Source organism: Tinamus guttatus, unplaced genomic scaffold, assembly GCF_059628265.1.
Source record: "Tinamus guttatus ecotype Peru unplaced genomic scaffold, ASM5962826v1 Tinamus_guttatus_pri_ptg000711l, whole genome shotgun sequence".
NCBI lineage: Eukaryota > Metazoa > Chordata > Aves > Tinamiformes > Tinamidae > Tinamus > Tinamus guttatus.
Window position 1 is genome coordinate 163214 of NW_028289245.1, and position 144179 is coordinate 307392.

The 144179-nt window shown below is 43.6% G+C and overlaps 1 protein-coding gene across 1 annotated transcript; it reads right to left on the bottom strand.

Moving 5' to 3' along the window:
• Positions 1-5049: 5049 nt before the first annotated feature.
• On the bottom strand, positions 5050-66821 carry LOC104573429 (microtubule-associated protein 1B). Its single transcript, XM_088536974.1, has 7 exons — positions 66631-66821; positions 62006-62107; positions 23603-23685; positions 19733-19873; positions 9772-16570; positions 7384-7622; positions 5050-6280 (listed from the first exon to the last, which is right to left on the bottom strand). Exons 1-7 carry the CDS (start codon positions 66806-66808, stop codon positions 6125-6127), a joined length of 7698 nt encoding a protein of 2565 aa, XP_088393100.1. The 5' UTR covers positions 66809-66821; the 3' UTR covers positions 5050-6124.
• Positions 66822-144179: the final 77358 nt, after the last annotated feature.

Sequence of the window (144179 nt, forward strand, 5' to 3'; positions counted from 1 at the left end):
TACTGAGGGCAGTGCTCTTCCACTGCTTAAGAGTAACTAACTCCTGCTGATGTAAGGGGCAAACAACCTGAGCCTGGGGCAGCGACTCCTTGAAGTGAGACCCATGCAGAATTAAGGCAAGAATTAGCCATTGGTCAATAATTCAAGAGCCATTTAAGATAACAAACAAATTCAACCAAACTGCAGTCTGCGTAAGTCTCCTCACACAGAAATGTGTGTCCCACTCAGCAACTACAACATGGGGACCCAGGTCCGCTAACAGTTCTTACAGCACTAACTGTGTTGCTGCTCTTAAACTACAGTCCACCTAGCATGCTCTCAACTGCAGGTGCCTCGGGCACAAGAATCATATTAGAGCCTCATTGACATGCACATTAGATTATCAAAACAAAATTCAGCTTTCCATATATCTTGTTTATTGCCTTTCCTGACAATTCTTTCCTTAAATGAATTTGGAAAGAAACTTTCAAGCCTATTCTGCTCTAATACACGTGATAACGACTGCTATAATTACATCTTTGGAAATTGTAAACTCTTGGTGGAAATACTGACTTGCAGTCTAGGGGGTTCATATTAAGTATTTAAGTGACTTTGTGGCTTAGTTTACCTTCATCTGTTTAAGCTAAGAAAGTAATACAGCTGGGTTGGGAAAACATTACGTTTCTTGAAGCTCAGTTAAAATGAGTTTCTGATCTCTAAAGGGAATACAGGATATAACATCAATGTACACGACATATAGGTTTATTTGTTTTAGGAGATACCAGTTAGGAGGTTTCACTTCTCTGCATCATTCACAGCAGAAATGACGACTGGGCTGCTGCATGATGTGTAGATTGTGGCAGATGGAGTCATTTTGCCAGGGAAGTTGCCAGCAGTGGCTCTCTGTGGCCATCTTGCCACCTTCTCACGGCAGGGCTGGCAGCTCTGCAGAGAAGTAGCCCAGAAGGCACAAGGGTCCCTGGAAGGCAGCAGTGAGCACAGCTATAGCAGCTTGCAGTATTAACTGATTTTGTTCTTTAGTTGTCTTTGATATTAATGGGAAAAAAATCATTTATGGTGGAAAGATACTGAGCAGGTTCATTTCCTACTGCAGTCAAAAGGCTCCAGCAAGTCCTCCCATAACCTGAGGGCATTCAGGTTTTCCCTAGAGACATTCAGCTTCCGCGGGTGCTGAAGCTGAGGAAAGCAGACACTGAAAGGGAGGAGATTTCCTGGGCCACGCCAGCCTGCCCTCACGTGCAAGGGGAAGGCGAGCAGCCAAGCAGCACTAACAACAGGGTTGTCTGTCGTGATGGATGTGATGGATGCAGGTGGGCGCTGAGCAACCTGCCCGAAGTAGGCCTTGCTGCAACGACAGGGTGCTGCCACCCACGTGACTTGAGGGACCCCACTCTCTCCTAATCCCATCCTAGGAACCATGAAAAAATACCATTTCCTCCCAGCCCTAAAAATAGTAAAGATCAGTATTAAACAACCCCCGGGTCTTGGAGGGGAGCTTACTGAAAATGTGTTTTTTTTTTTTTTTTTCCTAATGCCGCAGAGGAAAACAGAAATGAGAACAAAAAATAAAAGCCATGTCATGGCACGTCATGATAATGTTTTACACCACAAGATAAAAGTCACTTTCTCCATTTATTGCCCGATAACTAAACAAAGATTGGTTCTTACCTAGCATTTAAGCAGAGTCACTGATCTTTTATGGAAAACCCCATATATTAGATAATCATGACTGAAGGAAAGAGGAAACTTACAAATACATGCATACATGAAGACAAGAAACATGTCAACACCACTTTACCACTTTTGTATTTTATTGTGGAACTGAGTTTGATTCCTTTACATCAAATATCCTCAATGGAAGAGGGGATATTGCACACAAATATCATAAAAGCACTACATATTACTTTCACTGGAAACTAATTTTCTACATTAGATATGACTGGATAGAATAGAAGTGATGCAGGATTATAAGACATAATACCATACACAGCTGCAGACTGACACAAACACCATTCAGAACAAGAGAGAGGAGGTGTGTGAGGTGCTTCTCAGCCAGCAACAAGACTGTTTCTTTCCACAGTTTGGAAGATAATGGCTGCATGCAAATGTGTGAAAGCAGACTTCAGATTTGCTCTTTTACAGTTGTGATTACAGCCCAGTCTTGAAGAAGTAGCTCCTGCCACCCGGAGCTCCTAGCTATCTAGTGCAGAGAAGCTTTTTCTTTTTTCTTCTTCTTTTTTTTTTTCTTTCAATATTTTATGCTATTGTTTTATTTTGTTATTTAATTTTATAGATTTTTTGTAAAGCCACAACAAACAGACTTTTTTTTTCTTTTTTTTTATTTTAAATAGCAAACATTTTTAAACCAGTTGAATAATATAATTGCATTCTAAGAAATGCTTACCCCTAGTTGCTTTTAGTGTTTTGTTCAATTATTAAGTGAAAAGATGAAAGCTTACAGTTTCTTTCAAGTGTAAACATTTTACTTTTTCCTTTTCTAATAAATCCAGACCAACAAAATTACTATTTCTCTCAAAACATCATCACTGAGCAAGAACCTCTGGCGACAGATGAACGAAGAGAAGCAAATGACAGAAATGTCCCAAATGCACAGTAAGCGCTCATCAGAGCTGACTTGCTTGTGGTGGGAGGGATTGAAAATTCAATTAAAAAATTGATTAAATCTTAGTAAGTCTGAGTACCGGGACTCTCCTAAAATGCATAAGCTATCATAGACAATTAAAAAAAACATTCATATACAGTTAGCTCCATTCACCACAGTTTGCCAGGTAATCAAAAAAAAACCAAGGGTAATTTCTGTGAATGATGGAGTAAAGAGTAGAGGTCAATGAAACCAGGCCCACCACAAGACTTTGAGAAGGCCTGTACGGGAGGCCCTGTTCAAGTTCAGGAGTGGGATGTGGTCTCTTAAGTTAATTCTTCATTGAGTTTTATTAAGCAATATAGTAATAGCACAAAGATCATGACTGGGGGTGCTGTTATGGATAATACCATCATTTCAGTGGAGTGTCCTTTACACTCAAATATTGAATCTTTATAATTAGAGTAATCAATATCAAACCATGCTCCTAGAAATCTATGCTGATCAACAGCACTCATCGTTAATGTACATGGTACATTTTGATGACTGTTACTAATCTAATTGTGCAGCGTTTTGTCTAGCACAGTTAGACTAGTTCCACAGGCAGGAAAGACATTAAGGGCAAGAGGAGCTAATGGAGGAGTTCCTGTTTGTATTACACCCAGGTGTGGTTGTCATTTGAAAGGGAATGGATGGAACAGGCATTACAATACCTCAGAACAGCCAGACTGGGTTTTTAATAACCTTGTAGCAGCAAAAATCAATGGACATCTTAAGATGGGTTGTAACTGCCTATTTAAAAAAAAAAAAATTGATCCATCACAAACTTACTTGGGGAAATTTAAGGCTTGATTCAAATTTCATTTACAGTAGAACCAAATAACTGCAACTTCACTGACTGCAGTGAAGTTGTTGCTGATCTACAGCAGTATAAACGAGATTATTCTCTGGACCACTGCTATACTTAAAACAGATTTTCTGCCCAAAAAAAAGTACAAACTGTTTCAAGAGTTTGTCAGAGAACCAGAAAATCTGTTCCCACCCACTCAAAAAGTTGAAATCTTACCTATATAAGAAAGTAGACAAAGCAGAATTGTAGAAATCATACAACTATTCTGCCACATATTTTGCCTGTACCTTTGAAGACTATGTATTACAAAAGCGATTTTAAATAAATGATTATGAGCCCAGCCAGTATGCTTGTTTTCACAATACATTTCCATCTGCCTTCTGTGCCATAGTCATTCTAAGCTATCCTTAAAGACTTAAAAGGTATAGCAATAAATAAAACAGCATTGCTAAAGATACCTAAGAAAAGAAAACATTTAAAATAAATCAAAACCCCCAACAATTGACAAACAGTAATTCACAGCATTAAATGGGCTTCAGGAGCCCATATTTAAAGGGCCATAAAGCAGTATAAAAAAACCCTCATAAAAATTAGGAGTGCAAACATATACCTATTAAAAAATGCTATCAATGTAAATTTGAAATAAATTATAAGTAAAGAAAATAAAACGAGGTCATAATTCACTACTTCATGAAAGTTTATACTGGTCACAATGGTGAATCATAGAGACCAGCACATATCTCCGTTTTGGAGGTCATTACACCTTCGTCATATTCAGATTCACAAACATCCCACAATGTAACAGTATTTTAACTTGGATAAAGCTTTTGAGACTAAAAAATCCAAACTCCCCTAAATACTTAATCATAGAACTGTTGTATATGCTGTTCTTCTTCAACTGAGCTAAAGAGGGTAGAAAGGAAGAAGGAAAGAAAAGGAGAAAAAGAAAAGAGGTACAAGGAAGGGAAGAAGGAAGGAAGGAAGGAGGAAGGGAAGAAGAAAGGGAACGAAGAAGGGAAGGGGAGATGTGACTTGTTTTAGCTGATCATTGCTTATTCTAACTTCCTCCAAGATCTTTACAAGGGTTGAGAATTTAGGTTACACCCTTGTAAACACTTGGCAATCAACTTTTCAAATCCCATTTTCTGTTATCATCAAGAGGTTAATTTTATGACCAGGGTGCCCCTCCGCCTCCTCCAAGGTATTGGCAGTTATCTATTTTCAATAAACGTTACTGCAATATTCATTCTCACCAGAACCCTAAACAACATTATTCATTTATCTTATAAAACTACTAAAAAAAAATTGCCTTCGCCTGAAATTTTTTTTCTTCGCATTTTCCTGTAAATGAAAACTTCTGTTAAAAATTCATCTATTAAAAGATCACACAGCACTAAAAAAGGATCTGTACATTTGTTCCCATATTCACTCTTAAATCAAACAAAATAAGATAAGACAAAGGAAGATTGAATACTATACAGACTCGCAGATAACCTTTCTCATCATCCTGAATGTTTCACCAAGTTTTGTAACTCTGATACTGGACAACACTTCAATAATGCTTCTACAGTACAAAAGAAGCTTTCAGAAAAAGGGGTTGTCTTGCCTTGTTGAGCTGTCCAGGTGCATCAATGAAGTGATCACACAACTAACACACGTGACTCATAGCACCAAGCCGTTTGACCAGTCAGATAGGCTTCTAGTACCGCACATGCACATTCACACTTCTTTACTGGTGTAACTACGATCCTACACAGATGTTTTATAAACTTGCTGTCTCAACATTAAAAAATAAGTGCATCAAGTTTCTTTGTACATTCAAGTCACTTTCTAAGGCAAATTGTCTACTGTATGTACTCCCAACTGCTTTGGTATTTTGCTTCTGTTAATCGACTGTTGACATGGGTGTTTAAGCATGTGGACTGGTCAATTCTGAGTTCAGGAGATGGATTTTTACTGGGAGCATGCCTTAGACCAACGTGTCTGCATGTGGAAAGAAAGGTTTTCAAATTCTGAACGGGATTCAAACTACTTGCATATTTGGTCTAGGATTGTTATGGCATGTCAGTATGCAGAGTTCAAATTAAAGTGTGATAATTGCTGATGAGTGTTGAGTTGTATGTCCCTTCCTAGCCACATTCTGTTCCTTTTTATTTTCCAGCTAACTTAATTCTGTAACGTAAAGACCCCCTTTGCAATAGCTCAGATGGATATAAATTTAAAACTTTCTTTTCATGTTAGAGCATAAGCAGACTGCAGTAAGCGATACATCTATTGCCATAAGATTAATGCAGATCTAATTATTTATTACTTTCTCCTCCTACCCCTCTCTCTCTTTCTCTCTCTTTGTGTTTCTTTCGAGGGCAAATGCCTCTACCTGGCAGAAGTCAGTTGGGGTTGCTAGTGCATGGTTTCCAAGTGTTCAGCGGAGATGAAACTGGATCTGTTTTTTCGCAGTAATTCAAACCCTACTATGGGAATACTGTTGTTTCCCTTAGCAATCAGCAAAGACTGAAAAATATTAGTGATTTGCATCACCTTGACACAGTATAGCATTTGGCAGGTATATAGTTCAGCAGTTGAAATAGATGGGTTGAATTTTTAGAAAAGGTGTTTTCAAATTGAAGAATTTCTGGAAACAAAGTTTAATGTTGTGGTGCATGGTCTTGTTCTTACAGTTCAATCTTGCATGCAGGAAAAGATTCATCTTGCATAACAACAGTGCTGCTGCTTGCCAAAACCATGATGTTGAGGTCCTGCTGTTTCTCATGGGTCTCTTGGTACCATTCCCTCATCACTTCTGAGTCGTGGGTTGGGATTAAGGTCACCTACAACACAAAACAAGAGAACTCCTGGGGAATGGACACCGATAAGAAAAATATCTTTTAAGAAGTCCCAACCAGCAAGCATTTCCCTTTCGGAAAGAGTGGATCTGTATGCAACAAATGCACAAATAAGTGATGGATAAGAGAAAATAATTAATTGCATGGGTAGGATAAAATAACTGCAAAGAAGGGAAAAAAAAAAAAAAAAACTTGTTTCTGTAAGGTGCTGAAATGTAGCTTTCCAGAGAGGTCTGCAGAGTCTGCAGTCTGCACTGATATCTCTTCAGATTTTTTTTATTTGTGTGTTACATCAGCAGGGCATGTGAAGTTTCCATCTGTACGTGATAATTATATACACCACAAAACACTCATTTTTTCTCGCCTGTTTACAGACTGCAAGGTTTCTAAACTTGGATCCTGTATGCTACAGCAATAAGATCAAACAGTATTCAGATTCAATTAAGCCAAATGCTGCAGTAAACCCAACCCTTCTGGATTATGTTTCGCTCTCATTTTGTTCCTCAAATTTCTTGTTGAGGTCACAGGTGTTTAAAGGGCAGATACTACTTCTGAGATGCTCCTGGGACTGATGAGGGAAGGCTCAGAGTCGCAGCCGTTGGAATTAGTGCTATGGGTATGATAGGGCAAATCAGGAGGCTGGCAGATCAGGAGAGAGAGTGGTGGAAGGAGGTGATGTGCTGTGGATAACCGCCCCTTCCTCTCCCTCCTGATTGCTGTTTTTGCAGCACTCATGAGCTAAGAAGGGATAGGAGCACTAGTAGAGGCCTACGACAACAGGCTGAGCAGGAAGCTTCGGAGCAGTGAATGGTGCCCAGCATCAAACCATGCAAGCACTGTCACTGCTGTGAGGAGGAGGCAAATATGGGCCAGATCTGCTTTTTGTTCTCCAGAAATAGATTAGAAGAGTCAGAAATAGGGGCACTGCCAGGTAAGATCCACTCCAAATTTCACCTGTGTGTCCTCTCCCAACAAGACGGCCTATCTGCAACCCCCTGCTCTGAGCAGCCACAGTCCACTCCTGCCTTGTGTAATTGTTTCCCAGAGAAGTTTTGATTTCCGGACAGAAACATGAGAGAAGAGCATACCTGCATGTTGCTCTCCCACTGGGCCTTGCCCTCCAGCAGGGAGTCTAGAACAGCCCTGCTCGGCTCCTCAGCAGCAGCATCATTCCCGCTCACCACATAGTAGGATGACCGAACTCTCTTGAAAAACTCAACGTCGACATTCTTACTGTTGCTGTGGTTAGGGATGTACACCAGATCCAAATACACTGGAGGTCCTGGAGGCACAGCGGTTGATTTTGTCAACTTAGTATTTGGAGGTCCTTTGGAAATGAAAGAACAAAAGAATATATCACAGACTGCTGAAAAGATGCATTTATTAATTATAATTGTTACCATAATTACCATGAGGTGATATCCCTAAAGTAGCTCCTGTTGGTTAAGCATCACATATGTGCAGCTCTACTTCTGCGTCCTCTGAAACTATCATGCTGTTACCCTCCTACATCTAACGATATACTCCAGTTTAGTTGTATCTAAGCCCTGACTGTACTGGGAGGAAAAAATATCTGAATAAATATAACTAATTATATAATACAAGAAAAAATTACTACCACATATAACCAGCAATTGAGTGAGCCTTTCCAAGTAATATGCTGCTATTATTCAGTAATTGCTGTGCAAGGCTGTGATTACTGAATTACCATACAATGAATGGGAGTATTATTTTCCAGGTTAAGAAGTACAGCTCTTTGAGACTGATAGGCATGACTGGAACATCAAACAGAAAGCCATGCAGGTTTGAAGTGGACTGAATTTGGCAGGTATCAGGGCTCAACAAGGTGTAGTAGCTGTTGACATGCTGTGCTAGGACTGTCTTACAGCTACATCAGGGAGCTCCTGTGAGTGAGCAAAGAGGAAAGGAGGAACTTGGGAGGACGGTGAAGCTTCACACACCAGTTAATTCAGGGAACTAAGAACAAGCATTTACTGCCTGCTGGATCCTTGGCTGCACACACCAATTAGCCATTTATCACAAAAAAATGAGGTGAGGGAGCATGTTTTTGCTTCTGTATCTTAGTGTAATATCAGTTCTAAGAAGATCTTCAGTCAAAATTAAATTTAAATACACATGTGAAAATACTATAACAGATTCTGCTTTTGCTATAGTTTGGCCATCAGGATTTGATCAATGGTTATATTCAGATGATCACCACTATTATTTTATTAGCCTCTCCATGACGTTACAGAGGATGATGCTGGTAAACCAAATTATCTGAGCAATACAGTTTATTTTAGAGTCATGTATTGTAAGGCCAGGAATGTGCATTGCAATTGCCTGATGTGACCTGCTGTTCATTATACACCAATATGCCAAATAAGCATCATGATGTGATAGGACTTCCCAAATTAGAGATTTTTTTTAACTATTGGGTATGTTACAAAATCATCTTTATAACGAAATAAAATGTGTTATTTTTTCTGAAATGTGGATACAAACAGTAAACGTAACAATACATGTGAAATTTTAACTCGAATGTCACTATAGACAGTTTAATATAGAGCCAAAATGCTGGAGATGTATAAGGTAAAAGAAACTATAGTGCAGTTTTGAAAAGCATCTTTCAACAGAGACACAGACACTATAGTATAACAAAGGAATGATGGACAGCATAAAATGGTAAAAGTCCAGATAGCTGAATGCTGATTTGCTTCCACTGAATCCTAGACCTGCTGCTCGTAGAAAAGTTTCAGCAGAACATCGGTCCTAACAACTGCAAAAAAAGTATCCTCAAAACACTCTGTAACTAGACCTGCAGGAAACAACATATTAGCACAATGTCTCCTTGAATAATCTAATTCATATTTTATTATTACTTTAGTGTACACAACAGTCATTCAAAATGACATTAACTTCTGATATGTTTAGTCATTGCGGCTGGCATAAGACTTTAACTGGATTATGTGATGTACATGCGTTTATTATGGAAAGTGCTCTTACTACAGTTTTGACTAAAAAAATATCCAATAAAGTAATGAAAACACCCAATGTCTATAGAATTCTGCCTCTCACAATATTAAATTCCATTTGCTTTTCTTAAGAGTATTGTGTCTTGATGAGTCTTATAATGAAAATGTGGTTCATTTCACTCCACATACAGCACTACTTTCAATTATGTATTCATTGGCCTAACAATTTAAGTAACTAGTACTCAGCTTTTCATATTTGATGCACTTGCCCTAAGTCTTCACTTCTGAGCAAACTGACACAACAAGTCTCTCAAATTATAAAAGCTAATCTGGTGAATTCCAGTCATTTAAGTATGGCTGTTATGTGCTGGATTTCACTTAAAACATGGTCTTTTCGATGAGAGATGATTATGTCCTGATCTCAGCTGATATAAAGGTAACCTAACATAACCGCAACCACTAAGAAAAACTTAATACTAGGGAATTCTTATCTGTCTTTACCTGTAGTTGCAGTCTTCACTGCCTTGGACGTTGTTGAATTTGCTGCATTCTTAGTGTCCTTATCCTTCTCTTCCACTCGAGACTTTACTTCTGGATTTGAGATATTTTTGGTTGCCTTCTCAACAGACTCCTTCTTTTTTGGGGAAGCCGTTTTGGAAATTTTGTCTAAAGCTTCTTTTACAGCTGGCTTTGGGGAAGCCACTTGTTTCGATTTACCATCACTTTTTTTAGCAGGAGAGGAAGACTTGGTCTTAGTACCCTGCTTTTTTGTTTTTGAGGACTTTTCTTTGATGTCCTTCTTCAAAGGTTTGCCCAAATTCTGGTCAACAGGCAAAGCCTCTGGATCAACCATAGAGACATCAGGGTGCCTAGGGGAAGGGCTGCGATCTTGCATTGGGACAGGTGGAGGGTCAATGTGTTTGTATGTAATCGTCTTGTCTGTTGGAATGGTTTCCGACTCATCTTCAGAGTCAATGTTAGCATCTGCAGTGATGGAAGGGCATTCTTCAGTCTCAGGAGGAACATCAGAGTCAGTCTGAGATGGAGCAGACTCGCTTACCGACGTGGGAGGTGTTTCATCACACTGCCGTGCTGGCAGTTTTCCACCGGAAGGAGGCTGGGCTCCTCCAGATTGAGTTAATGGCTTTTCTTGATCTTGGGACTGTTCGTCACTTGCAAACCACTCTAGGGGATTTGGGTTGATAAATGAGGGTGAAAGTTCTGTTTTAGGGTGTTTATATTCGCAGGAGGACACAAGACATAAATCAACATCTTGACGGGCTTCTGCTAATGACTTCGTTGGAGTAAAATGTCCACTTGCTTCATAGGAATAGCTAGTAGCATCAGGTGACATGGTGGCCTTCCCTGTTGTCTCAAATGAGTAGTCTGTAGTATCAGGTGACCTAGTGGCCCTCCCGGTTGTCTCACAAGAGTAATCTGTAGCTTCAGGTGACCTGGTAGCTTTTCCAGTTGTTTCATAGGAGTAAGCCATGGCCTCAGGTGACCTAGAAGTTCTCCCTGTTGTCTCATAGCAGTAGCTAATGGTTTCTGGTGATTTAGTAGTTTTCCCTGTTGTCTCAAAAGAGTAATCCATGACATCAGGTGATCTGGTGCCTTTTCCAGTTCTCTCATAGGAATAATCTGCAACCTCAAGTGATTTAGTGGTTTTCCCAATTATCTCATAGGAATAATCTGTGGCCTCGGGTGATCCAGTGGTTTTCCCTGTTATCTCATAGGAATAATCTATGGCCCCAGAGGATCTGTTAGTTTTTCCCATGGTCTCATAAGAGTAATCTGTGGGCTCAGGTGATCCAGTGGTTTTTCCCATTGTCTCATAGGAATAATCTGTGGCCTCAGGTGATCTGGTGGACTTCCCTGTTGTCTCATAGAGATAATCTGTGGACCCAGGGGATCGAGTGGTTTTCCCTGTTGTCTCATAGGAGTAATCTGCAGCCTCAGGTGACCTGGTGGTTTTCCCTGTCATCTCATAGGAATAATCCATGGCTTCAGGTGACCTCACAGTTTTCCCAATTATTTCATAAGAATAATCTGTTGTTTCAGGTGACTTTGTAGTTTTCCCTGTTGCCTCATAGGAATATTCTGTGGCCTGAGGTGATCTAGTAGGTTTTCCAATTGCCTCATAAGAGTAGCTAATATCCTCTGGTGATCTTGTAGCTCTCTCAGTTGCCTCATAAGAGTAACTAAGTTCTTCTGGTGACCTGCTGCTTTTCTCCGAATCTTCTTTTTCTGGAGTAGCTAAAGGTTCTGGACTATGCTTTGTTAGTGGCTCTTGTAATGTGTCAGCCTGATAGCCAAATGCTTTGTCAGAGGATACTTGTAGTGACAATGATGATGCGTGACTTGCTGACATTGCTTCTGTGGCTGCAGGAGGTGAATCTGGAAAACTAGGAGAGTATAGAGGAGAAGACTCCCTTGGAGTTAATGGAGATAGGTCAGACTTTGGTGACAGCTTTTCTCCTAGGCCCTGCACCTTTTCTGAGGTAAAAGAATGTAGTGACATATCTCTGGGTGGAACAGCACCTGAAAAGGTTTCCTCTGGCAGTGGTGAAGTTACCTGGGAAGGTGTATGTGCTGATGAAGTTGAAGATGAAGCTTCAATTTGAGAAACTGAAATAATTTCAGAAATATCCTTCTCCTGAGAGTAAGTTGTTTGCTCAACAGGGGAAATCTTCCGTGCGAAAGTAGGCTCCTGTATATCTGAGGGGCTATAATCTACCTCAGTTGGTCCATTTTCAGATATATGATGAATACTAGTACCTACAGTAGGATATTCTGGGGACTGTCTACTAAAGTCCATTGCTAAAGACTGCTCAGGAGACTCTTGACCGAATTCTACTGACATAGTTGACTGCTCAGGAGACCTAAGGTCGTGCACTGGTGTTCTTGATTTTGCAGTTTTAGGTGAGAAATCTGGTGGAGAAATTGACATTGGTCTTGGGCACTCTTCCTTAGATGGAGACATTTCAGTTTCCTGAAACGTGGTTGGTGTTTGTACAACAGACACTGAAAGAGAATCATCAACTTCTGTAGAGTGAGGGGATCCAACCTCAGCATGCAAAGAAGGAGATACATCATCAGTAGTTGGTTCTGGAAATGAACTAGTAGCAACAGATGCTGTAGAGACAGAAGCAACTCCTTCTATATGGGAATAGGTATCTTCTGCTACAACCTCATCAACAGGTGTTGCAGACTTGTCAGAGACAGTGCCTTCAGAAATTGACATTTTGGTATCTTCCTTTAAGGAACCAAACTGACTGATATCTATTTGTGTAGGTGAGAGATCACCTGCTAACTTCCGCTCATCCAAGACCAGTGAAGACTGAGAGCTACTGGGCTCTGTATCTTCCATTTTCCTTTCTAGGCTGAAGCCCTCTTTAATTGCCATGAATTCCAAGCTTTTTTCATCTTGTTTTTCTTGGAAAAGACCCACAGAGCTAGCTTCAGAAGTTGGGCTAATCTGAACAGGTGATTTTTCCTTTTCAGCTTTCTCCTCAGAAGGACTTGCATAATCTCTGGCAGGAGACTTTACATCAGCACTCAAAAATGTATCAAAAGAGGTTTCCGAACCTATCAAGGGTGGACTCCGTAGAGGTGAGAGAACTTTTTCAATAGGAGATTCTGAATCCGGCACAGGCTCATCCATGGGGCTTATTCTGTGTTTTGCAGACTCATCTTTCTCTTCACTGAATTCAAAGCTAACTGGAGCTTCTCCTGACTTTTCAGTGATTTCAGAAGAAAGTTGACTGGATTTTTCATCAGTGGGAGACTGATAATAAGGTGTGTGGCCAGCACTACCAGCAGCAGACTGTGAGGGAGATGCTACTTCTAATGTTTTTTCTTCAGGACTTGCACAATGCTCTTCAGTTACTTCTTGATGTGCATCAGGCAACGTTGTGACAGGACCAGACTCAGCTGAGACCTTGATCTCATTGGGAGTGAGTGAAAAGTTCACACTCCGTTCACTTAGTGGTGTTTTGGCAACTGGTGATGGAGGGGACAGACTCTCTGCTGGACTCTTGGTTGGGCTGTGTTTTCCGCTAACCTCTTCTGGATAGGTTTCATTGATTTCCAATTTGGCAGTGCCTTGAATTTCACTTTCTTTTTGCTGGTATACTTCTTGGAAGGCAGATTTGCAGAATTTGTCTTCCTCTAATGAAGAAGGCGGTGAGATAGTAGAAGCAGAAACGTTATAGTCTTTACCTTCTGTGGCCTCTGTTTTGGATCCTTCCGATAATCCATTGAAAGCATCCGGAAGTGGAGAGAGTTTAGGTCTACTAAACTCTTGAGAGTACAGTGCTGTCTCATATTTAGTAATGTTCACATACTCCTGAGAAGGTGACTCACTTTCCTCATTGTTAGTTTCATCACTCATTACATCCCGCGGTGTAGACATTTCATCCATTGGAGTTGGTTCACTGGATATTTCAATGGTAGACTGTGTATAACCTGAAGTAGCTGTGAATTCTTCAGGTTGATCTTCTCTATTTTCTTCATCAGAAACAGTGGCTTCACTTTCTGAACCACCAGGTAATGTCTCATCATGGATAGAAGAAGCTGGCTCAACTGCTGGAGACTGAGGTTCGGAATGTTTGGTTGGTGTAATTATGAGGAGGCCATATTTATCTTCAACTTCACCAGCTTCTGCAGCTTTGTCTACCACTGCCATCACATAGTCTTCTTCAGCTTCTATCTTTTCAGTTTCCTCTTCATCTCTGACATCTTCTGCTTTGTCTTCCTCCTCTTCAGTTTCTTCAGTTTCTGCCTTTTCCACTGCTTCTTCCCTGTCTTCCTCAGCCCGCTCATCTGATGCCTCATAGTCTGCCTTTTCAATATATTTTTCATCTTTAATTCTAGCATCCGCTTCAGTCAGCATATCTTCTGAACTCTCTTCCATTTTTCTTACTTCCTCCACATACTGTTTTGTGGTGTCCAGTAGTGTCTTCTCCTCCTCATCTTCTTGCTCTTCAGCTTCTTCTGTCTCTGCCTTTTCTTCATAGTCCCCTGCTTCAGATGATTCCTCCAAGCCAGTTCCTTCATCCTCAAACTTCTCATTGTCATCAACCCTGTGCTTTTCTACAGGTTCCAGTTCTTCAGGTGTCTGTTCACATTCACCTTCAGCTTCTGTGGTAGTTATGCCTTCATCAGAGGATTCAGCAGGTCCTTCATTATCCAGTTTTTCTTTTTGGCCTGTGCCTGTGAGTTTCAATTCATCCTCTATGAGGACAGCTTTAGGTTTGGTTTCTTTTATTGTTTCTACTTCTTCAGCTTTTAATTCTTCAAAGTCCTTTGTTAAATCTTCCGGTGAAGACATTAGGGACCTCTCAGCTTCAAGTTCTTTTCCATTAGCTGCAATTTCTGCAGCTGCTACTGTTGCAAGGGTTGTGGCAGCGGCTCCAACTGCAGCAAGAGCAGCTTGTGCTCCATTGACTTTAATCTCCTTCTTCACAGTCTTAATCTTCCCCTTTTCTTTTGGCTTTCCAGCAGATACTGGTTCTTTCTTAGCAGGTTCCTCCTTCTTTTGTGGTTTAGGCTTTGCTGCTGGTTTTTTGGCTTCGGTTGAAGGAGTCTTCTTTGTTTCTTTGGGGAGCTTTTTGATGTCTTTTTTGGCTTCTTTTTCTTCCTTCTTAATTTCCTTCTTCTCTTCTTTTTTAACTTCCTTTTTAACCTCCTTTGGTGGAGCTTCTTTCTTCACTTCTTTTTTAGTTTCCTTCTTCTCTTCCTTTTTCACCTCTTTTTTAACATCTTTTTTGATCTCTTCTTTCTTGGGTTTTTCCTCTTTTTTGATGGGTGTTTTCTCCTCTTTTTTAGATACCTCTTTCTTTGGTTTTTCCTTCTCCTCCTTCTTTTCTTCAGGTTTTGCTTTGACTTCTTTTTTCACTGGCTTCTCCTTTGACACTTTTGGTTTTACATCTGTAGCTTGCTTTTCAGCAGTTTCAGATTTCACTAACTGCTCTTCTTTACTTGTTACATCTTTTTCTGCCACTACAGGTTTGGTTTCCACTTTTGCTGGTTTCTCTTTTTTAACTGGAACTTTTTCTTTGCTTTCTACTTTTGGAGGCTTTTCTGGTGCTGGAGTAGGTTTTGGTGGTTCTGGAGTTTCTTCTTTAGATTCTTTTCTGACGGATTTGCTTGGTGGTGTCTTTGCAGCAGGCTTAAGGCTCTCCTTGCTGTCTGTTCGTTGTTTCAGCTTTGCTTGTTTCACAGCTGGACTAGCGATGTTCCCAGTTAAGTCTTTCTGTGTAACCATTGGTTGTTTAAGAAAGTCTAAATGTTTGAGTTTTTCCAGGCCTTCTAGAATGTTATATTGGGTACTGTTTCCAGGAAACAAAACTCGAATAATTTTTTCTGCAGGATTAGCTGGATGCCATACAATCAGGGATGAGACAGAGGTGAAATAGGATAGTGGAATATCTACCTCTTGGCCATTTGGTAGCAGGAATTCAGCTTTATCTTTATTAGTACCACTCCACTGTTGCATAAAATATTGCATCTCTTTGCTGTTTTTGACAGGATTAAGCACATACATCTCAAGTTTGCCAACACCCATTTTCTGAAATAAAATGATGGGGTCAATGGTATTTCCTACATTTCTAAAAAGAGGCTCTGGTTTCATAGACAACTTATTTAAATATTGGAGAGTAAAGCAAGCTTCTTCTACACTCCTTTTTACTCTAAAGTTAGGATCAAGGTTCTTCAGGTTTTCAGGTACATTGAGGAATACAACTCCTAAATCGGGTGAGATCAGATTTTTCATCCAGTCACTGTTGGTCGTAGACCCTTGGGACTGTTCCTCTTCTAATTCGGCTATCTTTCTCTGGAGCATGCTATTGATTCCTGGCAGGTTATCATCCCCAATGTGAGTGAGCAGAATGGAATCGACTCTGTCCAAATGCCGGATAAGTTTCCAGAAGCAGGATTTTCTTTCAGATCCTCCATTGATGAGCATGTTGAATCCATTCACTGCAAACAATGCAGAGTCCCCTCTTCCACCCGGAAAAATGTAACAGCAGGGCTTGGAGAGTTTCAGAAAGCCTCCTGAGGTTGGAGGTTCCAAAATGTCAAAGGGTGATGGCACTTCTACTGATTCTGACAGATACTCTGTAAATTCAGAAAGTCCTTCCATTTCTGGCAATATGGAAGCTGAGTTGAGCTTAATGTTAATGAAGTCTTGAAGGTTGTGTCTGTCAAGGTTAGAATTTTTCCAGTCCCCTTCCTCAGGGCAGAAGAGAGTTAAGCTGGCTTTGTTGGCAGGGTGTGTAGTACTTAATAACTCACCGATCTAGGGATTTAAAACAAAAAGACAAAAGGATGCAAGTAAAATCTTTTTTTTTTTTTCCTGACAATGTCATAATACATAGTATCAGCTGTCCAGATAAAACTTTTTTTTCTTTCACTTTTACACTGGTGAGTACCAGTCACAGAAACTAAGAGAACCTGTTGCTATAATTAGTCCAGTACTGTAATTTTTAAATACAAATGAGCAGCTTATTTGTGCTCCCTTTCTCAATACCCAAAGCATGAAAGTACCCTCTCCCTCCTCCATCCTTTATAGTAAGCTTTTATGAGGACTATGGAGTTAACACTATCAGTAATGCCGCTGCCTTTGCCCTTGGCTCATGGGTCTCTACACTGCCCCAGAGCATTGAGAAGAACTAGTCCAACACCTAGGGGACACAGGGCACCCTCAGGCAATACCTGCAGCCCAGGGAGGCAGGTGGTCCCTGGGGCAGGTGCCTTCCTTGCCCCTCCTGGCATGGGCTCTACTCCACACCACCGCTGTTCTTTCTGTTCTTTCTGCAGCCTGGCTCCCGAAAAGCCACCAGGAAATTAGGTAAATGGATCCTACTTCTGTTTGCTTTCAATAAAGACACCACCAAGTTATGTAAACCTCTTATTTAAAAAGAGTAGTTCTGATATAAAACATCAGTACAACATATGCCTACACAGCATCTTGCAAAATACTGCAGCCTTTTTGCAGAGACTCAGTTGTCAGCTCAAACTATAAGAACAGTTTCCATAAAGATGATTTAGATTGTTACAACTGAATAATGTGAAAGTCTTGGACCACAAACCGAATCTTTGAAAGAAATGCACATACGCAAAATTAATTATATTTGATTTCACAAGATCTCTGTAGGCCTATACATTGTGTATCTAACGTATCTAGGTTTCCTTCTTTTGTGTGTTACATAATTTATTTTCAGCATTTACCAAAAATAAAACTCAATAAAGATGCAGTGGCTGTTATCCAAACAAAAGTAATCCATCCAATACCAAAATAAAGCAGAAAATAATATTTTTTTATGTTCCTTTGTCAACCTTATTTAGTTTCCAAATCATTTGACAGAAGTATAAATAAATCTCACCCAAATGTCAGACATGGCTTTGTCTGGGGGAAAAAAAAAAGGCAGAGGAAAAACGAAACAAAACAAAACAAAGTAAAAGGAGTAAATGCAGCATAGGATAAAAGGTAAGGAAAAAAGGAGAACCATTCCTATTGTTTATGACAGAATAAAGGACAGAGAGACAGTAAGGGGAGGACAGACACCTTCTATTACTGCATAGCCCAGAAAACAGCTCTGAAATGGACTTAGGGACTTCAGTGTACTCCTTATGCTGTTTCTCTGATCAGGGTTGAAAACATTAAGGAGAGACAAAAGCAGGGCCAAGATCTCTTATGTGAATGAATAAATTGAAGTCTGCTACATATGTAAGGAGATAACTTGAGTAGAGATCGTTTTTCATGTAAGGCAAATTTTCCAGCAAAATGAAAAAATATATGGTAATACATTACGATACTGAATATATTGGGCCACGGTTTGTTTATGGTTAGTTTTATTCCATTTATAAAATACTATACTTGCCTTTCTGCTTCATACACCTAGATTCTAAACTGTGTTTTCTCCTAAATGTTGGCATGCATAATACAGACTCTATTAAGGTACTAGGAGCACAGGCCATTGAAAAATTGGTGATATGGCTGGTGATAGCTGACAGCAAGTCGGCTGTACAGAGAAAAGATAAAATTATTTCATATCCTGGGGACCACAAAGGGAAGAAAGATTGGTTTTCATCTGCAAGTCTTTGCTGCAGATGAATGGGACATCCTCACTGTTTTGGCATGGGTGAAGTTGAAAATTTTTAGGCATTGCTTGCAGGGAGTTGAGGAAATTAGAGATGGAATTCTCAGTTGGACTTCATTGGAGAATCCTCCAATGAAGGGCAATACTTTCCTGAATGCATTTTCCATGACCATAGTTCAGGCTTGGTCCAGGAAAATAAAAATGGACAGGGAACAGAAATATTAGCTTTAAGCAACATTCACCAAACTCCACTGCATTCATAGGTCATCAGAGCACAGGAATTTATTCTTCTCACCACTAGTTAGAAAACCACTAACCATTTTTTTTTTCTAGCACTCATTTCTAACCTTGTTTCTTATTTGCGGTCTCCTAAAAATTCCCCACTAATGACTCTTTAAGAAATGTCTCATACACAGCCTGCAGCACAGCAAATACAGCCTTTGTGTGTGTAGTTGAAGTCTGCAGTTTTACAGAACCGTAACTCTTTGAACTGACGGTGACTTTAAGGGTCACGTCCCTTTCATAGACCAGGGATCCAGCTGTAGCACCAGACACCGAAAAAAAGGCTCTGAGACTAGGTTTAAATAGGTACAATAAGGTTACATCGGGACTCCCGCAAATTCTGCATTTTCAGCACTGAACTTTCAAATATCACTCTCCTGAAATGCTTGTAATTAAATTCGGGTACAAAAATCCAGGGATGCAGCCATACAGTTTGTTTAAATATAAACTTTACACGGCAGCCAAATTAAGTGTGACAGCTTGTTTACTATGGGTTCCTGCCCTATGGGAGCTTTCAGACACAGTACATTAAGCAAGAAAACAAAATAATAAGTCACGAAACAAACAGCATTAAATACTGGTAGAATTCATGGTTTGACACTTATATTCCTGGCCTGTGAAAATCATAAGATTTACAGAATTCATTGGTCAAATTTTAAATACTAGAGGGAAGAAGTCAAGCAGGTAGGTGGTGAAAAAACTACAGCCATTCCAACAGACAGCCTCTGTCTTATTTAATGTCACATATCACTTAGCTGCCATCAGGCAAGAACTGGTGTCAGATTCAATTTGGCTGCTTCATATGTGCACCATTGTTCAGAGGTTCCTTGATTTTCTGTTTCTTGAAGTTACAATTTAATTTCCCAAATTAAGATATTATTCTTCTGTTATGCAAATTACCTCAAAACTAAAGTAAATTAAATGAATGTTTTGAAGGGAATTTGATAGCAAAGAGTAAGGAATGCCATCATTGAGCTGTTAGTGCTAACTCCGAGTTAGTAGAGATGGCCAGTGTTAGTCCCACAGAAACTGGGTCACTACATGACAAAATATGGAAGACCCTTTTTGGTACACACCTCTTGATCTGTGAAGATCTCAATGAAGTTTTGGAAGGAGAAGGATCCTGACTGGAGAATGAGTTCTCCTGTGTTTTCAAAGCACTGTCCAGTGAGCACAAGTAGCTTGTGTCTTGCAGCATCTGTGATCATTAAACGCACCTAGAGTGAAGAGAAGCTTATCAGTAATGGGAGTTACCATGCATGGCTATATTCCTTGGAGAACATGCAGTTTACCTTGCCTAATTTAAAGCCCATTTTACACGAGAGTCTCCCGGGACTGATGATATATTATCTAGTTACAGTGCTGTTTACAAAAGACAGCAAGAAAGGAGCAAAAGGGAGAAAAGGGGAGACAAAAAGTGACTAGAGAAAAGGCTCAATGAGTAAACCAAACTAATGACATGGAAAAAAAGAGTAAAGAGCAGAAAGAATAAAATTTGAATTAAGAAAATATTAATTACAACGGACAAATGTATTTCTTGTGTACATAACTCTTAGTGGATTTAACAGCACTGTATCAGGCCAGTTGCCCTGTATAGTAATGAGGGGCAACTGTGCATATCAGCCGCAGGGGTCAGTTATTGGAAGGCTGTTTTTTTTTTCCCAGTGTGCAGCATTACTTACTATTTGGTTGCAAAAATGTCAGTGAAAACAGATACAAATCACATAGAAGAAAAGGCACATTTGGACTGTTGTTCTCTTATAACTTGAATCATTTACAGAGTTAAAAGTACAATTCATCTTCACCACAATCATTGATTAGAACTTCAAGTGCTCACACAGTTATATATACCATTTACATCTCATGATGTCACTATAGACACTTTAACTTTTCAAAATGTGACAGCACAAGATCTTTTTTCAATATATTTTAACAAATTATGTTGATGCATGATGGCTCTGACCTTCTTCTGCCTTTTGAAATAACTTCTAACTGTTTCAAAACGCATTTTATTTACTTTCCTTGAACCTCATTACGTATAATAATTCTTCCTTTTCCCCCCGGGGGAAACTTACTTGTATGCTAAATAAAATCTGCATATCTAGAAATCTACTGTTGGCCAAATTCATCCTAAATCCAAACAAAACCTTTGCAAGATTTTTTTAACATAAAATAAACCTTTAAAAAATATTTCCAAGGTCTTATTCAAACTGAAAATCACCTTTAAGTAAGGTATGAACTTCAAGTACAGTAATTCCTCCATTCAAGGAGGATTATGTAAAAGCAGAAGAGGACATTGATTCCAGAATAGGACTATCCATGTATTAAGCCAAATAAGAACAGTTCACCATATAGATGGTGAAGCCTCCAAGCTCTATCTCCATAGACACAACATAATCGCCTCAGCTCTCCTAGTAAGCCACTTTTTCAAATTTGTATATTGATTGTTAAGCAATCAATTGTTGTAAATAATTCCCTCTCATGCAAGGAAGGCTGAGCCAGGAAAGCTAGACCTAAATCCTTGCTCAACAGCTAAGACTGTTGTACAAGCAGAAAAGAGCCAATGAGGAATATGCATCTTAAAGATACTCCCAACTCACCAATTGTTCTAGATTATTAGAAATGCAGCAATATCCTTGCTGAATCAAGTCAATCTATTTATATTTCAAACAAGAACATAGATAAGTGCAGCTGGCTCTGATGTGTGTTGCTGAAATCTTGTCTGTTTTAGTTGTATTAAAACCATTAAAAAATCGGCTTCCCCTTCCTTTTTTTTTTTTTCTGGTTGCTGGCAGCAGTTCTAGGCAGTGTGCCAAGCTATGTGTAATATCACCAGCTTTTCCAAGTGCAAAATTACTTCCTGACTTGTGAATCATTGATATGTGACTATCACATAATTCCCCTTCAACTTATTTTATTAATTGATGGTGAAATAGGCTTTGCAGAGCTAGAAAACTAGGGTAGGAAAGAAAAATAAATAAATGCTTAAAGATTACAGAGCATAACATATGATATACATGAAAGAACTTCAAGAGACATATAAATTGTGCGTCTGAGCATAATGAAAGCTTCCTGGGGGACTGCCAGAATTTTGTCAGCTGATTTCAAAATGATTACATTTAAGAAGAAATGTGCTAGGTGATCGTTCTGCTCAACTTTACTCTTGGTTGAAGTCCCAAATAGTTTAAAGTAAGTGACAGCAAGATGTAGCCTCAGTCAAAACTGAGTTAAAGACAGAGTATGAACAGAGACAGGAGAGTAAGGAGATCAGAAGTTTCCAAGATTTATGGTATCTTAAAGCAATGGAGTGAAATCTTCTAAAAAAGTAAGTAACTGCGCATGAGGTTTTCAGAAACTTGCTTTCTTTGGGCAGCTGTGATCTCTCTCCCTTTGGCCTTCTCTTTTGGGAAACATTTGGTAGCTGGCTGAACAGGACAGGAGCTTTGGGTCCTTCATGCTCAGAAAACCAACAGTATGGCTATTACCAGCTGCATTAGCAATACTAGAATTTCTTTTAAGATCTTTGCCTGTGTTTTTCCTGAACCAATAGATTAAATTTCCTCTTCTGATGAAGTAATATCCATGGTATATTCCAGATGCAACCTGGAAAACTCCTGAGATGAGAAACTAAATTTTCTATTTGTCTTAGTGGGCAAAGCATGTCTCTTCCAACTCTTGATTTAATTCCTGTCTCTTTCTTATCTCTTTTTTTTTTTTGGCTTTTGTCCAATGAGAGTCTGGCTTAAGCAGCCAAAGTAAATCTCAGCTTGTAACTTCTGGCTGTGACCAGTCTGGCAGGACTAAAGCAAAGCAAAGTTTGCCTCCCAAAGACTAAAGGGAGGAAATTAACAGTAATCTACCCAAACATCTCCCACAGCCAGAGGAATAAAGTCAAGGTTCAGAAGTCATTAATTGGATTCAGACCATGTACTTCCATGTGATCATCCACCAAAGTAATGACAAGCAATGGCGACAAAAACAGCATTTCTGTACTTTTGGACATCCCTTCTGCTCTCCCCAACCCATTTGCAACTTTTTCTCTGAAAGCCACTGTGAATGTGCTATTAATGAAGAACTTCAGAGCTACTACTTACTTTGTTCCATACTAAATATCAATCCAATGCAATGTCAGAGATTTTCTAGTTCAGTGTTGCAGTGAATGAGTTGCTGCTATGCCTTGCTTAATTATCAAAGCTTTATATCTTTCATTTGTTTTAGTGAGCTTTTTTGTCCTGCTTGTGTTTAATATTACTAAAAGTTGATAAAAACTAGATTTTTAACAAAGTACTAGAAGCAGGGCCACTTCGTTTCCCAACAGAAATCTTATCCTGCTAGTGCCTTGCAACACTGGCTAGCAATGCAATTATCCCTAGTTTTTCAACCTTCCGAATCTTACTAGCTAAATTAATCTGTCTTCAGACTGAAAGCTCAGTTCTTTAAATCTCTTCTGGTTAGTTCATGAGGAGCTGCAGCCCTTCTCTGGGGCATTCCTCACAGCCCATTTACCACATCATTTTTTTTTTGAGGAAAAGATAGGTCACAGCGTTCTATGCAGAATGACCATCACATAGATGGCAATTCTTCTCAAATATCTACATTTGTGACCTGCTATCTTTGTAGGCACTTTTCCACATTTAGAATGGACATCCTGAGCTAGCAAGCAATAGAGGGGCAGAAGAAAAGCAGAAGCAATCTCACTGCGGCTGCCTCCACTCTGTTGGAAAGGTAGTCAGTGGGTTACGAGGGATGCAGGGCTGAGAACAGATGTGTTTGTTCTTCACCTTTGCTGTTCTATCACAAGGCAGGGAAACCAGAAAGAAAATCAGAGAATGAGGGTTTTCATGATGCTCCCTCCTAAAACGTTCTTCCATCCACTGCCAGGACCTGCTCTCATCTTGGTCATGTAATGGGAGTTTTTGCGACAATCCAGTTTCCAGCTGACTTACCTCAGTGCTAACGGCTTCATCTGAGGGGTTGATCAGGACTACAGTTTCTAAGACATCACTTCTGTGGTGAAGGATTTTTTGACCTGCAAGCACAGAGAAGAGAGAAGAAAACAAATTAAACAAAACCAGCAACTCAGTGTTGTTTAAACCAGTGCTTTTTTATCAGGTAAGTCTCAGCCAGGTTACGCAGAGCAATGGACACCAGCTATGGTAATTGCTACCACCAGCATTTGTCCAGCAGGGCAGAAATGCTCCTTTAGAAATCCAAGGTAATGAAACCCAGCACCGGGGCCTGCGCTGTCCTCCTGCCAGGGAGCTCCCAGTCCCTCTCTGACATGGTGTGACTGGCACCAGCTGAGGCCCTGAATGTTGAGGGACATACCTGCAGCGGGGTGGATCAGCGGCTGCAGGACTGTGTAGCATGCGCTGCTGGTTTCACACAACCATCTCCAGGAGCCGCTAGCTGAGTTTCTGCAGCAGCAGGAAAGCCAGCATGGGCAGCACACGTCCCCCATGAGAAGCACAGCAGTGCTGGGGCCTAACACTGCCCCATCTGTCACTGCTGTCAGGGGCCATCTGCAGGGCCAGAGCAGGGGACCGCAGCCATCCGGGGACCTGGCACCGCAGCGCAGTGAGTGGATCTTGGCACGAGCTCAGCCTCACCCCAGAGGAGCCTCTGGAACCAGGCAGCTCCCTCACAGCACCAACCTAACCCTCTTAACCCCCAGCAACAGGTGCCCACCCTGCCAAAACGCCTCTTCCAGCCTTGCCAGGACGCTGTGAGAAACTCCCCTGCATGACAGCAGGACGCTTGTCACATCCTTCTGCAGTGCTGCCTGATCTTTCTGCCTCTTATAAAAACTGAAGCAGGCGATGTTGTACAACAAGAGCACGCAGACACACAAAATACGGCCAGCTCCTAAATGAATAACGTCTGGGTAATTTTTGATGCAGCCTCGCAGCCCATTGGCTTTCCTACTCGGTAGTTAGTCTAGCTCTGTATTTAATAGTGATATTCATCTGACTGGGAACGGATGCCAGAAAAACACAACAGGACTCTTGACATTTTTTTTGTTATGGTAATTGGCAAGTTCTTATCAGCGGTCTCTCTCTGTGAGAACTGCAGTGAGATTAATTAGCAGCCGCATTGTCATGCAGGAACCCGCACTGGTAATTAGCCCCAAACCAGAATTGCTGTCTCTTCCAAGCAAAAGGCTTGGTGTAATATTAATTAATTAAAATAATTGATTGCACTTAAAAGGAAGTGCATGGCACATAGAACGAGTCACCTATTTGCCAACTTAGAAAAATGCCCCTGTAAAAAAATAATTAAAAACAACAGACTTAAAATAGCACCATCGATAATGGTAGTCATGAAAACAGCCCGGCATTCCTGCAAGCACAGGGGCAGGGCGGCTGCAGCTTGAGACCGCGGACACCAAGCCGTTCCCACAGCCCCAGCGCTGCCGCCGGCCCCTCTGTGGGAGACACTTTCTGCCCCAGGTGGAAGATGTGCCACATTGTTCCCTGCTCGCTCCTTCAGGCTGGTGCGTGGCGGGTTTGTCAACAGCCTCAGCAAAAGCTGTGCGTGTCTTCCATTGCTGCAGGGACGCAACATGAGAGGCCTTCAGGGGGGAGGTGGCTAACACAGAAATGAGGGTGACTAGTAAAATCAGTCTTTTGAAGTTAAAAACAGAGGGTAAAACAGCAAAGCTAAAGAGAGAAAGAAAAAAAAAAAAAAGGTGTTTTCACAGCAGCAGGAAAAAAGAATTATCCAGAAGAGATTCAGGAAGAAGTGTGAAACTCTGACTGTGAAGGTGAAGGAACAAAGAATGCTCTAATGTAAAATGTGAGATGGGCTTGTCTGCTCTGTCTTGCCCCTGACAATGTGTGGAGGCTTCTGGCTAGTAAACCATGTCACTTAGAGAAATTCAGCTTTTTTAGCATCTATTCTTCTTGGTGTTTTTTTTTCGTTTATTGAAAGAAAGAGACAGACTGCCTATTAATGACGGAGGGGGAGGGTAGGTCTCATCCTGAAACATCCAGTTCTGGTATTACCCTTGTAATTCAATTTATTTTAATAGCTCTGCTTCCTTGCCTGACTGGAATGCACATATATAGCTATATTCAATAAAACGTCCAGATGGCTCTGTTACCACAGACTCCTTCAGAAGATGCCCGATGATCTGATATTTTACTTATTTTTCAGGCTTCCCTCCAAGAAAGAGATTAGGCAGAGTTTACTGAATCTGATATTTAGTGCTAGGAGGGAAATGAAAGAAATCACCACCCTTTAGATGCCATAGAAATTTATTGTGTAAAAATTTGTGACAAGGAATAAATACTTTGTTTTAGGCCAAACAAAGCCTGCCTATACAATAGGATGTTAACATGCTAAAGAAAGGTAAGAAAGAGCAGCAGCTTTCCCCCAGCAAGATAAACAAAGATGTGTGAAACAAAATACCAACTTTGGCTTCACTGAAGCTGCTCCAAGTCCTATCTGAGTAGTGAGACCGGTGGCACGGCAGCTCCAGCTGCCCAGCACTGCCCAGGGTTGTGTATGCCCTGCACTTGCATGGGGCAACAACCAGCTCTCACACGCCATGGCTAGGCCATTTCCAGGGACTGCTCATCCACTCAGAGCTGTACTGCGTGGCACTGACTTCCTCCCTCACTGACTCCTTGGTGCGAACACGTGCTAATGCATACTGTACAGGGCAGGGACTGAGCTGTGCCAGAGTGAGCCACTATGAGCACCTCCGTCTCACGTAAACTACAGAAAAGTCTCTTTGCTGCTCTTGGTAACATGGTCCTATGAGACTGCTCAAGAAGTAAAGAATACATCCTTCATTAAAGCTGTCAACAGCATTGTAAGAGCAGCTCAGACTTACTGCTCACATCAGTGCTCCATAACACCCAGTCAGAATGGAGGAAAAGCTCCCACTCCCATTGGAACGTTTTTATGGATCAGAAACAAAGAACCCCAGTGCAGGATCAGAAAGCAGTAACAGCATTTTAAAAACTCGAAAGAAATTGCAACTTATTAAGCAACATGTTGAGCTGGAGAACCTGAATCTTGTGAGAAGATTTAGGGTTGTCTGAAACAAACTCTATTGATCATCACAGCAAATCTTCATGTATTTGCTAAAATATTTTTCTGAAGTGCCAGAGTAAAAAAGGAAGATGCTTCTAGTCTGCAAGAAAGTGACTAGATTTTGCCCTCATTTGGTTTCTGTAAGTTTTATCTAAGGAATTCAAGAAATAAAGATTAATTCTTTTTGGAAGAAATCTAAGTATCTGCTCATCCTTGATTTTATTAAATAAAGCTTCAAATTAAAAACAGATATTCATAAAGAGCCTTGGCAGCTGTTTGGTTCAGAAACGGTCCAACAGAAATGAGAAGTAAATACCCTCTGACAGTTGCTTAAAGGGTGAATCCCATGAGTATCACCCCCGTTTCTATGGTCACAGGATCACACTGCTCATCCACTCAGCCAAACATCTATGTCATTTACACTAGGATTATTGAGATGAGGATGGTGCTAGCAACACTTTCTACAGAACCAGCTGAAGCTTCCTTACTCCTACAGTTGATCTTTTCAGGCCAATCAAGCAGCACAGGCCTGATAAACACTTACAACAGCGATGGTATTGCAGTTTGATTTGTGCAAACATAAAATGTAAATGGATGGCTAGGGACTGAAAACAAGCCCTGCGACCAATCTTGCTTAGCCAAAGATCACTAGTGGCACACTCCTCATAACAGGGTACCCCATTGCAGTGCATGCCATTTGCAACAAGCTAGCCAAAAAAGGATTTCCATCAGCCCTTCCTGCAACCAATGCTGACACCAGTGCCTGCCATTCCCATAAAAATTGAATTCAGGAGAGTCCATGTGTGGAGGAAAAGGATGAATTGCTTCTCCGATGACTCTGGTAGAAAGGGACAATACCTCCTCTCTGAAGATGAAGACTGCTTTGCACCTGAGCTCACATTCAAACACAAGCCTCTGGCAATTTTAGTCATCTATTCTTTCACTGGAAAGAATCTTAAAGCTTCATTTGTCTTCCAGAGGCCGTGACTGCAGAGTAGGCTGGAGACCGGGTCGGGCGGCAGTCGCAGCAGGCTCTGCATGCCAGGCTGCCTAGCGAAACCGCCCGCTTTCCGGGAGCGAGGCCTCTGCGGCGGGAAGGCCCCGGCGGTCGGCACTCCTGGATTGCATCGATCCATGCAACCCCTGGCACGCTGGTGCCTTGCAGAAGAGTTTCTGGATTTCTAGACACACAGAGGCGAAAAACCTTTTGAAATGAACCACAAAACATGCATTTCAAGAGTTATTTCTTCTATTCCTGGATGACTTTAATAGAGAATAGAATCACAGAAGAAAAGACATTTTTCTAACTGGGCAATTGAGATGTGGTGCAGATGGAAGCACAGTGGAAAGGAAGGAGAAAGGAAGAGAGGAGGGATTTTACACTCGGCTTTCAAATATCTAAGCATTGATGATCTATGCAGGGCAAGTAGAGTACCCCTTTATTTAACTGAGTAGAAGACACTATCTGCTTTGCTAAAACAGAAGTGCTATGCGGCCTGAGGCACACAGCAATATCTTCACCCCTGAACAAGCTGTCGGGTGGAACATGGCTTGGAGTAGCTGGGACAGAATTGACTATGCTGAAAGACAGCACTGGAGCATGTCAGCCACTAGCCTGACTACATCTGTGTTAGATTGACCATATGTCATACTGAGAAGTTATTGCATCTTTTTTATATAATCTACCTAAACCATAAATCCCTTTGCAAAAGAAAATACATGTTTTTTTTAGTAAACAATAGTGTAATAACCCTTAAATTTTAAATAAGTTCAAACTTCTGGTGGTTTTAACTTCTTTTTCCAATCAGAATTTTGAATTTGGCCCTTGAAAAGACCGTGTTAACCTTGTTATCAGGTTAGGATGGTTGCTGTGTGTTATCACTAGGGTATTTAAGCCACTGGTTGACCTTCTCATAAGAGCTATATATGCTGATACAATTCTGAGCATCAGATTATCAATTTTTCTGAAGAAATATTGTACAAATGATATGCAGCACTCCAATCCTTCACCTTCTCTACTGAGCTGTACATCAGAGTACTTCAAGCTTCCTGATGACCTGAATTGTAAACTAGAGAAATAGGCAATTCTACAGTATTAGGCAGAGTAGTGGGTTTCATATCGCTACCAAATTCATATAGCTACCAAATTCATATCAAAGCAAATTATGACTTCATGACTTCTCTCTGTGTGCAAGTGAGAATAAAAAGAATTGCAGACTTCACGGAGAAATGAGTAGGTAATGTTCAGCACTGGGCTGCGAGAGCAGAACTTCAAAAAGCGCCTCCAGGCACACTCTGAGAAGCCTGCAGGACATGCCAGGGAGCTGTGGAGGCTAATCAGTCACTCTTATACCTCGCTGACACGGTGGGTCACGCATAACACAGGCTATAGAGCTCACAGCTCTATTTACATCAGAGAGGATGTATTCACTGCCTCGAGGTTTCATTTTGACTTAATCACTTCTTAAATTTACTCCTTAAATGTGAGGAAAAAATAATCATTTGTTCCATCAATAACTTTTATATATATATTTATGCACGAATATCAGAGTACTTTACTCATTTCTGCGTGAGAATAAAACCCGTACTTGCTAGGATGCTGAGTTGGCATGACAGCTGTGAACAAAAAGTCAACTCTACTAAAACATTTCTGAGCCCCCTGACAGCAACAAAGATTTGGCAGACTGAGACTGACTGTAAAGTATTACTGCTTTCCTTGCAATTACTGGAACCTTTTGCACTCTGAACACAATTGTTACTTCAGATTCAAGTCCAGCATAACATGCTTTTTATAGAGAGTGATGTGTCTCCTGTAAAATGTTAGGTTAATCCTTCTTGTTGTCTGCTGTGCTGGAGCTGCAGGCTGTGCTGTGACTCTGCAAGAAGCATAAATTGTCCTATTGTCCAAAAAGACATCTCTAAAATTACCTTCTCCTCCCTGCATAAATGCAATTTATATTCAACTTTCACACCTCTTAGCCACAGCTTGGTGATTGTTAAACATTTTTCCAACCTACATCTGTCTTGCAACAATTGTCAACTAGAAATTCTCAGAGGCAATGTCCTGCAGCATATTGTATTTTAAGATCTTTAAATGCACATTTATTTAATGAAATCAGACTGGTTGGATATGATTTTACTTTAGTTCTTCAGTAAGTCCTTATCTGTCAGATTTCATTTGGGTTTATACGTCCAGGTAAGTCACAGAGCCCTGCAAATGGAAGCCTGTACACAAGATGCTGATGAAGCCTGAGTTGCTGCTGCCAGACTGAGCCTGCGGTCCCTGTACATGTTCCCAGGCTACTCGACCTCCTTCGCAGCTCCTGAACAGCGGTGAGGGAAAGCAAGGAGACCTGCTGCTCCCGATATGCAGAGCTGCACTAGTATCTTCTGCCTCCAAACTTATTTCTGATCCTTGCAGATCTGTAAAGTGAGCTGTGCTGGGTGCTGCTGGGAGAACCATCCCTGTATCGGGCAGTTGCAGGGGATTCTGCAGCACAGGGAGTGATTCCCACTGGAATCTTTTGAAGTAAATTCAGTGCATTAAATCACATTGCTTCACACACCTCATTGATCTAACCAGACTAATTGTATCAACTTTTCACAATAAGTGTTGACTCCTTGCACCACCTGCCAATTTCATGTGATACGTTTTTTTTTTAACTAGGATTTCCTAAGTCACCTTTAACTACTTTGCACTGTTCAGTGGGCAGCAAGACAGTATTCAACACTGATATACTTCCATAAATCACTGCCTAGTTATTAAGATATCTATATAATCTAAGAAGTAATAATTTTACCAGTCCACACATTTAAACTCCAGCCACAAACAGCAAACAAAACCCAGAGCCCACTAAAGTAAGTGAGAATTTGCCTAGCAAAGGCACACCAATCTGGTACTTCAGAAACTTGACTCCGCGTGGTGGGCAAGGGTGGTCACCTCGCGCCGCGCGTCTCCTTATGAGCGCCCATGTTACAGCCTGCCTGCTCGTGGCACGTGGGTAAGGCAACGGCACACATGTCCCGGCCAGCCTTGCGCGTTTCGGATGCCACCCTCCTGTTGTCTCACACCGCTCCCTCTCCCCGACCCCTGGAAGAGGGCGGCTCCAAGGCCTTTGCTCGGAGCTGCGGTGCAGGCCTGCTCCTGGGCGCGCAAGGCCTGCTCCTGGGCGCGCAACGCCGCCCTTGGCCGCGCAGGAGCCGGCAGCTCGCAGGCAGCGCGCGCGGGCGCCGCAGTGCTGCAGAGCTGACTCATCCCTCGTGAAGGTCACCGAGCGTCCTGGGCTGGGACTGCGCTTGGGAACGCTGCTTACTGCAGAAAAGACAGAATGGCGCAATGTCAGAAACCATCCTCTCTGTCGGGGAAGCAAGGAAATTTCTGCCTTCACCACCAGAAAACATTTTGGACACAGCAACTAAAACAACCATGTGCACAGCAACCTGATTTCTGATGCACTTTATTCTGTATGTCCCAACAAAGTGATATTTTAACCCTGCTCAGTTATTCAGAAAAGGAAAATCTGATCTCTTTCACATGCCAACTTGGTCTAACTGACAAATAGGCAAACAAGGTCTTATTTGGGAAAACAACTACTTTCTCAATAACTCCAGAGGTCATCACATCACACTGCAATGCTTATTAACCAGCACCATACATTACAAGTCACAGGAATGGTTAGGAGCAGAAGTTATATTCTGTTATACTGAGTGACCAGTGTGACTATACATAACACAACACTGCAGGATAAACTATTTTAATGGGATGTATAGAGGTGCTAAGCAAATTTCTGCATCAAAGGAAAAATGCCTGGGACTTTCTTCAAAGACTACTTTATGGGGGAAAAAAATAAAAATCAGATTTATCTGAATTATTTCATACAACCAAGTATGATTGAGACCATGTGTATGTCTAACTCAAAATCAAGGGAACACCATAGGACAAGTGCCACTGAGCTCAATGGGGAATTAAAGTGATTCTTGGAGTATAAATACCTGCTCCTGCTGCTGAAAACAAGACTTAGGTAGGAAATGCCAGCTTTGTGCTTCTCTTCATTGAGACTGAAGCAAGTAGCCAAGATCCTTGCTGTACTTTCAAAAAACCTCAGTTAAAAAGTACTTCACCTGCCTTTCAATGCTCTTTTTATCAAAATCTCCCCTTCCCAGTTGTCCTTCAGTCCTGGTGGCCTTGCCCAAGCAGGGCGGACTAGCTCGTGCTGGGCAGCTGCTGGCCACAAAGGTTGGTCACCCTGCTGAAGAGCTTTTCCCCTCTCCCTGCAGCCCTCTGTGCTCAGGTTTCCTTGAACTCATTTCCCTGGACTCATTTCCTGACACCCCACAGAAACACCAAGTAAAAGTGGATAACTGCAAAGGGGTAAGCACAAAACAAATATTTCAAAAAAATTTCTCAGAAACCTGCTTCTTCTCAGACATCTCACCTGAACACATTTTCAGTCTTGCACCCCTTCTCCTCCGGGAAACATCTCCAAACTCTGATCCTTTTGAAAGGTCTCTGGGAACATTTCCCAGTTGCTGCAGCCTAGTTGCTAATGGGCCCCCACCATTGTGGCAGCTGAAGCCAAGCCCAGAGCTCCAATTAATGCCCTTTGGGGGATACTTTCCATCTTGAGGTCATTACTGCAAATGGGGCTTAGCTCTAAGTTCATCTGCCACCTCTGTGGAAAGCCAAAACAACCCCGAGGGATTTCAGACAGCGAGAATCCATTTCTTCCCTCAAGCAGGTTTTCTTTGATATGTATCCATTAAAATATTGAAGTTTCTCAGTTGAAATATAATTTCTTCCTTTCCTCCTGGTTCAATGCAAAGAAGAATTTCAGTGACATGGCAGCCCAAGAGTAGAGAGCAACAGACCTGTTGGCAGGCACTGAGAGCTGGTGCTGCGCGTCTTGCCTTCCAGACTGGCTGCTGAACTTTGCAGAATATAAAATTGTTTGTGCTTGAATCCTTCTATAATCTCACAACAATTTTCTTGGAAAAAAAATGTTTTGCAACCTACCATTTATAAAACATTATATATACCTTTAGAAAGATATATAAAACATTCACTATGTACCATAAAAATCCAAGGTCTCTTCAACTCACAACCATATTGTTTTCCAAAATACCCCCTTAAACATAATTTCCCTAATGATGCCCTTTGAAAGGACTGTGTTTTTGTAAAGCTCTTCTTTCACAAGTGCCTCCTCAGCTCTATCTCTCCTTCCTGAGCAAATCACACAATTCCAACACTTGTCCTACATGCTTGAAGTCACATTTTGAACACTTGTTTTCAGTTTTATGTGCTTTGCAGAGTTCTTACTCTGCCAACCATATATTATTGCTATCAGCTAATTTACCAGCTGTGGAATACGCTTGAGCCTTTGCAGCCACTGCAAAACCTAACAAGGCTCTCTGTAAGCCTTTAATGAGAACTGGGCTTTAGCTTTTCCCCTGGCAGCCATCCAGCTTCCCCATTCCATGGGAGAGCTTGCCCAACGTTCGCATTTTGCTTTATATATAGTCAGTGAAAAAAAAAAGAAAAAAAAAGGCAAAGATAAGCAGCATTACTAATCAATTGCTGCACTTTAATCCACTATCATCTTCTAGGAGCACAGGCTCCCTGGGTCTCAAACAGTAGAGCAACTGTTTTGCCAAAGGCAGAGATCTTGCTGTGCCAAGCCAGGGACACACTTGAAAGCCTCAGAACACCTTCATCCTCTGAAGCTTTGTGGGATGTGGGCAATTCTCCCCTATGATTGTTTTACACAAATTGCAAATATAATATGAAATAAGATGCCTCTGCCTACAATACAGGCAAATACAACTAATTAATTCCAGGTTTTGATACAGAAGAAAATGAGAAGGTGAACTTGCCAGGTGGCTGTTTCTGCAGAAAAATAGCATCATTAGTTTTCATTTCTCGAATTAAAACAAGCCATGAAGTGGTCCCTCTAGTCTTTGTCCCTAAATTTGCCTATAATGTGTTTAAGTACAAGCAATCAGGGTATATTGTAAAACTGAAGAAGACAATGTGATCCTGTAATTTGAACATCAAATAGAAGCAGGTAGTGGGAAAAAAAAGGCAAGGATCTTCAGGAAATATAAACCCATTTCCAAATACTACTTCGAAAAGTCAATCTCGTTTAACATGCAAACTCCTATATTTTCCAAACCAACTTCCCTAATCAGTGGTGGAATCTGTAATGCCACCAAGCTGTGCACAAGCAACAAAACCTACTGGCTGACAAGCACTCATACGCTACAAGGAAAAAAATACCCGTCATCAGAAATCAGAGTCTGATTTTTTTCCTGGTCTACCACAAACAGAACAAAGAGTCAGTGCAATACAACACCCTCCATCAGTGCAATACAACACCCTCACACACCACTACACACTGCCCTGTAACGCCCTATTCCTTTAACAGAACTGCTCACCAGAGCTATTTAAAATTATGTTTCTGCTGGAAGCCTGAAGTGACATAACGAGACGATCAAACTGATCTAACGTGATGTTCAGTATTTGCCAAGTTAGATGAGAATTTGTACAAGTGAACACACCACCTTCATGAGATGCCTCTTGCAAAGAAGAATTTCACAGTTATTCAGAATTTCCTTATCTATTGTCACCTGTAACCTAAAGTATCTGGTACCTGTGTGTTTTGCTAAGCTAAAACCTTTGTTTCTGCTTTGTCACAGAGGGCGCTGGCAGTGCATGGTACTCGGGCATCTCTCCTATACCCAGCTAGAGGAGTATCCTGCCCAGGCCTTACAAGGAGCTGCCACCAACAAACAGTGCTGGAGATGTGGGGATTTACCCTTCTGTGCGACGCCACTGAAGACAGCAACAGTGACAGGTTCTTCATGAAACACAAAAAGGCCACTAAAGGGCTGGGCCACCCCTGCCAACGGCCCCACATTAAGCAAAGCCGCTTGGGTCCCTCAGCGAGAGCAGCACTTTAAAGGCCGATGTGAGGAAACCCTAAATCCAGGACCCAGCAAGATCGAACACAAGAGTTGGTCATCTACATGGCAAAGGTGGGTGGACTCCAGAGGTTGGTTAAGGGCCTGAAGTAAAAAAAAAAGGTGAGGAACACACCTAGCTCTGAAAAATTGTCATCGTTAACATGGTTGAGTTATCATTTCTGGTATCTGTTCTCCCTCCCACTCTTCTTCCCCGGTGCACCTTCTGCACCCTTTCAAGCAGGGCTCCTCATCTGCCCTCCGTGGAACCAGCTTCTCCTGCGCATACAAGAACCGCCATGGAGAACTGTCTTTAACTAGATGGATGTTCAGCAAACTCAGGGGAAGTCCACTGAAATACTCACTACATATCAAAATATTTGCCTTAAAATGGAAGAAAGTGAAGTCTTGCACTGTCATTGAAAGGAAGAGCATTTCGCCAAGTATGAGTCCTCCCGCAGCTTCCATCTCTTCCAGCTGAGTCTGCTCACCTTTTCCCAAGCTCTCACTGATATTTAATAACCACCGATCATCCATTATGCCTCGAAAATACAAATCTCTGAAAATACTTAACGTCCTCAGTGGGAATACTCATACAATTTTGGCCAGGTCTTTTGTGAAATTGCTCAGAAACCTTTAGTACACCATGATTACTAAAACTTTTAGGTCTTTTCTTCCCCTTATAGACATGCTTAATTCCCATTAATGCCAACAGGAGTTATGTGCACACAACAATGAAAGATTAAACTCTTCATTGTTTAAGATGTGGTGACTGGGGCCTGTGCTGCTTTAGGAAAAACCTCCAGGATATTGCAAGTGCTGTGGGGAGTTAATCTCATTACACACTGCTAATAGCATTTGCGGCAGTGTTTGCTGCTTAAATCAACCATAGGTGACCACCTGGTGCCCTGCAACAGGAAAGCTGCTTCCACAACACACGCAGGGACCCATCTCTGCTTAGCAGATTAATCCGTAAGCTGCTGCGACTCTATTCTCCTGACACTTTCTCCCCCATTGAGAACAACATGTGTTTTTACTTTCAGTCTGAATATTTGTAATTACACGATAGAGTATTTTCAAAGAAATTTTAACTATACAGATATATCAAGCTATTTTTTCTCTATTCTTTCTTTTTTTTCTTTAAGGCATGGTTTCAAATACAGAGATGTTTATTTAGGAACAACCGTATCATGATGCTCTTCAGTGCAATCATTACACAGGCTAGTCTGCTTGAGTTACCATATGATCAGCCTCACCTAATACTTTCCAAAAGAAAAATTGATGCAAGGCTAATTTTATGTACTCTCTAAGACATAGATCCAAGAAAATAAACACATCTGTGAAACAGAAACATGATGCTGAAAACCAAATGAGATGTCTCTTTTACTGGTCATCATTATCTCATCTATAGAGGCCACCCATATTATTCTTAAATTTATATGGTAATACTTTTAACTAGGTTCACTTACTGTGTATCAGTTAAATCAGCACAATCATGCTCATTTACAGCAGCTGATGACCTGGCCCACAGACTGTGCTTCTAACACAGATTTGAACAGAAAGGCTGTTTAAGTGGCCAGTTGCAGGCAGTACTGTGTAATTGCTTAAAGCAAGTTTCATCATGCAAATTACATCATTGTGGAAAAATAAATTGCCATTTGAACTCTCGTTTCTCTATCTGAAATCATGAAAGATACAGGATTCAAGAAGACCCTTTTTAAGACACCAACACAGAGTAATTCTCTTTAAGTAAGAAACATACTCACCTACAGTAGGCTCAGGATTACAGCTAATGTTTTTGACTTGCATCCAGCTATGATGCTTTAGGGTACAAGCAGGAAGAACAGTGATCACAGATTTTTAAACAATTTTCCTTTCTATTTCTTTACTTCTGGCAATTGACACCAAGTAGCCTCCAACAAAGGACTGCCAAGGTGAGACTCCAAAGATAACTAGAGAAGAACATGCTCTTACAAATATGTCAAAACAGAAATCTAGACATACGTTAGCAGAATATTAAATTAGTTAACATGTTGCTAGGGACATAGAGAAATTAGGAGTATGGTTAGCATGTAAACATTGAAAAAATATACAATGTTTTGAATTTGTATTTTAAGTGTGCTGTATATATGTGTCTTATGGGGATTTTATAATGATTCCAAACCACAACTTCTCTGAAGTGGTAGCTCGTAAGTAATACTGGATAGATCCCAGAGCCATAAGGGCTTTGTTTAAATTAGGTGATTTTGAACAGTTGGATTTTTTAAGAGTGTCGGCCCACTTAGTCATTACACTGACAGTCCTTCCACATCTCTGGCTCCTTCCCCAGCTGACCCTGAGCCAAGCTGTTATCTCTGTGTGCTGATTGCCCCTGGAAATCTTGTTCCAGGAGTCCTCAAGTCTGCAGGCTTTTAGCTACAGCCAAAGGGTCATAGTACTGAATTTGTCTTCCTACTGAACTTCCCTTGAGAAAACAATCAGGGAATATGACAGCCAGAGAAAATAGATCCTGAGAGACTATGTTATTTAAAAGAAGGTGATACAGAGAATATACAGAAAAAAAATCTAAAGTCTCATACGGATTAGAATGAGGGTGAGTGGCAAATTCAGTAGACAGGATAAGGGCAGTTTTATTGACATAATTATAGATCATTTACCAATAGCCAATATTTTAATTTTGAACTAGGTAGGCATAAAACCTCCTGTAGAGTTCCTCTCCCTTTCCCACCGCATGCACAGAAATTCTGCAGGATCTGGAATTGCAAAAAGTAGAGCTCTAGCATTTGACCAAACTCATTGCAGAAAAAAAAAATCCTGATTCAGACACTAGGCTATAATGCTGCATGTTGTCTGTGTAGATACCTACAGAAAGCTAAATGGTGGGGGCTAAATCCCATAGGCAGTTATTCACTGTTAATAGGCCACTGCTTGGGAAAAATTGCCTTCTATTTTTAAAGAATGCTTGAGTAAAAACTGGGTATGACTGCTATTTATTTATTAGCGTTTATTCCCTTCACATAGCTAAGAAAGAAAAGGAAAACATGCATCTCTATAACAATTCCTGCTCCATGGAGTACTCAGCACTTACACTAAAGCTGCTCGCAGCTTTCCAGGCCAAGGAGAGAAGAGAAGAGCCAGGTCTGGGGGCTCAGAAATGCAGCCAGGCCAGTAGCAAGGTGAGCAGACATCACCCGGCTGCAGGGGAGCCTCGACTCTATCCGCGTCCGGTTCCCCTGTGGCGCCCACGGGGAGAACAAGTCCCCATGCTAGGATGTCCTGTGATGGTGGCGGTGAACACGAGCTGGGCCATGCTCAGCATCACAGGTCTCCTGAGGGGGGCAAATTTCCTTCCTCATCTCTTCCCCCATCTAATCTGGTGGTCAGACCCACATTTCCCACTGCTTTAAATAATCATCAATAGCATAGAAACAAATCTGATGTAGTTTTTAAAACAATACTTCTGGCCTCCTCCCTACTATCTTTTACTTCCCAAACTGATGGCCTGAGCAATTTCCCCAGATTTCTGCCATTTTTTTCCTTGCCCTGTTTTCTCAAATATTGTGGGCCAAGTCTTTCATCAGGCAGAGAAGTCTGTATCCACGCAGATCTCACAGCTGGCTTTACTTTAGAAGACTATGAAGCACGGACTAGAGGCTAATCTTGAGCATAAATATCACCCACGATGTCTATTAGACCCAAACTTTTATTACTCATACATGCAATGGTAAGTGCCCTCACAAAGACAGCTGCAATTGCAGGAAATCTCTTTTCTTTCAGATGCCGCAGAATAAACAAAGAACCCCAAGGAAATCTGCACAGTTATCTACAAATTGTCCTTGGCTTAGTTTCTACAAAATAAAAACACTCTTTGGCTCATTCCTCACAGCATACAGATTTCATCTATTTGCTATTCCTGAACATTAAATCTTGATATGCAACTGTAAAGATATCTACACTGCTCCCTCAGGTCAAAGCAAGTGGCCCTATATTTTATACATGCACCATCAAGCCATAGCATGTTTGCTGTTATTTTTACATATTTATTTGTTATCCTTTGTTACTCTCCTTTGAAAGTTATAAACTGCTTTCATGATCTGCTTAGGGATCCTGAGAATTCAGTTGTTGTAATACTTTTTTAAAAATATGCAATTCTCAGAAATACGCCAGATAGTTCATAAAAATATTAAGAGCTCATTTGTACAACCAAAGCACAGATGCTCACACAAGTTGTGTATGCAAAGCATGTCTGGGAGAAGTATATATTTAAGATTACAAAACAATTAGTAAATCCAAATTAAAGTTTTAATCACACTGATACACTTCTGTGCATTCTGTATCAGAACTCTGATCTCTCCTATCTACTAACATATCCACGAGATGGTGCTTCATGCTTGTTTCCCTGAACACAGATCTCCACACTGATCAGCCCACATTTCCCGTCTGCTCCAAGCGCTGGAGCACGGAACTTCCCCCGCTTTCAGGCTCCGAGTACAGGCTGGTCCACTGTCACCTACGCACTCACAGTCCAGATAGCTTTCTCCTTTCTGTCAGTCTAATCTCCAAGAAAAAAATACTCATTACCCCTCTTAGCATGAGATAACATGCTAAGCAATGTGTTGGTTTCAGTTATGTAACCCTACCTAACTTGGGTACAACCCTGCAGTTTTGTTTGCTGCAGCAAATCCTCGACCCTGTGAGACACTGTGAACTCCTGCTGGCTCTGTGCAATTTACTGCTCGGCTCTGTCCTCCTTGGAAACACCATCCCCAGCGTGTGACGGGGGCCAGGGAACCCGCCAGGCAGGTCTGTCCTCAGACAGTCCTCAGACAAACCCATGGCAGTGCTGCCTCTGCCCAGCTCATGGCAACCTGGGGGGAAATAGGGAAATAAGTAAGAAAATAGGTGGCTATTGGCAGGTGGGGGTCCTGACAGCACGTTGGGGCATTGCCAGCATTACCACCCCTCGCGAATTCCGTGCCCAGCTCCCAGCTGTGCACCCTCTCTTCCCTTCCAGAATAAACCAGAGAGAAAGAATTTCTCCTCCTAGGAAATGCACTTATCTGTAGGAAGGTCCCTGATAACGCTAATCTTGTTTTCCTCGGAAAACAGTATTTTTCTGATAATACTTCTTTAATGAAACCGCATTGTTACACTATGTTCATCAGTGCTTTTGGAAAGTGTGGGGGCAGCAGAAGGCAGATAAATTTTAACACAGTTTATTCTCTCCGAAAAATGCCTGTATCTAAGGAAAAATTTCTAAAGGGCATTTTAAATGAGAACACGAATGCTATTGGAAAGGGCATTTCCAAAATAAATATGCTTAGCTAAGAATTGCAACCAGCTTTAGCATTCTTCATTTTTAGTGGCAGAGGTCAAAATCCTCTGTTTTGGTTCCCTTTCAGGGCTCTCCTGGCACAGGGGGACTCCCTTGCTTTATTCTTGCCCCAGCCCCTCAGGGCTGCAGGGACAGCAGGTCACCCCGGGCGCCACATGAGCATTTGGCGCGAAAGCTGCTTGCCCAGACACAGCTGCTGACCCACCAGTTTTGCCGTTATTTGCATTTCAAACAGATTCAATGGCATCAATGGGCTACAAAACAAATCAAAGTTCCACAGATAAAACAAACGCTTCTGGGCAGTCCAGCTCAGCTGCCGAAATACTGAAACACAGGGAAGTTGGTAAGACTTGCACAGTCCCTAACTGTAAATACCTTTTCATGTAAGATCAAAAGTATGAGTGTGTCAAAAGCTGTTTTTTAAAAAGGAAACTTTTTTTTTTTACAGCCGATGACAACCTAGTTTTCAAAAGTTTTTAATCTGTTACCCATCTTAAAACACATGAAAATATTATTTGAAAACCAGTACAATAGAAAAGAACCTGAAGTTCAACAATTTTCCCTCTTTTTTTTTTTTCTTCCTCAAGTATCTTCTGCCCTACCCAGTGTGTCATGTGCTGTAAAGGTCAGCATATCCCAGCTGGAAGTTTGATCTGCAGTTCCCAGATCGCTACCAAGTAATTTCTCCCTGACACTGATTCGGAATTTGGAAACTTACTGGGGAGACCAGGGTCCCAAGGGCCTGTTTGCTCTCTGTATTTCTGTGTGTGAAAGTTGTTTAATAATCATTTTGAAACTACCTACGTTTTACATATGGTTATGCATAAGGGCTTCATCTGGTTGGGGCTATTGTGCATGACTTGTAATCAAAACTGCAAAACTACAGAATATAAGATATTGTTATTACATGCAGAGATAGTAGTTCAGCTGTGTCTGTTTTCCATGTACCATCTATCAAAAATGCTGAAAAGAGAAGAAAACAATCCCAGGCTACACAGACATAAGGGCAGATCCAACTGGTTTTCAGACAACGGAACTTTTTCCACTGACCTAAATGGGATTTGGACCTACTCATTAAAGAAACAGAGCCATTAAAAATAACAGTCTAGAAAATATGTTTTACAAGATAAAAATATAGGCTTTTCACACTGCCAAAAATATTTTAGCTTGCTAATTAGCAATACCAAATAAGCCTAGCACCAGCAGATTTTCAATGAATTAATACATTCACCATGCAACCCAATCTGAATTTTCCCAAAGCTTCAAGAATGAGTTAATTGTGGCTTAGTTCTTGGTTTGGTATTGTGAACGCAGACATACATTATTCATCCTCACTCGCATAGCTCTATATCCCATTCGCAAGTTGCATGGGAATTATCCCCTGGCTCAGAATCCATCTGATGTGAATTGGCATAGCAACAGGGAATTCAGAGTTATTCTGTTATTAGCATGCACTTAGCAATAGACCTAATAAATTCTTGTTGAGAATGTCTTTAATAACTCTGCAGTTCCTGCAGACTTTCTGCAACAAACACATGCATCAGCAGTCCCAGCATAAGCTCTCCAGTTCATCCATCAGAAGATTAATAGCTGCGGCAAGCAGTGTAAAGAAAAATCACTGTTTTGGTACAATGCTTAAAAATAACTCAGAAGCTCCTTTTTTATTGATGATATTGATCTAATTTTACTAATTCAGGTCCAGGCCCTGCAGAAATACCATGTGTGTCTTATTTTTATTATCTTGTTCAAGCTCTTCTCAAGTTCTAAAAAAATCCATATTTCAAAGTGTTATTTCTTAATCTCTGCAAAACGATTATGCTAAAATACAAGCAACACTTAAAACTTTGAAGGACAGTATCCAGACAAATCCATAAGAACACTGACTGCCACCTGAATAAGGAGGCCAGAAAGAGGCTCAGCCTTACACTATAGCTATTGTAATATCTAAATTATTCTCAAAATTTTAGAAGACTTTCTCACTTTCTTATGCATTCATCTTATGTATTAACTTTTATTGTAGCTTACTGTATTGTTTAAAGTATATATTTTAAAGAAATGCATATCAGATGCAGCTGATTGCTTTAAATCATCACCTTTTAGCTCTTTGGGGTGCTTATTTCTTGTAGATGTACAAATCTCCTCCCCTATTGCCACCCCAGTTTACGCTCTTCTTTTGCTGTTGAAGAGAAGGCCTATCATATTAGATATTTATCCAGTGACAACTTAAGGACAAGTGAAAAATAAAAAGTTGTTTCCCATCCTTCTTTTACCTTCTACTCTGTTGGATTTATTTCACGTCTGTCCTCTGCGATCTGCTCTTGTAGAGCACACAGCTTAACCACCAACACACAAGTGAATACATAAAAAATATGTACTGCTTTCAAGATGAAAAACAGCAGAGAAAGTGTTTTGCTACACAAATAAAGAGAAAAAAACACTACATTGTCAGGCTTCTGCTCTTGTCCCTAAGGACTGGTACCATTCCTACATATTCCAACTTCCCTCAGGGCTGTCTCAAGCCCTGATCTTCCACTTACTCCAGCTCTCAAGCCCCTTGAATAAGTGCATGATCCCTACAGTTACAATAGAAAAGGAGGCAAAAGCTGCAGCACAGGACTATTTTACAACTTTATTTCTGATATTTAATAAATAGATTGTGATGTTTTAACATGCTGCTGTAGTTGGGACATGCCAGAAACACAAGTGATTTTTTCAGGCACATAAGAGAACTGATGTGCAACAGTCTTCAGCAACCCAGGGCCAGTATCAGCTCATGCAGGAGACATGAGTCCCAAATCCAAAGAGTGATGAGTGGGAGGGGAGGACACACAATTCCAGTGGAAAAAAAAAATACATATGTATATATCTGCATTTTAATGGATATTGACATTTTTTCTTTCCCTAAATGCCTTATGAAAAGGTCAGTGAATACCAGCTGAATGCCACCAGTTAGAATCCCCAACCAGAAAAGGGCACCTGTCTTTGTTGTAGGTCATGGGGAAATCATTAGGAGGAAAAACCTCAAATTAAACTATTCAAGAGTTTTTGCCGTATCAAGTTATTCTGTGCTTTCCTATTTCTTGCTGTTTTTTCTCCACTTGACCTCAACAAATGCGAAGAGAAGAGACCCTCTTCTGTCTGGCTGTTACTACTAGGTAAAATCAGATTTAGAGGAAGGTGCATTCTAACATTTTTTTGCAAAAGGTTGAGATAACAAAAATATATGACAATTCCTAATGGCTTAAGCTGCCATTTCAGTTTATGTACTTACACCTTGCAATGGAGCACATACTAGGTCAGCTCTCTAGGAGAGGAAAAAGAACCTTACGGTCAGTAAGACAGGAGAGGACCTCCAAAGTGTAAGCCCTGAGCTTCTCCTCATAGATCTTCCAGATCTACATCTGGAAAGGACTGCTAAACCACAAGAGATTGACATTTTAGGAGGCCATAGAGTAAGTACTTAGAAAAGGAAAGCACTATCATCTTCCACCCAGTTTGAAGATGTATAAAAGGAAAATCTCCCAAAATCACAAAATCAGGACCAGGCAAACATTTTAGAATCAACAGGCCTGAAATATACTACACCATTGAAGTTTCCCTTTTCAGCCACAGGAAGGGGAGTTTTTAATCACCTGTTCAACTTATCACTGGTGTTCGGCTCTTGCAGACTGTTGCCTTACACTCGAGTCGCAGAACACCACACAGGCATTGATTTCTTCAGCTGAGAATATAGACTTGGCTAGTCTCTCCAGTGCTAACACGGTAGGAAATTAATAAACCAAATTACTACCAAAAACTAATCTAATCCTACTTTCATCCAGGTTTTCTGTTTTGCATCAACATTTGTGTGTGTGTAACAGCGACAGTAATATGACTATGAGCGTCAGATTGGTATTTCAGCAGACAGAGGCAACAGAAATACAACATTAACGCTTATAAACTGTGAGGATAAAAAGAAGAAATGGTTAAAATTCTTACCTTTCATGCCCAAGGGCCTGATCTAGGCAAACAAGAATTAGTTTTCTAACGTACCTTTGTTACACTGAACATTACAACTTAAGACTTAAAGCTAAGGCTTATACTTTTCAAGCCAAGGATACGCATAAGAATATATTTAAGTATTGAAGCAAGGCTTGAATTTCTGGCACTGTTATCTTATGTTCACTATATATCATATTACAGCATGAGAAAAGATGCCTTTTGGTTCTTCTATAAAATCTTGGCAACCTTTTGTAATAATACATTGAATAGATCCATTGAGGTTCGCATGAGCTGCTCTCTCTACTCTTTGCATAGAGGAGAGAATGAGCGCAGGATGTCTGGATCTTTTACTTTTTTTTTCTTTTCTGCAAAAAATACGGCCTCCATGACATCTCTCCAGGGTCCTCTGATCTGGCATAGGAAATTCACAGAACTCAATGCAACCATAATGTAATTTCCTAGCAAAAAAAAAAAAAAAAGCAGTTTCTTACATTTTCTCCTGGGACCTTGGGTGTATTTTTACTCAAAAGATATCTGATCGCTAAGTTCCTTTGTAGCGTACCAACCTAAGCTAGGTTGAAATCTCATCATAGGAATGGCCCAGTAGTATAAACACAAATAAGACCTTGTCAGCACTTTCTTTATAAGCTGCTGGCTTTGAGTGGTTTATAACTTACCTTTTGCAATTTCCTCTGCTTCAAAAAAGCAAAAAGAAAAACACCTATTGTACCATTCTTAAAAAGTAGTGAAAGCTCAGAAAAATATTGAGTTAAGTTACATCTCTTTTGTCCAAATTGTTATTGGTTTACTGCAAATAAAGAGGAAAAAAATGACCTCCTCTAGCTAGAAGTCTTCCCATGAATCTATCTGTGGCTTCTACAACACTCCGGTGGTCATTGCTTTGAGGAGCACAGTGCTGCGGACAGGACCCTCCTCCCAGAGGAAGATGGCAGCCGGGCGCTGCCAGGAGAGGATCCGAAGGGCCCGGAGGCCGCAGGCCCCGAGGTGGGCGAGTGCACGCTGCCCCAGCGCCCTCCGAGGCTCCCCAAAAGCTCTCCAAGGGAGGGAGGGCTCCTGTGGGACCCCATCTCCATCACCACACAGACACAAAGGCCGTAAGGCCAACACGATGTCAGTAGAGCTGCTCACAGATATAGAGCTGGCAGTAGCACTGCCTGGTTACCTCCAATAACACACAAACTCTTTAGAGTTCCCCTGATGCTAGCAACAATTTTGCCAGCCTCCTTTCTTTGGTAAGCCAGAATGGAGATTTGCTTAAATGAGTTGCAAAGACTTGGCTTCCCCTCGCTCATGCTCTGGCAGAGAGGTGGGGAAGGAAAAATTAAAACTCAACCCATTTGTCAAAGCATCTTGTGTCAGATTTGGCTTTTAGTTTGTTTATGCAAATTAAACACAGACCAGATGTAAACAGCTAATTATTTGAGCAGAGTAAGCATTCCTTTACAAGATTAGGAGCAGCATGTATGATCTCCCAACTGGGTACATATTCCCTAGCTCTGCATTTTATCACTTTGTTGACAAATACAGATTTCTTCATAATAAAACCAACCAATTAAGTTCTGAATTGTGTGGCCATATTATGACTAACTGCAATTTCTCCCTAATTATCAGGTTAGTACAGTAGAAGAGAGCTGTTAGTAAAGGAATAAAATAATGAAAAGCTAAAAACAAACACAATAATAGCTCTTTAAAGCAATTATCTCTACTACAGAATATTAGTGTACCAAGAACTGGTCTGAAGGTTGCCTGGTTATTGAAAAGCCACTCATCTAGTAATATTTCAAAAGGGAAATGCTTTAAAAAGAAATCTCCTTTAGTACTAACAAATCTGAAAATGATTCCTGAAGAGCAAATGCAACAATAACCATGCAGTTCCCTGATTTTTTTTTTCTTTCCTTTTTTTTTTTTTTCCATGAGAACACAGAAGTAATTTCCAGGTCTGAATTTCAGTGTAGGCTGTTAATAAGTACTGCCTTCAGGGAAAAATCTATATTACCTTAGAAATAGCAAGATTTCCCTTGGGCTGGTATAAAAGAACCAACAGGATTTTTTTTTCTTTATTTTCTTCTTTTAGAAGAACTAGCATCAAGAGAATGTTTTATAATTTTAAATAAATAAATAAGATGAAGGCAATATTAGCTATACTGCAGTTTGAGACAGACAACAAAACATTTTCATTGGTGAGGTGAGCAGGTCACAGCCTCTGCCACAGCAGGAGGAGCCTGGGGACATTCTGGTGCCAAATGGCCGAAAAGGAAGAAGAGCCTATCTCCCTTTAGGGCTTCTGCTACCAGTAGCCACAAACAAATATTTTTTTTGACAGGCTTTTTTTTTTTTTTTGGTCAAAAGGGAAAACTGGACACAAGTAAATCTAAAAAATTTGAATGTCATTCTTCCAGTCTGTGTATTAGTGGATGATGGATTGACAGTAAATCTTTGCCGTTTAATTCTTTCATAGCCAGCAGGGACACGCAGAGATTTCCCCATCCAGGCTGGCTGCTTACAGCCGGTGCTCCCCTTGATATATTTCTCAGCCTCTCTCCTCCTTCCCCCGAGAGCGTCTGTCACCAAAACATCACTTCTCCTCTGCCTCCGAGGACGGTATCTGCAGCAGGCAAGGCGCTACATTAATGCTGGTCTATTAATCATCGGGCTCTCACAGGCCGCCCCAGAAGCAGCATCCATCTCCAGAGTCTGTCTCCTGCGTGCCCCATTTCCAGCTGCATGGAGGCGAGTCTTGTGCTGGGCACAACCACAGCCACCAACAGTGGACAAGCTGTGTTTAATACTCCTTTGCTTTTAACCACCTCTATAGACAGAGATTTTGCCTAAAGAACCACCTGAACTCACGGAGACAAGTTCCTTGCTTTGGCGGAACTAGTAACAAGTATTTGGCAGTCCATATTTGAAAAAAAAAATTAAAAAAATACTCTTAAAGTATGTGCATAAAATAGCTGACTGAAATGTGAAGCTCACTATGAAAAATCTTTCCAAACCAGGCAGAAAGCATTGGGAAAGGACCCTCACAAGCTATTGTAGCTTTGTGCTTTACTCTTTATTATTATGGTTTAAATGGAAAAAGCAATAAAGTCAAAATTAAATGAGCAATTTTCATATGAATGCCTTTGGGCATTATTAAGGTTTGTGGTGCTATGTATCACGCTGGTTCATAATAAATTGATTTGAACAATGCAGTGAATACCTACTTCCTTTATAACACAGAAAATATTTTGCATTAGTTATATTATAAAGCAGGATAGCTGAACTGTTTTTTTTTTTCCACCAGAATACACAGCAACAGGTTAAATCCTCTAGCATTTTCCAGCAGCATCATCCATATTCCTGCACTTTGGCAGGAGACAAAATCACCCTGATTAATTTAATTAGTGTCTTCAGCTACTCTGTGTGCTCATTATCAGCCTCTAACATTGTAGGTTTTGAAGATATATCCTTATGTTAAGTGCAATAATTGTAGCCATTGGTTCATTAGCAAGTGTGATCAACATGGGTTATGAAAAGCATTTTTCATGCATAACAAATAGACCAAATTACTAAAACAATAAAATAACTATCTAAGATCTACAGCAGGTCAATCTACATGATGCAATATTTCATTAGCATAATTAGAAGCAGATCGATAACAACATGATTTTCCACCTTCTTTCGTCTAAAGGAGGCCAGCAATACTTTGCTGCTTCTTGCAGAAAGCTTGTGCCCTGGCTAGCAAAGTGTCAGGTGAAATTAGACTATGCAGTGCAGAAAATGTTATTTTAGATGTGAAACATCCCCTTTGGAAATCTTGCTGATTATAGATAGACTGTATAATTAGAGACACTCGTGAATTATACTTCACTAGAATGACAAAGTGTCATCGCTGGCAAGATATTCAATCCATCTTACATTAAATGAATACAACTCAAGTACACTTTTAGTATTATCATCTGTTAAATAAACATTGCGGAGAGATGTTCCAGCAACATAATAAAACACAGCTTCATTTTTTCCCCACAGAGAATAAAATAGTTTAGTATTTACTATATTTTCTCTTCTTTGGGGAAGGAAATACTCTGAGTTTTAATATTTGATCCATTTCCACTGGAAATTTCCACTAATTTGCACTGTAGGCAGAGTTTCCTTATATAAATGGACTGTTGTTCATATATATATATGTATATACATATATATATATACACATATACATATATATACACACATATATATATACATATACATATATATGAACAACATATATATATGTATGTGTGTGTGTATATATATATACATATATATATATGTTGTACATATATATGTTGTATATATAACAACATATGTATATATATATGTATATATATATATATAAGAATCTGTCAAACTTAATTTCCTAATTAAACTAAAAGGGGAACTCCTATTAGATGTTAACCAACTGACCTATACCTGGTATGATTCTAAATAGTACAAATCCAAATGAATATATTTCCTTAATTAAAAAAAAGTACTTACACATGGAGAATAGGAATGAGAAATAATGTGGAGGTTGATCCTTTTCCCATCGGAGCCAATAGCAAAATTCTTACCAATTCCCAAAGGAAGCAATTTTGATGCAAATCTTTCCTAGCTAAATAGACCTCTCAGTCTACAAATTCAGTTTATACTCAAGGACATCAGTAAAGGGAAATTTATGCTCATTTATGCTAGGCTAGAAAAATTACTCATATTTTCCAGCTTAGACAGTTTTTTTAAAAACTTACTGTTGTCCTTATTGCATTTTTTTCAGATGACTGTTATCTTACTGCAAAATTCCTAAATCAGGTTCAAAAGTGGTTTTTTAATACAGTATGAAATTATAGGTATTACATTTAGAATATTGTAATATACGAGGACTACATCAACTCACACAAGTAGCAAACTTCTGCAAACTCAGTCATGTAAATTAATCCAAACTGCTCAAAACCTTGGAGAAGAAAAATATTTGTCTGCTATACAAATCTTACAATTCCTTCTTATTAGTTGATATCTCAAGGCCTTTCATCTTGCCTTTCTTTGTCAAAAAGTTTTTGATTTATGGCTTCTGCTTCAGGTACTCTGTGAATCCTTTGCATTTTGTCCTAGCAATCTCCTCATAGGTGAACATAGCCTTTTGCATACACCACTAACATGTATTAAAAAAAACAAAAGCCAGGAAAAGCAAGGTAGACAGTGACCTGATCACACAAATCATCTTCTTACAACATTTATTGGAAGGCTGTGGTCATGCTGGCTACTCACATGAGCTGTTAGAAGATGACCTTCTTGAAGCCACAGCAGCAGTGTTTTGGTTATTCAAGTTGACTCTAACTTCAAATTTGGATAACCAAGCTGAATTTATGGGCTTAGACAACTTTAAACTCTTCCCAGAACAGTCATATATACACCCCATTTCTGTTGCACACTTCTGCTTGGTCCATTTTACATCCTACCTTCTGTTTATGCTGCCCTAAGGGATGGGAAGTAGTCTCTGAACACATCAATAGCTATTTCTAGCAAACTGAAAAAAAAAAATTAAAATACTAAGACACAGAAACATACTGGAAATGAGTGGGACTACTTGGTCTGTCACTGCTAATCCTTTTTAATATTCCATTTCACACCAGAGAGGATTTATTTGTTTCTTAGGGAGCTCTATGTCCTGTGGAGACGAGTGAGTGTCTTGGAAGAGACATTGATTTGAAAGGATCTCTGTAATAACAATTGATCTGTTGTATTCAAAGATCCTTCTGGAAAAGCAGCAACCTCTCCTTGCCTAATTAAACAGTGCTAATGTGAAAAGGGGGGGCCAAGCCGCTAAGGCACAACAGACCTGCAGAGGTGCAAAAATGCCTGCAAGTCCCACGCGGCTTGGAGGATCTGTACAGCAGCGCCGCCCGCCTGCTAACAAAGTCCACACGTTCCCAGTCCATACAGGCAGGCTTTACACTGCCTTCCCCAGCTTCAGCAGGGAAGTCTCCTAATTAACCCTCCCCAGGAGGTAAGCAGCTGCAGAGGGGACAGAAGGCAAAACCTGGACACTGCCAACGCTCTCCTCGCAGAACTCGAAGGTTGTGGCTGTGGCTAAACCAGCCTCCGAGGGATAATCAAAGTGTCATTTATTTTATCTCCCCTTGGCATTTTAACTTTTACCCTATAAGCACTTCTGGATTTAAGACCAGAGAGAAACGTTTTAGTGATAATAAAACAGGCATATTTCCAGAGGCATGTGGCAGCGCATGGAAGCGATGCACTCCTGCTTGAAGGGGGCTTTGTTAGAAGTGGCAGGCAATATTTCACCCACTTGGATTATGCTCTGCACGAGCATTCAGCTTCCTACAGGGGCTCAGGTCTAATGGGAGGCAGCTGATCTACAGCCCACGCCTGTGCTGCCCAAACTGACAGGGAAGCCGCACAGGAAAACTGTTGGGTCTTGTTTCCAAGCAAGTCACAGTAACTCTACAGCACAGCATTTCAAGTGCAGCACTGCTGAAAACTACAGACCACTCTCCAAAACTGGTCCCCTCAAAAGAGCTATGCACTCAAGCTACAAATTATAATTCTTTGCAGCACTCCAGTGTTGTCTTGATTTATAACAGGGTAAATCCAGAGGGACCCTTCTGCTGTCAGTAAAATTACTCAGAATTTACATTTGTTCAAAGGGAAGCAGAATTTGGCAAAGCAAATGCAGCAATCACAATTTAAGATAAACTGCTGGCGATGGTTTTGAGAAGTGGAAACAGACATCTGCTCCCAGTAAATGTCCAGAACCCTGCTACTTCCCTGACAATTGAGTTAAGAAGATGGATTTAAATACGCCAGTGCATTTTCCCATAGTTGCATTTATCTAAAGGTTTTGTCCTTGTAGATCTACAAGGCTGTTCACTTTCATAAAATGGTCTTCACTTTTTTTTTTTTTAAATTGAAGTTAGAAATCTGGAGGAGCTGCATGAATTGGGGAATGGCTAATCTTTTTCTGAATTCCCATCTTTTGTGTTCCTTTCAAATCAAATTGCACAATCCCCATGGTGATTACTTTCTGACATCTGGTTGGTGGCTTATCTGAAGAGTGCTGGTGGCCTCACTGTGAATCCTAATGAGGAACCTGCAGCACAAATCAATGACGGCAGATTCCCTCCTGGCACACTTGGCAGAGCAGTCCTGGGTGGGAAGCTCAAGCAAGATGGAAAGAACAAACAGGAACTTCCTCCCTGCAAGGAAATAACCCAAATCAGGGCTTTTGTGCAACATCTGAGTATTGCAGTCATCGAGAGTCTCCATGTCATTGAGGGATAAGCACAGAATTAAATTTCAGGTCTCTTGCTTTAAGATGCATAATTTGTTTTACAGTCACTTGGGAAGTCATGCATTTTTCTTTCCTCCCTAAGAAAAGGCAAAAGGTCACACTGGGATTTGATTTGCATGGATAAATATTTTTAGATAAACGGTATTGAAATGCTTTGTCAAACAACATGGCACTGTATTCCTAGCAGAGTCATATCAGACTTTTTTCCCCTGAAATAGTAGAAAAAAACAGAGATATACTGAATTTGACAAGTGAGTCATAATCTACTTGCTTAGGTCTTGGAGTTTTTATTTCAAGCTGTGCTGCAAGTTCAGCAAGGCAGACGAGGAAGTACTACCTGCCTTGGTGCAGTTATATCACAGCTTCTAAACAGGTCATTCTGACAACACACCGAATAAAAGGTTTGTAAGGCAGATTTAATACTCTTTTTTTTTCCAGATACGTTTACAGCACATGTTAATTTTCACACAAACACATCCATATCTATAGTGGTCTCATTTTTCCCCCGAGATTTTGGGGGGGGGGGGGGGGGGGCGGGGAGGGATCTGGGTCTACAGAGTTAATGCAGTGTTAAGGACTTTCATAAATGATCATTCTGTGGTCTTCAAACTGCATGAGCCATCACCTTGGATGAACTAGACTCTGCTTCTCCTACATTGACTACAAAACATCCCAGTTCTGCTGAGCTCCCTTCACAATGTGAGATTTATCCTTCACAGTCGACACAGCATTCCAAACAGTTGCACAAAATTTAAACACCAAGCAAAGTTTCAGGGTGAAATAGAAACATTTGTATCACACTGAGCACTACAACCCAAAAATCTCTGGGGAAGTATTCAGATCACTTTTATTATTTGCTCTTTTATCACACTGCAGTAAGAACAGACATTGAGAATGCCATCTTCTGGCAAAAAGGTGCATAAATGCTAGGCAGACTGTTTCCAAATAATGGTAAGGGCAAGAAACTATATGCAGTGGGCTGTTAGCTTGTAATTTTTAGTTGTGCATTTTATCTTTTTTAAAATCAAATAGTCATAAATGCATGATAAAATACTGAATGTTATGTAGAAACGTCAGCCAAAATGAGTTTTGAGCTTGAAGACAATTACAAAATAATTTTATACTAGAAAAGGGCAATGTTTGAAAGAATATTTTTTTAAAAATCTGCAAGATGGATTTCTTCTACTTTCCTCTCTTTCCTTTTAATTCACTAGATCTCAGAAATAATTCTCAAGAGTTCTCTAAATATTAGGTGAGACTATAAGCCCTTGACACCAAAATCTGTAACAGCATCATACTATCAACAGCAAATCTGTTTTTTATTATACTGCCAGCTGTAGCAACCATTGCTCTGAGCTTTATGCCGCTTCTTTAGACAGGCATTAGATTGCATTAGATAGAATCCCTGACTTTATCATAAATAACCATCCAGAGGGAGAACATATGTCCTATTATGACAAAGTGTCATAGAATCATAGAATGCTTAAGGTTGGAAGGGACCTCTAGAGGTCATCTAGAGCACCCCTCTGCACACGCAGGGTCACATAGAGCACGTGGCACAGGACTGCGTCCAAGCAGGTTTGGAAGATCTCCAGAGAAGGAGACTCCACAACCTCTCTGGGCAGCCTGTTCCAGTGCTCTGTCACCCTCACTGTTAAAACAATTTTTCCTTAAGTTCATGTGGAACTTTTGGTGCTTTAGTTTGTGGCTATTACCTCTAGTTCTGTCAGTGGCCATGAGTGAAAAGAGGCCAGCACCATCCTCCTCACTGCCTTCCTTGAGGTACTTATAGACACTGATCAGATCCCCTCTCAGCCTTCTCTTCTCCAGGCTGAACAGGCCCAGCTCCCCCAGCCTCTCCTCATAGGACAGATGTTTCAGACCCCTGATGATCCTATATGACGAAAGTGTTTTGCAAGCACAGTGGCAAAATTCACTCAAATTACACTAATTTGAGATTTCCTTTATCATTTTTTAAAATATGTTTTCCAGTGATCATTGATTGGATGCTTATTGGTCCAGTCTGCAGCACCTAGTCAATCAATAACCAAGTTACCTAGATGGTTTAATGAAATAGAGTTATTCTAGTCCTGAGCCAATGTGAGCATCCCACCTGTGGCGACAAGTATGGGATAGGACAGGGAGTAAATATTCAGTGAGATTCAGAATCTATCTGGTCTAAATCTAACCTGATCACTGCCTTAATTGTGGTATTGATCACAGACAGAAACAGCAGACAGTTTAGGATGATTAAATATATATATCTCAGAAGATGCAATTAAAAGATGTTATTTAAAAAAAAAAAAGTGTCAGAAGCAGCCTCCAATATACTTAGTGGCAGACCGGAGCCAGAAGCAGAATGAGGAAGAACCACAAAGTGTCATTTTTGAGTAGGGAAAAATCGCAACCACAGCTTTTTCAAAACTCATCTCTTAAAAGAACAGAATTTGGGGTTTTTTGGGGAAGCTGTGCTGTGGCTCCAAAAAAGGGAACAAACCTGCACATCCCTGTGCCAACAAGATGCCACACACATTTTAGCTTGAGTCACTGTGGCATATGGGAAGACTAGAGGAAGAACAGGAAAGGGAAAAGGAACAGGAATAAGTGTCATCTAGGATGAATGTAAGGTTCTCATAGTCTTCATCTACTAATAACAAAACTCAGAACTTCACTTGATTTGTATGCTATTCTCTTCCGCTTTCCTAATTTTAAAAGCAAGCTGAAGGAAGAAATGACAAAAAGAACTGAACAGGACAAGGGGAAAGTATTTTTGGATGACACCATCACAGAATAAAATCTTTGGCCTGTCTTGTCCATGCAGTTAGTATCCTTGCAGAGACACGAAAGCCATCTTTGAAACAACACAGTAGCATCTTGCCAACAGGCTGTCGCCACGCAACTACAGATATGACAAGGAGGCCTGTCCCTCCTGAAGGTCTTTTGATAGGCCCCATCATGACATGATCATTTTGCTCCCAGGGAGCAGGCTAGTGCTGTCCCGTGCCTGGCTCACATTAGGATTGTATTTGAAGAACAAGTCTACACTGTTTGAGGAAATCCACACTTTGCAGAATGCTTTGTATTGCATCACTTAATGTGCTTACTGCTACACAGCTGTGCAGGACATAGACCCGCTGGGTACAGCATAGCCCAGTAAAGGGGATTTTCCCTGTACCGAAGCAAGGAAACAGCTCCTCCTCTCTTCCTAGCCCATTAATACAGCCAGATCTTCCTGTTAAACATAAAATGAAAACATCAGCAAGGTCTCCTTCCACATGATAATCTCCTACTTGACATACAATGACATTATCCCACCAAAGCTGGAAACAAATTGTAATTCCTGTTGTAATTACAAGATTTAATAGGGACAGAGGGTTACTGGGTGCACAACTACTCTGGCAAGGGACTCTTCAGGAACACAGTCAGTGCAGCCAGACTGTTTGTACAATTGAGACAGTGCCAAGATCAAAGCAGCCCTTCCTTACTTCTGCTGAAGACTTCGCATAAGTAATACACTGTCTCTATTTCGAATTCCTTCAGTGACTTCCGTGTCTGTCTTCGCTCAGAGTGACACATCTCACCATTATAGAGAAGCTCCAAAAGACTAACCTACATAAAGCTGCAAAATACTCAAATTTCACACACAAAGAAGTTTGTTAATAGAATGTCTAGTTATTATCACATTCATTTGTAGCAGATTCCTTTTTGTCATCATTTTTTACTTAATTTTGTGTCAGCGACTAGGTTTGAAGCATAAACACTATTTACAGACAATAGAAGAGGCAGAAACCAGAAGAGACATGCCCTTGCATCTTTGGGTCTGTGACCACAGGCCACCAACATTTGGACTAAAAGAGATTGCAACCAGAGACAGGAAACCTTGCAGTCAAATGTGCCAATACTCCTGGCCTTTCTGGTGGGACCACATGGGGATGTGATGCGAAAGCATGGGGCTCTTAACAGAACTAATCAGCTGTTTGTGACTAACAGCGAATACCTTCCTTACCTATACATAGAGATGGCGACATCCAGAGATATTCCCAGCAGTGTCCAGATGGGGCCCCTGGGCTTGCAACCAGCACTTTAATGTGCTCCTGGAGCCCTTCCTGCATTTTCCCCTCCAAGATGCAGGATGGCTGAAGCTCTTCATGCTACTGTGAGGCTGATGTTGCAGTCACAGCTGTGCCTTGGGCTGCACAGGGCAGGGGGGAATACAACAAATGCTACCCTTTCTACTCAGTTAGCTGCTCCTGGGGAAGGCCAGGATAGCACTCAGCACCCAACACAAAGCTGCTCGCTGAAAATGAAGTATTTTCATTCAGCAAGAAAGACCTTAATCTTCTTTTTCTTCCTTTTAACGGCATAGCATTTGCTGTTGACAATGTACTTTTACAGTACTAGAAAATATTCCCACTAATTTTTAAGGCTTTATCCAAAGCCCAGTTTATTTATTGCATTGGCCCTTGCATCAAGTCTTTTCTCATGGTTAAGCTTAATTAAAAGCATTTAACATTTATCTCAGGTAACTGATAAACTGCACCTGAATGTAATGGACAAACATATGCAACTAAGAAGTATAAATCATAGCAAAATTTTAAAAAGCAACTGACATTTGAGAAATGTTGCCTGTGACAACCAGAAATTAGATGAAAAATTGGCAATGATGCTCTGGTTATACATTTATTATAAAACTATGAAGGAAAAGATGAGAGGTGGGTCACCCACAGATGATACCAGGCAAGGATCAAGAATAAAATTTGGTTTAAGTCCTCTGTTTTAGATATCCAAAGAAAGTGTTGGCACACAAAAACTGACAATTCTCAAGATAGATAAATTAAGAAATATAATACAGTAAGCATTTCTAAATAAAGCTTAATGAAATAACTCCTGTGAATATATCATTAGGTATGCCGAATTATCCTCCTAATTGAGAGGAATGAGGAGGACAGGGAGTTAAATTTCCTAATGGAGTTAAAATTCTATCATTACTCACTACTAATTTAATTGTACGCCTCTGCTACCCTTCTCATACAGGTCAAAAACTATTCTAATAAAATACGAGCTGTTTAACACAGGCAAACTCATTGTATGTTCTTGTGATACAAGGCATTTAAAAATAACTCCTCAATAGTTTTGCTGATTCACATCAACATCTTAGCATCACCATGTACTGGTGTTTTAGCAGTAATGTAAATTCATGTTAATTTTTTTTAGATCAATCAAAAAAGGAGTGGAAGTCAATGCCAGAATGATTGTCATGTAAGTACAATAATTTATTCACTGAAAAAGATAAAAATCACTTAGTATATCTCTGGGGTTTTGATTACTACTAAAAAAAGGAATGTTTTTGACAATTTCTGTACCTAGACATAGTGGCTGCTGTGCCATAATGCTTCCCCAAGCCCCCAGTTCCTTGCACACACCAGTGGTGAGATATGAGCAGGCTGCAGGTGTCCTCCTGCTCGTGGCAACATCTACCACCTCAACACCCGCCAGCACCCCGGGGACACTGAGCTCGGTCTGGGGCAGCTCAGCACTGTTCAGGTTCCACTCTGCCTCCATTGGCCTTCTTCCAAGATACAAATACTTTAAAAACGCAAAACAAGTCTGGTAGTCAACTAAAATTAACCTCTCCAAATATACGAGTCAAAATGACTCCACTTGGTAGCTATTCTAGTTACTACAGTCTCCAATAGAACTATATTTATAGAGTGCTCCTGACTGTGCATACCAGAGTACTGAGTTTGTAAGTTGAATTAATTTCTAAGTGCACAGGGACGATGCTCAGCCAGGAGGGGACTCACCTCTTTCCACCCCACAGGACCATACAGGACACTGGAGGCCTCACAGCAATCAGGCAGGTGAGCAGCCAGGCTGACCTGGGTTACTCGGCTGTAGGGAGGTGTGAGCAAAAGGCAGATCTGGCCTTGCTTTAATTCCTTTTTATTCGTTTCACTTTAAATTACAAATTTTGCCAAAGTACCTACGCCACCTTACTCAATTTTAATTACAGTTTTCAGTAGGACAGCACTAAATCCCATAGGATTTTATCCATTGCTTTATGAACTCACATTATAAGCCACCAGGCCTAATATTGACCGGATGCAGGGCTGCTGACAAAGACAATGAGTTGATACCATTTGGGCCAGCTAGAGTTGCAGGTATCCATGACCAGAATCCACAAATCAGAAGATATTCCACAGAATACCCATAACCCTTACCTGTAATTATTAAATTACAGTTTTAAATTACAGGTGACTGAGTGACAGTCCTCAAATTGAAAGTGTTCAAGCTTTTGGTAGTTATGGCAATTCTTTGAGAGAAGAGTCACCCTTCACAGAAAGACCATGTGCAAGGCCATCCTTACTGCTCACTCAAGTGGCTGCTGAGGGGACGCCAGAGACATCCTGCACATTGGCGAGGTGCTCCCTGGCTCTGTGCAGGCTGATGCCAATAACCTATGGGCACCGATAAGGCAGAAGTCCCCTAAGCCAACACAGACACCAGCTGCTGACTCCCAGGCAAAGCGGTGAGACACCTCCCTGGTGCTCTTCACTTCGGAAACGTGTCTCCTGCAGATGCGTTCCCTGGAGAACAGCAAAATACAAAGCGGCCACAGTGCGTGGCTTCAGTGGTGCTTCTGCTCAGAAAAGAAGGTCCAGAGGGATGACTAGTTATTGAGCAGTATTTTAGATAAAATGGTCTTTGTCAAGGCAAGGACTTGAACACACACCAGTGCAATAGTTAAGTGTTCCCAGGTGGAAGCAGGGGACAAAACAGCAGGTGTGGACACCTTGCTGAAGGACCCTTGGTGGTTCCCTCCCTCCACAAATTCATTTACTCTGCCTTTTGTGAAGGAGCATACTCAGCTTTTTGCAGCTGAAACATTTTAATTGAAAAAGGCCCCATAGGAACAGCTGCAGTTTCAACAGAGCCCTTTCCAAGACTCCCCCCTTGCTTTGCCTCATTTCCAGCTACACAGCCCCATCTCCAGCATGCGTGTTTTACAACTCCTTGTCTGATTCTCTTTTTGTCCTTGTGAAGTTGGCTTTAACATAAGATGGAAGTTATCTTCGGTCTGCGGCAGGGGAAACAAAGAGGCAAGCGCTGGAGTGCCCATTTTAAGTCGTGCTGCCTGTTGCCTTGGCAACCAGCTAATAAGCCCTGCTATTCATTTCTGCCAGCACCTGACAGCAGCATCCCTGTAAGACAGGGTCTTGCTGAGGAGTCTGCTAACTCAGCTACCTTGCAAGGTATCAGAAAAGACCTGCTAGCATTTCCCTTCAAAATTCCATTTTTCAGGCAATGAAAGTTATCTATAAATTGTCCAAAAGCTGCAAATAGGATGCAAAAATACTCCCAAGAATCCCTTGTCTTCGTAAGAGCAGAGGGGATTGGGCTTTAGGCATTCTCCAACATCAATATGCATATTGCTGTTCACTATGAATGGGAAGGATTAGACCTCAAAATCCTCAAGTGAAAAAACACAAACGAGTGCTCTGACAGGCTCATTTGCTCCCCTGCCTCGCCTGATAGACTCCAGGCATGTCATGTAGGGACTGGGTTAGCCCTGTTTTCCCAAGCTTCCTTTTAGGGGAAGAGTGGTGCCCTTTGCACTGCTGCTGTGCACATCCTGAGCAATCCCAGCAGTGCACAGACACCTACTAACCTAGCAATGGTTATGATTAAACATCACGACCAGACAGGCTTTTTCAGCAGTCAGCCCTCACTATGCAAGGCGCTGTGCAGACACCCCAACTGACTCTGCCCTTCCCCGAGAGCTAATTGTCCCAATGATTGAGTTACACAAAGGGTTCAGTCTCAAAAGATTGCAAATAAAGGCTGTTTAATCACATCCCGTCTCGCATAGCCCGAGCTACCCTACCACCTTGGAGGAATACTTCCCTCTCACAAGGAGTCACCTAGTTACCAAAATTCCACAGAATTCCAAGTGCAGAGCCATAGGAGAACCAATGTAGCCAGTTTTGCAAGTTAATCATTCACCAAAATTCAATGCTTGGGTATTAAATCAAATACTCTGAAATTTTATTAGCATATGGCTACAAAAAAAGCCTCCTTCCTATGAGACCATGGAGAAGACAAAGGAGTCTCATGCAGATCCAACATCAAAGAACTCCACAGACTAAAACATCACCCTCTAATCTCTGCAGTGAGAGTCTGATGCCAATGGGCTTCTGAGCAAATAATCCAAGAGAAGAAACTGGTGAAGAGGGCTAGCTTTATTCCAGGATGCCTTTTTTTCCTCTCTCTCTCTCTCCCTCCTTTCTCCTTCAGGTTTAAAGACTCCCTAAATGCTCTTTCAACATAGATTTTGGCAGCTTATTGTTTAAAGATTGAGCAGCGCTGAAAAACACATTCATTACTGCTTGTCATAGAGATGTTGATGAATTCCAGTCACATGCAATTAAGCTGTAATTCAACACAATGACACACTAAACAGGCAAGTCTAGACAAACAAAAAACACCTAAAAAATATAATTCCTAGCAAAAAATTCCTAGAGGATTCTATAATCCTTCTATTGAAGGAGAAAGCTACCTAAGCTCATACCATTTATTATATGAAAGCACAATTTGCTTTATTTTAATTCATGCAATGTTCTTAAGATGTAGTGCCCAAATAGGACAGCTAAAATAATGAACATTGAAATATTTTGCTAAGAAAGGACAGAACTTTCACTGAACTTTTAAGTAAAACATATGCATATTAGAAGTGAGATACACTGACCATTCATAGTCTTTAAAGACAAATTAGTCTAGTTTCACTTATCAGAATAATCCCACTGTAAAAAAGAACAGATGTCACTTAAAAGTTGAATTTGCCTTGTGATATTTAAATAAATCTGAAGGACATGTATTTTAGTTTGAGCTTACTTCCATGTAATTCAGGAACTACATACCCTGGCCCCAAATGTTCCCATTGAATATTCTTGCATTGGTTCTGCTATTTTCAAATCAAGGGAAACCACCTTCCACTAAATCTGGCAATGTTTACACCATCTCTCCATATCCAACTTATGCTCCAAGAAGAATAATTATTTATGCAGGTCATTCTGGTACATTATTCAGAACCATCAGAGCAACACCATCATGCTAGGAAGACATCAGGATCATTGTCAACAGTGTATACTCATTATCCCTAGAAACATAATGTATCATAACACTACATTTCATAATCCTTTTTGTCATACTTTAGTGACATTTCTAAAGCCAGAATTTATAATTAGGCAATACTAGGTTAGATCAGTCAATGTGCTCATACCGATAACGACTCACCACTGAATGTAATCTATACTACTTCAAGAAGGCTATATGATTTTTATCTGAAAGGCAAAAATAGTTTCACACATGCTCATTCAGTATTTGCATAATGACTTTCCAAATATTTGATTCCTTGAAACCAGAATAAAACTAAATTTTCCACTTTTTTTTTTAATTGGTACAATACTTTATATGGAGGACAGGCTTGAAAACAAAGGGAACAGAAGAGACTCATGAGCCCTGGAAATTTTTAATTTCCTCATAAAAGTCAAAGAAAGGTCTTGTGTTCATAGTAGCTCGCCCCTCAGCTGTGCATATCAAGAAAGAAAAGAGCTCAGAACCATCTGAGCTGAAACGCTGGGTTTCAGTCATTCACATAACAGCAGCAATACCAGTTCTGGCTCTACCAGTGCTGTGGAGCGGCATTCAAAGGGGAAAGGGCCCTTTCGGCAAAGGAGGAATGAGTTGTTTAGATACACCAGAAGGCCAGACAATTGTCTCCTCTTTGGGACTCTCATGGATAAGGGTGGCAAGTGGCTCCAGGCTAACCCAGAGACACAAGATTTCTACTGTGTTCCTTTATGGTACTTGCAGACCTTCCAATCCCTGTGCCTTTTGAGGGATTGAACAGTTGAGGCATCCAAAGGATATGGGATGCCATTTTGCCTGAAGCAGATACACCAAGGTAGATAACCTGCTGAAGAAAATCTGCAATGAAATGCCTGCATTGCACAGAAAAATGGTTGCTTAGGGTTCCCCACCATTACCACTTGAGAAGTGAACACAGCAGGCATTTATTAGAGAGCTAGTTATCACTTTCTTCATCACCTCCGTCCTGACCCTAGGGTCACTGCTGGATAGTTTTCAAGCAACCCTTGGACGTGAGCTGGTAAGGCTGGTCTTAAGTGACAAGTTTCCACCTCAACGACCATTGCAAGAGAGGCAGGACAAGCCCCAAATTGCCATCAGTTGGGGGCATGGAGGATAAGTCACTCCTACCTCCTCTTAAGAGGATGTCTAGTAAAATGAGAATGAAGGAACATTGTGGATGCACGTTACAGGCACATCAGGAACAGCTTTGGTCCCGGGTGCTATTCGACTGTTGTTATTCAAAGTGCTTGCTCAGAAACCAAGTTTCACTTAACCTCAGTGGAGCCCTAACGCTTACATCTGCTGCCAAAGTAATCATAGCAATATACATGAAGCTAAACTAGAAGTCTGATTATTTTCAAAAGAGTTCAAATATTTCCTTTTGTCAGAAAGTTAAAACAAATGATAATTTTAGAATAAAATATATTAATTGTGAAGAATTGTAGGAAAAAAAAAAGTGGGCCATGCCATACCTCTCCATATTTATTTATTTTACTTTTAAAAGAGAAAGAAAAGAAAAAACCTTTTACAGACTTGTAAAAAAAAGAAGAAACTCACCTCGAACTTCAGGAGAAAATCGAGCTGAATGGCGAGACACAAAAAGTTTAAGTTCTTGATCCAAGTTGCATTCAACCAAGTTTGTGTCCCATGATCGGATGCCTAAAATTCAAAATACAAAACATATCTAGCTTGATATATGAGCACTGGAAATTTTCACTGAGTACTTCTGAATTTACATTCACATTATTTACATGTTTCTAAATTTCAAAACCAGCTTCTCTTCCTTTTGAGACATGCAACTATATTTTGCTTCCAATTTTGTATTCTGGAGGAGTGCTTTGGACAGGGATCAGACAAAGGCAAGAGCAATTCAGTTTTTCCAAAAATAGAGCCTTCTTAGCCACTTTATGAGAAACTATTGATGCCCCTAAGTTGACTTTAATTGACTTTAAAGTAGCAATACACTGAGGTACTGATCAATATCTACAAAACCGGAGAAGAAAAAAGTAACTTTGATTATTTTAGCCATATTGCAAGACAATTGTATTTGTCTCCATGAGGGGAAAAAAGGCATCATCTAGCATGTTGCAAATTAATATTTAAACACAAAGTATTAAACTGCTGACTCCTTTATTCAAAAGCTTTGAAGCATCTCATATTTTAAATTAAAATTTAAGTGATCTTTTATTTATGAAGTATCAAAACCCTAGTTTTCTTTGAGATTTAAAAGTGCTATGCTTGATCCTTCTTCTTTTAAAGAAAAATAAACTTCACAATGCTACTCCTTACACCAAGAAACTTGACACACATGCTCATATGCTGTATGATCTTTAAGGCTGGAAATTTAATGGAAGAAAAAATTCACGGGGTGGGGGGGGGGATTCGTTTCCTAGCAAAACAATTTGATGACTAAATTAAAGAAAGCATAAATAAAAGTATATGATGATGCTTTGAGATTTTTCTATAATTTTCTGATTATCTTTGAAAAATGATGAGCCAGCAGCTGAAGTAAAGGTAAGTCCAGGCACTGCTGCCATTTTGAGCACCAGCTTCAGCAATGCTCTTTTTCCAGAGGGAATGCCAGCAGGTATATACAAATCAGGAGGCACATGCAGGAGGGACTGCAGGCTTCTAAGGGCCCCTTCCCCCGTGTCTGACCACATCTTTGCATGAAAGTGAGTCCAGTCATTTTTGGGTTTGGTAGGTGTGGGACCAAGGAGAAGCCTGAGGAGGAGGCATGGTCAAATCCTCTCTCCAACTCACACCAACTATTCTGCTAGTAACTGTCAGGATTTGGGGCTGCTGGCTGTTTTCATTGTTACCTCCTCGTCTTTCATGTTTTTCAGTAAAAGAGAAGTGTGAGGTTTTGTGCAGAAGCAGCTATGCTCTAGGGTTAACGGTGTGAGGGGAAGAACAGAAAGAAGAAAGACCAGATCTGTACTGCAGGTCACCCATTGTAGATGTCAGTACTATCTTCATGCAAATAAGATCCGCATTTCAAGAGCCAAAAACCTTTTCAAAGAGGATTCATCCAGTGCTTTTGCTTGACAGTGTTCCAGTCATGGTGTGAACATGCTTCTAACTGGGTTATGCTAGCAGCTAATAAGTAGTCGAAATTTTAAACTCTAAATTTGGAAATACGGTATTGTCAGTATGTTTCGTAAGCACTAAAGAGGGAAAAAACTGAACTATAATCAGCCACCTCCACTTCCTGACTTATTCATCATTGTTCAGAGGCATAAGCAGCAAGTCTCTTCTTTAAGTCTTCTTATTTTCATTTCTCAAAAAATCTCTTGGCCATATGGTGCGCTTTTGGGGCGTAGTTTTGGCAGACAAATGCAGCTCAGCAGGCTTTAATGCTTTCCAGGTGCCAGAATATTTGAGAGCAAGAAAGTAAAGATAACGTAATAGCACGCATGTAGGGCGCATATGAAAGCCAGGGCTTGTAAACTGATATTGATCATGAAGCTGAAGTACATTGAATAAATGAGTGCTGAACTTCAAGAAGCTAGAAGATAACAGTTCACTTGTCTCTGACAGCAGCCTCATGTGGGGAGACTAAAAAGCTTCCTGGCAGGCAGTTAAGCGATGTGGACTATGATTCAGCAGTGTCGCTAATGACTGGGGCTGATCCACCAACCCTAGGCTGCTTTTGTTGCAAATCAAGTTCGTGGCAAGGATAAAATTGTGGTTAAACAAAGTCAGAATGCTGACCCAGTTGATATCCAAAACACAGGACTCAAAGGAGAAGAGAAAGAGAGAGGAAAAAAAAAGACAAGAGGTAAAGGAAAAAAAAAAAAAAAAAAAAAAAAGTCTGGACATATCACACACATAGGAGTCCTAAACACTCAAGCTGGGGTTTGGAAGAAATATCCCAGATCTGTAGCTGCATGATTCAGCATTATGGATGTAGAAGTTATGCACATAATTCAGTCAGTTTGGGAGAGAATGAAGGTAAATGGGGAAGCAAAAAATCCAAGGTCAGCCCAATGATGTAGGTCTTCAGCAGCATGGAAGCAACTAGAGGAGATACGACTGAATGGGAACCATTTCCTTCTGCAGCCCTGGGAGCACAGCACTGCTAGACACAGGACTAGAGAGCAGACAGGGCACACCCAGTAGAATTTGCTAAGACAGTGGAAAGACCTTGAAGCTTTCTCTTCACTGGCCGCTGTTTTGTTTTTTATTTATTTATTTATTTTAAGGTTTTTTGGTGGATGGTAGGGTAGATGATTGCCCCATTAAGGAAATGGCTCCTCAAACAAATTTAATTATTGGAAAAAGCAGCTCGCCAAGACATTGCCTCTTCAGGATGCTTCAAGAAATGACTCTGCACTCCGCCAAGTTGCGTAGCATCACGCCACTGATGCGTTATCAGCAGATGTTGTTTGCTGTGACATGTTGGTCTGCAGTTTAGCGCATGAATCCACAGTTTTCAGTGACGATGCTTATGAGGTACACCAGAGAAGACACTGAGGCAAAGGCATCAAGAACCCTAAATCCAATTGAGACCCTGTTGAGAGTAGAGGTTGAGAAGCCAATTTTTCCAGACTACAGCATGCTTTCCCAAGAGAAAAGGATGAGTCAAGCCCATCTTTGCCTTGCACGCATACAGCTTCAGATGCCCAATGTACTCATCCAAAACAATGCACCTCTACATCTGATCAAGTTTTTTCTTCCTAGCAGGCAAAATCCCAAAGAAACCATCTGACAACAGGAGCAGCGAGGTGACTTCTAATCCAGAAGGATGAACAAACAGGCCGCAGCATCCCCTGTGAATAATACCCAGCCCAGCAAGTGGCAGTTTGCTTTGTGACAGGAGGTAGCAGCAGCAGGGCTATGCAGTGGGGACTGTACAATAGAAGCTTCAAGAAGAGTGAGGAGCGTTTCTTCAGAGGAAGGGTGGCACCAGATGTCTTGAGAGCAGAAGTTTCATCCGTTTTCTATATATTTTAACGATTTAACTAAAAGGCAGCCCAATCAATCCATTTTGACATAATCAGAAGCTAGGCAAACAAAAAAAAAGGAGAGAAAAAAAAAAAAAAGCTGGGTGCAATGCTGAAAGAGGCTCTGAATGACAAAGCATCTGCCTCAGTCCTTGTCCATGGGAGACAATGCTAGTGACAAAGACGAGCAGGTCACGATGAAGCTGCCTGGCTGCCACCAGGCTGCTGCTTCCCAGAAATATGCAGGAGAACCAAGGGAAAGGCAACCAAAGCAGGGCTGGTTGAGGAAACAACAATAGGGAACCACAGACCAAGTCCTAGCAGGAACCACACCTACACGGCAAGGCTGCCGCCAGCTCCCCCTCGCAGGGTCTTTCTCCTCTGAAACAATGGCATTTTCCCATATCTCGGTTTTTATCAGCTCAGGACAAAAATATATGTTTCAAAACCCTGTCCCCATTGAGTTCAGCAAACTACAGGGCTCAACAAGCGCTCCCTTTGTGCATCACGCCCCTGTTGCGGCGCCAGGGCTTTCCCACTTCTCCTCCCTGTATGCGCCGTGATCTTTTTTTTCTTCCCTCCCCTCTCCCATCAGGGACCGCACCAAGGACTTGGACAACCGCCGCTTCGCTTGCGACCCCTCCTCGCCTCCCAGGAAAAGAGAGGCGAGCCGCGAGCCAGGACAGGACAATAACGACCCCGGACACGCGCGCGGCAGCCTCCTGCGTCTGAGGCGCTTGCGCTTTATTTCGGTACGCGCGGGTTCACGCAAAGGCGAACGGGCAAACGCGCTGCGCCCCAGCGAGGGCCGCGCGGGGCCCTTTGTCCGCGCGGGGCGGCGCGGGGACCGCAGTGCGGAGCGCGCCACGCCCACCCGCCGCCGCCCCGGCCCCGCCGCCGCCGCCGCTCCCGCTGCGGCACCGCGCCCGCCGCAGCCCCCCGCCCCCGCGGGGCGCCCGCCGGGGCGGCGCTACCTGCGGGCGCTGCGGAGCCGCGGGCGGGGCGGCGCCGCCGCGGGGCACAAAGCGCCTCGCGGCCGCAGGGACACAAAAAAGATACCCATATATATGTATATGTGTGTGCGTGTTTGTTAAGTTAAAAAAAAATGGGAATGAATAAATAAAGACAACTACCACCGCGCCGGGCAGGGAGCGCGGCCGTGCCCCGGGGCTGCGGCGCAACCTGTGGCGGGGTCCCCGCCGGCTGCGGCTGCCCCTTCCCTCCCCACCCACGCACCTCGCTCGATGCTGCCGACGGCGCGGCGCAGGTGCTCCTCGGTGACGAGCTCGCCGAGCACCACGAGCAGGTAGAACTTGCTGTCGAGGAAGCGGTGCGAGAGGCTGGGCGCGGGGCCGGCGGGCGGGCTGGGGCTGCAGCCGCCCTCCGCCTCCACCTCCAGCACCACGGCGGCCATCCCGGCGCGGCGGGCGCGGGGCCCGCTCCGCTCCGCGGCGCTCCGGCGGCTGCGCGGCGCGGCGAGGGCGGGAAGGGCCGCGCGCGGCGGCGGCGGCGGCGGGCGGGCAGTGAGGGCGGGCGGGCCGGCACGGCCGCTTTTATACGGAGCCGGTGCGGGGCCGGGAGCGGCGGGGAGGAGGCGGGCGGGAGGCGGGGGGGAGCGGGGGGCCGGCACCTCCCCGCGCCGCCGCCGCTCCAGCATCCACGGCTGATGTCATCTGCCGCAACCCCCCCCGGCCGCCCCGGAAGCAGGAAGGGCGCCGGGAGCGGCGGCGCCCGCGGGCAGCGCGGAGCGGGACCCCCGCAGGGCCCGGCCCCGCCGCGGGGGCAGCGCGGCCGCCCCGGCCCCGCCGCGGGGCTGGCGGCTCTCACCCAAAGCAGCCGTGTTTCCCTTATTGTTATTTCCCCCCCTTTTGTTAAACCTCTCCCCAAGCGGCATTCTAAATGTTGGTGTCCCCCCGGTCTCTCTTTTAAGGCGTTTCTCCCACTAGCACGCTGCCCACGGAGGCTCCCTGCACGTATTGCAGGCCCATGACTCATCCCAGCAGACCGGTGTTTCTGAACGGGCTGCGGAAACCCATCATCTCCAGAAGCGCAGAGCGGTTCGGGTACCTAGTGCTGCACTGGAGCGACTCCAAGGACCAGCAGCATCGGAAAGCATCTACAGTTACCAAAACAAAGGCTGCCTTCCTCTTGATTGCCGCCTGAAAGTTCAGCATCTGAGGCCCACTCAGGAGATAAAGACAATCACCTCCTAAATGTGTTTTATCCTCTCCTAAAATGGGATAAAGCAGCCTGAGATAAACCAGCCTCTCGGAGACGTTCCTCTTGCTCGGCTGGCAGGAGCCAGGCGCTGGCTTACACTAAGCATCTTATTCATGTGCCTGCAGTAAAGTGGGAGAAATCTCACTGTGACCTAGGAGGGGATATAAACTTTTATAACCTGGTTTATAAGATAACCCCTGGCCCCTGACTGCGAAGATGCTTCCTTTACGGGCAGCTCCTTCCGTTAGCGACCGCGGAGGTTCCTCGCCTGATCCTCCGAAACGCTGCCTGCTGCCAGACACAGGTGCTTGCCCGGATGGACTGACACAGCAGTCCTGTTTTCTCAGGCTGTGTCCCTTGCTCCTGGGGACTCGGCCATTCTAACCAAAACACGCGTGGGATTATCTCTACTAAGTTATTTGTTTTGTAAGACAGTGCCTAGAGGCATCCACAAAGGTGGAAACACAGTTGCTGTAGGTGTTGGTTCATAACATTGTATCTGCCTATAGCACCTGCTGTTTTGAATGTAAACACAGCAGAGAGCAAGGTCTCGGCTAAGGCAGCCTGATGTGTTTGGATGCCGCGTCCAAACCAGACTGTTTTTCCGAGCTGCTCTTCCAGTGAAGGTTGCAGGCTGCAGACAAGCATTTTTACAGCCATGCCAGGTAGCTGAGATGACACCGTGATAAAGAGCAATCGTGCTCATTCATCGTGAGAGCTGACACTGCTGGTAGAGCAAGTGCAATTGCAAGTTGGCACCCAAGTTAACAGTGCATAGTCTGTGTTATAATTCCCGAAATCCTCTGGACTTGCCACGTAGTACCAACTGGAAGAATCCAAATTTCAAGGTATTCTCCCACTGCAGTACATGGCTCTGCAATAGGCATTTGTTTTGATCACCACCTGGCATCTGGTGTCTAGAGTGTGAAAGTGGCTCTCCAGGAGGATTTCCTAACGGGTTGTGAAACAGAGACATAGAACTAAAACATTTACTTGTCTCACAACCACAGTAGGGTAAACACATTACTCCAAGAAATGCATGCCAGTATACAGAATGCTTTATTTGTGCTGCTTAGCACTTCCTTATTTTAAGAAAATACAGAAGCACGTATAACTGGATTAATGCTGGTAGATTTGAAAAGGCGAAATGAACGTGCTGTGTCAAAGAAAAAAGTCCTGGAATCCAGGTAACCTAAAATACGCCTCAAGTATCTTCCTGCAGTAGTCCTCTATTTTGTACTGTGCAGCAGAAGGTGGCATTGCAGCTAGAAGAAGGTAGGGTAGAAGATGAACTGTTACCATCAAATGATGTTGTGATGAGAGGTGTTCCCCATGTTAGACCCCTAAGAGGCTGCCTTCAGAATAAAATGGCCTTGCTCTAGAGGATGCAGACCTCTGCCTTCACATATTCACAAGCACATGCTGTTCATCAGAGATGGGAGAGAGGCAAAAAAAAGGTGCTTTAACCTCATGGCTGTGTCCCTAGGAAGGCGGCAGCTTCCCAGCGCCGTGGCCAGTGCTCACACTGTGACTCTCGCTCAGTTTTGCTTATCCTCCCCTGCAGCGCCCGCTCCCACGGCGCGGGGCGAAGCGCCGGGTCGGCCAGAGCAGACGTGGGGATGCGCCGGGCAGAGCTGACTCAGGGTCATGTGATGCCCAGCGCCTCCGAGTGATATCAGCTTCCCGGCTGCAGCCCTTCTCGGCGGGGAGAAATAACCAAACACACGCAGGCTGCTGGAGCAAGCCGTGCTCCTTTACACAGACACGCACGGACGGGCATCCGCTGCGCTCCGGCTTTCTGTCTCGGTTGGGATCCCTCTCTTACTTTAATACATCTAATACCAAACTGGTATCCCACAATTGAACATTACACATGCAGCTGTATTTTGCTTGTGGAACTGGCATTTCTTAAACTAAACAGACAGTTTAAATAAAGTGCTTGCAGCCTAAAACTAGAACATCTTTTTTTGGTGGTGCATGACATTTATTATTACCCGCTGACACCCAGGGTTTGTTCAAGTCCCATGTTAAAGTTTTAAATGGGGTTTCAGTGATGCGTAAATTCTCTGCTGGTGCTTTGTCCAAGGCCAGGTGTCAGCCCTGCCATGAAAGAACAAAAATCCCCATGCACTGCTTCAGACCATTCAAGAACTTTAATGAAAGCAAAGTGGTAGCCATAGTCTGTCTTTGCAGAGGGGAACGTCAGCGTATGGACAGCAGAGTGTGCATGTAGTGGTGCTTCTGCCCTGGAAGTTTCTTGAAGCGGGTAGGTTTTGTTAAGGAAAGCTAAATAGACATAACATGTCAGAGGTGGAGCTTTGCCAGTCTCCACGGGAGGTGTGTGCAGAAGGTGCCACCAGCCCTAGGGCAAGCCTTGCATGTTTGGGACCTCACCTGATGCATTCCTGGTGTAACACACTTCCACCGCTCCCCCAGTTGGGATCCTCTATGCCTCATTTCCCAGAGCCAGCTGCTCCTCCTCCCCACGCAGTGCAGGCTTCGCCCCTCAGCACCTCCCGGGCACGATACCCCCTTCCAGGCACCTCCGCAGAGCCAAGACCCTACATGTCTCTGCAAGCACCGGGCTTAGGGAGACTACTCCTTTGGAAACAGGGAGGCATCCGAATGGAACTGGGATACAGCAGGGAGCGGCGGCTCCAGAGGCAGCGGCCTCCGGGGTACAGCAAGGGGCTCAACCTCAAGGTGTGGAGGGAAAAAGGGTTTGAAAGAGGTTTTAAGAGAGGAAACATACACCTCTTGGTTTAAGATTGGCCAGCTTTAACCATTTAGCTACATAGTAAATAAAAATTAGTTCCCTTGCATTCAATTCGAGCATTTTAAATTACAGTACTTTGATTTTATTTACTTTTTTTTTTTTTGAAAACAGCAAAAGCAAGAAATACTGTTTTTCATTTGTTTGTGGTTAAATACCTGTTTTCTGTCAGCATTTCTCTGCTTCCCATTCCTCCCATTTTCATTGTAGAAAGGGAGGAGCTTTTTTTTTTTAAGTGAAGAACGGTAACACTGTTGTTTTTAAAAACAACACTTTCTCTCACTTTGTTTTATAACACAAAGTAACATATTGCTTCAGTTTCCCTTTGGAAAAAATAATTATTTTTCTTTATCATTATTTTCCCATTTTTGTTCAGTGCAAAAAACAGAAGTTACAAGTAAAGAAAAGAAGTGGAAAAACACTTTATTTTACTAAATTTTACTTTACCACCATGTTGAATGGGAATAAAAATTTGGGGGGGGGGGGAGGGGGCGGAACTCCCTCCTGACTTAAGAAAAAAAAAAAAAGTGAATTTATTCTGAAATTTGTTATGAAAAATACATACTTTTGAAAACAAAATGACTGATTTTCTACTCCATTTTTGGAGGGGAAATAAATTTTAACAAATTAGATCCTGTTACTAATTAAGATGACACTTAAAATTCAGTGATAGATGATAACTAAGATGCTGGAAGCAGTGTGACCCACAGTATCACGAAATTTGTTGTATAGTTAAAACCTCGCCATCCATCAAGCTCGTGGCAAGAGGCTGTGAATCAGCACCGTGTTACAATAGTTCTGCACCTCGCGTGTGCGGTTTTGAGCTCTCCTGAGCGGGAAGGAGAGGAATGGCCTGTTAGTGTGGGAAACAGCTTGGATTTGAGGGAGTGGGTCAGGCAGCATCCCTGCTGTCCTGCATGTCAGTTGTTATCCCCACAGCATGTCCCGAGGACGGATACAGGTCCCGCAGTCACCCCCGGCTGCATCCCGTCTGCTCGGGGGCAAACGCACCCAGGGCACTCCGGCTTTCCTGCTAGGCTCAACATCTATAGCTGCCCTGGGGACACAACAGCAAGGAGTTATTTTACATGACTGGCATATCTGGCTTCCCATCTAGCTGCAAGACCTACCTTAGTAATAGTGCCTTACTAGTTCTGCAGGATTTCAAAACAAACAGTTTTATAAGGGTCCATTCCCACGTCCCCTTGAGCAGGCTGCAATAGAAATGCCATATTTCTACTGCATGGGCAGGATAGGAAGCACAAAATCGCTACAATCACTATTTCACAGCATATGCTGACAGGTTTGTGAGCATGGAAATGGGGTCACTGCTGGGTCCATGTGCTGCATAGATGTGCACCTTGCACTGGGAACATCCCCAAACTTCCAGGCCTCAGCAGCTCCCCATACCCTGCAGCTGCAGCCAGGGCAGTGCATTAATCTGAGCCCTTGGCCCAGGCTTTTTTAATGTATACAAGCTGCCCTCCTGCTAGGATCTTGCTATGGCCTTTCACTCCAGTCCCCTCTCAAGGACTCTTGATTTCACAGAAGTTGCAATGAAATGTGACTTCATCCTATGAGAGTGATTTGTGACTCTTCTATTGCCTGAAATACACTTCAACCTTCCTACTAACGTGCCTCATGGTCTTATTGCTACAATAATCTGGTTTAACCATTTCAACCAGAACAAAAACACATATTTCTTCCATAAAATTTGATATGCTTACAGAATAGATGAGGGGATGTTTAGCTTCATTTCAAATGTTTCTCAAAACAAAACACCAGACTTGCTCATTCGGACCACCTACGGGACTAACCATCTGCTTCCCTGCCATTTGCTTGTATATGCTCTCGTGGCTTAAGAGTGACATTATTATCAGTACAATGTTGCAGCATCATTTTGGCTCTTTTTGTTTTTTTTTTTTTTCCCCCCTTTCCCTTTGGTTTCTGTCTAGTGTTTATCAGCCCGTTCCAATAAGCTGATACAAAGTACAGATGGCTTAAGGATGCTTTTCCTCTGATCTTTCCTTTCTTTTTACTATATGTCTTTTTAAAATAACTCCTCCCCAGCCGTCAGTATTTGGCAGCGGGTTGGCAACTGCTGACTAAGGGCCACGCTGCAGAAGGGAGGCAGTGGTGCGAGCCCAGGGCAGTGCAGCAGGGCTGCGAGAGGGCAGCGAGCCCAGGGCTTTGCCCCGCGGCTGCTGTTTTGAGAGCAGCTGGGGAAGACCACGACAGCGCGTCCTCACGGGGGGTTCCCGGGCTCCCCCATCTCCGATCTCACCCATCGCAGCGTCTCCCTCTGCCCTTGCAGGGCTGTAACCGCGCTGTGGCAGCCAGGCCATCCCATTTTGTGTTCTTCTCCAGATAAGCCGCTCAGCTTCACCCAGCCCAGCCTGAAATTCCGTGGACTTTTCAGCCTCGGTTTATGCTTGTTCCTAGGACTACTTCAATGGCTGCCTAAGCAGGTGTTCTAGCTATTAAAAACAACTTTTTAATTCCAATTTTAAAATGGGTTAATCACAATTTAGTCTTGGAAGCCCAAGGCAGGCAGAATTTACATTAGCCAAATCTGAAGTATTTTATTGCAGTCACAAAATACAGGCTTCCGAGATAGCAAGAACTAGGTTTTCATTATATGACACAGTAATGCGTATTTAAATGCCCTCATATATGTAAAGCCTCTTTCTCCCCCCAGTAATCCTACAACTATAACTTTCTATGTACGCGGATAAATGTGAAATGCTGCTCTTTCTGAGGTGAAATACAACATGCTGCAGTTGTATTTACCTCTCTTGTGAAAGAACTTGAAGAAATATCTCTCTTCCATGCAACACCATGGAATGACTTTTCACAGGCAGAACATAATTCCCCTTTTGGCTCTGGATTCTAGCAAGAAGTGAGTAGAGCTGTCTTTTCCCATTTTGCTCAGAAAATTCCAGTTCCACCAAAGAGAGTATGTTGAATTCTCTAATAAGAAATTGCTTTACTAATGAATTCAGGGAACAGCACTATTTATGCAGTCATTCTTACTCCAGGTACCATGTATTTTCTCTGGAGGATTTCCCCTAGGTAAGTTCAGCCCGACAAACTTTTGTCTTCATGGAGAAATAGAGCCCAGATTATTTCTTATGACTCACAGGCCATAAAATAGTTTGTTGTTGTATTTCTACATTCACATTTTCTATTCTTAATAGTACAGAAACCATTGTAAATAAATCATACAATGAAAAGTTTGCTCATCTCCAGAAGAGTATCTGGCTGCCTTTTCAATTCCTGCATCCCAAAGCTCTAGGCTCAACTTCCAGCTTGACCACAACATTTTCTTCAGGATCAGTGTCTCAATCTCATTTGGTATTAACAAACTCAGGGGGAACAAACTCAGGGGCCACTTTTATGCAAAACTAAATTAAGATGGTAACTGAGTGTGGTAGAAAGACTAGTAAAACTATATGTAGAAGAAAACTGCTAATACCAGCTAAGGGCACAAAGCACTGAGGAGAGTCCTGAACACAGGAAGAAAAGACTGGGAGAAAAAATACAGAGGGAGTTGGAATTATAACAAAATGGAGAAAGCGCTACTAAGAATTTCTGTCTTGGCTACATTATTGGAGGTCTAGGTGTTGCATTTTATGCTCCAAGTGAATAGCAAGAGGGTCATGGCATTTGGAAAGTAACTACATGCAAAGAAGACAGACAGCTGTAGAAAGAGATTGGGACAAATGTAATAGGAGGAAAATAAACAAGCGTTAAACCTGATCCCTTCTCTTCCCACGCTCTCTCCTCAGAGGGCTGTGGGATGAGAAGTCACTGTTTGGGAAGGAGCTGACTAGCACAATGTCACTTGTGTCTCTCTGCCCTGTGAAATCCCAGGGGCTGCAGGGAGGGGATGTCAGGGCAGGCACTGTCCAGAGGAGGCATTTCCCACCCCGCAGGAAAGCAGGAGGATTCCCTACGGTAGCAGTTGTCTGCCCTTCTGCTGGAGATGACCATGAAGGCAGCTGCACGACCCACCCCACCGTGCCCCTCTGATCAGGGCCTCTGCCATCTCCTGGCTCTCCAGATGCCTACAACAGCATCCTTTCTCCTCCGGCCTCTTGTGAAAGATGACTGACCGTTCTCATTAATCAGCTCCAGGATTTAAAGACTGATTGAACAGCACTGTACAATTTCAATCTAATTTCAGCTTTTTTTTCCCCCAGTGCACAGACTGTCTGGTGGAGGTGCAGGTATTTTAAACCTGCTGCCGACAGACTACATTTCCCAGGCTACCTTCCACAGAGCCCTGAGAAGGCACCTGCAGGCGCCCGTGGGCCTGCAGACCAGACACAGCACAGTTACGGTCAGTGGGGCTGTCCGTCTGAAGCAGGAGGAGAGCATCGCCCCCTCGGACTGCCGTACAGCATGCTGCGCTCCTGCCTTTTATTTATTTATTCAGAGCAAAGCAAACATGCTCTGGCTCCAGGTCTGAGCGCTAATGGGGACTGTGCTTGTAAGTAAGCATTTTCCAGACGGAGTATCTCACTGAACACGAATCCCTTTGGGGAGCGATCCCTCCAGCTCCCTTCCAGGCCCCTGGGCTCCCCATGCGCGGCCGCACAGGCGCTCATCAGCCGCGCGCCGGCCAGCTCCATCGCGGCATCGCCCCGCGCTCTGCTTAGGGGCAACCCCTAGTTTCATTCCATGCAAATTGTTTTCCAAAACTTCCAGACAAATTGTTGTTCAAAAGCTGTTCGTAAGGTTTGGTCTTATTTATTTGTTTTTTCCTGAGCATGAGCGCTCTGAAAACACTGAAAATGCATACTGGAATCTAATAAACACTGAAAGTCAAGCTAGGCTATTTTGGGTTGATGCATCTACAGTGATATTTTGCACTGAAAATTTGATTAACAGTTCTTTTTATGATGAATAAATCATAATACAATGCAGCTCATCTTCCAAGAGCTGAGCTTGCTCTGAGCTGCTAATGGCAATAGACATTAATAAAATCCTATTTTAGTGAGTAAAGTAAGTTGAGGTAATTGGGAAAGTATGACAGCAGCCTATCTGCTGAGGGAAACAATGTCTTTTACCTTACTCACAAACAAATGTATACAGAATCACATATTTGATCTTTGCTATTTTCCTATTTTCCTATTTATAAACCACAGGCAGTAACATGTGCTTAGTTTTAGAAAGTTCTTTGAAATCTGTGGGGTAAGAAAGGTAGATGCACCAAGGATTAGATGTTTTCAATTTTGCAGGCTGCATTTGGCCAGAAGATAGTTTTTTCTTACAGAAGAAAAAAATCAGAGGCAAAATCACCCTCTCTGGATTTACATCTGCGTTTTTTTTTTCCCCCCCTCCTCTCAGCTTCCTGCATGCATATCTTACTCTTAAGAAATTTTCTCCTAATGTTACTATTTACTGTTTTCTTTACCTTAGCACTTATCCTCCTAATACCAGTGACTTAAAAAACAGCAGGTGAGATTTCACAGCCCGGGAAAACAACTGTTCCCCTTTAGCTCTCCTTGCTGCTGCCTCCCAGCAGGATCTGCTCATCTATTCTCTGGATACCATCCAGGCATCTAGTGCTAATATTAACAGAAGTGGCTTACATTTCAGAGAATTTAAACTCCAAACAGGCTGAAAGAAATCCACAGTAAACATATTCCCTTTTTTTCTCCTAGGCACGACGTAGGAGACGGGAGAAGTTGGCGGTGTTTGGGTAGCCAAGGCATTGCAGGGGTACAGCTCTGTGCTCGCGATACGCGTGCCTGCGGCTCAGTATAACCTCATTATGCAGTATGTAGAGTTTACTGAGATGCTGAAAGGCGATCACAGTAATTAAGCAATAAGGCATGACAAGTAGTATTTTATTATGCAGTCCCAGAATGCCTAGGTGAGTTGTTAGGCACGCGGCCAATTGCTTTGAACCACCTGGAAGAATTATTTTTATACAGAGCAAGGATAGCGGATGGGAAGGATCTGCTCTGCTTGCAGCTATGCAGTTATCATGTTCTAGCCACCTTGGTAAAAGCTCATCTGCTTAATAATGAGACCAGTATTGCCTTTAGTAATAATGATCAGGAGTGAACACTGCTGTGGTTTAATGACTGACAGGTAGAAACACATGGCCCGAGGCATAGCAATAGGCTCTTACGCCCAAAGTAGAGCTCTAACATGCAGCTGGGAGTGTTATTATAAGCCGAAACTCACTCCAAGCACTTCAGGTTTGGGTGACGGGCCAGAATAAGGCAGCACCCATGGGCAAGTATATAGTATATCTAGGGAACCAGGTGTCCACAAGTCACATATTGTTTAAATGAATGTTTAACATTCAGGTTGGGTTGTAATAATATATAGACTGCCTTGAACATCCTCTAGATGTCTTTAAAATACTGGGTATATTTGAATTCAATTGACCTACACTGTCTTACAAGGCTACATTTCCAGAAAACAAGATAGCATTAGTATGCACACTGTGTCCCTTTATATCCTCTGTGGTCACTTATTCCCTTCATTTTCAAATTTGTGGGCTCTTCAAGCCTTAGCTCAGACCTGATGACTAATGCAGTCACTGCAAAAGTCTCACTTGTTCCAACGGGAGGAGAATTGAAGCCTGGTGGTTTGACAGCTTCAGGACACAAGCAGGTTAAGAGCTGAGGCATTGCTCTAGTTCATACCACATTAGCTGCATATCTTGTCTTCACTTCAGACTTAATGACATAAAGATCTGTCCCTGCTTGGTTTTTGCTTACATTGCCTTCATGTGCACTGGCTAGCCATAGTTTAGGATTTCTCAATAATAACAACCTCAAGTTTGAAGACTACTCTATGCATACTTGGAAAAGTCATACTATCCCAGTACTGGACTATCTTATACTATACTATCAAGCAAGATATCAAACCTGGATTTCCAGGTTTGGAAGCAGATCTCTGTCTGTTCCCTGCTGAGCCAGGAGAAGAGGACATGGTAGTTTGGAGCATGGGCTCCAAAGGTGGTGTGCAGGATCTCCCCTTTCCCTCCACTCTCTAAAGGTGGTTGCCTTGTAAAGGTGGAGGATGAAGCCCTGCTGCACTAAACAGACACTTCAGCTAGTTCAGTGGAACCATTGCTGAGTTTCATCCAAACTTATATGTCCAAATAAAGTGGTAGCTAATAAACTGACTGCAGATCAACCTCTTGATTTTGCTTCTTCACAAGTCCATTGATCTCCAGGGTGTCAGAGGGAAGAAAAAAAATCAATTTATAAGTTACTTTGAAAGAAAGCTCATTTATTTTGCCTTTCTCCTTTGCCTCCATGTCATATTGGTAGATGGGACCCCATGATCTCATCCTATAATATTGATGTTTGTTCTCACCGGATAATCACCTGCCTCTCCAGCAGCACACAGCCATTCTGTAATTCCAGTCACTCTGCAGAAGGTCAGATAAGCTTCACTGGTAGCAGAACCAAAATTTCACTTAATAATGGAAGGGACTGCAAACGTGCAAACAATAATACACCAGTGCAGAAACATCACTTAGAACATCCCATGCTCTCAGCTTGAACATGCTGAATTTCTAAAATCCCAGTCTTGGAGCATGGAAGGAAACGTTAGCCCAGGCCCAGAAGAGGAGGAGACACTGCCATGCATTTTTACTTTCTCAATGAAAAAAAGCTTGATGGGACTTTGAAAACTTTCAGAATTCCCCAGACCAGTGAGCCACAGTCAAAATCACTAACACAGGACATTAGGATGCTCACAAGGATTCTCAAACAGTGTATTCTGAGGGAAAATTGATTTTCTTTTCCTAAGCAAGTCAAGGCCCTTCAAGAAGTTTCACTCTGAGCACTGACACTGGAATATATGATTTGTATTATCTTCTACAATTCAGAATTCAAAATCATTAAATATATTAAGACAAAACACAGGGAGCAGTCATGAACAATCAATTAAAAATGAAGCTTATTTTCTTAATAATATCTCTAAAATGGAAGAGATCTTATATAGAATTCAGGGTCAGGCCAACAGCTGCATCTCAGATCCTTCTCCTGTCTATGATGTTATCAGAAAACTCATCCCACTGTTTTCTCCTTTTTATGCTAAGTGTGAACTACAGCACTGAGCATCCTTACCTGGGAGGCCTGACCTTGCTTAGTGCTGACACGATTGCCTTTGCGAGTCTGCAGCTGGTGGTGAATGAGGCAGATTCTTTGAAACAATTTATTGATCAGCCCAACAGTAGGAACATAGCAGCATGTAAGACAACAGAAAAACCACTAGACCAGAGGTTTAATTCCCAAATCAGCCTCTAAACAATGACTAGTCTCAGCAAACTAGTCACTTTTTACACAGCCAGGCTCTGTCTTGACAGTTCCTGGGTTCCTTACCCCTCACCAGCAGTTTGCTGAGCTCCACAGGAGGCCAAGCCAGACCCCCAGGGGCAGCTGTTTGACAAGTCATCTTCAAATAAACTCCCAAGAGTTTGTGGGAAGGTGTTTTATCCCCACGGCATTATTTTGCTTTATTATTTTGCTTCTGAGAGTTCTGCTGATTTGCACTTATACAGGTACATATTCCAAGGTCACAGCACAACATGAACACATTTCAAGGCTCCACGTGACAAGGTCAACCCAGACCCACTCCCAGGCTGAGCGCGTTACATTCAGGCACCACCATCAGTGCCACAGTGGCTGCACCCGTGTTTCCTGCGCATACCTTAGTTTGCTCTTCAGCAGATTATGCAGTGCCAGCATGGCCACACATATGCAAACATATATTTCTGTTCAGCGACAGGGAAAGCAGAATCCACATATCCAATATATCCTTCTACCAGCACAGTTGTCTCCTGCATTGCATTCCCTAATCTTTCTTTTTTGTCCTTGGAGTCTTGTAAATCTGTTATAACAGCACTATAAACACAGTGTTAAGTTATCATTAACAGATGTGCTGAATAGATCCACAGTGGACAAATAAAATGTAGAGAAATTTAAATCACTACTAATTACACAATGCAAGGTAACTGAAATGCACAACAACTGAAATGTCCCTCACCTCCCCGATATCTATCCCACACTTCCCACACAGCAAGTACTTGATGGCTGACTTCTTTGGCCCTGGTTGTTTAAGGTTTCCTCTCGGTGTTTAGCCGTCTCTGTGGTCAGAGAGGCCTGGGAGCTGAAGGGAAAACCCCGTGTGCAGCACGGACAGTCTCAGACAAAACCTCTGCAGGACCACGGCTGTGAAGGAGATACCAGAGACCGAGGAGGGAACAGCTTTGCATCTATGGGGTTTGGGCACCTGCAGGGTTTTGGGATCTGGCTCAGCTGTCACCAAGATATTGCTAAGAACTTCACACTTAAACTCTACTGTCAGCAGAGATAATAAATACTCTACGTGGTTCCTGCTGTCAGCAATGCTTTCCCTAGAATTTTACTGCTCATTTTGATGGGGTTTCTAAATCTGAATTGCACGACAAAATTTTTTCTTCTAGTAAAATTATTTTAAGTAGCAAAATCCAGAGGGAATATTGCTGAAAGAAAAGAATATGAATGTTAAATGGAAACTCTTTCATTTCTTTTCATTGCTGCTATACTTGCATGCTCTTTGCTTCTATCAGCAATGGCTTCCTATTTCTAAACTTTTTTTTTCCTAATTTGTCTTTTGAAACCTCAGAGGTCTTCCAAGCTTTTGTCAAAATCATGCATGCTAGAAACTGTTTTAAATGAAAGCAGAGATGCCCATATCACAAATATGAGAGTTCATGGGGTTCCAGGAGCAGACACTTCTGTTTAAAAGTTGTTCAATATTCTAAGCAGCAGGACTTTGGTGCTTGGCAGTGGCCTTCAGCTCCCTCTTCCTCCCAGTTCTGCTACGTGAGCCCAGCTTTCCCCACCACGTCTTCTGCAGCAGCACTTGCTGGGACTAACGCAGCGCTCCGCACGCAGCTGGGCAGGCTACGGCCGCTGATGAGCTGAGTGGGCTGCAGGAGCCACATTTTACTGCCTTCCTCCTAACAGACGTGCCAGCTAGGCGCTCTCGCCCTGCCACCAGCATTCGGAATATATTCAGGAGCTTAATGATATCTGCCACAGCTTCCATCCTGCCAAGCTTGATCGAGCTTTGTCAATGACCTGCTGAGGCCCAGCTAGGAGCGTAACTACCTACAGATCTACACCTAGCTGTGAGCCAGAAGGCAGCTCGTAACGTGCTAAGGAGCCTTTGGTTCCCCATCAGGGTGATGGCCCCATCCAGCAGCCAGGTGCTTGCTCAGCCCTGGTAAATGTTGGGTTTTGCACAGGCCTTGGGAGGTGGAATCCACCAAGGGGCCAGCTGAGCGCAGAAAGTGCTGTCTGACCTCTCACCTCAGCCCTGCTAGTTTGCTTGTATTATACTTGATTTAATGTCTAGTAAAATTATTATATGACAGAAAAAAAAGCCCATCAGTATAATTGTGACCAATAACTGGGCTGTAGTAAAAATAGATAAGTACTGCAGGCTGAGATTTGTGAATCAACATACAGATTGGGGCAAGACAACATTAACCTGTCATTTAAATCAATCAAGTGAAAGAATCAATTCAGAGCTGACAGTCTGATTTAAAGCACAAAGTAGGGTTTTAATTTTCTATTCCGACCTCCAGAAAGCGCCATCCATGGAGCTTTCCATGCAGCACAGAGAGGTGAAGTAGAGCACAGGAGAGCAAAGGAGAAGACAAACCAAGGCTTTGCCACTGTGCCGCTCTCCTCGGTGGGGTGATGGGCTCCAGGGCTGGTTGTCACTCCAGGCCCTTGTGTGGGCCCCTGCAGAGGGCAAACGCCACCCGTGCCGCTCGGCTGGGAGGAAGTGCCCAGCGTGAGCGCTCGGGTGCAGGCCGCCCCGGAGGGCGCTGCGCCGCGCGCGGCTGCTGCCAAGCGGGCCCTGCTCGGGCAGGCTCAGGCTTTTAGCTCCAGGACCGCGTCCAGCTGGAGGCTCAGTGGCGATGATAAAGCAAAGCTCACAATCAGCTAAGCTACACGGGCAGTAATCTCTCAGATGCACGCAAGGAAGGATGCTCGTCTCAGAGCAGCACTCCAGGCCGCCTCGGTGCTCCTTGTCTTTCTCACTCTACCCGGACCAGCATGGGGGAGGACCCTGAGGTCTGATCCTTCCCACATGCATCTAGGTATCAAAATAATCAAATGGGGCTCCATTCCATTGCCAGCTGCACACAAAACCTGGCATGACATATTGCTGCCTTTCATCCTTCACCCTCTAAATACACCTCGGTATTTCCACCTCCTCCTGCTGTAGTGAGCTCAGTCCTCAGCATCCACCAGCCCAACCGGCAGCCAAAGGCTGCTTGTTGCTGTCAGCATCCGTCTGTGACCTGCTAAGGGAAACAAGGAGCCAAGCTTCAGCCTCTCTCTAGAGCACAACACAGCGAATCACTATTTTTTTCTCTCTCTTGGAAAATACAAATAGTTGACAGACTGTATATTGCCATTGCCTCCTACCCCTTTATCTGCACTGGTTTTATCACCGAGGATAAGTCAAAAGCACCTCCATAAAAAGATGACATTTCTGCTCTTGTAAAATTTCTCTTAGGGTAAATTCATTACGGTGAGCCCACTAACTTCCCAATATACTGTACTTGGAATTAAAAAAAAAAAAAAAACTCTCCCAAAACTTGTAGATTTTCTACTGCAAGAGTTGCTTGCTTCAGCCCTTTCTCTTGACTTTTTCAAGCATAATTCACTGTTGGTAAAAATTTCTGAGCTGTGCCGCAGCAGTGGTAAATTTTAGCCCCTCCTGCAGTGTGCTGAGGAGACTTGACATGGGCTTGGTAGCCCCAGGTTGCTTCTGAGCACAGCGCAGTGCCAGGCTGATGAGACAGACATAGGGGTAACTTCAAGGGCAAGGTCCCCCGGAGTGTAAGAACAGACAGGCCACTTCCACAGCAAAGCAGAAATCTTAAAAGCCAATTAATCAGGGAAAATTTTGAGGAAGGACAAAACAATACCAGGTTAAAAAAAAAACTAACATTTCTTTCCTTTCTTCTCCCCAATTTTTTAGTTCAGTGGAGTTCTCTAAAGAACTTGGGCCTGGGATCTTTTTAGTGAGCTTTTTAAAGAAACTCATAGTTCCTTCTTAGTGGCTAGTAGATAGGAGTATCATCCATCTATTTCCACATGATAAAAATCAAAGCACTTCTGACATGAATCACAAACCCATAAAGATAGGCTCATCTCACACTTTCAGCAGTGTAGTTTTTGCCACAGAGCTCAAAGAGGAAAGATTTTCCTTGTTTGCTCTACAGCTAGGGTGGTCCTCAGTTTATTATCCTGCTTCACCAAGAACAGCTGACTCGTTGAACCGTCGCCAGTTGCAGTAGAAATCCCTGCACCACACTATTATTATGTTATTCCATGAAACCTAGCATTAGGTGCCTCCTCCGCTCGCACATGCCTTTCATCTGAACGGCTTTATTTGGATTATTGCAGCCAGCACAGAAAGAACGAATAATCAAAACACCCCCTCGACAGAGCATGCAGCAGGTAAAACACGCTGTGCAGTGTCAGCTCCCTCCAACTACCTGGCATGTAACACACCAAGGACTGGGTTTGCACCTCACTTTATGCCAAAGAGGCAGCACATGGACAGCTATGACCTTGCAGAGCTTCGTGTGCTCTAAGCCGCAACTAGCAGCACTCCCACCAGAGTCAGGGACTGCAGGCAGCTCAGCAAAGGCTGGAAAAGCTCAGCTTCCACCCAAATCTGTGCTCTCAAGATCCACAGGCTTTCCCAGGAAAGACCATCACTCGGGAGCATCCTGTCTGTTTGGGGCCAAGCAGCTGTTTTCTGCAATGCTCCTGTAGCTTCTTGAGTTAAATGGATAACCAGGGGCCAAATTCTCCCCAGATGAACTAGAGAACAAGAGCAGACACAAGTCTGCCATACAGCCTCTTTTTCCTATTGTTGTGAGCACTTTTATTCCCAAAAAAGAATGAATAATCTCTTTCTCTCTGACCTCTGATCCTGGATTGTTTCACATAGTGGCTGTTTTTTTTTTTTTTTTCCCTAATCAAAGCAGAGCAATCACTTTGATGAATCAACTTTTGGCTAAGAGTCAACTTCAGTCAAATAGCAGCTCTGGGTTTTGGAAACACAGTTCTTGTAGGCTTCGGTAAGTACAGATATAGATGAGGGCCAGACCTGTCCCCAGGTCCATTAGAGAAAATAACAATAATGCTAGGGTGATCAATTGAAGTGTTTTGATTCAGATGAAAGCAGCCTGGCAAGGACATTGCAAAGGATCATTTACTGAAATCTTCCTTCTTATGGGATAAAGGATTAACATAGACTCAATACTGTTTTAAATATGTTTGTTCACTCCTGTTTTCCAGTGTGATATCTAACAGGCACATCTGTAATACCTGCCCAAGCATTTGATAACCAGGACGTGAGATGCAAAATAGCCGTTCCATAATCTGTCTCTCACTACTGGCATCAGAAACTGGAAAATACAGTAGCAATATAAACAGAGAAGAAATATTCTATTTCTTTCTTCTGGCAACACTGAATTAACCAAATAAGAGACACATGCTGTGGGTATCGTTTTGCCTTTGCTTATACCAGCCTAAATCACTCTCCCATCTCTTCCCCACACAAACCAAAATCAGTGGGCTATGTCAGCGATGATTCGACTAAAATAGATTTAAGGCTTGATACATGTGTTCAATAGCACTCAGTATTTGACAAAAATAAAGCAACTTAAAGTTGCTTTCATACAAATAACGGTTATGATACCACAAGGCCTTTCTGTCACTTACTCTGTAATTTACAACCTGGCTGAGGTTGAGGCTGTTGGATCATCTACATGACCCTGGAAATGACTATCCAGGCCATTTTGATCTTGTCCTTAATCAGTTTAATGATATCCCAGGAGGACAGTGATGGGATTTCTTATGATAGAGGCATGTCACTCCTCACAATTTTGAATTTTATACCCTGCAGTCATGAGCCTGCAATCCGGGGTCCTGTGAAGAGATGCTCCCATACTCCTGCTGCTACATGGCCCTTTTTTCTTTCCAGTCACATTGTTTTAAGACAGGATCGTGGCCTTTGCATTGTCATTTTACTTGAGCTTTTGCATGTCATTTAGTAGTTTCTTGCATACGCGTACTGGAGTGGATATATGCAGTGCTTGTCAATCAACATAACAAATAACTCACAGATGCTGTGAAGACTCACTATTTGTTCATTTGATAACAAGGTCTTGTGATAGTTCAAAGTTATTTGTGTTTTTTTTTTCTTATTTACTTATTAACATATGCAGCAGAACTTTGTTTTCCTTCACTCAGAAGTAACCTATTAAGAGAGATTTCAATAGCTCCATTCCATTTAGTATTAACACAGCAAAGTCTATCACTTGATTTGCCAACATACACATCTTCATTTCACTAGGGCTCACATTTTTGCCTCGGTTGCAGATGTTGGGAATAAAATGTCAGAAGTTAGATGCATACACAGGTCTTCCTATAAATAGGAGACTTTCTTTGACTGTAAAGATGGAAAATCATATTCTGTTGTACCAGTAAAGGGTGTTTGCCTTTCATATTTAATGCACAGGACATAAATAAAATTAAGTGCTAGAACTGGCAAAAGGAAAAAAACCTACAAAGGAGTGGTGCTTTCTTCCAAAGCTCGGGCACATATGCTTTGTATCACAGTTGTGACACATCAGTCCACAGTAGCTACAGCTTCTGTGCCACACTCAAGGAATACAAAATAACTGAAATGATGGGGTTCAAACAGATGGGTCAGCTTAATTTGCTAATCTTCAAAAAAAAAAGAAAAAAAAAAAAAGGGAGGGGGTTTTCAGTAGTCACAGGAGGAGAACAAGGAGCACCTAAATGCCAGGAGCACCTAAAGTTAGAGCTCGGGAAGGTCATTGCCCCAAACGGGTGTCCGGAGCTGTCCATTTCTGAGGACTCACACTGATCTACACTAATTCATTGATCTGAGCTTTAGAGCATGTATTTTTTAAATGCGCACACAAAGTTTACTAGTAGACGAGTCAGAAAATTCATGGAAGAGCCCCAGTTGCTGGATTCAACATTAATATTTATTCCACTTGTCAAATTCTTATCCAGCAGTACAGAACAGCACAGTATTTCCATTTTTGCAATGGAAATGCCAGTCTGACACCCTAACAAGCCGCCAGCAGTGGCTGAGCGAGAGCTGCACTACGGCACGGAGAAAAGCCATGTGACAGGTCCTTCAGAAAGAGGGTGCTGAGGGCTCCAAAGTGACACAGGAGTTTTTGAAGAGCGGCCAGGGTCCTGCTCCTCAGAATTTAGGAGATCAAGATGAGAAGGGGTCCTAGTGACAGGACAAGGGGTAACAGGTACTAGCTGAAACATAGGAATTTCCATGTGAGGAAGAACTTCTTTCCTGTGAGGGTGACAGAGCCCTGGAACAGGCTGCCCAGAGAGGTTGTGGAGTCTCCTTCTCTGGAGATCTTCCAAACCCGCCTGGATGCCACCCTGTGCCACGTGCTCTAGGTGACCCTGTGTGTGCAGGGGGGTTGGACTAGAGGTCCCTTCCGACCTCAACCATTCTATCTGACCTATCAACCATTCTGATCTTACCATCAGGCAAGGCAATATGCATTTAACTGTCTGCCGTGTTGAAATCCCCTTTTCTCTGGCACAGCAGCGATGCAGGAGAGTGCACAGACATGAAGTCCCACACGTCCAAAACCCCTGTCGAAGGCCAAAGAGGTGGCCAAGGCGGCCCTGCAACTGCTAAGACTAAACCCTCCGTTAGATGCACGTAAGCACAGCCCTTCGGTGACAGCTGGCAAGCAAGCAAGTACCGGGGCTGTCAGCTGCTCTCTGCCTGGCGCAGACATCAAAGCCTGCGGAGCTGCTCTATATTCGCGCTGGTAGACGCGGGAGAAGATGCTGCTGCAGGAGAAGCTACAGCAAATGTAGCATAGGGGAGCACATTCAAATGAAATGTGTGCCAGGCTTTTATATGTGGTTTGATTAACTTCAAAGCAGCGTACAAACTGTCTCACTTTAAAAAAAAATAAAATAAAAAATTCAGGAGTGAGATCATTTAGCCTGCATCTTGCATGTAGGGTACTAACTTAATATAATTGCAGCATGGTTCTGAAGATAAGAAAAAATGAAGCTTCATATGTACTTTTTCCCCTCCATATACACTGATCCTCTACACTACAGGCATTTTATTCTGCAGCCTTTGAAAGATATGCCATTTTCTCTTTTTTTGCCACTTCTGTGTGATGATGTGCCTGAAATCAGGCACTTGGTCCTGCAGGACAGCACAGGACATGCATGGGAGCATGACCCATGTCCCTGTAAGCACCGAACCCATTTGGAAGCATGCAGTAGAACAGCAGGACAGGTACTGGTGCCTCATTTATCTACTTTTTTTTTTTATTTGGGAAAATGCTTAATCATTCCTATTTGTGTCACATCACCCACTAACCCACATCCAGGGCAAGCAGTCTGGTGCAGAGAGATGCAAGGCAGAGATGGTAACCATCCCGGACACACTGAAATGTCCCACGCTGGCTCACCTGGGCTGCTCCTACACAACACCAGCTTTACAGTATTCGAGGCTGATGTTCTTCCACCCATAGCAGAATTAACCAGTGGACTGAAACACGCAGGCAGGCGAGGAAGCGAGGCCGAGGTGAGCGCGCTGCGCAGCCTCCCTGCGGGTCTGCTCTCACACGTGCCTTGAGGACAGCATTGGATTTCATGGAGGAGCGTGATCCATTGGCTAAAATGTCTCTTTCCTGTGTAATAGCTTGTTAATGGTCCTCCTTCCGCCCCAGAACGGTAATGCTAAAAATATATATGCAATTCTTTCTCTGTGGTTCATTAAATATGCATATACATTACACAGACTAATGTGTACATGTGTCCTGGCCAGCCCAGCATCCATACACCAATACATGCATGCACACATATCGGTGTATCTATGCATTAGGCTACTTCAGGAAGAACAGTCTTTTAAAAGTAGGTTGAAAGTGTAAATTCAGACACTCATGAAAGAAAGTCAGCAATAGAAATCTGAATACAGATTTTAGCAAATCAGACATTAACTATCATTATGAACATCCTGCCTATGGGGAAAATGCCCTTTTCTAGGCGCAATGGGAAACCAACATGTCCTGATGTATGGGTTGCTTATTCAGCTTTGCAGCAAAAGGAAAACAAACATATTGACTAACCCCTCTTAAAATTACCTTTGCAAGTAACTGCTTAAAATAAAGCTGTGGCTAAAAATACAGCCGATGATGTCACATTCACTTTTATGGCTTCAGCTCCTTTCGCGGATCTGCTGCTCTCCCTGCGCAGCGCCCCAGGCTCCCCACACCCCAGCACCCCAAGGGGATCCCCCCACCCATCTGAGCTCGCCTAAGGGCTGTTGGCTCCCAGCCACAAAACCATCCTTGCAGCCCTGCAACATGTTCACATGCTTTTCTGGCACTCCCATCCTGCAAGTGCCAGAGTAGCCCAGGGTGGCTCACGGGCACAGCTGGGCTGAACGCACTCCCCAAGCGCCTTGCTTGTAAGCCTCGGTGGGAGATGGTTGAGCACCGCGAGGTCGGTTAGGCAGGGTAGTAGAGGCCCCTGACGTAAAATCAGGAGGTAAATAGCTTCCCAAGGTAAGATGGAAAAACAAATTAAAGAAAAGGAAAGATCTTCAATCTGACACTGCCGCCTCCTTGAACGCTCCAGCTCTCCTGGCAGACATTGATGTAGAGTGCTCAGGAATGTCCAGAGCAGCCAGCCCTTGCATGTTTTTGGCATGCAATGGAAAAAAGTATGAGTCCTAATCCCTGCCAAGCTTTCTCAGACTCTTCCCCTCTCATTTCCAAGGCATCACACTCGACTTTCCAAATTCTGATCTCTTTTTCTATCAGTGTCAAGTGGCCTTCACCAAAATCTTTGGAGACTCTTGAGTTTGTTTGCTGTGTGTTGTTGAAGAGTCTTGATGAAGTGGTGATGTGGCACTTTGTCCTGCATCTCTGTCAAAACCCATTCAATGATAGCAGCAGGGCCTGGATCCTGATGTGCCTAAAGCTACCGGATATCAGATATTCCTGGTTTTCCATTTCTCGTATTTTTGTGACACTGCCACCTGCTTTCAAGGCCAGGACCATTCACCGCTCCATGAAAGGGGACCTGCCATAGCAGTGAACCGGAGATCACCGTAATGTCCACTGCCAGCTCTGACATGGTGCATTTCTGATCCCAGATTTGCTTCAAGGGTCATAGGATATTCCTTCTGCTTAATCATCGTTCATATCAACTGCTGCTGGCCATGCAATAGCACAGTCCACGACTAACACTAAAACTTTAATTTTAAGACAGTGAACAGCATTAAGAAAATTCATTACCCAGCAAACCTAGAGCAATGTTGGTATTGCTCACCCTCAGGCAAGCCAAATTTGTTGCTGCAGATGTTATTTCATGGTAACGCTGAGGTTTTTAATTGTTGTCACATGAAGTTGTCTTCAGCTTCCCATTACTTCTGCAGGCTTTAGGTTTGCATCTCCCATACAAGCTTTGAAACCTCTACTTTCAGACCAGCACAAGAAACTGATGTAAGTCAAGCATGTGGGTGATATTCATACCTTCAGACTCCTACATCCATTGCTTGTTTCTTACTAGCTGGCCTTTACACACATACACAGATGCTTATGTTGAAAGCTGAAATAAATGGAAGTTCAACATGTATCCATGTGAACTCACAGACCGGTTTTAATATCTCTAACATGTGACCTTCGCCAGTCATCGGTGCCAATTTGGGGGCAAAAAGGTGCAAAAACAAGAAAGGAAAGCTCTGATCTAGTCTGAAATACAAATAGTAAGAGATTCTACTGTATCTGGGCTGTAACTTAAGCACCAAGAGAAGAAAGCCATTTCAGATTCCTTTTGGACTGAAGCACAAAGCATTACTAAGCCCAGCTGAAACACGGCAGACAATGACCCTCCGTTTGGAGGGACAACGCTGAACATTTACCAATATTTTCTACAAACCCAGGACAATTAATAACTCCACACTAAGCATTTGCAACCGAGCACAAACGCTCACACCACAGCGCCAGCTCCCCACTTCAGAAGCAGTAGATCACCTCTGGATCAAGCTTTAACTGAACACTAATCGCAGCGAGCAAGCACAAACCACAGGCAAACCCCGGGCCACCAGCTGGGGCTACCGGCCGCGACCTACCACGAGCGCTGGGAAGGCCGCATGAGCAAAGCAAGGCCACAGCTGGTGTTCCCAGCAGCACTGAGGTGGAACATGTCCTCTCTAAGCTCAACCCCCCACCGCCAGGGTTTCAAGCCACCGAGGCCAGTGGTGGGGGCTGACTGCCTGGACCCCCTTCCCCACCGTGGCAGGTCGTCTCTGCTGGCCGCGCTTCGCTACTGGGCGCACATCCAATGTTTACGGGCGCTAGCTGTATCTGCTCTATATTGCCGCTGTCACAACATTTCAGATAGCATACGTCCCGTTTTATAGCTCTCCTGCTTCCCTTTAACTTATGACCTCGGCTGAAAATGAATGCATTTATCTGCAGACTGTCAGGCAAAGGAGTCGAATCGCAGGGCTTGGCATCTGCATCACGCTCCGAGGCTTTGTAATCCACTGCAGCTGCATGTGGGTTGCTGGACAGGAAGAAAATGATGGAAAAATCTAAACTGTCTGAGATTGGACATTAGCTCTGGAGCAGCCCAAGCACGTTTCAAACCTTCTCCAAAATAAAAGCAAAGGTCTCCTGGGACTGGACATTTCTGATGCTCCCTTAACACACTGCTGTTTTGACATCCTATAGTTTTGGTTATAGTTCTTGTTCTCCTCCTCTCTTTGCTGTTCAGGGCTCCTAGGTGCTGGACAAAGCACGTCAGAGACAGGCAGGGCCCTGGGCAAAGTCCAGGATTCAGCCGTGCTTGGCAGTGGAGATGGACAGCAGTGCTGGGGCTCCTGTGTCTTACAAAACAGAGGCAGAAAGTAATTTCACTTCTATTCCAACAGTTCATTAAAAGCTCCCTAGACAGGCTCTCACAACGCCTGCAGTGTTTCCCAGCCACGTGAATGAGCCTGACATGGCGGTGAAGATGCTGCTTTCACTCCGGGGAGCAGGGCGCTCTGCGGCCCCTGTCAAGGGAAGGGAGCAGCGCTCCTGCCAGTAGGATTGCTGGCAAACGGCCTCTGTTGCTGCAGTTGCCCAGCTCCAAGGCCACAGATTCCTTCACATCCTGACAGGCCCTGCTCCATCTTCCTGTCTTTCCACATGGGAGAGCAACTCTAGGTGTAAGCAAAGACACACTTCTGGCTGCTGCCAGCCACACCAGCAATATCCTAAAACATTCCCCCAGAAAAAGCCAAGTGCAGCAACAAGGCCCAGATGCAGCAGCACAGAAACCCTACAGCAGCCCCCTCCTGCAAGCACAGCCTCAGGAACAACTATGGATTGAAATGTGAAAACAGACCAGGAGGCCGGTGGAACAGACCCTGGCTGCTCAGCAGATGTTCATGCTCTCCTGCCATCCATATGCCAAGTACAGACACTCCTGCAAGTTTTAACATCTTTGGCACTGGGCGAACAGCAGTACATTTACTGAATCTCAAGGTTTGGAGTTGGAGGGGGCTGAGAAGCCTGTTTGGAGGAGGGTTCAGCAACAGACCAGCCACTACGAAGTGGTTGATACTGACATTTATACTGTAGTCCATATTTCTGGAAGTTAACATAACATCTCAGTAAAATGGGCAATTCATCCCTAGAGCCATTTGCTGGAGATTCAGAGCAAGAGCACTGCACCTGCTGTGAGAGACACCACGGAGCACTACCGTATATAATCACTGCTCCTACACTGTCATGCTCTCCAAACGCAGTGCCCTTACTTTTATGGCTCAATATTGAAAGAATAGAGAAGGGAAAAATAAGAAAAAAAAAAAAAAACACCCACAAAAAAACACCAAAATATGGAGTCCTTAGGGCTCTGTTAGGTATTCATTTGAGCACTCAGTTTTCTCAGCATTTCATCTCAGACAGGGGCACAATCTTTCAAAAAAGACCAGTAATAGGCAATTATGATATAGCTTGCCTTAAAAGGGACAGGTATCCTTACCCCTTAGTTCTTGCAATTCATCTTCAAGGCAAAAGGAAAGTCTGGCAGGGACCTAGAAAAGTCATCTAGACCATCCCTTGGCACAGAAGCACTGACATCTCAGTAGAAAAGAGGCTTTCTCAAGTGTGTCAATGGCAGATTTATGTGAAAAATCCTCCCCAGTTCTCAGGTGTGTTATTGACCCCAATGTTCATCTTCCATTAGTGAACTGCACAGGTTGTTCCTGTGCTGCATGAAAGATGGGATGTTTTCGTTTTTCTTTTTTTAATGGTGCTATTTCAGTGGTATCCTTGCTCAAAATTTTTGTTCGTGGTTAAGCAAGACTACTCATAGGTTTTTGCACATTTCATGATCTCTTATGGGAGTCTCCAACAAGATCATCTCAGAGGAATTAGGCTGCAGCTGCAGAGTGTATTTGTTGCTCCCAGTTCTGCAGTCAAAACACCCAACCTTGTTCTCTCTCCCTTTTTTGATCACTGCATCGATGACATGCCTGTAGGCAGCCTTGTATTGATCTAAAAAGCCATCATAACTTTTCCAGGTTCAGATTCAAGTCGCATTAACCGAAAAAAAAAAAGGCAGATCACTGCAAAATGCAATACCCAAGAATCAATAAATGTTGCTTTTGGAAATGAAGAGGGTTTTTCATCTCCTCTCACCCACCAGGGGGGAGCAGGAAACCTGTCACAGCAGCTTCACTCCTGCCCTAAGAGCAGCCCTCGCTCCGCAAGAGCCCGGAGAGACGGCGCTGGCGAGCAAAGCCAGGCACCACCGACTCAACACTTCAGGCTTCCCAGCCACCATACTGCCTTTATGGAGGTGAGATGTGTCAGGCCAGCATCAATCACTCATTCAATTTCCTTCAGCAGTTCCTTTTCATTAGAGTTGAGCGTTAAAATTTAATGGTGCATTTCAGTGTTTTCCAATTTAATTTCTACAAAGGAATTTCCTTTCAGGCATCAAGAGCAGGCTACCATTTTGATTTCTGTTGTCTCCTGCCTATCTGTCATACAACCACTCCTGTGGATATCTGGTCATAACAAAATCCTCATTGCAGAAGGTTTTGCTCATTAGAATTACCAGCTATTTTGCCATGAAGAGCTGGTCATGGAAATTTCATCCCACACAGCATTTACTCCAGGGCATGGATTTATTTGCAGCTAGTAAAGATGGAGTTGGACTACAGTTCCTATATCTCTGCAGCTTTTCACCATGCAGAATATTCATGCAAAGACATTTCACACATGGCCATGGTAGACATAATATCCTGGATAGTTAGAAAATTATAAAAGAACTGGTGGTCGTTGCAGAGAAATTGGTTGGGGCAAGATCACCAATTTAAGTGTCTGAATTATTACACCGTTTTGCTTTAGGATAGGATTTTAATGAAGATTGTCAAATCACTTATCTTTTATTGTTAAGACGAGTAAGTGCCAAGTCTCACATTGTACTGGTACCATCAGCCAGAAGAGCTGAGCATTTAGGTCCCGTGCCTTTGGTCCTGAAGACAGACATGGTTTGTTGAACATTCGTCTCTTTAATGAATAAGATAATTGCTTAGGAGTCTCACTCCACTTATTCCTTTGCACATCCTATAATCAGCACCTCTGAAGAGTGGTACATTTCTGCCAACAACCGAAAACACTGAATTAAATGGTTTTATTCTCTGCTCCTTTATCACTAAGGGCTAAGGCTCCGGCACCTGCAGTTTCACAGGGCGCTGCTTGGGCAGCAGCAGCAGCCGAGCGCGGGCTGAGCACGCGGGCGAAGCAGCCGCCAGCCCCTTCCCCTCGCTGCAGCCAGGCCTCCCACTCCACCGGCCACTCTGGGGAGCACAGCGTCGAGGGCAGCAGCTGCTCCTCAGGAGTCACTACTACTGTTGCCTTAAACACGCGCAGGAACATAATGAAGAGCATACGGGGTCAAAGTAGCACTGCTGGGAGCCTGGCCCATGCTGGACAACAGCAGGATTTTGGGTGGAGGGAGGCTGCATGTACCACGGACACTGGCAGATCATGAGGCAGAGAACATCTCTGCTCCTCAGCCCACAGCTAGAATATTCTGACATGCTTTTTAAGGATAAAAAAAGAAAAAGCAAATGACAGATGCACCTATCTAGTCAAACCTCCTGCCCATGAATATCAATAGCAGTTTTAGCCCTGCAGAAACACACACAAACAAGATTGTTTCATTATTAAGAAAAAATTCTTCAGAGGGGTAGCTGTAAAAGTTCCTTGCTAATTTGGTATTTAAACAACTTTTGGTGCTACTACTGGCTGTTCAAATAATGGCTTATTAACAGTTTGGGAATTCCCTACTTTGATATCAGCTTATTATCAGCTACGGCATCTTTCTGTCTAAGCCAAGATAAATAGCTCTGCTTTCTTTGTCGGGAAAGGACAGTTTTTCCAATGCCAAGAGTTAAATGCTACTGCAAACATCATACTGAGTTATTATTGTAAATATTTCAACAGCACTTGTAATGCAACGTCATCACAAACAGAATTTCTTACAACGCTGCTTCAGGAAGGAATGCTTTGCAACATGAAATCCATCAGTACCCATGGGCTGGCCCTACACGCTGCTCCCCACGGCAGGGGCTGCCAGCAATGACTCATCTAAGCCATGCGTGAGGTCACCAGGACCCCGCTGCCTGCGCAAAGAGCTGTGCTCTAACAGGCATTTTGGAAATCAAAGATTTATTTCATCTTTTCTTTCCTCTTCTGATTTGAGCTTATGACTAAACCCTGTTAACGATGCAAGACTGTTCTGCTACAGAGACAAATGAGATCTCGCTGAAAACTGGTGCTTGTAAAGGGAAACATGAAAGATAGGGAAAACTCAGTGGGCAAGGCATTACCTGGAGAGGAGTTGCACAGATTCAAGACCTACAGAGATGCAAGGGCTTAAGGCACCCCCACAGGTCACTCCTGCCCTCAGCATTAGAAGCGCATCATATTTGATATTAGCACAGCCCCAGGCAAGACGCGAGAGGAGGGCGAGCTCTGCCCTCTGCCCATGGAGAGGGCAGGGAGGAGGCTCAGGCGGATGCGGAGCCCGGCTCCGAGCAGGCGCGGGAAGGGCTGGCGGAGCAGCGCACTCCATGTGGCAGCGAGCCTAGCGACACAGCGCAGCCAGGCGAGCTGCAGCAACAAGGCCTGTCAGCGCTTGTGTCTCCTGCGAGGGCTCTGTATGGACCAGGAAGGCAATTTCCAAAACGTAAACCTGCCATTTCGCACAAAAGCCCACCTGCGCATTTTGAATAAAATGTAAGGTTTGTCCAAGCTTTTCTGAACCCATGGGTAACCCTTGCAAGAGCATCTGTGCTCAAGCAAACTCAGCTGAGGTGATAAATACCTCAAAAAGGCATGGGCTGACTACTTCCTTGGTACATCCGTTCACAATTTGTAAGCAACCCTTGCCTGGTAGTAAACGAGCACGCTTTGGTATGAAATTACCTATTTATATTCTCTGAATTCCATTTTAACAGTAACATAAGAGTCAGAGAAATGCTGCTGCTTGCCTCTCCTTTGCTCTTGGAAGGAAGCCAGCTAACACTAGCAGCAGCATTCATAGGGCTGCCTAGTCAAAGCCACCTCGCACTGCATCATCCTGATGACGCATGAGTCACCGTGCAGAAAGCCAGGTCAACACCGGGAAGGACCAGGAGTGCCAAGGGCGAGCATGGTTGCTCACACCAGTGAGGTTCAGTCCCCTCTGAGAGGGTCCTCCCAACACAAAATGGGCTAGGACTGCTTTGCTTTGCTTTACCAGGGATTGCTGGGGGTACAGTCAAGACATGGCACCTCAGACAAGTGTGGTTATGCCACAGGCTGCTCTTGCTTAGATGCTTCCGTCAAAGTCTCCAAAGGTCTGAGGCACAATCAGATCCTAATGCCAGCTCTTCTGTTTTCTGGAGTGCTACTAAACTACCACCCTATCTCATTACCCTTTCTGCAGTATTTCTGCATGAATATCAGATTCATTTATGAAGCTTTTCTGAAGTGGCTCTAGAAGGGCTGCATTCCTTGTAGATCCAGAGACAAAGTAACACATAGGGTCAAATCTGTCTGCTACGAAAACCAGAATCTCACCCACAACTCATCACAATCAATTTAAAGGCCGTCAAGGCAGGTAGCTTAACTGCCCTTAAGCTCTGCTTGAGGGCATTTGTGTTCGTATTAATGCCTTATATAAATACATTGTATACCAAAAGCAACAATACTTTCCATAGTGCTTTTACCAAAAAATAAACCTTTTCAAAGCTTTTGTCTTGTTCCATATTAGAATGTTAGCATATTCCTTCCAAAGACACAACATAGTTGTACTCAGCTTTAGTACCAGAATATCTTTCAGGTGCAATAAAACTAATTAGCACAGAACAGTTCATTGTTAGTATGCCAACTTATCTTTTCAAGCCCCACAAGCAAAGGTAGGCGTCTTTTTCTCTATTTTTTGGAATAGTCTTTCCTATCAGGGTGATTTCCTATGATTACTGGTGCAATTTCATTTTATTTCCACAGAGCCTGCAGAAATAAAACTTGAAGCACTAAGTGACAGCATCAAGGGACACATGGCCAAGATGCTAGGAGCAGCAGCAAGGGGTGAAGAATAAACTTTTGTTGAGTCTGTTTTAGCCTCAGTTCTCTAGGAATTAGGCTCAGTATTTTTGGGGGGGGAGGGGAAGATGAAAACTTGCAGCACTTTGAGGGGCTGATTTTGCTTCAAAGCGCTGCCATGAGGCAGTGCAGCACAGCGGGCTGCTGCTAAACGCCCGTCTGGAAGAAGCAGGGAAGAGATGCTGGAGGAGCAGCAAGGTGTCTCAGGATCTAAGGAGAAAGGGGCTCTTCACCTCTTTGCCCTTGGGTTATCAGCATGCCTCTCACCTGGCACCCATCACTGTGCTCCAGGTGATCCGCAAAAACAGCGCACTTCTGCTGCTCTTCCCAATGCTCCCTGCACTGATTTCCTGCAAGAACAGAGGGCCAGGCTCGCTGCAGGACCTTCTGAGCAGCCCCTCAGCTCACTGACCATCCCACCACCAGCTAAGCTGCAAGGCGGCCAAGCCACCCAATTCTCTGCTCTGCTTGCAGCCTCCCCGTCCTTCCCCAGGCACCACAGAGCAGCCTCTCTGGGGAGGAGCTGCTCCCATTCAAGGCAGAAAATCCCCCCATTCAGGAGTGGCGTGGGGGAAGCCGTGCAGCCCGGTGCTGGTGTTTCGTCTGGCTGCCTGCTGCGCTTCCAAATGAGAGCGGGTAGTCACTATAGAAACTGCCATATCATATGGTTATTTATGCTGCCTCTGAGATATGGAATATCTTTCTAATAAGGCATTTGTAATTTTACAGCCTTTCGGAAACATGCTCCACAGTAATAGCTGAGGTTTGTTGGGGCATTTTTTTTGTTATTATTATTTATTCAGGCTTGCTCTTTCACTGTTGAATGGAGATGACTATACAAGGCTTTATTTGGAAATTTCTTTTATTTGTATTACATCCATAAGAGACAAATGAGCAACTGTACTGGACTGTAGTAGCTTCATTTCAGCAGCAACATCAGTTCTTAGCACTGCAAAAGAACTCAGATGGCAGGATAGGTTAAAAAAGACAAAAATATCTATATTTAAGCAGTCAATCCACAGTTCGTCAGGGTGGGGACGGGGGGAAGAGAGAGGCAGAAAGAGAGAAGGAGATGAAGAGATCACACAAAAATCTAGCAGGTCTCAGTCTGATGACCTAAACTGAAAACCATTTGAGCTAGCTTTCTACTGAGGAAAAAGCCCTAACTGCTTGCATTGACTTTATAGATAATTGAGCTGTCACATAAAAGATAAAACCTCACAAAAAGCACTGATACGTGCAAAACACTTAGAGCAAGCAAAGTTCTCAATAAATACATTAAGATAAAACACAGGATCTGCAACCCCAAGTGATCGCTCACCTTTAAACCACAGTGACCTATTTCTATTTTATTATCTCCACCACAATAAAGCTGAGGAGACATAAATCACTCAATACGGTGGTTGCTTAGCAAGCTGACAGCCACTAACCTCCTGAACGTTCCCTTTGTTCACCTCCTCACCTCCCAGGACCCAGCTCTAGCCAGGAGCTTTTGTGTTAGCACTTCTCCCCACCAGAAGGATGGAGGATTTTTGGCTGCAGTAGAAACCCCTTGCCCATGGTAAATGCCTTCCTTCTGCTAGGTGATTCCCTTGACTTCATTACTTTTATTTGCACCAATAGGAGTGTTAGGTGTTTGAAGGCACACCCTGAAGGAGGCAGAAGGGTCTTCAACACAGCCTCCCACCCAAAGGAACCTCTTCCATTCACCCCTCAGCCTGCTCCCTCGACCTGGCAAGCTCCAGTCCCACTACACGAACCTGGGCAGCTTCCTCCACCCTCAGACCATGCTATCACCACCTGCTTGTTTTCCCCAACCTTCTCTCTCTCCTTAGTGCTCTCCTTACCCCAAAGTAGGCTGCTGACTGTGCAGCTCAGAGTGACCTGTCCTTCAGGTGAAGCCAAAGCTAAGGTGGATCCATGCCAAAGCACCTGGTCACCCACAGGCTGGCCTGCACCTCAGGGCCCAGGTGCCTGCTCCACCAGGATGGTGGGGAGCTCTCTTGAAGCCATCATGGACACCTCATGCCCAGGTCCTGGGGCTGGAAGATAGAGCCAGCAGCCTTACCTAAGCGCCACCTGGGGGCAGCCATCCCAGGAGCTAGGCCAGGAGCCCAACCAAAATCACACACGTACAAAAAACCCTCACCCCACAGCCAGCACCTGCAGGCCTAGCAAAGTTCAGCCTGACCCACACTGCTGTCCTTCACACAGCCCAGGCAGCCTGCACGTTCAGGCCCATCTCTTCCTTCGAGCCGCCATTCTCAGCCTGCTGCTGCTGCCAGGCCTGGGCAGGACTCTGTAATTTTAGTCTTCCACATACAGAACTCAGTCTAATTCCTGGAACATTATTGTTATTCAGGCACTAGGGACAGGCCATGGTCTGAAGATGGAATGAATTATGAAATACACAGGTCCTGGATCGTTCCCAAGTATTACTTCAGCAGAGCTTTCAGCTCGGTTTCAAGTCTGAAACTGAACAAACCCTACTCACCACTACAAACTGGGCCAGAAGATAACCTTGTGCATCAACTTGGCTGACCATGTCCAGGTGTCTGCCTGCTGTTAGAGCTTGCAGTTACAAAAACTGACAACAACTGGAGCCATTTCTGAGCCAGAGGAATTTGTTCTTGTTCATGGGCCAGTGTTACTTGGTATGTTTTGCTCTAAGTACTAATAAAGATACAGTGGCCAAAACTTGAGGAAAAGACAAAAAAACAGTGGAACTGCAGACAGCTCATGAGCCCTCTTAAAATCAGCAAATGTAATTAAACAATAAAGCAATTCTCTAGGCTGGTTATCTCACCCGACTATTTTAATTCAAAACTCCATGTCTTTCTCTAAAGATGTGCCAGGCATTAAGCTCTTGAGGTAGAAATAACTCTGTTAATTCCTGTGGCCTAGTTACAGAGCTGCAGGAGCAGCTGCTCCAGGTTTCACCAAAGGTCCCCCTAACTCATCATTCCCCCAGAGAGCCCTGGGCAGACACATCGGGGAGGCACAGGAAGAGACCAGGCACTACACAAGGCTTTACCCAAGGGGCTCCCAGGTTCCCACGGTTGGCAGCTCCGGGAAGCAGCCTGGGCAGCTCAATCCTCTGCGCAAACCACTGCTGAGCCACAGGGAAGGGTGCCACAATTCACCCTGGAAAACAGTAAAGGGCACTAACGAGAACACCATCAGCAATAACACAAAAACAGCAATTGTTTGAGGAGCCTGTTCAGCCTGGAGAAGAGAAGGCTGAGAGGGGATCTAATCAGTGTATACAAGTACCTCAAGGGAGGGAGTGAAGAGGATGGTGCTGGTCTCTTTTCAGTGGTGGCCACCGACAGAACTAGAGGAAATGGCCACAAACTGAAGCACCAGCAGTTCAACAGAAACTTAAGGAAAAATTGTTTTAACAGTGAGGGTGACAGAGCACTGGAACAGGCTGCCCAGAGAGGTTGTGGAGTCTCCTTCTCTGGAGATCTTCAAAACCCGCTTGGACGCAGTCCTGTGCCACGTGCTCTAGGTGACCCTGCGTGTGCAGGGGGGTTGGACTAGATGATCTCTAGAGGTCCCTTCCAACCTTAAGCATTCTATGATTCTATGATTGTGGGAAAGTCAGTGATAGGTGTAGGAAAGAGCATCTGGGCTGCCTATCTTGTCCTGCCTCTCTACAGGGACCAGCGTCTCCTATCTAAAGTGTTCTTCATAACTCAGCACTGTCTTTCTCCGCACCAATTCTTCTGGAAGAGGGGACATAAACCCATCCTTAGGTGCTCCTAGCAAGTCTGCTTTATTACCTCTTACCTCACTTATACTCTAATGCTACCAATCACTTCCACCTGAAGTTCTGCTTCGTCAGGCCACCACCTGGGCCAAAGTCTTATCCTTCTTCTGAGTTTGCTCTTCCTTTCCTGAGTACTTCTCCTTATCCATTTTGGAGCTGTGTGATGTGATTAAGGCTCCAGTATTAAAATCCTTAATCACAGCTTGTCCATCACACAGCCACCAGGCCTGCTTTATGAAACCAAGTTTCCTGAAGGAGCTAAAGTGTTTCTAGGGGGGATCCTTCGCAGCAGGGTGATCTGGCAAGACAGGAACTTAACCAAGAGCTTCTAAAAACCAAATGCAATGCAAATACATAAAGGAAGGGAAAAAAATAGTATAGTTAATGCCTGGGCTAAGAAACTAGAAATAAGACAGAACTCTTAACAAAAACAAGCCAGAGTTTCAAAGCAATAGTTTAGTGAATAAAAATAAAACAAAATAATATAAAATAAAAATAAAATAATATAAAAGCAAAACACATCATAAAAGCACAAATGAATATTTATTTATAAATAAACACAAGCTGTACTGATAACCACAGTTACCAGAACTAAGGGTCTGGTCTCACAAAAACTTGCAAACCTGGGAGATGTTGCACCTGGTCAGACATGCTCCTAGCAAGTCTGCTTTGTTGCAGTGAAGCCACACACCAGTGTAAGGCTCTACAGTATCCAGATGCAAGCCCATAAGCTCTTTAATAGCTGCTTGTATGTAAATACAAAAAAATTTGGAGGGAGCACCTGAATTAATTGGGGAACAACATTGTTCCAAACAAGCCCTGAAGAGAGGATAACTGCATCAGATAGCTGGCTGGAAAACCTGTGTTCATGCGTCATTCATCCTTACGAAACATTATCAGAAGAAAATCCCACCTCTGTCAGAGCAGGGGATGTTTCCCCTCTCTATGGCAGCTGGCAACTATTTGTCTTTGCTTCAGGCGTGTATCACATAAGACCATAAATCTCGGTGACTAGCCCGTGCTTCATGCTTCTCCAGACAACTGGCCTTGAAATTTCCGTTATCTACTCTCACACTCACCCTGGTGGGCTCCACCAGAGCCTGGCTCACGTCAGGCACAACAACGGCCTGAGGTATTTGCACCCAGACCTTTAAAAGTCGTATCCTCCCACAATTAAAACACCAATGACTCTGTTTCTAGTGGTCTGTGATTACTCTGTAGAGATGCGTGACAGCAGGCTGTTTATAGAGCAATTTTTGCTCCGCTTTCCTGGCTGTGGAGGCTTTTAATCACACACTGCACCATGAGGGACTGCCTTGCCTGTCCCCTTGCAAGGCAGGTGGTGTTTACACTGCTCACCCTCCCACAGGATGTTTCCTGAGGCAAAGGAGCTCCTTCCCGGGCTCCTGCACAAGGCTTCAGGAAACATGTTGCTGAGCGTACAGGCGTATGAGCCTGTCTCTCCTCCTTCCTGCATTTGAGAAGTTTTGACTTCACCAGCCACCCAGGTCTCTATGTTTGGGCAGGTCTGCATCTCTTCCCTTTTGCAATCTATCAGTGTAAAATTCTTATGCTTGAGACCCCCTTGGTCAGCTCTTATCCAAGATAAAAATAAAAACATAAATAAGTATTCCTCGGTCCTGTGCCAGTGACAGCCTGGCTGCCTTTCATGGTGCTTTTTGGAGTTCTGCTCTGTCCCTCTGAGTCAGAGGAAGGGAGGTGCACAGAGCAGCCAGCGTGCAGACACACCAGGGACTCCGTCTGTGTCAAAAGGATGTTTTCTTCCTCCCAGCCCCATTTCTGGGGTTTCTGCGATGCAGCTCACTCTCTGAACTGCTGTTGTTTTCTCACAGTTTCACAGATCTCATTCCCCAGTGGAGAGAGCAGGCAATTTGCTGTGTCCAAAAAATGAGCAAAACTGCCCTTTCCCATGAGAAGTTTCAGGACCTTTTTGGACGAGAAGTCATTAAAAAAAAAAAAAAAAAAAAAAAAAAAAAAAGGACTGCTGAAAAAAAATACTCAGCCAGCCTGGGGAGAAAAGGTCTGCACCGGGCAGGCCTGGGGCCATGCTGGGGTGCTCACGCTCGTGCCCTCAGCTGCAGCACTGGCCCTGTGGCGAGTGGAGCCACATGCCCAGGATGGCCAGGCACTGCTGTGCAGAGCAGGCTCCCCGCCATGGGCACCCGTCTGGTGACGTGCACAGCCCTAACTAGCCCTCAGCACCATGAGCCAGGTCAGGCAGAGCAGCACGGTGCAAACTGAGTGCAAAACCCTGGTATTTGGTTCAACCTTTAATTAAAATCTTTCTAAGCACGAAGTAGAAACACCTTCTCTCAGTGAAAGGCACTGCAAGCTAATTTGCTCAGTAAAAGTTAGGATTCAAGATAATAACAATGATGAGCAAAAGCAATGCAAGCAGAAGCTGTGTTTCCAGTAGCCTACCCTGACCTGACAGGTAGGAGATGTCAGGAGGAAAGCTGCAGTGGCTCCAGAAGACAGTCCCTTTTCCTCTAAAAGGTGAAAACTGTAACTACAGTTCAGCCAATGAGTCCAGGGAAAACAAGTATTTGAATGGATAAGTGAGAAGACTAACACAGAGCACTTCTAAAAATACTAACCTTGGTAGAAAGGTATGAGCTAGCAGTTTAGAAATAGCCAAGAGAGTCAACGTCTCCGGATTGCCAGTCACACATCCTCTGTGGGCTTCGGCAAGCCAAGCTCACTGTTGATCTGGGGGATTTATCAGGCTCTGCCATTCCAGGGCTTTCTGCATAAATCAACAGGTATTAGCAAAGTCCCTTCTGCACTTTCAGGAGTTTCTGGCACATACTCATATTTTGTAAAAAGAGCAAACTTTTCATAAGCATTTGGGGGTTTAGCTTATTTTGCTTTCTGTCATGAGGAATATTGTTAGTTCTTTGGCAGGATTTTTAAAATCTCTTAAAGAAATTAAAAGGAAATGACCAAAATCTAAACTGCTGCTCCTTCATGAAGGTACCAAGAAGGCTCAGGAATTGACACCGTTCCTCGTCTTGCCTAATGCACGTTCTTGCAAATTTGTGCACGTTTCTAAACGATGGCAGTGATGTAAATGAGGTTCAGGTTGTGAGTCGTGGATTTATTTGGCCTCTGCTGCTAAGGAGGAGTCACTGGGCTGGAGAGTTTTTGAGGAGAGTGGTTTGTGGTCCTCGGCATCCTTGGACAGGCACCTCTGGGTTGACAGGACAGATCTCAGCTTGCCCCCATCTTCTTTGACAGGGAGTTTTGAGCTGTACGTTATTGGTACGCCTGAGCCAGTCACTTGGATGGACAGTTTGGTGCAAAGGGCTGCAGAGCCCCGTGGATACTGGCACAGACCGAGCACAACTGCTCTGCTCACCTCTCACAGTGATGGCGAGGTGGCTTACAGCTACCACGGGGCAAGTTGCTGCATGTGGCTGTAAGCCCCAAGATCTCTCTGAGGTTTGTATGCATTCCTCAAAGCATCTATTCATAGCTGAAAAATAATCTCTGTATTTTTAGAGACACATTTGCTGAACCCTTTTAGTGACAGCAGTCAGAGCTAAAATAGCCATCCACTTAAAAAGATGGGGAGTTTTTCCATATCCCTCAATGAAGACGACACTGCTCCTATTCTTTGCACATATTGAAATTCCATCTCCAGAGCACACACTCTGCAAAAAAACCTGCGGGTGTCTCCTTTCAACCACGTAGCTGCAAAGGGAGCGTGCCAGCTCCTGCTCCAAAGGTAGCAGTGGGCAAGAGGTGGAATCAAAAGCTGGAGAGAAAAATGCCCAGTGCATATAGAGTAACTATGGGCTGTGAGCCCTTTAGGTTAAAAACAAGGTTGAACCTGGGCTGCCCTCATGGTCGCACTTGGGACCCTTCTCACTTTGAAACGTGATATTGCAGTAAATTTTGCAGCAAGAGCCTGATGCTGTGAATCCATGTGTGTTAGCGCACAGAAGAGGATGGGAGAATTCCCCTGAGAAGGGTGTTGCAAGCAGAAGTCTAAAATTTTCTAACACATCCCAGCAGAGCTAAGAAGAAGGATCAAAATAGCAAGAGAAATGACTGGTTATACTAGTAGACATCTAGCATAGAAAATAAAAGATTTTTTTCCTTTCTTCTTCAAGAATATAGAGCATTTTCTGCATTCCTGCAGAATTGGCTATAATTTGCAAGGCCTTTAGATGCTTAAATGCACATAGACTCACAAAAGTTCATGTGTTATGCACAGGAAAAGCATCTTTGCATGTCTGGCTTTTAATCATGAGGGAATATTGTGTTTTTTTTCATTATGAGGTACTCCAGGTTTTAGGGTTAAGTCCAAAGGAAAGGTTCTTGGGTTTGCATTTATTCTTACCAAAGAGGATGGAAGCCAACAGATTACTTGGACTTAATTTGAAACATTTACTTTTAGGAACAATTATCAACAAAACACCTCATGACAAGCAGGAGATAGACAGCAAACCTGGACAGACAAGAAGGGCAGTGATCAACCACATCAGTTTAGGAAGTAACTGAAAAGCAGCACCAAAAATAGAAGCTAAGCGAGATAGGAGCTTCTTAAGTGATTAAAAGTGACTTTAGAAGGTTACACAGCGAAAATCTTCAAGGTAGATCAGCCCCAACTACTTGTCAGAAGAGATTCTGTCTTATTCCTGTGCCTTTACTGTAGGATTTTTTTTTTCACTCGCCAGAACAGGCTAATAAGAGACCAGCTCCTGCTGCTCTGTTCCCATCACCAACCCTGACCCCTGTTCTTGGATGCCATATATTTAATATAATTGAATTAACCCCTTTTTACAGCAGGAGCTGAAAAATTGCCCATTGGGAATGACTTTCTCTTTTCCTCGCTCATTGTGAGCTCGCCTAACATGTCTTTCACAGAGGACTCTCCCATGACAGCCATAAAAATTGCGAATGTAAATGAACAAACACCAGGATGGAGAGATTCACATGCAGATAACTGTGCCATGACTTATCTTCATTAAGGGGTTCATGTCCCTGGCAGCTGCAAAATCTGGTGGTTTGATGTGAGAATGACTTTAGCAGTCAAAGTGCATGTATTAAGTGCATTGGTTTCTTTTAGGATCCCTGCAATTCCTATTTTATTATGAAAGAGTCATTATAAGATTATAGACCTATGGTTATGAACAGGGAGATATTTTTTCTCAGCACATCTATGAGGTGTTTCAGCTGGGGAGCTGGTGTGATATTGGGTTTTCACTTTGCATGTGCTGTTGATTAATTTCTGCCAGGTAGAAACCTTGAGCAAACATGCTCTGCAAAGGCAGGGAGATAAAAAGAATACTGCACACTTCTGCACTGTTTCCCCGTATCTGCATTCCTGGCCCTCTGTGCTGAGCTTAGTGTCCCCTGAATATTTTGTTGAAATACCTCTCTCAGGCAGGAGAGTTATTTTCAGGCAAATGGTGCATATTGACAAGCATGCTTTTGGATGCTGCTACCTGACTTCACATCCAAGTTTTCTCCCCAAAGTTCAGCAGAGACACGACAAAGACAACAAATTGCCTTTAAGGAAACGATTAGGAGTGTGGGAATGTACAGGGGCCTCTAAGACCACAGATAAAACCATTCAAGGACATCCTTCCACCATATTGTTAAATGCTCGTATTGGAGCATGAGTTGGCATGGCTTGTAAAGAAATCATCTTCCAGACAGCCAGTGCTCGGAGGCCTCGGTGTGACACGAGCAGGGAAATCCCAATCCATGGCAGAAGCAAAAATACCACCGACTGTCTTCTTGAAAGATTTGTTACGGAAAAGATAATCACACACTCCTCTAATGAATGATTCCCACCTGGTAGTTGCGAATGACTTCATTCATAGCGACGGGGAGCTCTGGAGGAGAAATAGGGAGCTTGAAAAGTGCTGTTGAAGCTACTGAGTCTCAAGGCTGCCCCACTGAAAGGCACAGCAAGACTATGCCATGTGCGCATCAGTGTTGGACAGCCTGACAGTCTTGTAAAATCTCAGCATCTCCCAGGTGTGATACATGTAACAGAAAAAGATCACAGTTTTTCCTTATCTTCCGGAAGAGCTCATGAAAGTTCATATTGTAATTGTTCCTGTGTGTTGCTGATTCACCACTGTATTAGCTTGGTAGAAACAGCAGTCCTGATTGATATACAGATGCTGTTCCAAGGAGCATTTGTGTTTATAGAGGACCACTGCAAGCTATAAGACATTTGATAGTATTTTTCAGCTTGCACCTCTCCTAGGTGCTATGGGCAAGTGCACACATGCCACTGGAAAGCAACCTCCCCGTCACCAAGCAATTCATAAAGCCCAGATACACTTCCTTCCTGCTTCACACCAGCAGAAGGTGGCTGTGATGTCCACCTCCCTGATCCACATGCAAAACGTGGGCGTGTTGCCATCACAGGATATTCAATCTGACATTGCATGTTCCAAGCAAACTGGAGAGGTGATCCTTTGAGTGAGTGTGCGCGTGTGTATGTGCATATGTATACATACCTGAGGTACATGCACATGTCTAGTTTATCAGTCTACCAGAAATGCTTTCATGGCAGAAACTTGAAACCTTTGTCTTGAAGTGCTTGTAACCTTCTGAATGAAATTTAATATCCAGGATGAACATTTCACGTTCAGATTCTCATCTCAGCGGTTTTCTCTCCCCCAGAAATGTCAGTTAGATTTCACACAGTTCAGAAAATGAGTTTGCACCATTTAAGCAGCTCCTCAGACAGTTCCTTTCTTGATGACTTCAGCTAAATTCAGATTAAAACTGCCCCGTTCCTAAGGAAAGGGCACTGAAATAGCTAAGAGAAAAAAAAAAAACTTGGAGCAGCAAGAGGGAAGGGACGCCCACAAGCAACAGCCAGCACACATGGGCTTCCACCGTCTTCTGTGCGAGGAGGCACAGAAACATCTGACACGAGCAAGGCTTGCCTCTCGGCGCCTGCGCAGCCAGAGCTGCCGGGGGATGCGGACAGAAGGTGGCAAGCACAGAAGGCTGGATCCCACTTCTCCACTGCGTGGAAGAAAGGGATCATTTGCTTGAATGAAGTGCACATTTAGTACAGAATAAAATGTCTTGGGGCTTTTAAAAATAGTTTTAGGTTGGTGTTCTTATGACTCAAGGGCAGTATGCAATCGCATTTCATACTTTGCAGCTCTGATGCAGCAAAAAAAAAAAAAAAAAAAAAAAAAAACTGTATCACTTGCTACTTTCTCCAAAAAGAAATTTCCACACAGGCACTCAGTATTTTCATAAAATCTGCTTCCTGAATTCACAAGATCTTCATGTTAGAAGGTGCTATAGATCTGTACAGAGGAACATTTTACTTGGCCTTTCATCAAAGTCATTACTGTATCTTGTGTAGACTTTATACCAACCTGGTTATCTATACAAAATTATCATTTTACCCACATGTATTTTTAATTAGTCTCGTATGTATTTTAGCCTCCTGTGAAGGGTGCTGTGCTATCAGGCCAGAGAGCAGCTTGCTGGTAGATTCATGAGAGCAGAACGGGTAGGGAGCCTGATGCCACCACAGCATCCAGCTCCACACATGCTACAAAGCATTAATTAAAATCCTTTACAGAGTCTTTATGCCCAAGGGTAGTTAAGAGTGAAGCAGAAATGGAGGGAAGTTCCTGTTAAGTACCCAAGACTGGGTGCTTGCATTGACTTGACAGAACAATGGGTAGGATTTGCAGCCATATCTCAAAAGCTTGATCTAAAGGTATGCCCAGTTGGATAGAGGAAGAGTCAAACTGAAATTTTGTGAAATATTGCTTGCCCTCACAAGCTCAGCAGAAGGAATATAGGCTTGAAAAAATTAAACAAGAAAGGGTAAACGCATTTTGAACTTAAGCTAGCACTGTGGTTAGAATTTTGTTTCACTAGCAATCTTTTGTTGCTATTCTTATAGCTAGAAGCTTGATTCCCTGTTTTGTCAGGGCTCCCAGCTGCCACTTAGGGAGAACAGGCTGCAAGGAGCATGTTTAGGGTCCTCTTTCTCCCCGGGGAAAGGCAAGCCACAGCATACCTGACAGACTTTTAGTGGGTGAAGGGCCTGGGGCCTGACAAATACCTTTAAAATACTTCTTAAAAATACAGATAAACAGCACAATGCCTCACAGAGACAAAACTGCACAAACCTTGGGGTAATTTTTTGCAGTAAGGGATGGTGCTGAAGAACCCCCCATTAGCAGCCTGCTCTACTTGGCACACCGAGACCAGGGATCGTGAAACTATTTTCCCAGCAGGTGACTTTTCAGCAAGGACTCCCTGTATGAAATCTCACTTGTAAATGAGGAAGTGGATCTATATGCCCACAAATTTGATGGGAGACAAATTGCTGGTGATGTTATTGCAGCGGCTGCTCTTGGCGCGCAGTGCCGGTATGAGACAAAGCACGACACCGCTTATGGATTCAGTGCCACACAGCGTAAATAATTGAAACCTTTCTGGTATTATCCTGCCTCCTTTTAGCATGTTCCTTCAATAATTCATTCATTTGTGTCTTAAAAGTGTCTTGCTCCATCCCTTCAATCATTCTCTCAGTTTTGCTTATTAACCTTCAGAGATCACGCTCTCCTTTGTATCTGCTTTTTCCCTATCATGCTATTCTGCTCCTCCTGTGGGAGTTTCCCTCTCTCACACTCATCATTTTCCATATCGCACTTGAATCTCCACATGTCTGTTGCCTCCAGTTACAATAATTAGCGATAACAGCCAACATGACTCCAGCATTTGGCATTTTCTCGCTGCTCTTTCATTCAGGAGTTGAGATCTGCAATTCTTTCCTTCATCCTATTCAGTGGGTATTTATTGTCCCTGGGGGATTCAACCCATGCCTGGGGATGCTGCAAAGTATCGCAGCCCTCGTGCCTTGGTGACATCTGACATAGGTAACGTCTTTCCTGAGGCCAGACTGGTCCCTAATTCATTAACCTCATTTTAAATTCCATGGCCTATTACAAGAAAATTTAAAAGGGTTTTAAAGGCTTATCAGACTACTTACAAAATGTTTACTCCTCTTTTTATCTTTTTTTTATAACTTATAGATGGAAAAATTTTCCAGGCTCTTCCAGAAAATTCATTTCAGACTAAAAATTTGTCTCTCAGAGTCTGTAGATTTAGACATTTCCCTCATTCACAGTTATAATCTAATTTCCTGGGCCTGCTCCTATTTCAGTCACCAGAATCTATTGCTGAACTGGATCAGGATGAAGCCCTGAAAACTTAAAGGTTTAAAGGTTTTCCTTTTCTAGTTCATTTCTGTTGTGTTTTAAATCCCCTGTTTTCTAATTCAGTTTCATTGCATATAAGTATGTTTCAATACTTCAGGAAAGCCTGAATGGGTTTCTTTTGCTGAAACATTTACTAGTTTGTGATGGCTTTATAAAGACTTTTTTCAATAAAATAATAATAAAAAAAAAGAAATAGAGAAATACTGGAGGGGGCAAACTGTGGAGATAGGGCAGAGGAGGCTCAGACTAAAAATGGTTTCAAAATAAATTCCATTAGGAAATAGATTTTCCCTCCTACTTTGTAATTAGCAGTTTGCTAACCTTTGGGAAAAACAGACCCAGGCAAGGCAATGTTCAGCTTTCAGAGGCAAAAATAGAAGACACTAATCATTTTCCTAAAGTGCTTTTTTGCTTCACATTGTGCATTTGTTATTTCTTAAATTATTTGCCATTATGGTCATTCTGACATATTATATCTACATGGTCACATGTGTGTGCATAGGCATTTTTGTATGGCTAAACACATTCCTTAAATATCCTGTATCAAATATGAAATAAATCGTTAACTAATGACTATGTATCACAGACTGAATATAAAAATTATATTAATTCTCATGCATATACATATATATATGTATATGTATGTACATTTCTGACATCTGCATGTTTTTTTCTAACCTGACACTTTTGTCCAAGCCAATCAACATCAGCAGACACCAATGACTTTCTTTCATGGACTTTCCATCAATGCCTTAACATTTATCCCATAAAGCAGAATAGTTAATACATAGTCCACTGAATTATACTCATTTTTATGGGCAGACCAGCAAGTATACAAAAGTGCTCCCAAACTGGTGCATTATTTACCCAATCTTGGCTGAAATTCAGGGTTAGTTTTCAGTAAGACCATCCTGACTCTGAACATTGAGACCCTGGAAATGAAGATATTTGCAGTATTAGCTCTTCTTTCCAAACAGATGAGTATATGTCTTTCAGCACACACACCTATTTCTATATGGCTAAACACATCCATTAAAACAAAAATTAAATATGTGGTCAATATAACCAAATACATGGTGAATATAACCAAAAATTAGATATATGAGTGAGTGCCTTCATTCCCTTAGAGGTGACTCTTGTTTCTCATGAACGGGGTTCGAGAGAACCCAGTTTTTATTTTATTAAAATAAAATAATAATAATTGAATTTAATTTTAAATTAAATTTTAATTTTATCTTAATTGTGCTTTACTCACAGTGCAGCTTGGAACTGTGCACTACTTCAGTCCTCTGAAAAGACTAAAGAGCCCAAACACAAGGGGCGAGCAGAGGTCTGTGCTGGGAGGAGAGCATGGGACTTGAGATTTTTTGAGATCAGAGATGGTCCCTGTTTGATGTCTGGAGAAGCCTGCTGTTATAATTCAATTACAAATGGATACTACAAATGCAACCAAGAAAAAAACTCTCATACATCAGAAAAAAAAATCAGGTCCACCAAAGCAGCAATAGTGAACCAATGAGTGTGAATAAAATCGATGCACGTTGACATTGAAATAGGACCTAGGACATGCACACTTCTATGAAGGACTTCTCCAACTTGGATTCAAAGCAGCTTGTTCACATGTCATATAATCCTCTACAAATCCAACATAAATTGCAGCAAAGGTTCATTTTTTGGCATTTTTCACCTGAGAGATTTGTGTTGCTCTTACACCACCATGATCCTGAACCAAAAATAGAAGCAAAATCCACACCAGGAGTTAGATCTTCCATCCCTCCTCTTTAAATGACACGTGGGAGAGGGAAGAAAAGTTATTGATTCTGTTTCTTTTGTAGAGAATTTCATTGACTGGCAGTGTAATGTGAGCAAGAAAGATTGCCATCAGCCTCACCTATTGAACACCCAGAATAAAGCAGTTTATTTTGAAGCAAAGCCTTCAAGAGCAGAGGGAAGGCAATTCTGCCAGCAACTCCCTTCCCCAGAAGATTAATGTTGTTAAGTGACGCAGGATAATGCTGGCTTTGAAGTTATGCCTGTTTGGGGAAGGTCACCGAACTGTGTCACTGTAGGCCCCAGATCTGCTGCTCTGTAGGACCCTTGTGGCAGCAGGGCTGTTGGCCTGGCAAGGGCAGCGACGGCTACGAGCATCACAGGAGGCAGAGCTTGCAGCCAAGTGCTTTTGAGATGCTGCAGAAATTGTCTTCTACACTGTAGGCAGTAGAAGTCAGTTCTACACTGTAGAAGACAGAAATGCTTCCACTAAAAGCTCACTACCGTATATAGTCAGTGTGCTAAGACAAGGCCCCATAAGTTCTCCATCAGGTGACGTCCGCGTACGCAGCAACTATCCTAAATCACCATCACTTATTTCATATTACACCTTTATATGGAAGTTATAATAGAATGAATCCTATGGAGTATCGAGAAGCTGTTATTAAAGGTGCAGATTGAATCTGTGTGATCAGATGACAGTGCCAGGAGAAGCGAAGCAGGATTAAGAGATCAGTGCAAAGCAGTAGGCTGTAGAGGAATGGTTAGAGAGCCACGGACATGGCTGCCCAGCAGGCCTGCTCAATTCCAGCCTTCAGGTTTCAGTGAAAGAACAAAGGGACTGCTAACTAGGAGATAAGGAAGTAGACCAAGGTCAGAGGGAATAAAAGAGCTGTTGAACTAAAAGGATGAGCTAAACAAGTGAGGGGGGCTGTAAGGGTCTTTAGTTAGATCATTGTCTACCAATTAGGAGCCTGTGTAACTACATCACTAACTGTTAGAATCACATAAATGTACTGCATGTAAGCTAATAGACGAAGCCAGTTCCAGCTTCTATGAAGTTGTTGTCTGGCATTCCTGACCCGCTCCAAGCTGCAACAGTAGGCATGTTCATTAAGAAAGCCTGAAGAAATGAAGCAGAAGGGTGTAATCCCCCGCCCCAGCACTCAGTTCCTAACAGGGCAATAGGAACCAGAAATGTCCTCGTGGATGGAAAGGAACTGGGTCTGGGTGAGGGCAGAAGGAACTATACCCCTGGCTATGGCACCCCCAAGCCCTTCCAGGCCAGAGACCCATGGGGGAGCCACATGCAGACCTTATCATCCTATGCAGCATGCTGGTTTTCATAGCTGTTTCCACAACTGCCGTTATGTATTTTGGCTCTTTTTGGTAAAAAGCCATCAACCTTTCTTGCTGACTCATTCATTCGTCTCCAAGCAAAGAGACTGGCGAAGGGGTTGGCAAATCCTGGCTTTCTCATGAAGTGCGGTATGCACTTGTCCCTTTGGGAGATAAACATTCGATCACCAGTTTCCACCGACACGACACCACCACAACAGGCTCCAGGGCCTGCAGAAGCAGCAAGGCGCCTCGCTGCGAGGCTGCAGCTCTACCTGCAAGGCAAGCACTGCACCCGCGATGCCGTCTGCCACTTCCCGCCTCACAACACGCTTCTGACACGACCTTGGACACGTAACTTAATTCCCTGGCTGTAAAATTAGGCTCTTATTCTAAATCCTTTACTGACCTTCTTTACTTACACAGTAAATTTATCAGAACAGAGGCTACTACTTACCATGTGTTTGCACAGCATGCGGGGAGCCTGCCCTTGGCCGGAGGTCACTGGTGCCCACCACTTTGTGTGCAACAAGGAGCTATAGCATGTGTCTTATGGACAGAAAAATAAAATAGATCTCCTAACCTCATAGATGTATTTCTATATTTGCTCATTCAAAACAGTATACAAAACAGTTTGGCATGTATCCCATTTGTATGGATAACATGCTTCCCCCTGTGAGTTTCAGCATTTGCCTCTAACATGAGAAACGCAGGACAGTGGCTTTGACTTTTCACATACATAGAGATATTTATTACAGTCAATTCTTCTATTTCAGCAGCAGAAGCTTCAGCTTGGCATGGCTCCGCTATTACATGACTTGCCTCAGTCCGAAGAGCACTGGCACTCCGGGTGCCTGCACTAAATTTAGAGAGGATATTCAATACTGTAGTGCCACTGTCTTGTCAAAGGCAGTAGGAAAAATTCTGAGTATAAAACAGAACATTACCTTCCCTGTGCCTGTTAGTCCAAGCCATGGTGAAGACCCCGCGCAGCCTGTGGTGGAGGATACGCTGAGGGCAGGTTGCAGGGCACCGTGGCATCCGTGCAGTGAGGCCCAGCACACGGGCACAGCTCCGAGCATCCCCGGGCAGGCTCGTGCACGATGGGCAGCTTGTGTATTCCCAGCAGACTGGTCACAGCAGCAGGTGGAAAATCCATCGCAAATGGCAAGGGATCACGCAGCTGCTCCCGCTGCGGGTGCCCGGCCTCGCCAAGGCACAGCAGCGCCAGTGCAGACACCTCACTGCTCTCGCACCTCCGAGTGCACTGCACACAGGCCTGGCATGAGGCCAGCTCTCCTCTTTTCCATTGTTTTCAGCCATTATTTTCTCCAAGGACAATTTTACTACTGGGAATAAGTAACCACAGAAGTGGGGAGAGACTCAGGGATGCTTAAGACCCAGCTTTGCATCAGATGAGTTAAGGATTAATTCAGTCCTGCTACTGAATTAATCAGAATTCAGCAGGGAAGTACTGGGGAGGCTGGAAAGCCACGAGTTGGCATAGGAGGTGGACAAGACCTCTACCATTTCAAAAATAACCCTGAGAATACAGCAGAAGCCCTGTTTACAGGAGCATGCAGTTAGTGTTTCCATAGCTTTGGATTTGGACATGTAATCTAAACCATGCAAGGAAGGATGACTGGAGATACTGAGTACTGCACTGCGCTTCGCACTTGCCAGCAGTGTTCACCAGTCACAGTTTACAACAACTGGTCCTTCTTTCTGCCATCTTTCCTCTCCTTTCGGAGCTAATGAAAAATAAACAAAACAAGCATACGCATCCACCTTCCCAACGAGGCCGACCCCACCGCAGCGGCCCTCCCGCTGGAATGCTGCCCTGGGAGGCGGGCCCTGCACATGCCTCCTACCACAGGGGTGTTGCTGTGGGGTGAGCCAGGCAACGCTGGAGGCCTCCGGGCCTGAGCCAGCTCATGTCGTTCCTGTCTCCGCAATCATGGACCTCTGTGGCAGCAGTGACAGGGCTCGCAGTGAAGAGAAGCACAAGAAATGCCCCATCACGCATCTTCCCAAAACCCATATCCCCAAGATGTCTCCAGCAATATTTCTGTGCGCTGCAGATTGCTGCTGAGCTGAGGATAGGTGAGAAGAGCTCAGTTCAGATGAAATCTGTGGACAATTAGCTAAGCTCTCCCAGCATACAGCAGAACAAGAACGTTTATCAACAGCAAGGCAGCCTCCTCTGAATGTAAATCAGGCATTTTCATTCAAGGCAGCTCAGTGTTTAAAACAAATCGCTCCGAGGCACAAGCACCACCAAATAATTACCGTGAGGTACAGCAGTGCTGGGAATGAAAGCAGTCTCCACCAGCAAGTGCTCCCTGGGAGCCGATGACACCAGCCATGCCATTTTGTGGCAACAGCCCACGATGCAGCTTTGCCAGCACGGGCTCTCACCCAGAGTGCACGGCAAAGGAGTAACAAAACCCCAGCAAGCAACGGCAGAGGAGGACTGGACATTTCATCCTTGTGTCAGTGAATCTGCACTACCATCCTTGTGTCAGTGAATCTGCACCAACATTATGTACCGCATGGCACTACTGGAATCGGAAATAACATTGACAATGAATGAAATGAGACTAAGGTAGAGAAACAAGAGATTCACTCCTTGCCCTTCTCTCACAAGGCCTCACCTCAACTGCTCCACAGCGACCACAAGATGCCACGGCAGAACGGCCAGAGAAGGAACCCTGGGGGTCAAACGCGCCCACGACGCTGCCGTGGCTTCGTGTTTTATCACGCACCCTGCTCTGTAGTGCAGGGCTGCCCTTGCCTGCCTTGCAGGAGCTACCTGGCAGGGAGCACTTTGTCATGGTGACCATGTACTTCCATCCAGGCGCTTATTGCCTATTTCTTTGCTGAACACCACGCTCTGAATATTGCAGTACCCAGCTCCCCAGCTCAGCATCGACCTGCAGACTTTGGACTCCATTTACCACTAGCTGCATCTTACTGAGCACGGGCAAGCATGTGCAAAGGAGATTTAAAAGTCACAGAAGTCTGGCGAGGTGCAAAAGACTGCACAGGTATCAGGAGTAAAGCAGGAGTAAGGCTCTGGAGAGACATGGAGAGCCCATGATGTAAGGAATGAATCTCTTCAGCTGAAAAGCAGATATTCTGCTGCTATTATTTATTTTTTTTTAAGACAAGGAAAGAATCGTCCTACAAGGTGCAGAGGGCTGTTCACATTGGCAGCGCTTCCTGCAGCTGAGCTCAGCATTTCTTCACTGTGACATCATAGCCAAGAGCAATATAATTTGGGCTTCTGTCCTGGGAAATGCTTCCTGGGCAAATTTACAAGCAAAATAAGGACTTGTGCCCTTCTGGACAGCAAGCCACAGTGTACTCATCTTTCCAAACTGTCTGTGAATAATAAAAAGGATGGTTTGAAGTACTCCCTTTCCTCATTTGAAAACCTTCCCTACTGAAGAGTCCTCATGCATCAGCAATGAGGAGCCAAACCCTGAGACCCTCACATAATTTTCAAGCGTCTTTTGGGAGTAAATTCTGGAGCAAAACTGTACAACTCCTCTAGAGGTCCCTTCCAACCTTAAGCATTCTGTGATTTTGTGAACTCATTTTAGAGACATTTTCAGCTTGTGCAAATCAAAGTTGCTGTTCCATGAAAGAAAGGATTTTTTTGAAAAAAAATAGAAATTACTTCAGAAAAGTTAACACTTCTTCCTTTACAAAATGAGAGGGATGATCTGAGCTCTGTTTTATTATTATTATTATTATTATTATTATTATTAAGTCCTAAGAAAGACCTTGCCTCTTTTTGACAAACCCCATCTCCTTAGAAAAGTTTCCAGCATTGGCTGGAAGAGCATGATAGAAAAGAAATTAGGATATCAAAAGCTGGACCAAACTAATTCATATAGCACAGCAAACATATTGTGTGAACATGTTGCGCTAGTTAGCGTAAGATTAGCATTTATACTATTATTAGAGACTTTGCTGCATTTTTTTAGATCAAGCCCATGGCTGTACCTGTGTTTCAGATGATGTGAAATCATTTATTGAAGTGGCCGCTCAATCACATTCAACCGAGAATCAGTGGATCTAGGTCTCCAGGACCGCGTGCCCCGCGCGCCTCGGAGGGAGCCCTGCCTGCTCGCTGTCATCCTGCTCTGAAAGGGAGCAAACTGCAGACACCCTGAGCAGGCTGAGGGCCACTTGGCCACCTACAAAAGTGAATGAGGACAGGAGTTAGAAGTATGTTAGAGCATCTCTGCTCTGACTTTATATGCAGCTACCTACCACTAAAAGGGCTGACAACCAGGACAAAGAGCTCTCCAACCACCCTGTTTACACAGTGTGCCAAGACAGGACTTGCTTAGGAGCAGCCTCAGCTCCTGCAACAGGGCCCTTTTCTTTCTGGTTTTTATTCCAGTCTCAAGACAGCTTTTCCTCACGGGCTACCTCTAGGTTCCAGTAAAATGTACTATCAACCAGAACATAGCAAGCAATTGCTTTGGTGACCACAATGTCAAAGGCATAGCAAATGAATGACCACCCTTACACCAGATAACTGGATATGATATAAGGGATAAGAAATCCACAGAGAGCAAAAGTCCTTCGGGCTATTTTCAAGCTTGGATAGATTTACAAAGCTACTCCTCAGTTCACAAACCAAGTTCACAAACCAAGCTAAGTATGGTGGCCACCACAGCGAACCCTACAATGGTGTTTTGTGAAACCGGAGCCAGGGTCTATTCCCTGACTCCTCTGTACAGCTATTGCTTTCGTCACGTGAAAAACCCAACTCCTGTGAGGTTATAGGGGCTGCAGAACAGTACACCTCTATTGTGTGAACTCTATTGTCAACTATTCCGCACCTCAGGGGAGCGCTTTTGCCTTAGGGAGTCTCTATCCACATGTGTACTCTGCTTAGATGTCTGCTATTCAAAAAGAAATAATCTCTTTACTTCTCTACAGAGTATATCAAAAAGATATTTTCCATTCAGTATAACTGTTTTTTTTTAAAAAAAAAAGAACAGTTAAAAAAAAATCAAAGATTAAACTATTTGAGAAAAGACTCAGTTAAAGCAGCCCATATATTTTGCTGATTCCTCATTTTTATTGCACTTAAAACACTCCTGCAGTTCCAAAGCACTGATACAGAGCAGAAGCGGCAGACTTCTGGCATTTGTTTTGTGTTGAAGTCGGTGCAAGTGATACCTGAAGCAAAGGCAAAAAAGAGCAGTGCAGAATTTCACCGTGGGGACTGGGACACAAAACACACTCGCTCACGCAGTAGTGGGGCACAGACAAGGACTCAGTTATCTGAGGCTGACCTCAGTCACAAGATAAGTTGTGAGAGATATTCTAGGGCAGGAAAACAAACAGACATGGTTTTCACCCTTGTTGAACAAGCAGCCTCTTGTTTTGCCAGTGTCTGACTGGGCGCAGACAAGACCCACTTCCCACACGAAATGGATGCACCGAGCACGGGAGCAGGCCTGCTTTGCACTGCCCTCGCGGGACGCCAGTCTTGTCACCTGCAAGAGCTGGGAAGCAAAATGCAGAATCAGCACCAGTTTCTCCTGATTCATGGAAAAGGGAGCCAGGAACCTGTTTCTCATCAATTATATTTTCATAGGTATCAAAATGTGATGAGGATTCATATTGCTTCTATACGCTCTGCTCTCCAGGGCAAGCCACACTACTTTGTGACCATATTTGCTAAAGTATGAGGTCGAAGACATTACACCATAAGAGGTCTGTGTCAGCCTCTCTCCTTAGGAGGATGAGATGCTAAGACAGCAGGATAGTTCCACCAACCTCATAAAAGTTTTGAGATGCTGAAGTTTTCCAAGCAGAAAAAAACTAATATCTGAAAAGTTTTCACAAACAGAAACTCCATAAGCAATTTTGGTCTAGGTCAGTGGAAACATTTTCACTGAACATCAATCACTGAATTTTTTTTTCATTTGTATTTCAGACATTCATGTTTTACCTTTTCTTATTGCAATTAGTGTCACTGTACAGATGAGAAGACATTTCCAAATAAAAAGAAAAAGCGCATGCATTTTCTTTCTAACTTGAAAATGTCAAAAGCAAAGTACTCCGTGAAAATGTCATCAGAACTAACACTTTCCCACCATGAAAAAAATTCAGCTTCAATTAAAGAATTTAGCCAAAAATTTCCTGAACTTTTAATGCCAGCACAGGAAATTCCAGGATGCGAAGGTCAGATGTCAGAAGGATGGAGACAATACTTGCAAAGGGACAGCAGTCTAAATGTCTCTCTCCTGCACTAGGCCTCTGACACAGCACTGAAGCTCAGCTGACACCGTGCAGCCCCGCAAGACCAGCCATGCCAGGGCTGGTCCCAAATCCCAGCTCTCTGAACAGAGAATTAGCACAGAACGAGTTATTTTCACTGCCTTGATGGACCAAGTAAAACTGCTTGTGGAGCAGAGAGCTCTGTTCTTCGTGCAGTTCTTGTTCTTCTCCCAAGAAGCTCAGTGCAAGGTCCAAGGGCACCGTGGCTGGCCTCACACATGGCTTGGAAAGGCCACGTAGCTGCTCATACTGCCGCCTGCTTTTCAATACTGCAGCGCAGATGTGAGGCCTTGCACGACAGAGAGGAAGAAAGAGAAAGCTCCTTTTGTTCTTCCCTGCTCTGTATAAAAGCCAGGCCAAATCCATGGTAAATTGTGTATTACTTTTTTAGGTCGAAGTAGATACACGGCTGTGATAAATTGGCTGCTCCTGTACCCCAATCCTTAGAGGCTTAAAGCAGATCTTTGCTTACTGTATTAAATACTCTCATCTAGGAGCTAGTGTTTCAGAGGGTCTCCTCCGTTGTGGATTGAATTCTGCGTGTGTGAATTCCTTAGCTGTGAAGGATTTGCTCCTGATTCCTTGCATCCCAGAGTGCAGAGGATGTGTGTGTGTGTAAGTCAGGCTAATACTCAGCCTGGATGCACAGATGGACCCTGTAAACTATGCCTGCTCCTTGTAGAAGAAGCACCAAGATCATATATTAATAGAAAGCTGAATGCAGAAATCTGATCCCAAAAGACTGGTTATTTTCAGCAGGTTAAGCAATGCACACGTGCACAATTGCAGAGCAGCCTCTAGCTGCGTTCAAAGATGCTGAAATGCAGTGTGTTCATGAAAGGCCTGATACAGGGCAGATGAATGAGGCAGTCAGAGGAGCTGAGGAATGAATGAAGCACAGACACCACCAGCACCACGACTTTTGCAAAGCACCATAATAGTTTCTCTAAAACTCTCTTCATCAGACCGTAAGCAGAGCAGCAGCTCTTCTGCACTACTCCTGATGCAGGCGTGGGCATAAAAGCAGCAAGGGAATTTTCAGCAAGCCCATGCTGCAACGGTACCTTGTTGCAAATAGGTCATTTCATTTACGTTCAGGCCGGTGGCTCTGCCAAACAACCCTGCAGACTATCAGGTGTCCCCAGGAGATGCCCCTGTGCCCTGCATGGGGGAATGGTGACAGCTGGGGGTGGCACCAGGCTGCAACCGATGCCTCTTAGGGCAGTTCCCGGGGGTCCAGGCCAGCATGTAGGAACAACCGAGCGTGGACACGTCGGGGACTGATGCTCTCCTTGTGCAGGGTGCTGGAACTGTGCCAGGGCTGGAGGCCGTGTGGACCTCTCGCCTTTGAGAGCTGGCAGCTGCACATGCTCCCCCTTCAGAAACATAAGCAATAAAGATGAAACCAAGCCTGGAGCCGCAGACGACAGGTGGAACTTGGGGAGGTGCAAACTGTTCTTCATCAGCCCAAAAACATCAGATCTGAGCCAAGACTACAAAGAGTGGAAAAAGCTGTCCCTAAAGTGATTTGGCAAATGAGGATGACAATTTGGCTTGAGTGTTTCATTTATGGTTAGAACAACCACCGTGCACAGAGATGCTGAATTCATGAGCATGTCTGCAGAGCTGAGAAGTTTTACAAGGCCAAGAGCAAGTGACAACCACTTGAAAATTCATACCCAAATGTTCCCCGTTTCCAGTCCCAGACTCCTGATTAGTTAATATCCTGCTCTGGAGTTTGCAGTGGAGGCTGGGGTGGGACATCAGACCCCGTGACTACCATGATCAATCACCTCCTGGGATCCCGCAGCTTCTCACCCCCTGAGCTTGCACAGCCAAAGCGGAGCTGCACGTGCCCCGAGCTCCGCGCAGTCTGCAGGGCCGTGCCCTCCTGGAAGCAAAGCAACAAGAGGAAAACACGGTGGAGACCTGCTGTTAAAGAAGGAACAGGCACCGGCTAAGCTCCCTACGGGCTTTGCTGCAGAAAAACACATCCTGAGCTGTCAGCAGCTCAGCTTACCCCTCCCTGGGGAGGTTTCGGGCAGCAGGAAGGTTGCAACCCGACTCGCAGCGCAGGAGCATCGCTTCAAGGGGAAACATTGCCCTGCTGTCAATGAGAGCCCCCAGAGCACCCTGGCTCAGCCAGAGAGCACCCAGAGACTAAGCACTGCTCCAAAAGTGCCTGGAAAAGGCTAACAAACAGCTCCTAAGTAGATCAGAAAAGAAGGGAAGGAAAAAAAGAAAGAAAAAGAAAAAGAAAGGAAAAAGAGAGAATTAGTAACACCTGAAACACAGAAGCAGTAATTCAAGCACATGTGAAAGACACAGCAAAATGTTCAGGCATCTCTTCATTCCTGTGCACCTCTCTCCAAAGGGGGCACTTCAGAGAGGGCCTGTTCAGGGGCACATCACACGATCCCATGAGCAACGTGCAGACCTGCCCCAGAACGTCCCATCACCAGGACAGCCTTTCCCTCAGATACAGATCCAGCTGGGACTGGTTCTGCAGTGACTCCCACGTCCCTAGCAAAAGCCTAAATCTCTTGGAGATCTCAGACACTCTCCGTGATGTATCATGGCGTTTGCTCATAATAGCTGTTAACCATGAATCAGTAAATAATGTTTAACCTCTCACTATAACAACAGAAATATAACATCTGTAAATGAATACATTTGAATTTGAAACAAGATCCTTTCTCTCCAGACCTCTAATGATTTTTGCACAGCAAAAATATATGCTCATTTACTGTACTTTTAGCTTTCCATTGTCAAGAACAAGGTGATCATCAGTAAGCAGAGCAAAGGCAGCACACTGGGGCTGCGTGAAACCATCATTTCTTCCAGGTTACACATTAAAAACATCTGGATCTTATTTAGTGGTGTTACCACCAGCCACATAAGCATCAGAAAGCTGTCTGAGCAGCTACACAGCCGTGGAAGAGCAGAATATAGACAGCTGTTTTGAGTAAGACTAAATGCATGTTTAAACAGTGACAAATATAAAACAATGTGATAACACAAGGAAATCCCTCTTGGACTGCAGTAGTAAACCACTGGTCTCACCACTTGCCTGGAGTCAGCAAAACTTGATGCAATGTATTGCCAGCACACTGAGCAAGCTCCACTATGGAGTTTTGCTTTCCACCCCCTCCGCCCAAGCTAAACTAAGAGTAGTGAGAAGAACAAGTATCTGTGAAGCTGCAAACTGCCAAACAATGTTGTTGTTCCCCATTTCCTTTCATGCATTCACATTGGAAGAGAGGAGGGAGTAGAGAGAAAGAACGAGAGAGATAACCTCGTGATTTTGGACCTAAGTCATAGCTGGGAGCACAGAGGTTACCATCTTCAAATTTCCAACCTGCCTTGTCATTAATTACTTCAGCCCACTGATTTTGGTGGGAATCCCATTTTCTGTGGTGGTGATGTGCAAAACTATTTCCGCTCTGACTTCCCAGGTTAGGATTGCATCACCTGGCAAACTGAACTTCCTGACCAGAGGCACTACCTGTTCTGAGCAGAACTAGTTAACAAAGAGGAGAGCTGTTTTCTATGAATGAACAAGATACCATGATTTACAGAAAAAAAAAAAAAAACTTCTAGTAAAAGGATGCAGGACACTTCAGACTCAGACACAGATTTGACCTGTGCTGAAGGGGCTTCCTGGAGCATCAGGAAATAGCATATGTCTTGTACTCTCTAGGATGCCAAGTGAGTATGTTAGAAAGTTCTGCAAAGACTCCCCAGTAGATGCTTCAAATACCATGAGTCACCAAAAAAAACCCTTTGGAATAAGATGGAAACACTGCATTGTCTAGAGTCCACGCTGCACCCACAGGACCACCTGAGAGCCTGAATCCAAAACACTGACTGGAATTTCCTGGTTGGGTCTCAGGCACAGAGAGTTCACCAGCTGTCCCAGTTGCCCATTGGTGGGATTTGAGCAAACCTGACCGGTGTGTCTGCAGGAAACCACCCACTGCAGACCTGCCTTGGCACTTCACACATCCCTCAGCATCTTCAGGAGAGTCCTGTGTACCTTTGTAGAAGTACCCCCTGGCAGTGCCAAGCACTCCAGGTGCCCTCAAATCCTTCTAGAAGAGGCCACAGGTCCTTCCTGTAAGGGCAGACAGGATTTATCTTATGTGCTCCTTGACCTCAGCCCACAGAACAAGGATGTCCTAGGGGCCCACGTGGATGTGAGGGGCTTGTTGGCAGGTCCGTGACTGGTGCAGCAGGGCCAGCCAGCCAGGATATCCCACCACACAGGGGTCTATCCTGCACGGCTCCTACTGGTGCGCCCTGGGAGAGGGGAGGGAGGCTACTGGGTGGGCTGGCAGTCACGGAGAGCTGTGTCCTGCCACCTCACCATCCCTTGTCACCATCTCCCAGAGCACCAAGGTCTTCTGCGGGGGGGCTGGTTCTTGTCATGCTGATGCTCCTTAACCTGTGCATCAGCATCCTTAACCTGTGCATCAGCAGAGGGTCCAGAAGGGACCCCAACGTGAGGCTGCAGAGCTGGCTGCAGTGCACGGCCCTTACCTGCAAGCAGCCTTCGTGCCAGGGGACCAGCAGGCAGCCCGGACAACCTCCTTGCGCAGGGAGGGCTCCAAGGCAGTGCGGTGCTCGCCCGGGGCGATCCCGCCTCCCTCAACCTGCTTCTCAAGGGTGTCAGCGAGCATGCGGAAGAAGGCGATCCAAGCGGACCGCATAGATGAGGATTTTCAACAAAGACTTTGACAGGATTCTCCAGCCAAGGTTATTAAAGAGCCTACGTATTAAAGAGCTGCTATGTAAGACCCTTGTGCACCCCTTTGACTACTCTGGTTAATAATTTTTGAGATTTACGTTCTCTAAATATTTACATACACTTAAATAGCCTGGGCCAAAACAGTGCGGTGCTGTGGCATGGTAGTGACGCAGGGCTGCAGGTCGTGGAGGAAGCGGCAGCTCTGCTGTGCACACCGCGCTGCCGCCAGCCCCGCATGGCCGCGGTGCCGACGGAGCCGTCAGCACCCTCCCACCTGGCACTGCAAAAGCCACAGGAGAGCTCCAAGACCCTCTGCTCACCACATGGGGATGCAGAGCTCCCAGGGCAAGACAGAGAACACACGTGTCATCATCCAGAAGGAGACCGGCTAGGTCTTTTTCTTGGCTGTTATATCATCTATGAATGATACGAAAACTGCTTTCCATCACTCACCTGCTATAACATCTCATGCTGCAGAAGTGAGACGGTGCTTGGCAAGACAGCACCAGCTCGTTCCCAGAGCAGAGCAGCTCTCCATGGCACAGACCCAGGGCAGACATCGCATGAAGTCGGGCCAGCATCCGACCTCGCAGGAGGAGCATTGAGCACTTGCCTAAGTCTCACAGGAGCAGTCTTTTTGGGCATCTGACCTGAGGTGCCACCAAAAGACTCAGTTTTTGGAGTTGTTGCATACCTGCCCTCTGAATCACCAGACCTTTGCAACTCATTGGGCCATACAACCAGCGTTTGAGGCATCCAAACTCATGAGCCAGTTCTCAAAGCTTCTACTAGTACTGACATTTGCTCACAAAACATCTGCACCAAAGTACTTGGAAAGAAGCAGAAACTCAATCACTCCCAGACAGAACATTTTCCATGTGTGCCTTTACAGGATGTGGGTTTCAGAAGCTTTTAGAGGGCCAGCAGGTTAGCACTTATGCCTTAATGCCTTCACCTGCTAACCATGTGCCTCAATATTTCTTCACTTATTTGTTCAGGTTCTAATCGGCACAACTACTGCATTGCTGACTTTCTGTGGTCTTCTATGTATCCTACTTAGACTTCCTTCACATAGAATATGGGCACAATGCTCAAAAGATGTAAAACTAATAAAGAAGTTATTTCCAGTGTCACTAGAAGTTACCCATTCAAGTGACAAAGCAAGAAAACCTTGCACACGGATGACATCAGTTGAGACTGTTTACAGTAGATATTTCCATTTGGAGCTTTAATAGGACATAAATATACCATCACATGTGAACTGTGATTAAAAAAAAAAAAGAGCTTAACTGGAATTTTGTAGCAGTGAGGCTACAATACTGCAATATACTTGCCAGAGAAGGCAATAACAGCTATACAGCTGCTAGAAGCCGAAAACATCAGTGGAGTATTTTACCGTCCTGAGCACAGTTCCTTTTGCAAGTGCTGTGTTGTTCTTCCTCTCTTTTCCTGCGTGGCACTTACTTCCACAAACAACCTTACCTTTGATTGCATGAAAGTTCTGAGCTCATATTGGGATCTTAAAGCTAAAGCATCGTAGGGATGTTGCAGATAAAGCAAAGGACACATTAGAAGCTTGCAGATGAAACATTAAGGAAGCTGTAGTGTTGAATCGCAATACTGTATCGCAAAACTTGCGATAACAAGATTAAAAAAGAGCTGACCGATAAGCTGCAATAGCAGAATCCCTGTCCACAGGGGCAGAAGCATTAGTTTCTACTGCACTGAGAATACATTTTGCAGGCCTTTTCCAAGACCTAAATGTTCTTCAGTTGTTATAAGTCATGAGAGACCAAACAGACCAGTGGTTGGCTCGGATGTGAAAAATCCAGGGGATCCTGCGCCGAGCCTCAGCACTGCCACCAAAGGTGGGGACCGCCGCTGCCACCACAGCTCATGTGGGAGCAGGGCCCCAGTGCACGCACGGGGCAGCGGCCGCTGAGCCCAGCCGCAGGCTCCCAGCACCAACCCGTGGGGACTCGAGCAAGGTCTTGGCAAGGAGCCCAGCACTATCCATCTCCGTGTGGTTATCTCGCTGCTCACAGGGAAAGGCAGGCAGCATGTTTTTCTGCGTTATAAGCAACACTGTGCTCTTCTATTCACCAACCTTTTGTCCCACTTTTCCCTTTCTCTCCGGCTACGACCCACATGGGACTACGTGACTCCGGGGAGCGTGCCAGGAGCCAGGGCAGCAGTGTTGTTTGTCCCTGGCAGGAAACACAGACCCAGGCAAGGGCAGGAGGACAGGGACGGCCTGCTTGTGCTTTTGCCATCCATCGGAGCACAGTCAGCAGCGCATTGCAGCGAGAGCGGCCTCGTGCTCCGAGCGAGCCTTGGCCACGGGGGCAGCAAGGACCACAACTGGGTTCCCTCCTCCAGCCCACCACCCCTCACCTCTATTGTTTCTAAAACCCCTACCCAGGGCTCCTTCTCTTCCTGCAATTGCAACTATTCAGATTTTATTCAAGAAACACCAAGGGAGGGGATGCGAAAGTTCATTCATTAATGCTAGCGAGGCGACACAAGTCAAGGTACTATATAATTTTCTGCAAACAGGAGCTGAAAGGACTAGAGGAAAAAAACACAACTGTTTGAATCTGCAGAAGCAAACAAAGCAAAATCAAACAAGCGTCACAGCAATTTTTTTTCCCATACCTTCATTTTTAAAACAATGTTTAAAACGAGGGCACCAGACATCTGATAGCATCTGATAGCAATTCATTTTGATTAACCACCAGGTTAGCAATGCCAGCTATGATATCTCAGGAAAAAAACACTGAAGGAAACCATAAGCTCTTGTTGAGCAGAGTGTATAGAGTAATAGAGTCATGTGCCTAACTCACACTTCTGCGTTTCTTTTCGCACTAGGAAAAGGCAGTCACTCCAATGCCTTTGAAATTCCAAGTCTTTGACATACCTGGCTAAACCCAAACCCACACACTTTTTGGGTTCCTATAAGCTCACACGAGTACCCAAAATGAATCTGAATGTAGCTGCTAACTACTGAAAAGAATGAATATTTTTTAAAATAGAGATTTAGTTAGCAATAGCAGTTATTTTAGTGAACAAAATACTGCGACAACATGGTAGCTTGGCCATTCAGTTCAGAATGATTTATCAACCTAATATTATCAAATAATCAAAATAATCAATTATCAAAATAGTATTTTCCTTATGCTCACAAGATATAATAGTATTTGTTTTACATGTGCAGAAGATGCTTCTTTGTGGAATCATGTGACTTTTTAAAGTTTTATAGATGCAAGTATGGGTAGTAATTTACAGGAAAGATCACTAGCAGAGTGCTGAAATGCTGACTTTTGTTATTTTGATGCTCATGTTTTTAAAACAACTAATCAAACTAATCTGACATCATCGTTATTTGATTTATTATGGATGTGGTGCTGTGAATGAATAGAACAGCATGATATGAGCCCAGGCCTGGGCTCCATCATTACAATCCCCTTAGTAACTAGTCAAAGGAAGAAAATTTGCATGAATAAAACATCGCTTTAATATGGTCTAGTAAAAGGAAGGTCCAGAAACTCTGGACAGTCAGCTTGGATGCTTGTCTAAACCTTCTGCTGACTGCTGCTGCGCACAGGACGGCTATTTCTTCTAATCAGATATCTCAAAGTCCTTCATTTTTAGGTGTAAAGAAATACCAGAACTTTGTTTCTTAGTGCATTCTAGCATTTTTACTTTCTAACAAGACGAGATAGTAAATAAAACCAGTGCAATTCCCTTTTCAACTTCTACCTATACCTATTTCCTTCAGCTGAGGGAAATTAAGAATCACTTTTGAACACACAATGTCCTTCACTGAATGTACTTTTCTAATAAGGAATAAATGTTAAATCAGAGTTTGAGATTTATAGTCAGCTCAATAAACTACCTCAGCACAATACTAACTTTAAATATATAAGTAAACCTGTAGTCCTCTAAATTGAATTATTCACACATCTAAAATAGATATGCACATAAATAATGAATAATTACTGAAGAGATCAAATCAATCATTTGCCCGTCCAACCCCCATACAAATTAGACGGAGTCTGCATCTTTTTCACATTTCTTCTAATTCTAAAACTTATTCTTAATTTATTCACAAACTTGAACATTAATGTATTACACTGATGAAAAATTGTAAAGGAAAACAGATCATCACTTGCTGATCTGTATTTCCATTTTCTTTCATTGCCTGAAAATACCATCTTCCCTTTAAAAAATGCTATTTAATTCAAATCTATACTAAAATGAGTTTAGAACAATGACACTTGCTGGAAAAGAGAGTAATGGAGGGTGGATATGGCTGGCATTAGCTCTTCAGGGAGGTAGTAGACGCGATAGATGAGCATCACCTGCCACATGACTCCACTGAGAGACATCTGGGTCCAAGTAACCAGGTGCAAACTCATCTTCTAGATGCTTTTTGTTTTTACTTAATACTGAGACAGCAATAACCCTTGGACCACGCTCCAGAATTGGAGAAAAGATGCAAAATGCAGAATATATAAGCACCATATTTATACTCCTAAGGCTAATTTTAGGGTATCCATGGTAGAAAAGACTTGTTGTTGACCTTCCATGCATCTACCTGTGCAAACGGAGACAGGGTCAGAGCTGGGGGTAAATGGAAGCAGCTGCCTTGGGGCCTAGGGGAGGCCTCAGGCAGGGTGGAAAAGCTCCAGGCAGGGGAAAAAAGAAAAAGCCCAGGAAGGAGCAAAGGAAGGGGGCAGTAAGGTATTTATGTGCTAGTTTTCAGCCTCTTTATATAAAACCATAGAAATGGGCACTTATGATGATGTTAATGCAAGAAAAACAGCAGTGCGTCAAATCCAGTGCTCTGAGTAATTTTTTGATACAGTTGAGACCTGAGGAAAGACCTGAGGAAACATTCCTCCATGTGAGGCCATGAAAAGCATTAACTCGTGCCTATTGCTTTCTTCTATTAAACCAAACATCCCCAAATAGTACCATAATTTCCACTTTAAACATGAGTCCAATTTTCAAATGAAACCAAAGAGTCATTAGCACAACATACACACCAACTAATTTTTGTTCACTCACCTTGACAGCACCTGCATAGCAGGCAATTTCTTCTCTAAAGGAGCAATTACCATCACACAGATACAGTAACACAGCTGATTACACACACACTGGAGCTCTTAGAGATCTGGTGCCTTTCTGATGACTAGAAACAACAACGAAATTCACAATATGTGCTAATGCATCCTCAAAATCCGTCTCTCCTCTTTTACTATTAAATTCATACGTGACTTTATCATTTCAATTTTCTTCTAAAATCAGGTTTGGCTTCAGCAGTTCCCAACAGACATTTAATTATGATAAAAGCTTAATTCAATAAAATTTAGTCTCCCAGAAACTCTCCTGAACTTACTGCCGTCTCAATCATTTTCATCTATATGCAGATCCTTCTTTCTCCCTGCAAGCGGTGCCTGCAATTTCACAAGACACTCAGTGTCGAGTGTGGTAGCAGGCCCTGCCAAAAGCCCTGTCCACAACACTGCACCTCTCATGTCACATCAGAAACCAGCAGGAGAGGCTTGCTCCTGCCTTTTGAAAAATTCCCAGGAATTAAATGTGTAAATACCACTCAGCAGGATGCTACCGGCCCAGAGGTAGATGCAGAGTAAGAATAAGACAAAGCCAATTGCATTAACATCACCGGGGCTTCACCAGAACAGCTTTGCCTTCCTCCCATACTTCAATATACCCTTAAATACCCTTTAAAATATCCTTAATGGCAGATGTTTCACCTGGCTGCCACTGTCCACTGATATCAAAAGGGAGAAAATAATATATTTTTAAAAATATATTCTTCTATTGGTAGCCACAGCACAGCCCCGCACACCTGTGGCACCAGCAGCTCAGTGCCTCACCGGACCAGGACACGAACCTCCAGAGGCAGCTGCTGGGGTGGGCAGGGCTGGCGAAAGGTGCAGAAAGCTCAAGTGGCGACTCTGCAAACCGGATCAATCCCGCATGCGAGCTGCTCCAGCAGCTCCCCAGCCTCGGCTGCTCCAGCCCCAGGGCACCTGGAGAACCGGCTCCCCAACGTCCCAAGGGAAGCAGAGCAAGAACAGCAGCTGCTCTCCGCTCCCCAGCTAAAGAGAGGGAAAAACCCTACACAATTCTGCACGTGGGAGAGGGTGGCTGGCAGCACCGCTCCGCAGCATGGGTGGGAGGTTTAAACAACTGCTCCTACATGGGGTTTGCCCCCTTTGGTGGCTTCTGTGCACTCTCAGGTTTTTAGAGCACTCAATGCCAAAACAGCCGTCCTGCTGACAGACTAGCTCAACGGCGGCAGGAAGGGGGAGGGCAGCGCTCTTAAATTTTATAGCCGCCGACAAGCAGTTTATAAAGTTTGCATATTTAATGCAGCCGGGGCTGTTCCTGTATAATGCCAGCCTTGCTCTGGCAGCAGATACACGAGTGATCACGCCGGCTCTGCTCACCAGGTTTCCCTTCCTTGGCACCAGCTGACATTTTGTGAATTATTTACCAGGCGACACCGCGGCATGCACCACAGCACGGCTGAAAACTTAACCCTTCCAGGGACTGCTGGGCTCGCCGCACACGGCAACAGCTAAGGGAAGAGAAGACGCAGAGCTTGGCAACTGGGGAAACTGCGAAGATGCAGCAGGGAGCGGGGACACGTCCCTGCTGGACTGGGCTCCTCAGTAAGAATTTTACCAGAGATAGGCCTTAGTCAAGGTGGCTGTAAGACTCTCTTATTTTAAATTTATAAAAAATCTTAGGTCTGAGGACTGATAGACAGGACCAAAGCATAGGAGGAACCTTGCGGATCCACCTCACAGCACCCACAAGATGGCTGCAGAGAAGCTTTTTTGAGGGGCACCTCACCAGGGCCCCAGCTAAAGCCAGGAGCAATATCCATTTTTTACACGATGTCCCTGTTTTCCAGGTGGCAGCATTTGTTTCAGTCCCCGTTTATGGTGACTAAGAGCTTTAACGGCTGAAGCAGGAGGGCGGGAGGGCCGGTGCTGCGCAGCTCAGTTCAGCATCGGGTCAGCGTGTGGCGCCGGCGCCACAGGCAGGAGCTGCCCGCTCCCTGCCTCTTCCCGCCTCGCGGCCGTGTGTGCTGCTATCGAGGCCGTCTTTATAAATATCATTGATTTGGAAGAGCTTGGAGCCTTCCCGCTGCAGCCACTAATAGCCAGCGAAGCCACTATTGACTTGCAAAACCTGACAAAAGGGATGCTTCCAAGCACCAAGCCCCCTAAAAAGGAGTGTGAAAAACGTGTGAAACACACACCCTGCTCCCGATTCCTCAGAGCCTACAGGCACCTCAGGAAAGCACCTGTGCTTTCCATGGCATGCACAGAGCAGGAGGCGCAGGGAAGCAGGTGCACGTGTGGCACTTGGCACAGGTCAGGCCTTGCATGTGTACATGAACCCAAAGCTGCTTTGTCCTTTAAAGGCTTTGGTGCATATATCCCTCTGGAGAAACTGCGAAGAAATGTCCTGTGTGCAAACATGCCACAGTGCACAGGCATATAATAAAAAAGAGAAATAGCCAATTCCATCATTAAAGAACCCCAAACACTTTGGCCAGTTAAAGAGGCTGTGATCTCCTTGGCAGAATTTTAAGCAACAACAGACCTGGTTTAATTGGTCATTTTGGCCATGTGAAATTTTAAAAATATTTTCTGGTCTTTAGCAGCATCATCCACAGTGTTATCTGCAGAGCAACTCTCTCCGATGGAGCACAAGCTGTGACAGCCCCATATTTTATGCACAGCAAACCTCCTGTCTTCCTGCAAATCCCTCCATCTGCTGTAAGTTACTGTCTCCGTGAGGGAAAGTTTGGGCTTTTTATCCACCACACAGTAAAAAACATATCCACTCTTTCTCTTCGTCAATGGGACATGAGGAAAACATTGCAACACAGAAGAAAAATCTAGTTTCCTACCAACTCGAGAGGCTCCAGCTCCCTATGTGGCACCTGGAACTGTGGGAGCAACCATGCCCAGAGGCAGCCCTTGCCCCACAATGCCAAATCTCAGAGCTTGGTTCGCCCTTCACTGTTACCACATGTATTTATACACAAACAGCAAGCTCCTGAGCATGAGGAACACGATGCTTATTTTGCATGACAGTTTGACGAGTTTGCTTTGTAGATTTTTTTTTTTTATTCCAGGACCTGGTAAACGGCACCAGAAGTGTCAAGGATGCTGGCGAGATCAGCCAGCCTGCAGGCAACTTCTGCAAAGTCACCCTGTGTGGGCACTAATGGGCTCAGCCGCATACGCAAGCGCTGAACTGCCGTGCTGCCCTTTAAATCAATGCACTGGGTACACACATTAATATTTAATATTGAGAAGCAATATTATAAGGTGGTGACATCGCACATAAATAAGTGCATTGGACTCGACACGATCACACCGCAGCTGCATTTGGCCCGCCATATTTACTTGTGCAATTAAAAACAAGCACAAATAACCCAGCTACTTAAAGAGAGAAAGCGAGAAACAAGGCAAAGATCTTGCCCTGGGGAAGATACACTCAAGGACTTGAAGAAGCAGTTATATGAAGGGATCATCTGAAAAGGGGAAACACCAAAGACAAAGCACATTTTTTTTTAGCATGGGCTGAGCACACGAAATGCGCTCATGTCCTATCACAGCATTTTTCCCCTTGAAGAAAGAAAGATGCATGCAAGAGAAGGAAGACAAAAGCCTTGTGGCAAGAGGGGTGAATCTCACATGCAATCAGAGTCACTGTAGAAAGATGCGGCTAGCAGTGCAGTTTTCTTGGTTCTTCATCTTTTAATAAGCTCACTGACCTTGCAGTTTTTTCCCAGTGCTTGTAAACTGGTTTCACATCACCTTTGAGACACAAGGCCAGGCCGTGTGTATGTGCATGACCCTCATAGGGAACGGCAGACAAGCAGCGTTCAGATTCATGCTGTGCATGACTAAAACAAGACTGGAGAAGGCTGAAACACAAGATTATTTCTGGGCAAGTTCAGCCCACAGTGTTTCCGGCTTCCTCTGACACGGAGCAAGGTGCTCATCCAGGGCTGGCACGTCCCGGCTCTGCCCACAGTGAGGGGCTGGCTGGGGTCTGCCCCACTGAGCCTTCCCCCAGCAGCTTTTACATCCTCACATGATGCAAACAGTGTTCAGTGAATTCAGAGAAACAAATCCTGCAAAAATCAGCTACGGTTGCATTTTTTATCAGACGTAAAAGCAACTCAACAGCCTGGTGCTCTTCTGCAATATCTGACAGTGTTCAAGATACCTTTCAGGCTCAAAAGTTCAGACATGGACCTGAGGGCATCTCCTGCTTCTCCTACGCATGTGCAACCCTTCCTCACCTCCCTGGATCACTGCTTCACTTTAGCTTTCACACTTGAAGTTCATAAGCACACTTCAGTTTTGAAGCAACAAGCTACTGGGAGACAGAAAGCATTTTCCTAGTCAGGGAATTGACTTTTCACGTGCAATGGCTTTATTGCAGTTTACCTCACAGAAAACCTAACAGCTCCTCAATCTGGGCTACAAATGCAAACTTGCAACGTTGCCTTTTCTTGCTCCACCTTAAGGCACCATATGATAATGTGTCTCCAGAGAGGTAAAATATTCCAAACGTTCTTCTCCGGCATTAGTTTGGAAAACCTTTCTACTACCTTGAACTGCCAGGCCCTCTTGACTTGCCCATTGCAGGGGTGAAGCACACCTTGCACAGACACCTCCTATGCTGTCTTCTGGAGTTAGGCACTGCAGGGCTCCAAGGACTTGGTGCTTCCTTAGGGAGTTTTCCTCTCGGGAAGGCTAAATGGCTCAGGGCGCAACAAGAGTGGGATTGCAGCACCAAGCAGCGTAAAGATGAAATAATCAGCGAGGACAACAGGGTAAGCAGCAATCTTTTTCCAAGACTGGTTTCATCAAAATGAAAGATCTTTCTTGCTCTAGACATAACAGCTGACCAAGATGGCATGGTGCATTTAGATTACATTAGGGTTAAGGTAAACACCTCTTTCCTCGTGGACATTTCATATCCGTCTCTTCTTGTACATTTATATTTTGCAGTGGTCCAACATGCATTGCACAGGTTGCTTTCCTGAAGCAGGCAATAGCTGCAGACAAATAAACAGTACAGAGGCACTCAGAGAAAGCAAGGTATTTATTTCGGGCTGTGAGATACAACTCTTCCCGGGAGACAGGCTTGCAATGCCTTGCCTTGCCCTGTGGCACAGCAGCAGCAATGCCTCATGCTCACTGACAGCTGGGAAAGTCAGATTTGCATCTCTTTCATTAACACCAGCCAGGAGGGATGATGTACGAATGGATAAAGGTGCCCTCGTTTTGGTATCGGAGGCTAACGTGTCATTGCTCTTTGCCAGTATAACTTCCATAAAAGACTATTTCACACTGACATCTGTATTCAGCCCCAGCAAAAAGGTTCTCCATGTTTCCAGCCCTGAGAATTGCTCCTAAGTTGGTGGCAACAGGGCAACAGGGACGGTCTCCAGCTGAAGCAAAAAAGGAATGTGAAGAAAAGGGTATTGCTGTGCTTTCTCAAGGGCAGCTTACAAGACATCTCCCAGAATACACAGGAACAGGGAATTTCATCGACATGTTTGCCCGGCTTGGTTATTGCTTCCGTTTATGCTTTCACAGATCTGGAGTTACTGTATTTTTGTCCTATCAAGTGCAGCGACCTGCATTAACCTTCCCCATGCAAATCAATCATCTAGTTATTTGCCTTCACATGCTCTGCCTTCAACAGCAGCCTTATAATGAGCCCAGTTAGGTGGTCAGAAACCGTGAGACCTCATTCAGCACTTTTATCCACTGCAAGAGAACACGTTTCTAACTCTCATTGTTATTATTTTAGCACCGAAATTTGCGCTCATCTGGCAAGGTGGAGACGGAGGAAAAGCACCTAATGCTGCGTGACTGGATCGGGTGCCTCCTCATCTAAACCACAGACAGCTCGAAAACCCTTGACCCCTTCAGGTCGCAGAATAGTGGGAGAGAATGTCCCAAGAGACAGGAATTCCACACAGATTCTCCTGGTCAGTGGCCAGCTGTCCCCATAGACCCGGCACACTCCAAGCGCGGGTGCCCAGATGGCAGGTGCCACAAGAAAGGCCAAAGATAGGCTAAAGAAAGCAGATTAAGATTTTCTACCTATTCCTCCCATCCAATCATATGAGGAAAGCTATATTTTCAACTGTGAAATCCTTTCTTAAGCATAGTTTTACACAGGACACAGCAAAAATTGAAGACAGATGTTTTAATTATACAGACCTTCTTTTAAAGTGCTTTGAAAACTGTTGGAAAAAGGCATTATCCAAGAGCTACGTGTTTCTCCACCAGTAAAGCAAAAGGCTTAGCAGGATCCAAAACAATAACTGAACTTCACTGTGAACAGAGATAAAAACTGAAGTTCCAGTAAAAACCTTTCATTTAGGGGAGCCAGGAGTTCTGGCAGGGCTATAAATCTCTCTCATTCAGGGCACAAGCCAACTTCCCATCAAATGGGTTGCTAAGGAAATTTCTCCTCTGGACTGGTTAATTTATGATTGCTCATTTCTGGACCTTTTCATCTGTGTCTCACAGCTGCTTCAACCACCACTGGATACGGCGTGAGAGCAACTCATCCCCAACAACAGTTCCCAAGCCCCTACTCCAAGCAAGCACATGCAACAGGAATGCAAAAACAACTTTGATTTCGCCTACAGAAAACAATAATTGAAGTATTTAAGCAGTTCAGATTGATAATTGTACCCTCAACCAAAAATATTATCCCTCCTTTATCCCAGAATATGATTCCCTTACAAGCAGCTTTTTCCTCAAGGTATTAGTCAATACCAAAATGTCAATTTCAGCTATAGTTGAACTAGGTAATTGTATTGTAACTAATGTTATCATCATCTTAGGTGTTATGTTTGCCTTGGCCATGTGAAAGACTGTTTCAGTTTCCAGTTCTGCGGGGATACAGATGTGCAATAACAGAAAACAAAGAAACAAAACCACACACTTTGACTCCTGGGAATTTAACACCAACCCCTGAAATCCTGCAGGTAAAAACAGATGATGATGAGCATTGTTTATCCAGAGTAGACAGGTTTTATTAATTTACCCACCCACATGCAAGCACTCAGTCTGAATGTATGCTCTGCTGTACCACAAAGCCTTCATAAGAAATTCTCAGTGCTTCTATCAATACATATAAAGCATTAATTAGTGCTTTGTATAGGTCAAATATTTAGACGACCGTCTAACTCTTGGAGAAGGTTGTGTCTGTACAGTGACAGCATGTAAAACACTACTAAAGAATTTTACTATGTTCTAACATAGCTTGTTTTAAAGTCAGCGAGTATCTAAAAGTCCTTTTCAAGTCATTAATGTTGCCTTTGCAATATAAAACATCTCTCAGTTCATATTGTTCTTGGACTGAAGTATTTAACTCAGAAAAATAAACCTTTATTTTTGTTTTACTTTCCTGAGCTGGCAATAGATGCATTTTATACATTACAAGCCATCCAGCCCCCGATTATTCCTGAGGGTTTTTTCTTCCTTGCCACTACTTTTTCCCCCGTTAGTACTGCAGGGTAGCAGAGGTGCTGGTTTGGACAAGGAGGCCTTGCCTGTAACACTCAACCGCAGCCCTGGTCCTGCTGGCAGCAGGATCCACATCTGCTCGTGCCTCTCCTGGGGCAGGAGTCTCAGTCCAGCACCCTGCTATCGTGACAGGGAAAATCACTGCAATGGTGGCTGCATGGAGGAAACTCCCAAAACTGACAAAGGATGATGCAGGAGCACAAAGGAAGGGAAATTCTCTGCAAAACAAACAAACAAAAACATTAAATATCAAGTCTGTCAGCTGTGCTTTCACACTGGTCCTCTGAAAAGCTATGACTTTGCTTAAGGGATAAGATCTAGACGCCAAGAGTCTGGAGGGGTGAATCAGCAGCCCTCTGGGCTATCTGAGGCTCCAGAAGGACCCAGAAGCAGCATGTTCACTGGCATCTAACAGTGCATTTTACTTTTCCTTTCATATATTCTGTAACTATGGTAACAACTTCACTGTCAATAATTTAACCCTTTGCTCTGCTAGAATAAAGTTGTGCCATCGTTAAATGTTAATTTTACGCCATGTCCATACAAAGGAGGCCGAGGGACACAGGGCACATCAGTTCTCAGCACTGCTATGGAAAGCAGTAAGTTCAGGAATAGGAAAGCGTTTCTGAGCAAATGACAGAGGACCACATTGAAAGATGCCCATGGCATTCCTAAGCTTCAGCCCGTGAATGACTCGTCTCAAGTGACTGTCACTTATCTCCTTGATCTGTTTCTTAGAATGAAAAATCTTCACTGGTACGAAAACCATTCCTGCAACAGAGCTAAATGGCACATCTGAAACCAAAGCTTCAGATGCTTTTTGCATTTAAGCTTGTGGTTGTTAGCACACTGCACCTCTGGGTGTGCACTGGGAATGCCGGTAAGGAAACAGCATGCAGAGAGGAAGGCCCCTGGACTGGGTCACTGGCAGCAACACTCACCGTGGGCTTGCGGGTGTCAGACACAGGGGTGCCCTGTGACCATCTGCCAAGTTTGTGTCTGCATAAAATAATCCATGAAGAATCCTCTATAAACTTCCACCTTCAGCATCCCAAGCTAATTATACCCCATACATTTGTATTGGCTTGTATTAAGCCAGTAGTAGTACAGCACACAGACAGAGAGCAGGCAGAGTGAGAATGACCCGAGGCTGACAAAGAGCTCTATTTATGCATTTCTTTAATGTTCCAGCTAATCCCTATATGAATCTTGAGTGTGACAGTCACTAATATGCCACAGCAGTTCAAATAAAGCCCCTAAAAGGAGATTTTACGTTTCCTGGAAGGAACAGAGAACCAATTCTGCACAGATCAATAAAGATAATAATTGCCATAGGCCTTTTGTAACTTGCTGGTATTGAGGCACCGTGCAAGGGAAGTCGGCTGTGAAAGTCCTTCTAGCCTAGCTTCTAACAAAGCTCCTGAACTGTAATTTGCCAAGAAACATAAAAATACAGAGGACAACCAAATGACTAAAGCAGCATAGACATATTACAACATTATTCATGGTTGTTTCATTGGCAGCAAGCTAAATTTCTGCAAGATTTGCACATACCTACTTGTAGCCTGAAATGCAATACACGCTTTCAGCTAAGGAAAAAAAGGTTCAGAGGGCTTTTTTTTCCTGCCCCCCTCTACAGCCACTCTTTTCTCAAATCATGGAAGTATACCTGTTTTCTTACTATAGAAGTAAAAAAAAGAGAAGTACTTTCTCCGACCTCCAAGACGAGAACTGTATTAAGAATTTTTTAATTTAAAAAAAGAAAGTGTGCTACGAGACAGTTTCAACTATGACAATATATTATTATGTTATTTGTAGATGGTTTTGGAACATACCTTGAAGGAACACTATCCATCTACAGATAAATAGAAAAGTGAAATGAATATTTGCTTCTGGATAATTGTTCAGGTCAGGAACTACATTATGCAGGAAAATGCATTATAGATCAGTCATAATTTGATCCTAAATAGTGCAACAGATTTTGAATCACTTTTCCTCTTGGGTCAAAGAGTTTCAGAATGATAAAAAATTCATTTTGTCAAATGTGAACACAAGCAAATATCAAAGTGTTCTCTCCCAAGACAATTACATCTATATCCTGCTGCTGAAAGCCTAAAAACATGCCTATCAGCTATTATATATTTTCTTCTGAGTATCAGGTCAATTAGAACAATTTGATCTTATATGCACCAAAGTATATAAACAATAAATTCCTTGAAGAATAATTCAGAGCATAAAATGTGCCAGATTCTATAGTCAAAAATCTATTCGTCGGGAAATACAAAGCAGCGAATTGGAAGGGGATTTCATTCCATCATATATTAGCTCTCAGGCCTAATTTTCACATTTTCACATTGCAAGACTGAAGAAGCGATTGAAACAGGCTAATCTGGCTCATCCCACCCTCCTCTGTTTTTTTTTTTATGTTAAAAAGAAAAAACACAATACTTTGCTGAAAAATGAGCTCATAATTCAAATTCAGGAAGTGAGGATGACAGATTGGATATGGACTTCTACCACATCAGTTATATTCAGGCCATGCAATCCCATTTTCCTCCTAGACTTCATGAAATTAGTATCTCCTTTCAAAACAGAAAATGCTGCACTTTCAAGACTGCAGAAGCTGAAAACCCTAAACTGAGCAATAATTTGGTCCTGAAAACTAGTGAGAGCCATTAGAAATCATTGCCCTGCTTTTACCCCCAAGGGAGCTGAACAGACCCTAAATTGCAGCTGTGGATCCCGCTTGTGGGCTTCAGGCTGGTCAGCAATATGTCCATCTTCCTCCAAACTGAGAGCATCAGCAAAATTTTACTCCTTGCAGATATTACTCACCAAGTGTTTCCAGGATATATTTTTAACTCTCGTCTTTCCAAATGCAAAACCATGCATTGATGGTCAAAATGAGGCATAAGCAAAAGGAGAGCATTGCATTCCACATCTACTCTGCAGAACAAACACTGCTCTACTCTTTTCTTACCCAGCTCTGCTTGGTGCTAGCAGACATCTATGAATTTTATGGACACACAGACATTTTCCTATCAAAAATGTTACTCTGACAGATTTCCCCCGGCCCTGCAGCTGGCTTCCAGTGAGCCAGCAGTGATGATCGCTGCCACAGCAATCATGGCCACAGCCACTCATCTGTTCCCCAGACTGAATTCTCAGAGTTTGCCCCCAAAGGGGATGCCTTCAAATAGCTTTGTCAGAATCAAATTTAACAACTCACTTTTTGACCCTGGAACATGGAAGACTTGAATCAGCAACTCTGCAATGACCACAGTCCCACAGACTTCTCCCCTTGAAGAAAATTAATCGGCAGTACAGAGTGCAAGGTTTGAGATGGTTACTCATAGTGACAAAAGAACATCTCCTCTCAATTATTAGCACGTAGCTTGGCAAAGACCACAGCAGTTGCCTTATTTGATTTCTTCAAAGTTAAAAGACAAGTTAAGACCTTCCTTTCTGTGCAAAATATAGTGGGATTTTAGAAGAGAAATTTCTTCCTTGGTATAGCGCTGTAGGTCAACAGATCAGTTTGTTTCCCTCAGAGGTTTCTTTTAAGCCTGAATCAAAACTGAGTGTTTAGGGATGAAGTAATTTTCTGGAACAAGGAGGAAAGAGGACTTTGGGACTGGGGATTTTTCTACTCCTCAGCTATTCCAAACAGTGCAGCAATGAAGCTCCCTGTAGCTGGACACTGAAAAGCATTCAGCCAAACAAAAACAAAGCTGTGACTCAGCAAAGTGCCAGCCAAATAGGGGAAAAAAATAAATAAATAAAGATATACAATATGCAAAACAGAGAACAAGGTTCTGATAAACACCAAGGGCAAAGGACACTAAGCATGCAGGAAAACTACCCCTTTTTTTCCTGGGAGACTACTAAAACGGCATCATTCATCACCAGCTGTTACAGTGTTGGAATAAAAGCCGTTATGACCACATCAATATCTCAGTGCTACTGTTTCTGTCTTTTCTCCTACAGACACAACACACCTAAAATAGATATTAACTGTATTAGCACTTGATTTTTACGATGCATTGCTCCTGCCAGCCAAGGTTTCTCTCTAAAAGCTGCTTAATGTGCAGGCTCCTCTTGAGCCTGGCTTCATGCAGGCCATCAGCTCCCTGTGCTATTCCCAGCTGGGGACTTTGGCTCTGTCCTAATTTGAGATGACTTCCCTGTAATGAGGAGGTTTCCATCTTTCCCCTCTCAGGCCACCTTATCTGAGAGACCAAGGAAAGAGGGGGCTCATGGTTTATCATTCCTCTTACACCAACCTGTAGGTCAATCCAGCCCCTAAGCTGCAAGCCCACACCAGGCCTCGAAGAAAGCAAAGCAGAGATGTTTTTGCTGTGCTGTTTCAGAAGCTTCATTTCTGAGGCTGCATTTCCACATGGTGTGAGGGCACCTGGCCAGAGCAGACCAACATTTTAAGGCCACAGCTCCTGTTCTGACCTTGTCCCACCCAGAGCTAGGAAGAACCTGGCCCTCATACCATGCAGCACACCTGCAAACTTACCCCCATGTAGTGTTTAATTGGCCTCAGGTGGGGGTGAGCCTCAAAATGTCAGCTCCCGAAGCTTGGGCAACCTGTACAAACAGAGGACCTGTCTCATAAAGGCTCTCAAGGGAGCATTAGTTGGATCAGCAGGCTACATTCGCAGCCCCAGCTGCCTGTCCAAGGAGAACTGCCGCGTAAAGAATAGATGGGGAAGGCAGCGCCAGGCTGAAAACGTCACCTTCTGCAAATTCTCCATGTTATGTTTTAGGATGTTTCTATTTCCAGAGCACCCAGGTCAGGAGCTGGGAGCCAACTGCCGTGCTCCGCTGTTTCCCACCTACATACAGAGGGGTCGGCCTTGAGGTATTAATTCTGGCAGAGAGCTTTAAGCTCTAAGGGGACAGAAACTACCTAATCTAGGCAGAAAGAGGAAAAGAAAGTTAAAGTATGAGGAAAACATTTAGCAGATTGTTCCTCTTTTTAAGTTTTTAAGCTATGTTTTCGGATCTTAGCTGTACCGTTTCCTATCACTGCTGTGCATGGCAAGGTGCCCAAGCCAGAGTGTACTGCCCACATGCAGAATGGCCACATCCTTTGGAATTCTGCTCAGAAGAATGAAAACACAAGACTGATGCCACTGGCTTCATCTGATCTGGAGGCGAACCCAGTGTCATTCAAGGAGGCTGCAAACCAGACAGCCATGGGAGAGCCAGTCTCATCCTGTGCTTGAAACATGCAGCCCTCAGACTCATCGGGGGTCCTGCTTGACTGAAGAAACGAAGGAGAGAGCGAGACGCTGCCCCAGGAAGCGGAGCGAAAGCAGGTGGTGGGATCTAGCTGGGGGGAGATAACCACGAAGATTTAAAGAGAGCTGCAAGCCCTGACTGCTATCAAATATCTACTGAAGCAGAAGGATCAGTTGAAAAAAAAATGACACATTGACTAAGGATGAAGTTTGTAAAAGCAATACGTTGTCAACACTTTCATAGGGAATACACACACACATGAGGCAACGGCAGGAGAGAAAAGCGATGGCTCCATTTGGATGGGCTCCACTTAAATGGGCTTTCGGTGTCAGATTCCAGCAACCGGTTTAAAAAACAGAGACCTACCATCAGTTTGGGAGAAATCAGCCCAGACAAAGGCCATTTATGCTGACACCCGAACAAATCCCCTTGCAAAGGGCAGAAGACACACACCGGAAATGCAGAGGGGGGAAAGCAGCAGATGCCTTTTTCTTTAAGGCTCAAAGAGTAGCTATAACTTGCCCTGGCCCCATTTAAATCAGGAGATAATGTGATTTCTGTGGAAACCCTGCCCTCTGGTGATACAGGTAAAACATTTCACCGAGGTGCAGATGCTGCTAGTTGGCTTTTTTCAAGACTTATTCTCTAAAAAAGAGCTTTTTTTTTTTTCCTCTCTCTCTCTTTTATTTTTTTAAATGACACATTCTGGGCAATGCTGTAGCAAACATCTTTTGACAAGGATTTGGCAGAAAAGTACTAGCCTTAAAAAAGTTTCCCAGGTCAAGAAAAGATGCAAATACATGAGCTTGGTTTTAGGGAAAGATATTGCCCTGCATTGTCTGAACTGAATTGTGCTTGTTTTGCGAAAAACCTCCTTATCTGTACTTAATGAAATAAAAATAAACATACAAAGAGGACCTGGAACTGGAGGAACCTTTTCATAATAAATTCAAATTTCATGAAGTACCTGGATTTCCTCTTCACTCTTCCAGTCATTTTTATTCTCCAAGTCATGCTTCTAACATATATTTTGGTTGCTGTGATTTCAATAGGGATAAAATATATTTCTTTCTCATCAAATGAGATATTCCATATGGCAATACAAAATACTTGGGACTCTTCCCTTACGCAGCCTCCTTTAAGCAAGGCACTCTAAGCAAGCATCTCGGCTCCCCAGTGCTCTTCCTCTGCTACCCAGAGCACAGGGCTCTGCCTTGCTCGGGCCCCACGCACCCTCACAAGTCAGCCCCCCAGGGGCTCCTTGGGACTCCCCCGGGCCTTTCCTGTCCAGACCCCAACTCTGGGCAACCAGGGGGCTTTCTAGGGACACTCCCCTGAGCCTTTCTGAGCTCTCATGTTTAGACACAGCCTTCCCTTTGCTCGGTTTCCTGCAGCCTGTTGCTGCACACACTTTCAGAGTGTCTCTGTCTTTTCAGCTTGCTCCCAAGTTTGCCATGCATGCTGTAACTGCAAGCCACCCTCCCTGGCCATCAGTCACAGATGTCCTGTTCAGCAAGGATTTTCATTACAAGCACCGACTGGAAACCTTAGTGTGTTTCTCAGATTCGCGTTTCCAGCAGTTCAGCAGCAGAGTATGTGCTCAGACACACATGTGCACAGATAACAGTCCGAGGACTTCTCTGATAACCCACTGGCTCCATGTCCTCAGTGAAGGGGGTGTTTGTTATCAGCAGTCTGGACATACAGCTTGAAGAGAGCTAGCACAGTTCAAACTTACAAACTTTAAAGCCAAGAGCCCTGGCACCGGTCCAACAGCAACACTGGCTGCTGCTCAACAGAAAGAGAGAGAGCCTGTGAGGATCCAAGAAACTTTGGAAATGTTAATTAAATGTTGGAGTTTGATTTTTTTTTTTTTTTTTTTTTAAGTCGATGCACTTGGCCTGACCCCGTGTTTGCATTGCCACTGGTGCCCGGCAAGCAACACAGTGCCCTGCCACATCACAAAAGCGGCTCTTGCCAGCATCCCGTGTCCATCCTGATGCCGTTGGCCACGTCCTGCCCAAAGGGGCAGCCCTGGAGGAGACTATATTATCAGAAGCTATATTATCAGAAATTAATGTATTCACTGTCAAAGAGTGCCTTGGAGCTCTGGTATTTATTTAGACTGCAGTGTCTCATGCTACACTGTGTACCACCAAATATATCAGAAGTCACCTGAGGAAGTCACCTCATAAATACACCTACTGCTCTATTTGGGAACATTTGACATAAGAGGAAAATACATGTTAGCAAGGGCATGCTAGAGAGAAAACAGACTTCCCTTCAGCCTTTACTGAAGGGTCTGACCAAATGTTTTTCCCTTATCCTGTAGGATCTGGATGATTTAATTTTCTTCTCTGCAAACTAAGATTATCACCCTGAATCCAGAGACCCCACAGAATAATTTAGATCAGAAGAAAAGCCTAGATGTCTCTAACCAAACCCTCTGCTCAGGGGAGAGACAGCTCCAAGACCTGACCAGGTTGTCCCCAGCGGTACCTCCGCAGCCTCAGCCTCCCACGAGGGATAGCTCGGGTAAATAGCACAGCACCATGCGAGGAGACAGACCTCCCCGCTGCCAAACCTGCACTTGTGACTGCGAGATCCTCACGGCTCAGGAAATGCTGCATTTCTCTGGGGCTAGAGCCACCCTGCAAGGCTGCCAGGTCTAGGCGATGCCACTACAGCCTGAAAAAACAGAATTCCTCCAAGCTCCAGGGTTGTTGCAATGCAATTTCTTCTTTCTCTGCCTCTGCACTGATCCCAGTCCTGCCTTTGCACACTGAAGAGGAGAAAATATACTCAGAAAATACTCAGGAAATTAAGTTATCCACCCTTCAGAGAAAGGGCAGCCTTTCTTGTGCTTTCCATACAGGAAACTGACTGCCAGCTCCTGAACAAGAGATTCACAAAGTAGCAGCTGTGTTGGTAGGCACATAGGAAAAAAGCCTCTTATTTTGCACCCCAAGCAACCCATGGTGCAGGCAAATC

What these genes read in the sequence shown, in the direction of transcription:
- LOC104573429 (XM_088536974.1), bottom strand. Translation starts at nt 66,808, where the DNA reads ATGGCCGCCGTGGTGCTGGAGGTGGAGGCGGAGGGCGGCTGCAGCCCC. An exon ending in CGTCGGCAGCATCGAGCGAG is followed by an intron (nt 62,108 to 66,630) that starts GTGCGTGGGTGG and finishes TTTGAATTTTAG; the next exon opens with GCATCCGATCATGGGACACA. An exon ending in AGTGAAGACTGCAACTACAG is followed by an intron (nt 7,623 to 9,771) that starts GTAAAGACAGAT and finishes TCATTTCCAAAG; the next exon opens with GACCTCCAAATACTAAGTTG.